The sequence below is a fragment of the Aquarana catesbeiana genome, linkage group LG05 (assembly GCF_042186555.1).
Source record: "Aquarana catesbeiana isolate 2022-GZ linkage group LG05, ASM4218655v1, whole genome shotgun sequence".
NCBI lineage: Eukaryota > Metazoa > Chordata > Amphibia > Anura > Ranidae > Aquarana > Aquarana catesbeiana.
The window spans coordinates 19,422,152-19,566,330 of NC_133328.1; the positions used below are offsets into that span (position 1 = coordinate 19,422,152).

At 44.7% G+C, this 144,179-nt stretch overlaps 1 protein-coding gene across 1 annotated transcript; it reads right to left on the minus strand.

Moving 5' to 3' along the window:
* Positions 1 to 40,214: 40,214 nt before the first annotated feature.
* AQP1 (aquaporin 1 (Colton blood group)) lies at positions 40,215 to 95,045 on the minus strand. The gene is made up of 4 exons (XM_073629498.1): positions 94,518 to 95,045; positions 50,178 to 50,342; positions 48,100 to 48,180; positions 40,215 to 43,837 (listed from the first exon to the last, which is right to left on the minus strand). Exons 1-4 carry the CDS (start codon positions 94,911 to 94,913, stop codon positions 43,661 to 43,663), a joined length of 819 nt encoding a protein of 272 aa, XP_073485599.1. The 5' UTR covers positions 94,914 to 95,045; the 3' UTR covers positions 40,215 to 43,660.
* Between the last annotated feature and the right edge of the window lie 49,134 nt (positions 95,046 to 144,179).

The following is a 144,179-nucleotide window of genomic DNA, read 5'->3' on the forward strand; positions in this document are numbered from 1 at the left end:
TCCTTGGGTGCTCAGCTATAATACCTGGTTCCTGGTTCAAGACTGGAGGAAACTGTATACTGACGGAAGCACCCAAGAGGGGTGCCAGGCATTCCATCACAAGTTTTATATCGATTAATGTTCTTTAACAAAAGAACATGCATTCCACAATAATTGTGCTACCAAAATGAGTGTGCGCTGCAAATTGCCTCCAGCATTGTTCTTGTTTCTTCTTGCTGAAGGCCGCCATTTTGTTGAAGCCTGGAGCAGTCACTCTCTTATTAGAGACTCTCCTCCTCTTCTTGGTCTCAAAAACCTTATGTCACTTTCTTTGATAACATTTCCAGCCTTGATCGTATGTTTTGGCTCAGCTAGAGAGGAAGGCTGACTGAAGCTTTACAGTGCTGAAGTTCACAGGCTGCTGAGGGAGATTTTAATAAACTTTGTTGCATATTGCTAACTTTTGTTATTGTGAAGAAATAGCTGTTTGTTTCGCTGTGTCCATATGCTGTATGAACCTGTATGGGAGTGGGTTTAGAATTATCAATCAGCTGTTGCACCTGCAGGGCTCTAATGAGGAAAGTGACAGGGTTTGCATCCCTTTAGATGTTATTTCTCTTTGAGAGTATCACAAAAAAAAATTTAACTTTTGTTGAAGGGGATGCTCAAAATTGTACTTGTATCTTAGTGCAGACCTCTCTAGAAGCAACTCATGTTATCCTATGTGTCCATGCGCACTTTGTAGTCTAGAGGCGCATTTTAACCTCTTCAGCCCCAAAGATTTTACCCCCTTCCTGACCAGAGCACTTTTTGCGATTCGGCACTGCGTCGATTTAACTGACAATTGCGCGGTCGTGCGACGTTACACCCAAACAAAATTGACGTCCTTTTTTTCCTCACAAATAGAGCTTTCTTTTGGTGGTATTTCATCACCTCTGCGGTTTTTATTTTTTGCGCTATAAACAAAAAAGGAACGACAATTTTGAAAAAAAACGCATTCTTTTTACATTTTTGCTATAATAAATATCCCCCAAAAATCTAAAAAAAAATGTTTTCCTCAGTTTAGGCCGATATGTATTCTTCTACATATTTTTTGTAAAAAAATGACTGCGACAATATGGCGGACACATTGGATATTTTTGACACTATTTTTGGACCATTGCTATAAAAATGCACTGATTACTGTGTAAATGATACTGGCAGTGAAGGGGTTAACCACTAGGGGCGATGAAGGGGTTAAGTGTTTCCTAGGGAGTGATTCTAATTGAGGGATGGGCTTCAAGTCACATGACAGCGATCATTGCTCTCAATGACACAAGCCAGAACAGGGAAATGCCTTGTTTACATAGGCACTTTCCCGCTCTGAGGCTCCGTGACATGATCGCCAGTAAACTGGCGGACTCTACGGGCACGGTCATGCTGTACGCGGCGGCACGTGCCTGCTATCCCTGGCTCTTAAAGGGGTCATACAGGTACGCCCATTTGCCCTCCGCTGCAATTGTGCCGACGTATATCGGTGTGCGGCAGTCGGCAACTGGTTAAGCTTAGCATTTAGGAGCGGAAAAAAAACCCTTCTGGTTTGCGTTTTTTGAGAGCGAAAAAAAAAATGATGACCAACATGGTGGTCAAGGAGTGGGTGGCTGCTGGCATCGCCGACTCTTTAACATACCAACATTCACTGCTAATCACCAGCACAAAAACTGGTAAACGCCGGCGCGAAAACACTAAACATGATATTTTTCATTCAGCATTTTTCTGTCTTTTTTAAGCTCCTGGTGTGCATGGAACCGAAAACTGGGTGAGGAACAGCCAAACTCTGCTACCAAGGTGAGGTTGTGGAAGACAGTTTCATGTCACAGGTCATACACCATGGCAAGACTGAGCACAGCAACAAGACACAAGGTAGGTATACTGCATCAGCAAGATCTCTCCCAGGCAAAGATTTCAAAGCAGTCTGGAATTTCACGATGTGCTGTTCAAGCACTTTTGAAGAAGCACAAAGAAACTGGCAAACAGTGAGGACCGCAGACGCAGTGGTCGGCCAAGGAAACTTAATGCCGCAGATGAAAGACTCATCATGCTTACTTCCCTTCCACATCGGAAGATGTCCAGCAGTTCCATCGGCACAGAACTGGTGGAAACCAGTGGGACCCAGGTACACCCATCTACTGTGCAGACACGTCTGGCCAGAAGTGGTCTTCATGGAAGAATTGTAGCCAAAAAGCCCAAACCTCCCACCTGGGAGCAGAAAAATGGCAGAAGGTGCTCCGGACTGAAAATGTTAAACATTTGGCTGTAGCAGGAGGCAGTTTGTTGGTAAAGGGCTGGAGAGCGGTACAATAATGAGTGTCTGCAGCCAACTGTGAAGCATGGTGGAGGTTCCTTGCAAGTTTTTTTTTTTTTTGCACATGGAGTTGGAGACTTGATCAGGATCAATGGTGTCCTCAATGCTGAGAAATACAGGCAGATATTTATCCATCATGCCATACTATCAGGGAGGCGTGTGTTTGGCCCCTAATTTATTCTGCAGCAGGACAACGACCGCAAACATACAGCCAATGTCATTAAGAACTATCTTCAGTGTAATGAAGAACAAGGAGTCCTGAAAGTGAATGTTTGGCCCCCACAGAGCCCTGATCTCACCATCATGGAGTCTGTCTGGGATGACATGAAGAGACAGAAGGATTTGAGGTGGCCGACATCCACAGAAGATCTGTGCTTAGTTCTCCAAGATGTTTGGAACAACCTACCTGCCGAGTTCCTTCAAAAACTGTATGTAAGTGTACCTAGGAGAAATGAATGCTGGTTTGAGGGGAAAGGGCGGTCACACCAAATATTGATATTATTTGGATTTCTCTTCTCTTTATTTTTATCAATTAACAAAATGGAAAGTAAATGAACGATTAACACTTCTATTTCTGAAAGCATTCTTTATTTGCAGCTTTTTTTGACAGCTGTCTAAAACTTTTCCACAGTAGTGAATAATGTGGTACTTTCCTGATTCATGGTTCTTATGAATGAACAACATCCGACCTAGAAAGAACATGGCCTAGTAACATTTGATTTTGCCAGCAAAAACTTTCATGTAAATTTTTATAAATGCTTTCCTATATGTATAGAGACCTCCCTGTAATGTTCTCTGATACAGTGCCTTAAAAAAGTATTCATACCTCTTGAAATTTTCCACATGTTGTCATGTTACAACCAAAAACGTAAATGTATTTTATTGGGATTTTATGTGATAGACCAACATAAAGTGGCACATAATTGTGAAGTGGAAGGAAAATGATAAATGGTTTTTAACATTTTTTACAAATAAATATGTGAAAAGTGTGGCGTGCATTTGTATGGCGCCCCCCGGAGTCAATACTTTGTAGAACCGCCTTTCTCTGCAATTACAGTTGCAAGTCTTTTTGGGGATGTCTCTACCAGCTTTGCACATCTTTGCAAAATATCTCAAGCTGTCAGATGGAGAGCTTCTGTGAACAGTAATTTTCAAGTCTTGCCACAGATTCTCAATTGGATTTAGGTCTGGACTTTGACTGGGCCATTCTAACACATGGATATGCTTTGATCTAAACCATTCCATTGTAGCTCTGCCTGTATGTTTAGGGTCGTTGTCCTTCTGGAAGGTGAACCTCTGTCCCAGTCTCAAGTCTTTTGCAGACTCTTACAGGTTTTCTTCTATAATTGCCCTGTATTTGGCTCCATCCATCTTCCCATCAACTCTGACCAGCTTCCCTGTCCCTGCTGAAGAAAAGCATCCCCACAACATGATGCTGCCACCACCATGTTTCACAGTGGGGATGGTGTGATCAGGGTGATGTGCAGTGTTTTCCACCACACAGTGTTTTACTTTTAGGTCAAAAAGTTCCATTGTTGGCCTCATCTGACCAAAGCACCTTCTTCCACATGTTTGCTGTGTCCCCCACATGGCTTCTCGCAAACTGCAAATGGGACTTCCTAAGGCTTTCTTTCTTCTTGCCGCTCTTCCATAAAGGCCAGATTTGTGGAGAGCACAACTAATAGTTGTCCTGTGGACAGATTCTCCCACCTGAGCTGTGGATCTCTGCAGCTCCTCCAGAGTTACCATGGGCCTCTTGGCTCTTCTCTGATGAATGTTCTCCTTGCCCGGCCTGTCAGTTTAGGTGGACGGCCATGTCTTGGTAGGTTTGCAGTTGTGCCATACTCTTTCCATTTTCGGATGATGGATTGAACAGAGCTCCGTGAGATGTTCAAAGCTTGGGATATTTTTTTATAACCTAACTCTGCTTTATACTTCTCCACAACTTTATCTTCGACCTGTCTGGTGTGTTCCTTGGCCTCCATGATGCTGTTTGTTCACCAAGGTTCTCTAACAAACCTCTGAGGGCTTCACAGAACAGCTGTATTTATACTGAGATTAAATTACACACAGGTGGACTATATTTACTAATTAGGTGACTTATGTGAAGGCAATTGGTTGCACTAGATTTTAGTTATCAAAGTAAAGGGGGCTGAATACAAATGCACACCACACTTTTCACATATTTATTTGTAAAAAAATGTAAAAAACATTTATCATTTTCCATCTAATTCACAATTATGAGCCACTTTGTGTTGGTCTATCACATAAAATCCCCAAAAAAATACATTTACGTTTTTAGTTGTAACATGACAAAATGTGGAAAATTTCAAGAGGTATGAATACTTTTTCAAGGCACTGTATCTTCTATCAGATTGTAGTGTGTGATCATCACTATGTAACAGATTATTCATTTACATATCTACTCCTTCCTGGTGGAGGAAAAAACATGAACATTGGTGGATGTAGACGATGTTGAGCATCCTTGTCCCAGATCATAAAAATGCTTTAAGATGTATTTCATTTCCAACCGCCAGTCTTGTGCTATTGCCAAGCCAAGCTGTTTAATTAGACACTGATGTTAATGAGAGCATTTAATTGGTGGACAGAAGATCTGTGACACCAGATGATTTTTGTTCTTTGAATTGGTTTATAGAAAATGTAAGGAGCAGAAAATGAGAGACGTCATCTAACACCCTCCAGTCTCTAATTCAGAGGGGCGATGTGTCTTAACAGCACTAATATAGTATGTGTAAAGCCAAGCCAAGTGGTTGCACATTGTATAAAGTAACATAAAATGTATATTAAAGTGGGGTTCCACCCAAAAAAAAAAAAAAAACTACATGAAAAATCCTAAAAAAAAAATACAAAAAAAATTTGGATATTTTTTTTTTTTTTTTTACTTACCTCTAAATGCCTGTTGCTAGGGGGTCCCTCGTAGTCTGCCTCTTTCAGTGCCTGGGCTGGTGACATCACTTCCCCCTCGGCACAGGAAGGGCTTGGCTCTGCTCCCTCCCTCCTGTCAATCATCTGGGACCCATTACAGGTCCCAGGTGACTGAACGGCCAATCACGGCGCGCGGCGCCGCTCGCGCATGCACAGTGGGTGCCAGGCTGTGAAGCCACAGCCCGGCGCCCACAGTTGCAATGCCGGCGCCGCCGAACGGAGGGGGAGACGAGCGGGGCTTCGATCCCCCCGCATCGCTGGACCCTGGGACAGGTAAGTGTCCAATTAAAAGTCAGCAGCTGCAGTATTTGTAGCTGCTGACTTTTATTTATTTATTTATTTTTTTGACTGGCCCTCCTCTTTAACCACTTGCCAACCAGGCTTTATCTGGCACTTTTTAATGAGTGTAAATCAGTATTTTTTGCTAGAAAATGACTTATAATCCCCAAACATTATACAATGTATATAATCTCATATGATTCATTTTCTGTCATTGTTTCTCAGAATTAAAATTTATTAATTATTTCAAAAATGATCTCTTTAGGGCTCCATTGTGGATCTGGCTGGGCTCATCCTCTTTCTTTGGGAGCCTTTACGAATTTGCCTCGGCCCAATGGAAGCCGCCACATTTGCCATTTGCTAATTAGCGGTTATATATTTATATCTATTTTTTCATCTCTCTCTATCGAGAGTTTTCCTTTTTTTTTTTTTTTTTGCATACATCTTTTAAAATATTGGACATTGGTATGTATACTGGACACATACAGTTCTCATAGCGTGAATGGATTCCTGTTTCGAATAAATTTTTATGTCTAAATTGATCTAACCTGTTTTTCAGAATACACCTGTAAAAAACTTTCTGTCCTCAATATGCCTCTGAAGAAGGGACACCTGTCCTGAAACATGTCAGGCTCATGGAGAAACATGTATTCAAAAGTGTAAAGAAATACATTATGAAAAATAATTTGTTATATTTTGCACAGATCTATGCTTATATTTCCATGTTTTTATGCTTTTTTAGCATTTTTCAATAAATAAATAGGTTTTTACTCATATATTTAATTGCTTTGTTCACCTGTAAAGTCCCACAGTACCGGGGGGGTACAAAGGTTTCCCTGTTTAGGGTCCTTACTCTACCTTACAAGTGGGGGGGCTGTGAGTACAAGTTGAAGGTAGGAGGCTGTTTGTGTACAGGGGGGGGCAGCTGAGTGTGTAAAAGTAGGTGTGTGTGTGGGTAGGTGGGGCAGCTGAGTTTGTACAGGTGTGTGTGTGTGGGGGGGGGGGGGGGAGCTGAATGTGTACAGGTGTGTGTCTGTGGTTGGTGGGGGCAGCTGAGCGTGTACAGGTGTGTGCGTGTGGGGGGGGGCAGCTGAGCGTGTACAGGTGTGTGTGTGGGGGGGGCTGAGAGTGTACAGGTGTGTGCGTGTGGGGGGGGCAGCTGAGCGTGTACAGGTGTGTGCGTGTGGGGGGGTCAGCTGAGCGTGTACAGGTGTGTGTGGGGGGGGGGCCGAGTGTGTACAGGTGTGTGTGTCTGTGGGTGGGGCAGTTGAGTGTCTACGGGTGTGAGGGGGGCTGAGTGCGTAGAGGTGTGAGGGGGACTGAGTGTATAGAGGTGTGATGAAGGGGCTGAGTGCGTACAGGTGTGAGGTTGGCTTAGTGCGTGCAGGCATGATCAGTGAAGAGGGGGTGCCAGATATAGGATCCGCCCCGGGTGCTAAATTCAACGCCACCAAGTTCCAAATCTTAGGTGTAAACATCCCAACTTCTATGCAAGCTCTCTTAACAAAACAGTTTCCCTTTGTTTGGTCCCTTCACTCCTTGACATTTCTAGGAATTCAACTGACTCCACATCGGAGGAGTAACTAGAACCTTCATGGCCCCGGTGCAAGAAACCATGAAGGGCCCCTGACCTGTAGTATGATGAGGGGTATTGTGACAGGAGGGGGGCAGTGTGACAAGAGGGCAGTGTGATGCAGTAAGATGGACCATACCTCCACTCTCTCTTGGCCATATGAATATCTGGCGAGGAGGTGAGCCTAGTCTCTTGCAAAAATAAAATTTCAGCATCTAATTGGCTGAACAAAAAGAAGGCCAAAGAACGAGCTCTTACTGACTTAATGCTGGCTACATTTATTGTCACCAATTTTAAAGGAGGGGGGACAGCCATTTGGGTTATTTGGTGGATTGCTTCTTAGCTCCCCTCTGCTGCTCATCACCAGAAGCCTTTCTCTTTCTTGAGGCCGCCTCCAACTCCATTTCTGAATCTGAACTTTGCACTGAAGAAGGCCCAGATGAGGAAATATCTAACTTACAGGCCCTATGACAGTTGGAGACAGGCACTGGAGCTTCCCATCCCCATTCCATCCGCACCGCCTGCCTCTCCTGCCGCCCAACCTTCCTTCTCTCCTCCAGGTACTGCAGGTCAGCTTCAGAGATGCTCTCATCTCTTGCTTTTTTACAGAGGAAGAAGAGGCACCCTTTTTAGTACTCGCTACCACTCCTGGTGGGGGCTTCCTTTAAGCCAGACTTAAGAGGGGAAAGACTCATGGGTGCTGACTGACTCGGGGGGCACAGACTTGGAAGGTCTCAACACAAGAGGAGCAGGTACAGTAGGCTGGGGGCAGGGGCGGACTGACCATTCGGTCATTCGGACGCCGACCGAGGGCCCCTGGCCAGTAGGGGGCCCGTGAGTCTCTCATCGGGTGCTGCGGCTGTGTGTAAATAGAAGAGAGAGAATCGCTCTCTATTCTCTCATTGGCTCCAGAGAAGCTGAATTTGTGGCGCCAAATCTGAGTCCTGAGCAGGAGAGGAGCTAGCTGGAGGAAGGATGGGAAATGTCAGCGCTGACAATTAGCGCACATTGGACACTGACTGAACTGAACTGAACTGAGCTGAGTAAGTGAGTGAGCGAGGGGGAGAATGTCGACCCAGGAGCCTGGACATTGTCACTGCTTATATAAGACACTCCTCGGGTCTATGGACAAGTGAGGAGCGGGTAACGAGCATGCAGAGGAATGTCCAGAAAGGAGAAACTCGATCTCTTCCATGCTTGTGTGTGTCAGGCAGTTCCCGAGCCTCCCTCTCCCCTCCCCTCCTGGGGGAGAACAGGGCAAGCAGGACAACACAGTAGCGATCCTTGCTACCCATAAAGTAGTCACCGGAGCTCCTCCAAGGCAAGATAACAGGACAAATGACAGACTGCATTCTTCTCCTGTGAGTCACGATTGTTCTGCCTTCCACACTGTATAATTCTGTGCTTTAAACTTGTCCTGTACCTCAGCAGGACAGGTCTGGTGAAAGTAAAATGCTTCAATATGTTAAGAATATACTGGGACTTTTCAGGTACTACATACATAGATGCATTTTCACAAAATAATTCTTTTTAATATATGTGTATGTATAATATCTCTGTAGCATCTGAAAAGTCCCAATATATTCCTAACATATTAATGAATTTTAGCACTAACAGCAAAGGCATAGTTGCCAACAGTCCCGATTTTCCCGGGACAATCCCGATTTTGGGACCCTCGTCCCGATTGGAGAGTGTCCCGAATCGGGATTTTCCATAAGGAAAATCGGGAATGTTGGTTTTTTTTTTTTTTTTTTTTTTTTTTTTTTTTTTGGAGCAGCGGGCTCCAGCAAAATGGCGGCCGGCGCTGCCGCTCTAGCTGCCTCTAGTGGAGAGGGGAAGGGGGCTCGATCCGTGCAGCCAATGAAGCGGCTTCTTTGGCTGCACGGCCCCTCCCCTCTCCACTGAAGCGAGCAGAAGACACGGCGCCGGCGCCGTGTCTTCCTGAAAGTTCCCCAGCCCCGTACTGCGCAAGCGCTGCGCCTGCGCAGTACAGGGGGTCCGCCATTGCCGAGGGGAACTTTCTCGGCAGAACACCGGCCGCTCCTCCACTGAGCGGGGGCCGGGCTGCATTGAGGGGGGGAGGCTGCACTAACTGAGGGGGGGCTGCAATAACTGAGGGGGGGCTGCACTAACTGAGGGGGGGGGCTGCAGTGAGGGGGGCTGCACTAACTGAGGGAGGGCTGCAGTGAGTGGGGCTGCACTAACTGAGGGGGGGCTGCAATAACTGAGGGGGGGCTGCACTAACTGAGGGGGGGGCTGCACTGAGGGGAGGCTGCACTGAGGGGGGCTGCACTAACTGAGGGGGGGGGCTGCACTGAGGGGGGAGGCTGTACTAACTGGGGGGGGCTGCACTGAGGGGAGGCTGCACTAACTGGGGGGGCTGCACTAAGGGGGGGAGGCTGCACTAACTGAGTGGGGCTGCACTGAGGGTGGGCTGCACTAACTGAAGGGGGGCTGCACTGAGGGGGGGCTGCATTAACTGAGGGGGGCTGCATTAACTGAGGGGGGGCTTCACTGAGGGGGGGCTGCACTGAGGGGGGGCTGCACTAACTGAGGGGGGGCTGCACTGGCGGGGGCACCTGATGCAAGGACAGACTCTGGCGGGGGCACCTGATGCAAGGACAGACTCTGCTGGTGGCAGGCGACGTGGCTAGTGACACGCTCAGGGATCCCACTGATTCTGCATTATGGTGAGTTGAATGATTTAATTTTATATTACAATGTAATAATAGAAATAATGCGCTTCAATCATCCTGACACCATAACAACCATGGTGCCGGGATGATTGAAGCGTTAACACCAGGTGTTTGGAGTATCTTTATCTGCTGATTGTTAAACTTTCTAGAATACACATATTTCTATTGTTGTGTAGGACCTGGGGCTGCTGTCCCGTCATTCCCCTCTCCCCCTTTCCCTCTCCCCCTTTCCCCCTCCCCCATTCATCTCAGACTCTAACCATACCCTCTTGAGCCACGCCCACTTTCCGCGTAAGCCACGCCCACTTTCAGAGTAAGCCACGCCCACTTTCCGCGTAAGCCACGCCCATTTTTCGCCGCGGCGCGCTTCGCGCGCCGCAACTATTATTTTTTGCTAGGCCACGCCTACAAACGAATGCCCCGCCTCCTAATTATTGATTGGCTCCGCCTACAGCAAAAAAAAGTGTCCCACATATTTTTTTTTCAATGTTGGCAACTATGCAAAGGATGTGGTGCCACAATACAGCCCATCTCCAGGAAATTAATATAAAGTCCATTCTTGCAGTGTGTGTGTGTGGGGGGGGGGGGAGTAAGGGGAAGCCTCTTTCACCTACCTGTTTCAATGCTCCAGCCAGCTGCACTGCTCTCTTCCTCCACCAAAACCCCCACCTCATCACATACCATAAAGTAACATTAACCCTGTATGGTATGATGAGGGGGGCTGGAGTGTCATCTGCACATGCAGCGCCGCCGCTGTGCGGGCAAGCCCATACACGTTCGGTCATTTTCGAACATGCAGGCGCAGCGACATAATGGCACCAGGCGGCACTATTTTTAAATGTAAGGCAGCAGTGGCACTTTGTGAGGTCTCAGCAGTGACGTACACCTCTCATCACAGCCTGGTAAGATCCCTCCGCAACCTCTGACCCCTGTACCATGACCGCAACCTCTGACCCCTGTACCATGACCGCAACCTCTGACCCCTGTACCATGACCGCAGCCTCTGACCCCTGTACCATGTCCACAACCTCTGACCTCTGTACCATGACCGCAGCCTCTGACCTCTGTACCATGTCCACAACCTCTGACCTCTGTACCATGACCGCAGCCTCTGACCCCTGTACCATGTCCACAACCTCTGACCTCTGTACCATGACCGCAGCCTCTGACCCCTGTACCATGACCGCAGCCTCTGACCCCTGTACCATGACCGCAGCCTCTGACCCCTGTACCATGACCGCAGCCTCTGACCCCTGTACCATGACCGCAGCCTCTGACCTCTGTACCATGACCGCAGCCTCTGACCCCTGTACCATGACCGCAGCCTCTGACCCCTGTACCATGACCGCAGCCTCTGACCCCTGTACCATGTCCACAACCTCTGACCCCTGTACCATGACCGCAGCCTCTGACCCCTGTACCATGACCGCAGCCTCTGACCCCTGTACCATGACCGCAGCCTCTGACCCCTGTACCATGACCGCAGCCTCTGACCCCCTGTACCATGACCGCAGCCTCTGACCCCCTGTACCATGACCGCAGCCTCTGACCCCTGTACCATGACCGCAGCCTCTGACCCCTGTACCATGACCGCAGCCTCTGACCCTGTATCATGTCCACAACCTCTGACCCCTGTACCATGTCCACAACCTCTGCAGTGTGTGTGTGAATATGTATATATATGTGTATATGTGTGTATATTGTATACATGCATATGACTTTCTTTACTTTGCTGCTATGGGCTCTAGCCCCAGGATCTCGGTCTTCCCTACTAACAGAATGGCAATTTGACTTGTTTACGTCGGCAGACCACCATTCTGCCTCTGTTGGAAATGATCATCGGGGCCCGGCGGACATCGGGTCCGCCAGACCCGCTGATTAGCTCTCGGTGTGGCAAAGCAGCAGGTCAAACAGCACGCAGACCCACAAGTGCAGAATCAAGTACCTGTACGTGATTCTGCTCACAGGAGACGCAGCCCCGCAGTAAATGTACGTGGTTAATGTGAGTTTATTTTTCTTTATTTTCTTAACTCTTTAAACATTTATTTTGAACATACAGTAGAGAAATTCTGTGACCAATGCATGTAGCAGTGCAATATATACGTGGGGCTTTGTGAGGGTGAGGCTTGTGTGTGGGTGGGGACAAAGGGGGCCCCATGATCCCCTATTGCCCGGGGGCCCCATGAGTTGTCAGTCCGCCCCTGGCTGGGGGGACACAGAGACAGATACAGAAGGAATACTTACAAACATAGGAGGGGGGCCACAGGAATTTGGGAGGGATCCTGAACAGGACCAGGGGAGTCGGTCACCGCAGAGGAGGATGGTACACCAGGGGCCTCACCCTCCAACCTGTCCAGCCTCAACAGGTCATCTATGACCTCCTTCGCCATATTGTGCCAGGCCTCAAGACATCGGCTGTAGGGGTGATCAAGGCGCTGGCATAGGTTACACCTTATCATCTCCTTAGCCACATGACCCTGACCCCGACACACTGAACATATCATAGCTGAACAGGAGGAGCTCAAATGCCCCTTTCCTCCACAGCTTCGGCTGACCAGGGTAGAAAATAGTCATCCTATTCCTCCCTATAAAAGCTGAGGCGGGCAGGTGACGAACAACATTCCCATCCCTGGCCAATCTGACCGTTACCGACAAACCCCCAGTCCAGATGTTACGTTCATCAAGGATTTTATCGGGCTTAATAAAAATCTCACCATAATTCTTTAACCAGATCTCTAAATCTCGAGCAAGGACGCTCTCATTAGTGAGAATAATTATGATCTTTTTCACTGTTGACCTTTGTGAAACTGCAACTGGGGCCAGACCTTCCCATTTGGGTCTTGACCTGCACCGAGCCTCATATCGCTCCCAGAACAGGTCAACACCCTCTGGCCTGGTGAAGCTAATAGTATATTCCCGGCTCCCAGCTACATTTATTAGGGCATACAGATCGTTTGCCCCAAAACCCATCTTCAAAATCATGTCCACCACCACAGGCCGTACTGGAGGGGATTGCACCACCTTCCCATTTAAGAATGACTACATTTCGTCTCGGACCCCCAGCAGAAGCCAGAGACCCAAGACCAGATCCTGGGGTGCGTAAAGTGGTAGCTTGTAGGGGGAAAACCCGTGTGGAAGTGGAGTTACCAGGAGCACAGCGTACCACCTGAGCAAATGTAGGCTTATCAGGGCCAAGGCCCCACACTGATGTCACAGTAGTCTGTATATTATTATTAATTGCTTGGACTGAGCTGGGACGATTGTCCATCACACTTGTGCTGGGACGATTGCTATCAGTCACACACACATTCAATTTCCCAAAAGAAATAGTCACAATTTCTGCTGCAATACCAGCTGTCTCCTGAAGCTGCGCTATTCCTCCCACTGACATCAATGATGGGGCACTATTCCTCCTACCGACACCAATGATGGGGCACTATTCCTCCCACTGATACCAATGATGGGGGCACTATTCCTCCCACTGACACCAATGATGGGGCACAATTCCTCCCACTGATAACAATGATGGGGCACTATTCCTCCCACTGACACCAATGATGGGGCACAATTCCTCCCACTGATAACAATGATGGGGCACTATTCCTCCCACTGACACCAATGATGGGGCACGATTCCTCCCACTGATACCAACGATGGGGCACTATTCCTTCCCCTGACACCAATGATGGGGCACTATTCCTCCCACTGATACCAATGATGGGGCACTATTCCTCCCACTGACATCAATGATGGGGCATTATTCCTCCCACTGACACCAATGATGGGGCACTATTCCTCCCACTGACACCAATGATGGGGCACTATTCCTCCCACTGATACCAATGATGGGGCACTATTCCTCCCACTGATACCAATGATGGGGCACGATTCCTCCCACTGACACCAATGATGGGGCACGATTCCTCCCACTGATACCAATGATGGGGCACGATTCCTCCCACTGACACCAATGATGCGGCACTATTCCTCCCACTGATACCAATGATGGGGCACTATTCCTCCCACTGACACCAATGATGGGGCACTATTCCTCCCACTGACACCAATAATGGGACACTGTTCTTCCCACTGATACCAATGATGGGGGCACTATTGATCTTTTATTAAAAAGAATCAAGCAACCAATTTTATACAAAAGTAAAAAACAAAACCATAGTACAAAACTTCAACAGAAATCCAAGGAATACACATCCATGTTCAGAATATATACAATATATACATAATCCACTACCAAAATTATTTACATAAAGCAGCAGAGAGGGCCTAAGAGGCACAACCCATCACCTATGTACGCAGCCATTTATCAAAAATTAATCCCAAAAAAAATAATAATCTAGGGTGATAAGAGACAGACAGCCACACCCGGGAAAGAGACTCCTGGCAGTCAGGGAGGCTTGAAACCCCTCCACGCCTTCAACCAAGCCCCCTGACTCCGCTTGTCTCTCTCAAGTACCCGAATCTTCTCCACCTCATGCAGAATGTCATACACCACCACCTCAACAGGAAGGATTTTATGCCGAATGCTGACCTGACACCGTGCATTCCAAGTGAAATAACGGACTACTAGGCTAACTAGAAAAAGTGTATCTAAACAAAAACCACCACCAGTATTGAATGCTCCGTACACCCACTCAGCATAACCCAGCCTGGAGAGGAAAGGGACACCGAGGGCCCGCCCCACCTGTTTGTTCACCTCTATGTTAAAGGGGCAATGAAGCAGAAAATGGTCCATAGTCTCCTCCTCACCTGCACACTCCTCCCGAGGACAGCTACGATCCACCCCACTGCGGAATTTCAAATTGCCCCTAACATAGAGCCTCCCATGGAAGCACAACCAGGCCAGATCCCTGAATTTAGGGGGTACTCTGTCCAAATTAATAAGTCTTAACCCTGCCCTCAAAACTGGGCCTGGGCAATCCCTTAAGGCCAATGGGTCATGAAAGACTTCGCTCAAGACTCGGCTCATAAGGACTTTCCTCGGAACCGATCTGAGATCTTCAGCCGACAATCGCCACTGCCGTAGTAACTTCAGGCAGGGAGCGACATAGGCTGGTAGCTGACCACGATGACCCCTGAGATTCTTCACTTGGCCACCTTCTTCCCAAAGTCGTAGAAAAGGCCTAAACCAAGATCTAAATATGCCTGCCCATCCAGGAGGTTCCACTGCAAGCATATTACCAATATTAAACTTGAGAAAAAGCAGTGAAAAGAAAAGAACTGGGTTGACCATACCTAAGCCACCCTCCCTCCTGGATAGATAGGTGACATTCCTCTTGATGGGGTTCAGTCTGTTCCCCCACAACATCTGGAAGAACACACTACTGACCCTAGCATAGAGAGACACTGGCAAGATGCAGACAAAGCTGACATACAAGAAGATCGGAATCAGGTAAGTCTTAATCAGATCAACCCTTTCCCTCATAGATAACTTCCATCTCTTCCAGCTGACCACCTTAGTATTGGCAATTTCCAGTCTGCCTTCCCAGTTTTTGAGGCCATAATCGCCAGGTCCAAATTCAATGCCTAGAATCTTAATTCTTTCCTGGGGCACTGGAAAGGTGTCCGGGAGATCAAAACCCTCACCTTCCTTTCCCATCCAGAAAACTTCAGTCTTTTCCTGATTGATCTTGGAGCCTGATGCTTCAGAATACCGTGATGTCAGAGAGACCACCTCCTCTGCTTCATCTGCCCCAGTGACAATCACGGACACATCGTCCGCATAGGCAACAACCCTCAAAGGCGGCTCACCTGGGAGCCCCACTGGCACCCCACACAACATGCCGCTCTCTAGCCTCCTGATGAAGGGGTCGATTGCAAACACATAGAGCAGGGGACTCAGGGGACAACCCTGGCGCACCCCGGAGCCAACCTCAAAGGACTGCCCAACCCAACCATTAACAAGAGGAAAGCTTTCTGCCCCCTTATACAAGACTTTTAACCAATTGACAAAACCACCCGGCAGACCGTACTTACTAAGGAGCAACCACAGGTACTCATGGTTAACACGATCAAAAGCTTTTGCCTGATCCAATGTCAGCAAATACTTTCCCCAGCCTGCAGCCCTGCATCGCTCCAAGGCCTCCCGGACAGCTAAAACTGCTGTGAAGGTGCACCTACCCTGGACCGAACAGTGCTGATGGCGAGAAAGCAAAGACTCTGCTACTGACGATAGGCGCCAGAAAATTATCTTTGCCAGTATCTTTCTATCGACATTAAGAAGGCTGATGGGGCGCCAATTCTCAATCATCGAAGGATCTTTACCCTTTGAAAGAAGAATCACAGCTGAGTGCCTCATGGAAGGGGGAAGTACCCCCTCTGCAAGGCAACTGTTAAAAACCTCTACCAAATGTGGGGCCAGAATAGGCTTAAAAGCTTTGTAAAACTCAGCCGTCAAGCCATCCAGTCCAGGTGACTTTTTGATGGCAAGCTGTTCAATTGCCCTCATCACCTCTTCAACTGTGATCTCCTCTGTCAAATTCATCAATGGGACATCTTCATCATTTAGACCTGGAGTAGAGTCCAAAAAGCTTTCCATCTTGTCACGGTCAAGCTCTTTCCTCCCAAGAAGGTCAGCATAAAAGGACCTCACGACCTCCAGAATCCCTGACCTGGACTTTGTCAAGGAACCTGTACTGTCCTTAAGGCCAACGACCGTTTTAACAGCTACACCTTGTTTGCAGTTCTGGTAAGGGTCAGGCGAGTGGTACTTCCCATAGTCCCTCTCCAGAACCAAAGAGGCATGCCGGTCATATTGACACTTCCTGAGAAGGAGTTTCACTTCAGAGATTGCCCCAGGATCTCCTCCTCTCGAGACAAGAATATCCAGCTTCCTCCGTAAACGTTGGTAGGTCATGTATTTATTAAACTGCTTTCTATTGGCTAGGCCCCTGAAGAATCCAGCAATCCTCTTTTTGGTCAGCTCCCACCACTCAGCCTTGCTGCTACAAAAGTCCAGGATGGTCACCTGTGCCTGAAAGAATTCCTCAAAGGATTGTCTAACATGTTCTTCCTTGAGTAGAGTCGAATTCAATCTCCAGATGCCCTTACCCCTCTGAGGGGCGTCTGAAGCATTCAGGACCACAGATAGCATACAGTGATCAGAGAACTCTACTGCCTGCACCACTGGGAGTGAGAAAGCAGAGGTCTCCTTAAAAAAAAAACCTATCTATTCTACTCTGACTATTACCTCGATGAAAGGTGAACCCAGTGTCATCCGGGAGGTGCTTAATGTGCACATCCACAAGACCAGCATCCCTAACCATACTATTTAAAAAAACGCTATCATATCCCAGCCTGTCCTTGAAGTCCTTCCTGTCCTTGGGCCTAGTTACTGTATTAAAGTCACCTCCAAAGACCACTTGCCGGGATGTAAAAAGAAATGGCTTGATCCTTGTAAAAAGGCATTTCCTGTCCCACTTTGTGTGCGGCCCATAAACATTAATTAGGCGCAGGTCCTGCCCTCCCACAAGGACGTCTAAGACCATACATCTCCCAATCTCCACCTCAATAACCCGCCGGACAGTTACCATGCTGGTTTTAAACAACACCGCCACACCGCCGTAAGGCTCGGCCGCAAGAGACCAGTAAGATGGACCATACCTCCACTCTCTCTTGGCCATATGAATATCTGCCAAGGAGGTGAGCCTAGTCTCTTGCAAAAATAAAATTTCAGCATCTAATTGGCTGAACAAAAAGAAGGCCATAGAACGAGCTCTTACTGACTTAATGCTGGCGACATTTATTGTCACCACTTTTAATGGAGGGGGAACCGCCATTTGGGTTATTGGGTGGATTGCTTCTTAGCTCCCCTCTGCTGCTCATCACCAGATGCCTCTCTCTTTCTTGAGGCCGCCTCAAACTCCATTTCGGAATCAGAACTTCGCTCCGAAGAAGCTCCAGATGAAGAGATATCCCAATTAGAGGACCTATAACGGTTGGAGGCAGGCACTGGAGCCTGTTCCGCCCTCACCACCTGCTTCTTCCGCTTCCCAACCTTCCTTCTCTCCTCCAGGTACTGCAGGTCAGCTTCAGAGATGCTCTCATCTGTTACTTTTTTCTGTGAAGTCTTTCCACAAGACTTCTTTACAGAGGAAGAAGCAACCTTTTTAGTACATGTTACCACTCCTGGTGGGGGGGGTGCTCCCTTTGAGACAGACTTAGGAGGGGTAGACTCCTGGGGGGGAACTGACTCGGGGGGCACAGACTTGGAAGGTTCTGACACATGAGGAGAGGGTACAGTAGGCTGGGGGGAGACAGATACAGAAGGAATACTTACAGATACAGGAGGGGTGGCCACAGGAACTGGAGAGGGATCCTGAGCAGGACCAGGGGAGTCAGTCACCGCAGAGGAGGATGGTACACCAGGGGCCTCACCCTCCATCCTGTCCAGCCTTGACATGTCATCAATTACCTCCTTCTCCATATTGTGCCAGGCTTCAGGACATCTGCTGTAGGGGTGGCCAAGGCGCAGGCACAGGTTGCACCTGATCATCTCGGTGCAGTCCTTGGCCATATGACCCTGACCCCGACACACTGAACATATCAAGGCTGAACAGGAGGAACTCAAATGCCCCTTTTCTCCACAGCGGTGACACAGCTTCGGCTGACCAGGGTAGAAAATAGTCATCCTATCCCTCCCTATAAAAGCTGAGGAGGGCAGGTGACGGACAACATTCCCATCCCTGGCCAACCTGACTGTAACCGACCAACCCCCAGTCCAGATGTTACGCTCATCAAGGATTTTGCTGGGCTTAGTCAATACCTCACCATAATTCTTTAAGCAGACCTCTAAATCTCGAGCAGGAACACTCTCATTAGTGAGAATAATTGTGATTTTTTTCACCGTAGACCTTTGTGAAACTGCAACTGGGGTCAGACCTTCCCATTCGGGTCTTGACCTGCACCGAGCCTCATATCTCTCCCAGAACAGGTCAAGACCCTCTGGCCTGGTGAAACTAATGGTATAATCCCGTGTCCCAGCAACATGTATTAGGGCATACAGATCGTTTGCCCCAAAACCCATCTCCAAAATCATGTCCACCACCGCACGCCGTGCTGGAGGGATTGCACCACCTTCCCATTTAAGAATCACTACATTTCGTCTCGGACCCCCAGCAGAAGCCAGAGACCCAAGACCAGATCCTGGGGTGCTCAGGGTGGTAGGTCGCAGGGGGAAAACCCTCTTGGGGGCGGAGCTACCAGGAGCAGAGCGTACCACCTGAGCAAATGTAGGCTTATCAGGGCCAAGGCCCCACACTGATGTAACATTAGTCTGTACATTACAATTATTATCTACTAGAATGGAGTTGGTAGGACTGTCCATCACATTTGTGCTGAGAAGATTTTTATCAGTCACACAAACATTCACATTCCCATCAGGAATAGTCACAGTTTCTGATGTAATACCAGCTGTCTCCTGAAGCTGTGCTGTAGAGTCCTCAGCAGCTGTGGGGCAAACAACTTTAGACTCAGCTAAAGGGGGGTTAATTGGGTCTGTTGAATCTTGTAGTTCCTCTGCAGGAATGTCATTTTTTAAATGCATTTTTTGCTGCACTGCAGCATCAGCAGGCACAGCATTGCTACACATGGGATTAGCAGCCCGATTGTCACTGGGCACATTGTCAGTATCAGTCACAGTGTTCACAAAAACAGTTTTATGTACCACATGAGGCTTGACAGGCTTTACCTTGTCAGGCACATTATCTGTAATGTCCTCCTCATGAAATACCAACTGATCACCCCGTATAGGAGACTCCATTGCTTGGATTACCCTGAGCATGCCTCCTGAGTCCTGGGAAGGCATGGGGCTGCTTACCTCTCCCTGAGGGGGCAGGGGGTCTGAACTGGGGGTCTCCTCCTCCACCTCCATCTTTGTCATCCTGGCAAACCTTCGGTCATTGCAAAATTTTTCTTTGAAGGGACCATCTCTGCCTTCCATCATGGCCACAATGGTCTCCTGGTGTTCAACCCGGACCTTGGCCAGTTGGATCTCCGGATCCATGGATCCACGTCTCTGGCTATGCAAGCCCTCACGCCGCCTTCTCAAGCGCTTCTCCTCCGCTCTGAGCTTGTACAGCTTGTCTCTTTCTCTATTCAGGACCTTAATCCCGGCCACCACTCGCTCCCGGATGGCCTCCGAACCTTCATCCTCACCAGGGGCAGAGAGATCAACAGCCATGGCTTGTGCAGGAGCAGGCATGTTACCTGATGGCCCAGGAGATGGCTGGGAGCTTCCAGCAGGAGAGGCCCTGCTGGCCTCCATGGCTTCCCCAGAAAGGAGCCAGGAGAGCTGGGAGAGATTTACTCACCACTCCCCTCTCACACGGATCACCTGGAGGAGCTCCAGACACAGCTTCCTCCTGACACACCTGTGCTCCAATGATGGGTGGGGCACTATTGATCTTTTATTAAAAGAATCAAGCAACCAATTTTATACAAAAGTAAAAAACAAAACCATAGTACAAAACTTCAACAGAAATCCAAGGAATACACATCCATGTTCAGAATATATACAATATATACATAATCCACTACCAAAATTATTTACATAAAGCAGCAGAGAGGGCCTAAGAGGCACAACCCATCACCTATGTACGCAGCCATTTATCAAAAATTAATCCAAAAAAATAATAATCTAGGGTGATAAGAGACAGACAGCCACACCCGGGAAAGAGACTCCTGGCAGTCAGGGAGGCCTGAAACCCCTCCACGCCTTCAACCAAGCCCCCTGACTCCGCTTGTCTCTCTCAAGTACCCGAATCTTCTCCACCTCATGCAGAATGTCATACACCACCACCTGAACAGGAAGGATTTTACGCCGAATGCAGACCTGACACCGTGCGTTCCAAGTGAAATAACGGACTACTAGGCTAACTAGAAAAAGTGTATCTAAACAAAAAACCCCACCAGTATTGAATGCTCCGTACACCCACTCAGCATAACCCAGCCTGGAGAGGAAAGGGACACCGAGGGCCCGTCCCACCTGTTTGTACACCTCTATGTTAAAAGGGCAATGAAGCAGAAAATGGTCCATAGTCTCCTCCTCACCTGCACACTCCTCCCGAGGACAGCTACGATCCACCCCACTGCGGAATTTCAAATTGCCCCTAACATAGAGTCTCCCATGGAAGCACAACCAGGCCAGATCCCTGAATTTAGGGGGTACTCTGTCCAAATTAATAAGTCTCAACCCTGCCCTCAAAACTGGGCCTGGGCAATCCCTTAAGGCCAGTGGGTCATGAAAGACTTCGCTCAAGACTCGACTCATAAGGACTTTCCTCGGAACCGATCTGAGATCTTCAGCCGACAATCGCCACTGCCGTAGTAACTTCAGGCACGGAGCGACATAGGCTGGTAGCTGACCACGATGACCCCTGAGATTCTTCACTTGGCCACCTTCTTCCCAAAGTCGTAGAAAAGGCCTAAACCAAGATCTAAATATGCCTGCCCATCCAGGAGGTTCCACTGCAAGCATATTACCAATATTAAACTTGAGAAAAAGCAGTGAAAAGAAAAGAACTGGGTTGACCATACCTAAGCCACCCTCCCTCCTGGATAGATAGGTGACATTCCTCTTGATGGGGTTCAGTCTGTTCCCCCACAACATCTGGAAGAACACACTACTGACCCTAGCATAGAGAGACACTGGCAAGATGCAGACAAAGCTGACATACAAGAAGATCGGAATCAGGTAAGTCTTAATCAGATCAACCCTTTCCCTCATAGATAACTTCCATCTCTTCCAGCTGACCACCTTAGTATTGGCAATTTCCAGTCTGCCTTCCCAGTTTTTGAGGCCATAATCGCCAGGTCCAAATTCAATGCCTAAAATCTTAATTCTTTCCTGGGGCACTGGAAAGGTGTCCGGGAGATCAAACCCCTCACCTTCCTTTCCCATCCAGAAAACTTCACTCTTTTCCTGATTGATCTTGGAGCCTGATGCTTCAGAATACCGTGATGTCAGAGAGACCACCTCCTCTGCTTCATCCGCCCCAGTGACAATCACCGACACATCGTCCGCATAGGCAACAACCCTCAAAGGCGGCTCACCCGGAAGCCCCACTGGCACCCCACACAACATGCCGCTCTCTAGCCTCCTGATGAAGGGGTCGATTGCAAACACATAGAGCAGGGGACTCAGGGGACAACCCTGGCGCACCCCGGAGCCAACCTCAAAGGACTGCCCAACCCAACCATTAACAAGAGGAAAGCTCTCTGCCCCCTCATACAAGACTTTTAACCAATCGACAAAACCACCCGGCAGACCGTACTTACTAAGGAGCAACCACAGGTACTCATGGTTAACACGATCAAAAGCCTTTGCCTGATCCAATGTCAGCAAATACTTTCCCTAGCCTGCAGCCCTGCACCGCTCCAAGGCCTCCCGGACAGCTAAAACTGCTGTGAAGGTGCACCTACCCTGGACCGAACAGTGCTGATGGCGAGAAAGCAAAGACTCTGCTACTGACGATAGGCGCCAGAAAATGATCTTTGCCAGTATCTTTCTATCGACATTAAGAAGGCTGATGGGGCGCCAATTCTCAATCATCGAAGGATCTTTACCCTTTGAAAGAAGAATCACAGCTGAGTGCCTCATGGAAGGGGGAAGTACCCCCTCAGCAAGGCAACTGTTAAAAACCTCTACCAAATGTGGGGCCAGAATAGACTTAAAAGCTTTGTAAAACTCAGCCGTCAAGCCATCCGGTCCAGGTGACTTTTTGATGGCAAGCTGTTCAATTGCCCTTATCACCTCTTCAACTGTGATCTCCTCTGTCAAATTCATCAATGGGACATCTTCATCATTTAGACCTGGAGTAGAGTCCAAAAAGCTTTCCATCTTGTCACGGTCAAGCTCTTTCCTCCCAAGAAGGTCAGCATAAAAGGACCTCACGACCTCCAGAATCCCTGACCTGGACTTTGTCAAGGAACCTGTACTGTCCTTAAGGCCAACGACCGTTTTAACAGCTATACCTTGTTTGCAGTTCTGGTAAGGGTCAGGCGAGTGGTACTTCCCATAGTCCCTCTCCAGAACCAAAGAGGCATGCCGGTCATATTGACACTTCCTGAGAAGGAGTTTCACTTCGGAGATTGCCCCAGGATCTCCTCCTCTCGAGACAAGAATATCCAGCTTCCTCCGTAAACGTTGGTAGGTCATGTATTTATTAAACTGCTTTCTATTGGCTAGGCCCCTGAAGAATCCAGCAATCCTCTTTTTGGTCAGCTCCCACCACTCAGCCTTGCTGCTACAAAAGTCCAGGATGGTCACCTGTGCCTGAAAGAATTCCTCAAAGGATTGTCTAACATGTTCTTCCTTGAGTAGAGTCGAATTCAATCTCCAGATGCCCTTGCCCCTCTGAGGGGCGTCTGAAGCATTCAGGACCACAGATAGCATACAGTGATCAGAGATCTCTACTGCCTGCACCACTGGGGGTGAGAAAGCAGAGGTCTCCTTAAAAAAAAAACCTATCTATTCTACTCTGACTATTACCTCGATGAAAGGTGAACCCAGTGTCATCCGGGAGGTGCTTAATGTGCACATCCACAAGACCAGCATCCCTAACCATACTATTTAAAAAAACGCTATCATATCCCAGCCTGTCCTTGAAGGCCTTCCTGTCCTTGGGCCTAGTTACTGTATTAAAGTCACCTCCAAAGACCACTTGCCGGGATGTAAAAAGAAATGGCTTGATCCTTGTAAAAAGGCATTTCCTGTCCCACTTTGTGTGCGGTCCATAAACATTAATTAGGCGCAGGTCCTGCCCTCCCACAAGGACGTCTAAGATCATACATCTCCCAATCTCCACCTCAATAACCCGCCGGACAGTTACCATGCCGGTTTTAAACAACACCGCCACACCGCCGTAAGGCTCGGCCGCAAGAGACCAGTAAGATGGACCATACCTCCACTCTCTCTTGGCCATATGAATATCTGCCAAGGAGGTGAGCCTAGTCTCTTGCAAAAATAAAATTTCAGCATCTAATTGGCTGAACAAAAAGAAGGCCATAGAACGAGCTCTTACTGACTTAATGCTAGCGACATTTATTGTCACCACTTTTAACGGAGGGGGAACCGCCATTTGGGTTATTGGGTGGATTGCTTCTTAGCTCCCCTCTGCTGCTCATCACCAGAAGCCTCTCTCTTTCTTGAGGCCGCCTCAAACTCCATTTCGGAATCAGAACTTCGCTCCGAAGAAGCTCCAGATGAAGAGATATCCCAATTAGAGGACCTATACCGGTTGGAGACAGGCACTGGAGCCTGTTCTGTCCTCACCACCTGCTTCTTCCGCTTCCCAACCTTCCTTCTCTCCTCCAGGTACTGCAGGTCAGCTTCAGAGATGCCCTCATCTCTTACTTTTTTCTGTGAAGTCTTTACAGAAGACTTCTTTACAGAGGAAGAAGCAACCTTTTTAGTACATGTTACCACTCCTGGTGGGGGGGGTGCTCCCCTTGAGTCAGACTTAGGAGGGGTAGACTCCTGGGGGGGAACTGACTCGGGGGGCACAGACTTGGAAGGTTCTGACACATGAGGAGAGGGTACAGTAGGCTGGGGGGAGACAGATACAGATACAGAAGGAATACTTACAGACACATGAGGGGTGGCCACAGGAACTGGAGAGGGATCCTGAGCAGGACCAGGGGAGTCGGTCACCGCAGAGGAGGATGGTACACCAGGGGCCTCACCCTCCATCCTGTCCAACCTTGACATGTCATCAATTACCTCCTTCTCCATATTGTGCCAGGCTTCAGGACATCTGCTGTAGGGGTGGCCAAGGCGCAGGCACAGGTTGCACCTGATCATTTCGGTGCAGTCCTTAGCCATATGACCCTGACCCCGACACACTGAACATATCAAGGCTGAACAGGAGGAACTCAAATGCCCCTTTTCTCCACAGCGGTGACACAGCTTCGGCTGACCAGGGTAAAAAACAGTCATCCTATCCCTCCCTATAAAAGCTGAGGAGGGCAGGTGACGGACAACATTCCCATCCCTGGCCAACCTGACTGTAACTGACCAACCCCCAGTCCAGATGTTACGCTCATCAAGGATTTTATTGGGCTTGGTCAAAACCTCCCCATAGTTCCTTAACCAAACCTCTAGATCCCGGGCAGGGACACTCTCATTAGTGAGGATAATTGTGATTTTTTTTACTGTAGACCTCTGAGAAACTGCAACTGGGGCCAGACCTTCCCATTCAGGTCTTGACCTGCACCGAGCCTCATATCTCTCCCAGAACAGGTCAAGACCCTCTGGCCTGGTGAAGCTAACTGTATAATCCCATGTCCCAGCTACATGTATAAAGGCATACAGATCATTTGCCCCAAAACCCATCTCCAAAATCAAATCCACCACTGCACGCCGTGCTGGAGGGATCGCACCACCTTCCCATTTCAGAATAACAACATTACGTCTGGGACCCCCAGCAGAAGCCAGAGACCCAAGACCAGATCCTGGGGTGCTCAAAGTGGTAGCCTGTAGGGGAAAACCCCGCTTGGGAGCAGAGCTACCAGGAGCAGAGCGTACCACCTGAGCAAAGGTAGGTTTATCAGGGCCAAGGCCCCACACTGAAGTCACATTAGTCTGTACATCATTATCAACTCTCTGAACTGAACTGGAAGAATCCATAGCAGGACGATTGTCCATCACACTGATACTGGGGTGATTGTTATCAGTCACAGCAATATTCAATTTCCCATCAGGAAAGGTCACAGTTTCTGCTGCAATACCAGCTGTCTCCTGATGCTGCGCTGTAGAGTCCTCAGCAGCAGTGGGGCAAACAGCTTTGGACTCAGCTAAAGGGGGGTTAATGGGCTCTGCTGACACCTGTGGTTCTTCTACAGAAATGACATTTTTTAAAAGTAACTCTTGCTGCATTGCAGCATCAGCAGGCACAACATTGCTGCACACAGGATCAGCAGCCTGATTGTCATTAGGCACATTGTCGGTGTTAAAAGACACAAAAACAGTCTTATCCACAACATGGGACTTGGCAGTCTTTACCTTATCAGGTACATCATCTGTAATGTCCTCCTCATTAAACATTAACTGATTCCTCCGCATAGGAGACTCCATTACCTGGATGGCCCTGAGCATGCCTCCTGAGTCCTGGGAAGGCATGGGGCTGCTTACCTCTCCCTGAGGGGGCAGGGGGTCAGAACTGGGGGTCTCCTCCTCCACCTCCATCTTTGTCATCCTTCCAAACCTCCTGTCATTTCCAAACTTCTCCTTAAATGGCCCATCTCTGCCTTCCATCATGGCCACAATGGTCTCCTGATGGTCCACACGGACTTTGGCCAACTGGATCTCCGGATCCATGGATCCACGCTTCTGGCTGTGTAAGCCCTCACGCTGCCTTCGCAGACGCTTCAGCTCCGCTCGTAGCTTGTAAAGCTTATCCCTCTCCCTATTTAGGACCTTAATCCCGGCCACCACTCGCTCCCGAATGGCTTCGGAACCTTCATCCCCACCAGGGGTAGAGAGATCAGCTTGTACAGGGGCAGGCATGTCACCCGACGGCCCAGGAGATGGCTGTGAGCTTCCAGCAGGAGAGGCCCTGCTGGCCTCCATGGCTTCCCCAGAAAGGGGCCAGGAGAGCTGGGATAGATTTCCTCACCAGTCCCCTCTCACACGGATCTGCAGCAGCTCCAGAGAGACAGCCTCCTCCTGACACACCTGTGCTCCAATGATGGGTGGGGCACTATTCCTCCCACTGACACCAATAATGGGACACTGTTCTTCCCACTGATACCAATGATGGGGGCACTATTCCTCCCACTGACACCAATGATGGGGCACTATTCCTCCCACTGACACCAATAATGGGGCACTATTCTTCCCACTGATACCAATGATGGGGCACGATTCCTCCCACTGATACCAATAATGGGGCACTATTCCTCCCACTGACATCAACGATAGGGCACTATTCCTCCCACTGACACCAATAATGGGGCACTATTCTTCCCACTGACACCAATAATGGGGCACTATTCTTCCCACTGACACCAATAATGGGGCACTATTCTTCCCACTGATACCAATGATGGGGCACGATTCCTCCCACTGATACCAATAATGGGGCACTATTCCTCCCACTGACATCAACGATAGGGCACTATTCCTCCCACTGACACCAATAATGGGGCACTATTCTTCCCACTGATACCAATGATGGGGCACGATTCCTCCCACTGATACCAATAATGGGGCACTATTCCTTCCCCTGACACCAATGATGGGGCACTATACTCCCACTGACACCAACAATGGGGCACTAATATTTTCCCTAATACTAAACATGGGACATTGTTTGCTCCCACTGATGCCAGGGGATTTTCTACTCCCACTGGCCATGGTCTGCCCCCCCCCCCCCCTAAAGTCTGAAGCACAGTAAACTGGCCCCTTGATTAGAAAGATTGGAGACCCCCCTGCTTTAGAACAAAAACATACACAAAACTGACCTCTTTAGTAATTGGAGAAGTCAATCTATAAATACATTTTGCCATATTTTTTCACTTTCATTTTTTCATGACAGAGAGCATTTGAAAAATTAAGCAGTGCCGTTTAAGAAAGTGGTGAAATGTTCAGAATCATATCTTTTCTTAGAAAAATGTGGATCCATTTATAAAACAATTAAGAGTTTCATCACACAAAATGGTTTTATAAATGTTTTTTATATCATAATTTTTGTTTTGTATTCGTGATAATCTTTTCCAAAATTTTTTTTTTTTTTTTTTATTAGAAATGGCACATTAGAATACCTTGTAAAAATGAAACAGATTAAAAAATAGAAAAAAAAAGAAAAGAAAAATGCATTAAAAACAAAAATAATGAATTATGACAGTTTAGAAATTTCATCCGTCATCAAACTTTTGAGCAAATAAATAAAAAATAAACTGACATATTTTGAGATGTTTGTCCATAAATAGATTTTGTCATTTTTTTTCACTTTTTTTTTCAATTTTTTTTTCTTTCAAACATGTCAGAGAGCATTTGAAAAATTATGAAATTGGTGAAGTGTTCAGAATCATTTATTTTCTTTGAAAAATGTAGAACAATTTTTAAAACAATGGAGAGTTTCATCAATCAAAATGGTTTTATTTTTATTTTTTTTTTGTTATTAAAACTAATAAAACTCCTGACTCCTTCAATGTCCCGTTTCTGTAGCCATACCACATGGTATGAAAGTGTATGTAAATTCCAAACTTTTTTATTCTTTGTGTAAGAGTGGGGAAGGGTTAAACCCCCAATAATTTTTTTTTTTTTTTAGTTGGAGAGGTTTCCCTTCATTTTCTGCCCTGCAGATGCAACACAAAATAGGAGGAAAAATCTTCAAAGTGAAGGGAATTTCCACCCAAAACAATTGTCGCAGGACCGCGTGTTCCCATTCAGTGCAGGATTAAACTCTGTGGAGGTCCCTAGGTTGTCAGAACCTTGCCCCCCCCCCCTCGCAGGTTTCTGGAGGTTTCTCGTGCGCGCCCTCTAGTGGTATAACACTGAACTAAGTAGTGTGCATGTTGGCCTCTAGATGGAGATGTCCATCACTACATGTGCATTACACGGACGTAGGTTGGCCCAATTTTTTTTACAAACTGTCAGCTGAAAGAAGATGAGCTTATAAGAGACAAAGGGGGGTCAATTCACGAACGTTTACTGCATGCGTTAACACAGTCACATGACTCATTTGCATAAATTATTGCATGTGGTAAAGGAAGTCCAATTCACAAAATTAAAAAAATAATAATAATGATTATGCGGTATTTACCAAAAAATTAAAAATGTGTTGGTAAATATCACTTTATCACTCACTGGGCACTTATACCCCCTTCCTGCCCAGGCCAACTTTCAGCTTTCAGCGCTCTCACATTTTGAATGACAATTGCACGGTCATGCAACGCTGTACCCATATGACATTGTTATCATTTTTTTCACACAAATAGAGCTTTCTTTTGGAGGTGTTTAATCACTGCTGCGGTTTTTAATTTTTGCTAAACAAACAAAAAAGGACCGAAAATTTAGAAAAGAAAACAAAACGTTTTTTATATTTTGATATAAAATTTAGCAAATAGGTAATTTTTCTTCCTTACTAAAGGGCATTGATGAGGTAGTACTGATGTGCACTAATAGGCTGCACTGATGGGCACTAATAGGCGGCACTGGTGGGCACTGATGAGGCTGCACTAATGGGTGGTACTGATGGGCACTGATAGGTGGCACGGAGAGGTGGCACTGATTGGTGGCACTGATAGGTGGCACTGATAGGTGGCACTGGTGGGCACTGACCAGGAGGCAATGATGATGCGGCACTGATGGGCACTGATTGGCAGCACTGATGGGCACTGATAGGTGACACTGGTAGGCACTGATTAGCAGTACTGATGGGCACTGATAGATTGCACTGCAGGGCACTGATCAGCAGCACTAGTTGGCATTTAGGGGACCGCTGCCCCTCTAACAGAAGTCAGTTACCGCTGACAGCATGAAGAAAAACAAAAGCCGGTAACCGGCTTCTGTTTACTTCCGTGATCAGCTGTCATTGGCTGACAGCTGATCACGCGGTAAAGGGCCTGCTGTGATTGTCCTGTTACCCTGCTCTGTGATCAGCCGAGTCCGGTGATCACAGATCACAGAGCGTGCGTGTGCGGTGCGAGAATGGGAGGACGCACATAGACACCCTTGTGGCATTTGAGGTCCACGCTGTGGCCGTCTTTCGTCTATAGCGCAGACGTCAAGTGGTTAAAAAGCTCTGAAGTCCAATTCACGAATGGACCAGAGAGTAAAAAAACATGCAATAATTACCACCAGAGTTTTGCTGGCGGTATCACATGCAGTATCTGTCAAAAAGCAGCGTGGGGGTCAAGGGGACCCCCAGGCTGTTTTTTGACAAATAGCTGGTTGGTAAGGAGTGTGACTGCTTCAGTATGTCACAGTACATGTTGGCATTCATGGTTCCCTCAATGAACTGTAGCTCCCCAGTGCCGGCAGTACTCATGCAGCCCCAGACCATGACACTCCCACCAACATGCTTGACTGTAGGCAAGACACACTTGTCTTTGTTCTCCTCACCTGGTTGCCGCCACACACGCCTGACACCATCTGAACCAAATAAGTTTATCTTGGTCTCATCAGACCACAGGACATGGTTCCAGTAATCCATGTCCTTAGTCTGCTTGTCTTCAGCAAACTGTTTGCAGGCTTTCTTGTGCATCATCTTTAGAAGAGGCTTCCTTCTGGGACGACAGTCATGCAGACCAATTTGATGCAGTGTGCGGCGTATGGTATGAGCACTGACAGGCTGACCCCCCACCCCTTCAACCTCTGCAGCAATGCTGGCAGCACTCATACGTCTATTTCCTAAAGACAACCTCTGGATATGACGCTGAGCACGTGCACTCAACTTTTTTGGTGGACCATGGTGAGGCCTGTTCTGTGTGGAACCTGTCCTGTTATACCGCTGTATGGTCTTGGCTATCGTGCTGCAGCTCAGTTTCAGGGTCTTGGTAATCTTCTTATAGCCTAGGCCATCTTTATGTAGAGCAACAATTCTTTTTTTCAGCTCCTCAGAGAGTTCTTTGCCATGAGGTGCCATGTAGAACTTCCAGTGACCAGTATGAGAGAGTGAGAGCGATAACACCAAATTTAACACACCTGTTCCCCATTCACACCTGAGACCTTGTAACACTAACGAGTCACATGACACCGGGGAGGGAAAATGGCTAAATGGGCCCAATTTGGACATTTTCACTTTCATTTTCACCTGTACACACGGTCGGATTTTCCAACAGAAAATGTTCGATGGGAGCTCGTTGTCAGAAATTCTGACCGCATCTAGGCTCCATCGGACATTTTTCATTGGAATTTCTGTCAAGTAAAATTTGAGAGCTGATTCTCAAATTTTCCCACAAGAAAATTGATTATCGTAAATTCCGATCGTGTGTACACAATTCCGACGCACCAAGTTCCACGCATGCTCGGAATCCAGCAGAAGAGTCGCACTGGCTATTGAACTTCATTTTTCTGGGCTCGTCGTATGTGTTGTACGTCACCGCGTTCTTGATGTTTGGAATTTACGTCAAGATTTGTGTGACCGTGTGTATGCAAGACAAGTTTGAGCCAACATCGGTCGGAAAAAATCCATGGATTTTGTTGTCAGAATAATTGGAAAAAGTGCTACTTGTCACAAAAATTGCGCTAAACTGCCCCATATCCCTAAATAACAACAAATTGAAAAAATAAATTTCCTCTAGGTGGGACTTTGGATAAGGCAGATGGCACATGAAGTATGAAGAGAGTATAAAAAGTATATATATTTTAATAGAAAATGTTTAAAATAGTGAGCACATACATGATATACAAAACAATTTCATAGTGATGTTCTGGAAATGAATAAGCATGCAATACAGTAAAATTGTACAGACAATAACCGCAAAGGTCTGTTGAATCAGGGGTATATGCGATTTGTCGTAGAACGTAATAACGTCGTACAAACTATAGGGCTCTTGGGTTTATCTCATATCCAGAATGTCAAAAATATGTTGCAGCTGTTGGCCCAAAAGGCCCTCGACTCGGTAAGATGGATCAATGCATCACCACAAGGTGACAGGTCTCAAGACAGCAGGGGGGAAGGGATCCCACACAAAGGACACCCCAGTATGACCCCCCAAAGTGAACCCCTCTCTTGCCAGAGAGGAACCGAGGAGATGGGCGGAGAGAGAGAGACGACCAAAAATGAGAACCTGCTGGTTTGTGCCCAGACAAACAAATGTGTTAACCAGGGGGCTTGAAGGGACCCAGGAAAGGTCAGCCAGTAAACTAAGAGTCTGGTGTATGTAAGTGCACAGCGTGACAGGTCCTCCCTCGATCCAACCAAACAGCGATGGTTTATATATATATACTGGGGACGGAAAGTATTCAGACCCCCTTAAATTTTTCACTCTTTGTTATATTGCAGCCATTTGCTAAAATCATTTAAGTTCATTTTTTTCCTCATTAATGTACACACAGCACCCCATATTGACAGAAAAACACAGAATTGTTGACATTTTTGCAGATTTATTAAAAAAGAAAAACTGAAATATCACATGGTCCTAAGTATTCAGACCCTTTGCTCAGTATTTAGTAGAAGCCCCTTTTGATCTAATACAGCCATGAGTCTTTTTGGGAAAGATGCAACAAGTTTTTCACACCTGGATTTGGGGATCCTCTGCCATTCCTCCTTGCAGATCCTCTCCAGTTCTGTCAGGTTGGATGGTAAACGTTGGTGGACGGCCATTTTTAGGTCTCTCCAGAGATGCTCAATTGGGTTTAAGTCAGGGCTCTGGCTTAGGGTGCTTAGGGTCATTGTCTTGTTGAAAGGTAAACCTTTGGCCCAGTCTGAGGTCCCGAGCACTCTGGAGAAGGTTTTCATCCAGGATATCCCTGTACTTGGCCGCATTCATCTTTACCTCGATTGCAACCAGTCGTCCTGTCCCTGCAGCTGAAAAACACCCCCACAGCATGATGCTGCCACCACCATGCTTCACTGTTGGGACTGTATTGGACAGGTGATGAGCAGTGCCTGGTTTTCTCCACACATACCGCTTAGAATTAAGGCCAAAAAGTTCTATCTTGGTCTCATCAGACCAGAGAATCTTATTTCTCACCATCTTGGAGTCTTTCAGGTGTTTTTTAGCAAACTCCATGCAGGCTTTCATGTGTCTTGCACTGAGGAGAGGCTTCCATGGGGCCGCTCCGCCATAAAGCCCCGACTGGTGGAGGGCTGCAGTGATGGTTGACTTTCTACAACTTTCTCCCATCTCCCGACTGCATCTCTGGAGCTCAGCCACAGTGATCTTTGGGTTCTTTTTTACCTCTCTCACCAAGGCTCTTCTCCCCCGATAGCTCAGTTTGGCCGGACGGCCAGCTCTAGGAAGGGTTCTGGTCGTCCCAAATGTCTTCTATTTAAAGATTATGGAGGCCACTGTGCTCTTAGGAACCTTAAGTGCAGCAGAATTTTTTTTGTAACCTTGGCCAGATCTGTGCCTTGCCACAATTCTGTCTCTGAGCTCTTCAGGCAGTTCCTTTGACCTCATGATTCTCATTTGCTCTGACATGCACTGTGAGCTGTAAGGTCTTATATAGACAGGTGTGTGGCTTTCCTAATTAAGTCCAATCAGTATAATCAAACACAGCTGGACTCAAATGAAGGTGTAGAACCATCTCAAGGATGATCAGAAGAAATGGACAGCACCTGAGTTAAATATATGAGTGTCACAGCAAAGGGTCTGAATACTTAGGACCATGTGATATTTCAGTTTTTCTTTTTTAATAAATCTGCAAAAATGTCAACAATTCTGTGTTTTTCTCTCAATATGGGGTGCTGTGTGTACATTAATGAGGAAAAAAATGAACTTAAATGATTTTAGCAAATGGCTGCAATATAACAAAGAGTGAAAAATGTAAGGGGGTCTGAATACTTTCCATCCCCACTGTATATATATATATATATATATATATATATATATATATATATATATATATATATATATATATATATATATATATATATATATATAAATAAAATAAAAAATATCATACAATCCCATATACCCAAACCTATACCCACAGTTGTTCCCAGTTCCCTAGGGTCTCTGCTAGAAAAATATATATAATGTTTGGGGGTTCTAAGTAATTTTCTAGCAAAAAATATGGATTTTAACTTGTAAGCAACAAATGTTAGAATTAGGCTTAGAGGTGAAAGAGTTAAACAGTGTGTGTTTAGTATCACTTTAATGGTAGATTCATGAAAGTTCATGGAAAGAAGTAGCTCTGAAAATAGTCACTTTGGCAAATAAATATAAATTATTAAACAATAAGATTATTTAGACAAATTTGTCGCTTCTAGAAGAAAGTGACTGGTTCTCTTTAACAAATATTGGTCATGCTGAGTCACTCATCTCTGCCAACGTTTTACCGCCCTTTAGTGATCAAATCTTGTTTCTAGCTGTTTCCATCGTTACATTCAGGGAAGCGTCGGGTTTACCAGTTGCTGCTCACAACAAGCGGTCTCCATATCATCACTGATATAAATAGGGCTGAGCCCAAGTTTCCTTCACACTCTCCATAGATAGACCGGGGCTTTGTGGGGTGTAAAGAAGCGAGCCGCGGCGCCCGTCGTCATGACAGGACAGAAGTCGCGCTCTCAAGGAAAGTGCCGCCCCGAGGTTCTTTTTATAACATCTGCCGGGACTATTTTTAGCACATTATAATTGCAGATGTGTTCAGTGGAAAGAGAAAATGGAAGGATTCTTATGAAAACGTCAAAAGTTCCACAAGCTGGGAGGACCGGCAACGCCAGCGGTTTTTATGGTCACAAATGTATTTGCCTTTTTAGTTCAGGATAGTGGAAAGCGGCTTTACAAAAATCTCTTTACATGTGTTTGTATGCCTATAACTATGTATTCTTTATGACCCAATATTTTTAATCCAGTCCAATTTGTTTTGCATCTACAGGTTGCTGACTGGGTTACGTGAGCCTAAAGCAGATCGAAATCCTAACTTAACCCCTTCGTGCCTGAGGGCATAGCTCCCAACTGTCCCTGATTTTGGTCTGATCTATATAGTTGTATATAAAATGCACTTTTTAGCTTTCAAAAAGTGTTTCCCAGAGCTAAACTTTTCATCCAAAATCTAAATTGCTACATTTGTCAATTTTAAAAGCCAATATAAAGGAATAGTAGTGGTAAAAAAAAAAAACCTTTGTGGATTTAATTAACCTTTTTTTGTGGTTAATTCTCCTTTAAGAGGGCGTGGCAGGAGACGTGTCCTATGCCTACATACGTTTGCTAGTAGGTGTCCCTCTTTCCCATCTCAAATTTTGGGAGGTATGCCTAAGGGTAAAACCATACATATTATCACAACAACCAGTGGCGGCCCGTGGTAATTTTTTTGGGGGGGGGGGTGTCAAACATTAGCAACCCCACCCCCCGGTTGGTCGGTTGGGTGGGTCTGGTGCACTTACCCCATCTATAGTGGGCAGCGCTTCTCCCGGTTTTCACCGGCGGCTTCCCTTGCTCGGCGGCAGCGACGGGCATCGCGGTGGTTTCCTCCCTCCTTCTCGGTGACCAATTGGGACTCTTCTCTTTTCGGCCAATCAGAAAACAGGTCTCAGACCTGCTTCTGATTGGCCGAAAAGGAGGAGATGAGCTTCTTGTTCTCTTGGATGTCGGATCCTTACTGTTGTGTACCTTACATGCTGGTTCCGGTGATGCCCTAATGTTAGACCCGTGCGAATACCCCCCCCCCCCCCGCACGCGCACGCGGGCCTAACCACCAACATTCCCCAGTGCTTGCCTATGGGCCATCCTACCGAATCCGCACACCAGCCACCTCACCTGTATGCACTCAGTCCCCCCTCAATCCTGTATATATGTCAGCCCCCCCCCACACACACCTGTATATACCCTGTTTCCCCGAAAATAAGACCTAGCGTGATTGTCGGTGATGGCTGCAATATAAGCCCTACCCCCCAAATAAGCCCTAGTTAAAGTTAAAGTCCTTGTAGGTCCTATTTTCAGGGAGGGCTTGTTTTCGGGGAAACAGGGTAGGGCTTATTTGGGGGGTAGGGCTTATATTGCAGCCATCACCGACAATCACGCTAGGTCTTATTTTGGGGGAAACAGGGTATGTCACTCCTCCACACACACACACACACCTGTATATATGTCAGCGCCCCCCCACACACACCTGTATACATGTCAGCCCCCCCACACACACCTGTATATATGTCAGCCCCCCCCCACACACACCTGTATATATATGTCAGCCCCCCACACACACCGGTATATATGTCAGTCCCCCCCCACACACACACACACCTGTATATATGTCAGCTCCCCCCCACACACACCTGTATATATGTCAGCTCCCCCCCCACACACCTGTATATATGTCAGCCCCCCCCACACACACACACACCTGTATATATGTCAGCTCCCCCCCACACACACCTGTATATATGTCAGTCCCCCCCCACACACACACACACCTGTATATATGTCAGCTCCCCCCCACACACACACCTGTATATATGTCAGCTCCCCCCCCACACACCTGTATATATGTCAGCCCCCCCACACACCTTTATATATGTCAGCGCCCCCCCACACACCTGTATATATGTCAGTCCCCCCCACACACACACACCTGTATATATGTCAGTCCCCCCCACACACACCTGTATATATGTCAGTCCCCCCACACACACACCTGTAAATATGTCAGCGCCCCCCCACACACATCTGTATATATGTCAGCCCCCCCACACACACACACCTGTATATATGTCAGCCACCCCCCCACACACACACCTGTATATATGTCAGCCCCCCCCCCACACACACACACACACACCTGTATATATGTCAGCCCCCCCACACACACACACACCTGTATACATTTCAGCCACCCACCCCCCCCACACACACACACCTGTATATATGTCAGCCCCCCACACACACACCTGTATATATGTCAGCCCCCCCACACACACCTCTATATATATGTCAGCCCCCCACACACACACCTGTATATATGTCAGCGCCCCCCCACACACACCTGTATATATGTCAGCGCCCCCCCACACACACCTGTATACATGTCAGCCCCCCCACACACACCTCTATATATATGTCAGCCCCCCACACACACCTGTATATATGTCAGCCCCCCCACACACACACACATACACACCTGTATATATGTCAGCGCCCCCCCACACACACACCTGTATATTTGTCAGCGCCCCCCCACACACACACCTGTATATATGTCAGCGCCCCCCCCACACACACCTGTATATATGTCAGCTCCCCCCACACACACCTGTATATATGTCAGCTCCCCCCCACACACCTGTATATATGTCAGCCCCCCCACACACCTTTATATATGTCAGCGCCCCCCCACACACCTGTATATATGTCAGTCCCCCCCCACACACACCTGTATATATGTCAGCCCCCCCCACACACACCTGTAAATATGTCAGCGCCCCCCCACACACACCTGTATATATGTCAGCGCCCCCCCACACACACCTGTATACATGTCAGCCCCCCCACACACACCTCTATATATATGTCAGCCCCCCACACACACCTGTATATATGTCAGCCCCCCCACACACACACACATACACACCTGTATATATGTCAGCGCCCCCCCACACACACACCTGTATATTTGTCAGCGCCCCCCCACACACACAGCTGTATATATGTCAGCGCCCCCCCCACACACACCTGTATATATGTCAGCTCCCCCCACACACACCTGTATATATGTCAGCTCCCCCCCACACACCTGTATATATGTCAGCCCCCCCACACACCTTTATATATGTCAGCGCCCCCCCACACACCTGTATATATGTCAGTCCCCCCCACACACACACACACACACCTGTATATATGTCAGTCCCCCCCCACACACACCTGTATATATGTCAGCCCCCCCCACACACACCTGTAAATATGTCAGCGCCCCCCCACACACATCTGTATATATGTCAGCGCCCCCCACACACACACACCTGTATATATGTCAGCCACCCCCCCACACACACACCTGTATATATGTCAGCCACCCCCCCACACACACACACACACCTGTATATATGTCAGCCACCCCCCCACACACACACACACCTGTATATATGTCAGCCCCCCCCCCCACACACACACACACACCTGTATACATTTCAGCCACCCCCCCCCCCCACACACACACACACCTGTATATATGTCAGCCCCCCACACACACACCTGTATATATGTCAGCCCCCACACACACACACACATACACACCTGTATATATGTCAGCCCCCCCGCCACACACACACCTGTATACATTTCAGCCACCCCCCCCCCCCACACACACACACACCTGTATATATGTCAGCCCCCCACACACACCTGTATATATGTCAGCCCCCCCACACACACACACCTGTATATATGTCAGCCCCCCCACACACACACACACACCTGTATATATGTCAGCCCCCCACACACACACCTGTATATATGTCAGCCCCCCCACACACACACACCTGTATATATGTCAGCCCCCCCCCCCCACACACACACACCTGTATATATGTCAGCCCCCCCACACACACACACCTGTATATATGTCAGCACACCCCATACACCTGACCCTGATGTAAGGGGGGGTCTCTGATGGGGACCCTGAGGGGGGACTCTGATACTTTGATGTAAGAGGGGACTTTAATGGGGACCCTGATGTAAGGGAGGACTTAGATAGGGACTCTGATGTAAGGGGGGTCTCTAATGGGGACCCTGGTCTAAGGACGGTCTCTAATGGGGACCCTGATGTAAAAGGGGACTTGGATGGGAACTCTGATGGGGACCCTGATGTAGGAGGATGGAGAAGCTGAAGTAAAGCGGGACTTTAATGGGGAGTCTGATGTAAGGGGGGTCTCTGATTGGGATCCTGATGTAAAGGGGGACTTTGATAGGGACTCTGATTTTAGAGGGGACTCAGATGGAGGCCCTGAGGGGGGACTCTGATGGGACCCTGATGTAAAGGGGGACTTTGATGGGGATTATGATTTAAGGGGGACTCTGATGGGGACTCAAATGGTACCCTGATGTAAAGGGGGGCTTTGATTGGGACTATGATGGGGGGACCCTGATGTAAGAGGGGATGTTAATAGGGGCCCCGATGTAAGAGAGGACTCTGATGGGGACTTTGATGTAAGGAGGGACTTTGATGGGGACCCTGATGTAAAGGGGTTTTTTGATTGGGACTATGATGTAAGTTGGGAGCCAGATGGGGACTTTGATGTAAAGGGGGGACTTGGATGGGGATTCTGAAGTACGGGGGGACCCTGATAAAAGAGGAAACTTTAATGGGGATCCTGATGTAAGAGGGGTCTCTGATGGGGATCCTGATGTATAGGGAGATTTTGATTGGGACTCTGATGATAGGGGGAACTTGGATGGGGACTCTGATGAGACCCTGATGTAAAGGGGGACTTTGATTGAGACTATGATGTAAGGGGGGACCCTGATGTAAGAGGGGACCTTAATGGGGACCCCGATGTATGGGGAGCCTGATGTAAAAGGGGGGGTTTGATGGAGACTGTGATGTAAGGGGGGGCTCTAATGGGGACCCTGATGTAAGAGAGGGGACTTTGCTGGGGACACTGATGCAAGAAGGGTCCCTGATGTAAAGGAGGACTTTGATAGGGACCCTGATCTAAGGGGGGGGGGGGGGTCTCTGATGGGGATTTTTTTTTTAGCCTGTGAATATTTGTAAATTATGCAATGTGGCCCTGATTCTGAACAGGTTGGAGGCCCCTGCCTTAGCTCAGTGTTTGAACTTGATTATAATAGGCCTTTAATACATTCCGACCTGTTATATAACTGTCTATACAACATCAAATAATGAGTATAAGCAAAATGCGACAAACTGCGGGGACACCATCGGTATAGAGCTTTGAGAGGTCTGGTGACCCTACATAGGGCAAGTGGGTTTGGCTTTACTAGAAAACCCAAATACGGTGAAGACTGTACAACCTGTTGCAAGGTATTCTTGTATATGGATGAGGTTTAACAACTATTTGGTAAATACAGGATAGGAGTACTATCAGTAAGAGAGAGATACCATGCTACAGTATATAATCCTGATATCTACACTTGATTTTGGCGGTGTAATTTGGGTGCTTGTTCCCTCCTCTTGCTTTGCCTCTCCAAGTGCTGTTATTGTTCGATACTACTTACTGGCACTGGAGATTATCCGTCGGAGGTTATACATGCTTCCTCCTTCAGTCATTTATACACATATATTTATCATGATATCTGAAGTTGGTTTCCCAGCGTAGATGTGTTGTGAGTCGTAGTCTGTGATGTTTGATGTCCCTGTAATTTGATTCAAGGTTTATCAGCACCTACCCAGTATGTCCTGAGGAAGCTACAAAAGTGTGAAACGCGTTGACAAGCGATATGTGTAGGAGTGGTTGGATTATAATTTGTTACAATTATATACACACTGTATTCTTCATTTACTCAGGATCCTAACCTCCACAATTGTTGCTATTGGGTGTCTTTGACCTTGTCTAACAATAGGGTGTCATTTAAGTGTTTTATGTCATTTTAATTGATTGTTAATAAAAGAACCTTTTTTTAACTATTTTGCCTTGTGATATGCCCCAAATTCTGCCTTTTCTTTGGGATATATTCTCAATCCTTTTATATACTTATTGGATGTTGGCATAGTGGGAGGTCCTCCCTTTCTAGGCCTTTAATACAATCCGACCTGTTGTATAACTGTCTATACAACATAAAAATAAGGAGTATAAACAAAACACAGACGGTCTGTTAGTACAAGCTTATTTTATTCAGAATCCATCTTGAAACATATTTACAATATTGTGGTGTTTGATAATACGACAACGCAGCTAAGCAATGATACAGGAAGTACTGTATAGACTTTTAGTCGTGTTACACTTTAGAGACTATGTGGCTTTTACACAACGTCAGCTAGTGTTATTTTCTAAAAAAAGAAAAAAAAAAACATATATTAAGTCTGATAAAATCCTGAGTTTTTTCTTCTTTATGTATATATTTATTTATATGGCAATTTCCCTGCCATGGGCACTGCAAGCCTGGTGCTTAAAGGGTGACGCTGAGTATGGTGACTACAACATCTGCTAAGTGATATATACAAAATGATAGACAATCCAGTGATTAATCTAGGTAAGAAGAGGATGAACGATTAATTTAGTGACACTCTTATGTTATTCAGGTCAACGTTCAGCTGATTTTTACAAGATGAATAATGCCTATCAATTAAAACAACATTTATAGCTTATACTGTATAACCTCTCCTTATATGACCAATCAATTTAATCAAATCTGTATAAATTGGATATAAAAAAAAAAACACTTCTAAAAAATGTCTAATATTTTTTGTGTCTATTCATCCATATATATTTTATTCCAAAAACGTACATTTGTTCCCTTGCGCTTTCCACCTTTCTTGAAGCTTTCTGCTTTTTTTATGTCGTTATTACCTCCTCGGCATGTCGGCAGCTTTCAATCTCCATCTCAAAATGGCACAGATTTTTATTTTTTATTTTTTTTTACAAGTATTGTTAAATTCTTGTGATATAAATGAAATGCAATACACTCCAATATGATGTATATTACATAATGATGGTATAGAAAGTTACATTTGTTTAATTTCACAATTTTATGCATGCAGTAAAGCCTCCACCTATAAATATGAGTATTTATTTTTATTCCTAAGGGTAGTCTGAATGGCCCTAATATATATATATATATATATATATATATATATATATATATATATATATATATATATATATATATATATATATATATATATATATCTAGATCTAGATCTATATAGATAGATAGATATATCTATATCTAGATATATATAGATATATATATATCTATCTATATATATCTAGATATATAAATAGATATATCTATAAATAGATATATCTATCTATCTATAGATATAGATATCTATATATATCTATATTCTATATATAGATATATATATATATATCTATATATATATATATATAGATAGATATATATATATATATATATATATATATCTATCTATATAGATATATATATATATATATATATATATATCTATATATATATACATATAAAGTATCTCACGAAAGTGAGTATACCCCTCACATTTTTGTAAATATTTTATTCTATCTTTTCATGTGACAACATTGAAGAAATGACACTTTGCTACAATGTAAAGTAGTGAGTGTACAGCTTGTATAACAGTGTAAATTTGCTGTCCTCTCAAAATAACTCAACACACAGCCATTAATGTCTAAACCTCTGGCAACAAACGTTAGTACACCCCTAAGTGAAAATGTCAAAAATTGGGCCCAATTAGCCATTTTCCCTCCCCGGTGTCATGTGACTTGTTCGTGTTATATGTTATTCGGTGTTATCGCTCTCACTCTCTCATACTGGTCACTGGAAGTTCAACATGGCACCTCATGGCAAAGAACTCTCTGAGGAGCTGAAAAAAAGAATTGTTGCTCTACATAAAGATGGCCTAGGCTATAAGAAGATTGCCAAGACCCTGAAACTGAGCTGCAGCATGGTGGCCAAGACCATACAGCGGTTTAACAGGACAGGTTCCACTCAGAACAGGCCTCGCCATGGTCGACCAAAGAAGTTGAGGTCACGTGCTCAACGTCATATCCAGAGGTTGTCTTTGGGAAATAGACATATGAGTGCTGCCAGCATTGCTGCAGAGTTTGATGGGGTGGGGGGTCAGCCTGTCAGTGCTCAGACCATAAGCTGCACACTGCATCAAATTGGTCTGCATGGCTGTCGTCCCAGAAGGAAGCCTCTTCTAAACATGATGCACAAGAAAGCCCGCAAACAGTTAGCTGAAGACAAGCAGACTTAGGACATGGATTACTGGAACCTTTCCTGTGGTCTGATGAGACCAAGATAAACTTATTTGGTTCAGACGGTGTCAATCGTGTGTGGCGGCAACCAGGAGAGGAGTACAATGACAAGTGCGTCTTATCTACAGTCAAGCATGGTGGTGGGAGAGTCATGGTCTGGGGCTGCATGAGTGCTGCCGGGACTGGGGATCTACAGTTCATTGAGGGAACCATGAATGCCAACATACTGAACATACTGAAGCAGAGCATGATCCCCTCCCTTCGGAGACTGGGCCGCCGGGCAGTATTCCAACATAGTAACGCCCCAAACACACCTCCAAGAGCTTGCTAAAGAAGCTGAGGGTAAAGGTGATGGACTGGCCAAGCATGTCTTCAGACCTAAACCCTATTGAGCATCTATGGGGCATACTCAAATGGAAGGTGGAGGAGCGCAAGGTCTCTAACATCCACCAGCTCCATGATGTCATCATGGAGGAGTGGAAGAGGACTCCAGTGGACAACCTGTGAAGCTCTGGTGAACTCCATGCCCAAGAGGGTTAAGGCAGTGCTGGAAAATAATGGTGGCCACACAAAATTTTGACACTTTGGACCAAAGTTGGACATTTTCACTTAGGGGTGTACTCACTTTTGTTGCCAGTGGTTTAGACATTAATGGCTGTGTGTTGAGTTATTTTGAGGGGACAGCAAATTTACACAGTATCTCACAAAAGTTCAGCACAGGTTCACTTTAACTGGAGTGTAGGTTTAACAAGTAATCAGCAGGCATTAGCTGGGAATTAGCAAGCTGCGGTAGATAACTTGGCCGACCTTTGCCGATACTAATTATTCAATGAACGCCTGCAGAAGCCTGTACAATCCCTGCTCATTGTGAAGCTCTTCAGACCAGCGGTTTAGGAACTGAGATTAAAAAAACAATGAAAAACCTGCGAGTACTCATGTCCACAATCTCCGAAAAAGGGCAAAGCTAAAGTATTCCCACCACTGAATCTAATGTTGCATTTATGATGTAGAAAAGGTATTAGCTGATTTAAATGCAGAGTATAGCATTCCTCTATTGCGGTAAAAAACAAAAAAATACGTTTTAGAATTGTTTTTGTAAATACTTAGTGGTCAGCTTTTTTTTTCTCTCATGCAACGGTCTAAAAAAGAAAAAAAGATATAATATATTACAGTACATTTTTTGTATTTGAACATGAAGTTAGGAAATACAATGCAAAGGCATGAAAGCAAACTGGAAAAAATGCAAATAACAAAACAAATTTGGAAATTCTTTTTTTTTTTTTTTTTACAAATAAGTCCATAATACTGACATCTCTCGATAAGTTTTTTTTTCTTTCAATCTCTATTTTGGTTTCATTTCGACCCTGGTGTTGTCGTCTCCGTCTAATTCGTACTCCTCCACTTGCCCGTTGGTCCACACCTTCATGCGGTCTGTTAAATCGCTGGTTCTTGGTGCTAAGAGGAAGTCGTATATAATAGCAGCTGCGGCACCACCGATCATTGGACCAACCCAAAAGATCTAACGAGGGGAAAGGAAAATTGTGTTATGATTTTTATTCTAGACAATGTCCAGGTTTAAAGCCCCCCCCCCAAAAAAAGAAAGTTTTCCCTTGCAGTGGGGCTGTGTCCGCACTGCACGGGTCATCTGCTTGTTTTTGTCTAGGGGATTGGAGGATGGAGATATACTGTCAGGTCCATAAATATTGGGACATCAACACAATTCTAATCTTTTTGGCTCTATACACCACCACAATGGATTTGAAATGAAACGAACAAGATGTGCTTTAACTGCAGACTTTCAGCTTTAATTTGAGGGTATTTATATCCAAATCAGGTGAACGGTGTAGGAATTACAACAGTTTGCATATGTGCCTCCCACTTTTTAAGGGACCAAAAGTAATGGGACAATTGGCTGCTCAGCTGTTCCATGGCCAGGTGTGTGTTATTCCCTCATTATACCATTTACAAGGAGCAGATAAAAGGTCCAGAGTTCATTTCAAGTGTGCTATTTGCATTTGGAATCTGTTGCTGTCAACTCTCAATATGAGATCCAAAGAGCTGTCACTATCAGTGAAGCAAGCCATCATTAGGCTGAAAAAACAAAACAAACCCATCAGAGAGATAGCAAAAACATTAGGTGTGGCCAAATCAACTGTTTGGAACATCCTTAAAAAGAAAGAACGCACCGGTGAGCTCAGCAACACCAAAAGACCCGGAAGACCACGGAAAACAACTGTGGTGGATGACCGAAGAATTCTTTCCCTGGTGAAGAAAACACCCTTCACAACAGTTGGCCAGATCAAGAACACTCTCCAGGAGGTAGGTGTATGTGTGTCAAAGTCAACAATCAAGAAAAGACTTCACCAGAGTGAATACAGAGGGTTCACCACAAGATGTAAACCATTGGTGAGCCTCAAAAGGCCAGATTAGCGTTTGCCAAACAACATCTAAAAAAGTCTTCACAGTTCTGGAACAACATCCTATGGACAGATGAGACCAAGATCAACTTGTACCAGAGTGATGGTAAGAGAAGAGTATGGAGAAGGAAAGGAACTGCTCATGATCCAAAGCATACCACCTCATAAGTGAAGCATGGTGGTGGTAGTGTCATGGTGTGGGCATGTATGGCTGCCAATGGAACTGGTTCTCTTGTATTTATTGGTGATGTGACTGCTGACAAAAGCAGCAGGATGAATTCTGAAGTGTTTCGGGAAATATTATCTGCTCATATTCCGCAAAATGCTTCAGAACCCATTGGACGGCGCTTCACAGTGCAGATGGACAATGACCCGAAGCATACTGCGAAAGCAACCAAAGAGTTTTTTAAGGGAAAGAAGTGGAATGTTATGCAATGGCCAAAGTCAATCACCTGACCTGAATTTGATTGAACATGCATTTCACTTGCTGAAGACAAAACTGAAGGGAAAATGCCCCAATATGATTCACCTGATTTGGATGTAAATACCCTCAAATTAAAGCTGAAAGTCTGCAGTTAAAGCACATCTTGTTTTTTTTTTTTTCATTTCAAATCCATTGTGGTGGTGTATAGAGCAAAAAAGATTAGAATTGTGTCAATGTCCCAATATTAATGGACCTGATTGTACTTACCTGATCCTACGATCTTTTCCGCACATGCAACCCTGATTATCATGGGGGAGGAATGCACCACCATGGCTGATTAGCATAGTATCCGGGCTTTTTTTTTAGCGGGAATGCAGTTCCGGCACCTCCAGCATTGAATGTGTAATGGCAAGGGGCGATGCTGGAGGATCTATTAATGATGGCTGCTGGGGGATCTATTGTGGCTGGAGGTTATCTATTTTTGTGGGTGGGGAGTCTATTGTTGCTTGGGGGGTCTTATGCTGCTGGGAGGGTCAATTTTTGCTGGGAGGGATCTACTGTGGTGGGAGAGATATATTGTTGCTGCCTGCTGTGGGGATATTGATGCTGGCTGCTGGTAGATCTGTTGTTGCTGCTGCGGTGAGTCTAATGTTGCTGGGGTGGGGTCTATTGTTAGGTGAGGTCTATTGTTGCTGGGGGATCTATTGTGCGGTGTTCCAGGTCTTCATCCCACCACAGAAGGCAGTTGGATGGACCCTAACCAGAGGCAGCAGAGAGAGCAAGGAGAAACAGTGAATAGATCAGAACGGTGCAGGGACAGACAAGGGGAGAGACTGCCAGCTGTATAAGGTCTCTCTTGAAGACAGCAGTGTGCCAGGCAGTGGCGGCTGGTGCTCAATTTTTTTTGGAAAAAAATCATCAATCGCTGCCACTGTGCCCTCAAACGCTGCCACTGTGCCATCAAACGCTGTCACTGTGCCCATCAAATGCTGCCACTGTGCCATCAAACGCTGCCACTGTGCCATCAAACGCTATCACTGTGCCATCAATTGCAGCCACTGTGCCGTTAAACGCAGCCACTGTGCCCTCAAATGCTGCCACTGTGCCATCAAATGCTGCCACTGTGCCCATCAAATGCTGCCACTGTGCCATCAAACGCTGCCACTGTGCCATCAAACGCTGCCACTGTGCCATCAAACGCTGCCACTGTGCCATCAAACGCTATCACTGTGCCATCAATTGCAGCCACTGTGTCCATTAAACGCAGCCACTGTGCCGTCAAATGCTGCCACTGTGCCATCAATTGCAGCCACTGTGCCCATCAAACGCTGCCACTGTGCCATCAAATGCTGCCACTGTGCCATCAAACGCTGCCACTGTGGCATCAAACGCTGCCACTGTGGCATCAAACGCCATGACTGTGCCCATCAAATGCTGCCACTGTGCCCTCAAATGCTGCTACTGTGCCTTCAATTGCAGCCACTGTACCCATCAAACGCTGCCACTGTGCCATCATATGCTGCCAGTGTGCCATCAAATGTTGCCAGTGTGCCCATCAAATGCTGCCAGTCTGCCCATCATATGCTGACACCCCACTCACCGCCCCCCCCCCCTCCCCCGGGGATGGATCGCCAGACACCCCACTATAAACACCAACAAGATGGATCGCATTCGCTATGGTCACACAATTGGATGGGATCAGTGCGCACTCTCTGCGCCCCAAGCCCACCCTTTTTTGAAGCTTATTAGAGCCTCTGGTTCTAATCAAGTGCTTCAAAAAAATTACACCCCCTCCTACCACCCGCCATAGGAGTCAATGCGTCCAGGGTCCTGAAAGGGGCCAGTCACATGGATAGGGAGGCGGCTGCAGGAAAAGGGGGGCAGCGCCTGTGCGCCCACAATGGACGGGCCGCCATTGGTGCCAGGTCTTCATCCAATATTGCCCTGTGGAATCTCCATGTGTGCATCAGTCAGGAAGACTGGGAAGAGAAATCAGCCAGGTGGGCTGGTGGCAGACAGGTTGGCCAGCATTTCTGCAAGCAGTAGAGCTGGGATCAGTTTCTACGGGGAAGTAAAAGGTGGTGAGAGATGCTGTTCATTCCACATGGGCTACTTTGTCAAGGGACAGCAAGTTCCTAGCCTGTAATGGGCCATTGCTGAGCTAACAAGAGACTGTTAGTTCCTCCAGGAGTGACCCAGCAGAAGCTGTACAAAGGAAACCAAGTTTGTGCAGGAGGAAGGAGGACGAGGAATCTGTAAACAGGGAGGAAGTTATCCCTGGTTTTGTGTGTTGTACATTTTCAAGTTGGGCATTCCATATCCCCTTACCCCATACAAGTTATCATCCCCTAATAAAAACAACAAAATCAAGCCAAAGGACTGGTTTCTGAGTTTGAATGCAAGAAGGAAAGGCATGTGACTGGCAGTGGGGAACCCAGACATCAGCAACCCCTACTGGGGGGTTGTGCTACAGAAAATTTTAGTTTTTTTTTAAATATCCTTCATCCTAAGGTTTATGTCAAAGGAGCTGGCAGAGGCTTCACATGGCCACCTAAACACTGCACTGCTGATGGTCAATATCAGTTTTGTATGTGTTATAAAGGGTTCCAGAATTGCACCCTGCTTGCCAGAGCATTCAAGGCCAGGTCCTTATTGTTGCTTTCCCTGAACAGTTAATAGAGAAAAGTCTCAGTGTGGCTTGTGCTGCAGAGAAGTTTGATTTTTTTTGGTATGATACGAAGTCTACCCAGGGGACTGGGATCATCTGACCAATTAACCAGGACAGTTGGCTTAGGGAAGCAGGGAATACAAGTCTGGCCATGGAATACCCTATAGAGTTACTTGTAGCAGTTCTGGATAATGCAACCACTAAAACATTGTTTCCACCTCCGGAACCTATCAGAATTCTAACATTTTGGTCTGAATTTTCTGTTAACTTACCCAATGATATGTAAAGTTTCTAGTTAGTACTGCGGAGCCAAAAGACCTGGCTGGGTTCATTCCACATCCAGTGTAGTCAATCTGTGCAAAGGAAAATAAGAAACATTAATGCAACACACAGCACTCTATCTGTGCTTATCATCAAATCTGCAAAAGTAGATTTCATGGATACTTTGATTAATTGTGTGGTTTGGGGTATTTCTGTATCTGTTTGAGGTTTTTAAAAAGTATATGTACATCAAGAATGTCCCCCTCATTCTGGAAATCTACTCTTTTCCTGATTTTGCAGAGTTTGGGAGACAGAAACTGTTAGAAAATGTTGATGAGGGTGACCACCTGATGACCCCTAGGACGCACTTGTCTTCATTCTTTTCAACACACCAATCCCAACATCATAAGGACCAACTTACCAAAGGGTTAAAACACCAAGCCCTCTTAGCTCTACTGTCCACCTATTTTGTGTCACAATTTAGAGACACTGCCTAGGAGTGCAATCCTCATAACTCCATCTCCACCATCAGGAGATGTGGAGAGGAACAAGCCTTCTTGGGTATTGACCCTCACAGTAAATCTTTGCCACCCACTTGTAAAAACTGTTAATCACTGTTAGCCCAATCTTTGTACATTGTCATCTTATTTTGGATGGTCCAAATGGCTTTGACCTCTGCTATTCTTCAACTAGCTCCTCTAGCATTCAACCCTCAGCAATGAACTTGATTTTGGTATTTTATGTATTTTCACTTCATACAAAACTAGGAGCATCCAAGCCCCTCACGCCAACCAGCAGTGTTCTGCTGGTCTTGTGGACTCCTCAACAATATGCCAAAGAACGATGACCCTGATTATGGACTTTCCCTCCCCCTTGTCGCCACACCAATAGCAAGTTCAAGAATGCTGACCTATCATAAAGATTGAAACATCAAGTCCTATGGGCTCCAATATGTGCCATTTGACATCTGCTCGCAGGCCAGAGGGTCCCTGCTAAAAGGACTTTCCCTTCCCCATGAATACACATCTGTTTCTGTTAAAGACATGCTTGGCTGACATTACTTCTGGCTCCAGATCCTGCTTGCTGTTCTAATACGCTGTTCTCTGGCTCCCTGGCGTTTTGGCTTGTCTGACTATCCGTTCCGGTTCCTGAACTCTGGCTATGTTTTGACTATGTTTACTCTGTTTACCTTTTTTTATTATTATTAAACAAGTGTGATTTAACTATACTTCTGTCTCAGTCTGATTCATGGTTTCTGACACTCTGGACAGCTGTAGGTGATACATTATATGGCAAACCAAACTCATAAAACTATGTATTTATGGAGCTGGCTTTGTTTAAGTTCATCTCAGTGATGTTCAAGGCTCTGTGTGGGCCACTTGAGCTCCTCAACACCAAACTGATAAAACCACGTCTTAATGGAGCTAGCTTTGTTCCAAATAATCTCAATGGTGTCCAGTAGGGTTGAGTTCAGGGCTCTACACAGGCACTTGAGTCCCCCAACACTAAACTGATGAAATCATGTCTTTATGAAGATGGCTTTGTTCCAGTTCATCACAATGGTGTCCAGTAGGGTTGAGGTCAGGGCTGTATGCAGGACACTTGGGTTCCTCAACACCAAACTGATCAAACTATGTTTTTATGGAGCTGGCTTTGTTCTAATACATCGCAAGGGCGTTCAATAGGGTTGAGGCCAGGACTCTATGCAGGTCACTTGAGTTCCACACCAAACTGATTAAACCATGTAGTTATGAAGCTGGCTTTGTGCCCAGGGGCACAGTCATTCTGGAATAGAAAATGCCCTTCCCTAAACTGTTGTCATAGGGCTGGAAGCACACAATTGACTAAAATGTTTTTGTATACTTTAATATTAACAGTACATCATTGGAAACACCTGAAAAACCTGAAGTAATTTAGAGTGGTTGTCCATTTACATATATGTGTATATACTGCAGGGAGGTAAAGGTCGAGCAAAAAAATTGGCCCTGGCCCAATATACATACAGTATATATGTATGTATGCGCCCATACATATATGCAACTATGCCATAGGACATAACAAATTTAGTAGAAAAATGTTTTTATCTTACCGCAATCAAATGTCCCAAAGCAACAGAGAGTCCGATGGCGAGAGGAACGGATCCAGAGATGTCATGCCGCCTTCGGTCTGTGACTGCCACAACGCAAAGGACCAGCTGGAAAGTAACAAGGATCTCCACCCCCAATCCTTGTCCTGCCGAAACTCCTGTACTGAGCTGTAGGAGACAAGAAGAACACATATGGGATCATGGTAATATTGATAATAAGAGAGAATTCAATTCAGAGAGTAGGAAAACAAGAATGTGCTATTTAAGATGAACTCTATTCATATATAAAAGACATACAACTAATGCAGCTCTGTATTCATCAATAGATACTAAATGCATTTTTAAAATGTAAGCAGTAAAATACCTATCTGACTTAGTATAAAGTCTCTTGCAGTCCCTCCCTGTACAGCAGAGCCCAGAATGTGAGAGCGAGAAGCAGCACAAGAACTAAACAGTTATGCTGCCAAAGATGTAAACACAATAAATAAAATCCTATACATGCTTTAACAGGTTAACATCATTTCAAAAGTTGTTTTCAATATCTATCAATCTACAGCTTTCATTAAAAGATACCCAGTGATCCTGCCACCAAGGTCCTTCATCAAGCACATCCAACAATGGGTGAAAACTGTCTACCAGCTGTGCTCCTATGTGATCGTCCTGTCACAGGAGTCCCTACTGGAGACTACGAGCAGCCGCGCTGGTGCTCATTGTGCAGGCACGATCCCACATTTTTACTATTGGGAGAAACTGCCTTCCATTTGGGGCCCACTGACACTATTTCCATAACAGGAGCCTTGGCACACTGTATTGGCACAATGCTCTCCCTCATCACTTTCGGAGGGCAGTACCATCACCCAACATGACCCATTCCACTGAATGGGGCGGCTACAAGTACACTGCAATCGTGTGTAATGCATACCGTTACAACATGGTGGTGCGCCACTTACAGGGTTAAAACAGGTGGTGAGGAGGCAACATTTCACCTCCTTACCACCTGTCAAACACCTTTCAAAAATTGATCTACATTAAAAAGTTTTATACACAGTACAACAATAGAAAAAAGTAGAAAAAGAAAAGACTGAAATTGTTCTTGGACTACATATGGATCCCCTAGAGCAGTGGTCTACAAACTGTGGCCCGCAGGCCAGATGCAGCCCTTTGCTTGCTTTTTTCCAGCCCTTGGGGCAAGATTTAATCAACTGATACCAACAATGGGGCACAATGCGTCCCACTGACACCAACGATGGGGCACAATTCCTCCCAATGACACCAATGATGGGGCATTATTTTTTTACACTGAAGTTGGGACCTTTTCTACTCCCAATAGCCACAGCCTGGCCCCCCTAAAGTCTGAAGGACAGTCAACTGGCCCTTTGTTTGGAAAGTTTGGAGACCCCTGCCCTAGAGGATAAGGTAGCGTATATAATGCTAATAACACAGGTCTCAATACATCAGCATATACAAATCCTCAAATGTTGGGGTACCACTCGTCCTCATTTCTTTCTTTGAATGTTTCACCCATATGTTTCGCTCAACATGTTTCGCTACCATTAAGTTGCTTCTTCAGGAGCTTTAACAGATTCACACTGTAGATGCTGCAAGCACAGCGCTCACCCCAGTAGCCAGATGGGGATCACCCAGAGCGGCTGCAATTGGCTCATATATCAGGATGTGGGGACACACAGAGTTGATATTTGATATAGGGACTGCTTGTATTGGAATATTTGTTTTCCCTGGAATCAAAAGGACCTTATTGCAGATTTAGTGCACTTATACAGATAGCGAGAAGCTTTGGAAAGGTCCTTTACTATCTGATGTAGCTCTGGTCTGGTCCCAAGCTGAGCTGTCAGCGGAGGCTTCTCTGTAGAGGCGGATGCAGAGGAGGCAACCGTCAATGGAAGCCCCATAAAAAACTCTATGGGTAATTTCACTATGAAAGTGCCAGAATCCTCCTCCTCATCCTCCTCCCCTCTCTCCTCCTGTGTGTTCTGTGACATAGGAATGATGGTGTCTGGATAAAGTGGGCCTTGAGGGGAAAGGAAGTCCTCCTCTTCCTCCTGCTGCTCTGTCTCCAGTGCCCTGCCCATAATGCCATGCAGATTCTGATCCAGCAGGACCACAACAGGGATTGTGTCACTGATGCATGCACTGTCATGGTTCACCATCCTTGTGGCCTCCTAAAATGGTGACAATACTGTGCATGCATCCTTAATGATCAGTCAATAGCGTGGGGAAAAAAAGCAGAGGCGGCCTGAGCCTGTCGTCGTGTCATATTCGCACAGGTACTTGTTGAAGGCCCTCTGCTGCATGTATAGCCGCTGCAGCATTGACAAAGTCGAGTTCCACCTGGTGGGCATGTCACAAATCAGGCGGTTTATGGGCAGGTGGATTTCCCATTGAATTTCAGCCAACCGAGCACTGCCTGTGTATGACTGCCTGAAATGGCTACAGACTCTTCTGGGCAGCTTTAGCACATCTTGCAACCCTGGGTACGTATTTAGGAAACACAGCACCACCAAATTGAGGACATGTGCCAGGCATGGCACATGTGTCAACTTTCCCTGTCTAAAGGTGGACAGGAGGTTTGAGCCATTATCGCACATCACCATTTCTGGCTTCAGCTGGCATGGTGTGAACCACCTCTGGGCCTGTCCCTGCAGAGCTGCAAGAATCTCTGCTCCGGTGTGGTTCCTGTCCCCTAAACACACCAGCTGAAGCACTGCATGGCACCTTTTAGCCTGACTCTGGGAATAGCCCTTTGAATGCTTAGGGGGTACCTGATGTTCATAGGATGATTATGCAGAGGAGGGCATAGAGGTGGCAGAGGAGGAGGAGAGGGTAGAGCTCACAGGTCAGGCATCATCACCACCAGCTGTATGGAAACGTGGGGGCACAACTAGCTGCAGCACCGAGCCCTGTTCTGCATCCTTTCGAGTTGCAAGCCGCGTTACCCAGTGTGCTATGAACGAAATATATCGTCACTGTTCATGCTTGCTGGACCACGTGTCAGCAGTAAGGTGGATTTTACGGTTGACTGCCTTGCCAAACGATGCCAGAACATTCCCTTCCACGTGATGGTAGAGAGATGAAACGGCCTTACGTGAAAAGTAGTTTCGACTGGGAACCTGCCATTGTGGTACAGCACACTGTGCAAATTCACGGAAGGGGGCAGAATCCACCAGGCTGAAAGGCAGAAGTTGGAGAGCCAACAGCTTTGACAAGCTTGCATTTAGATGCTGGGCATGTGGGTGGCAGGGACTGTATTTTTTTTCCCGCTACAGCAGTCTACAGCTGGTGGTGTGCTGCTGGCAGATGTGCTGCTAGGACCTGGGACACCCTGTGCTATACCATCATCCCTGTCAGTGGAGGCTGCTGAGAGGTAATGACTCAGTATAACAGGGGCAGAATGAAGTGGGTAAGGAGGAGGAGAAGGGACAGATTTGTACCCCTTTTGTGTGGCTTTTAGGTGCTCTTGCCAACGGGCTGTGTGGTTGGATGTTAAATGCCTTGTTAAGCATGTGGTACCCAAATGGTTGGTGTTTTTGCCACGTTTAATGTGCCTGAGACACAGTTTGCAGATAGAAACAGTGCAATCTGCTGCAGATGTGCTGAAAAAGTCCCAGACAGCTGAGCTTTGGGGAAGTGGGCCGGGAGATAACAGCTGAAGAATGTGATGGAATAGGGTGGCTGCTCTCTACTCTTCCTTGATGTCGGTCTCCTTGGGGTTGTGCTGCCTCACCTTCAGTTTCCTCCTCTGCTCTATCTGGCACCCAAGTCGCATCAGTGACCTCATCATCATCATCTCCTCCATCTTCATCATTACCATTGGAGACAACTTGGCTTGGGGAAAATAAATGCCAATTTGTCTACCAGTGTTCCTCCCTCTCTCTAGGCTCATGTTCCTGTCATCCTCAACCTCAGAACCAACATCTGAATCCAGTAATGGCTGGGCATCATCAAGGAGCAAGTGGCTGACGCTGTGATCAAATAACTCAGCTGACTCCTTAATGGCTGATGTTGGGGCTATGGCAGGAATAGATGTGGACAAGGAGGCAGGTTTTATCCAGTCTGGCAACTGCAGGGGACTGCACACTTGTCTCTGCTTGCGTGGCAGAGGATGAGGAAGGTTTAGTAAGCTAGTCCACCACCTCCTCTGCATGCTGTGGCTGGATAGCACGGGCAAACTCACTAAACAGAGGAAATGATGCCCTGCCTGAGGACTGACCACCACGCTCACCTTTGCCTGTGGACACATTTGTTGCTGGCCCCCTTACAGTGCCAAGGGAACATCTGCCTCTCCTTGTTGTCCTCCCAGACATTATTGGGAGGGAGGGGGCAGTGCTTATAAGCAAACGTAAAGAAGAAGTTGAAATCTGTACGTAGATGCACTTTAATCAAAGTAAAGAGGTGTTTGGTGCACTTTAATTTGAGTACTCACACTACACGGACACACTCCACGGATACACTATAATATACTGCAATATAATGCATCGAACTAGCGCATTACTGCCAGTTTAATGAGCATTAAAGTGGCAGTAATGCACACAAAATTGTATGGCGTTAAAATGGCAGTAACGCACACAGAACTATATGGCGTTAAACTGGCAGTAACGCACGCAGAAGTAAATGGCGTTAAACTGGCAGTAACACACAAAACTATATGGCATTAAACTGGCAGTAGCGCACGCAGAAGTAAATGGCGTTAAACTGGCACTAACGCAATCAAATAGACTGTGTTCAGCCATCACTACACTGATGCTATCTGAACTGTCCTTACTCTAGCTATACACTAATATAACCATTACTGACACAGGCTCACTACACTACACTGAAACTATCTGAGCTGTCCCTACTCTAGCTGCACACTATGCAAAGATGAATGATGGTCCTCCTCACTACACTCACACTATCCCTAGACTGACACTAAACTAAAGCCTCGTACACACGGTATGATTGTTGGCAGGGGATTGTCTGTTGACAGACTGTTGTCCTAAAATCTTACCGTTAGTAGGCTCCTTTTGACAATTGTTGTCCAACTTTCAGCCCACAAATGTTGGATGACAGGCTAGTACATTTTCGGCAGACAACAGTTTGACGTCAGATTTTTGTATGGTCAGTACACAAATCCGTCACAAAAAAGTCGAAAGTACAAACACTCATGCTCGGAATCAATGCTCACCAAACGCGAAATTAGCAGAAGAGGCCCAAAGGGTGGCGCTCAAGAGCTGAAATTCCTCGTAGTACGTCACTACGTTCGTGTTTGTGGCACGACAATTGTGTAACGTTAGTATGCAAGACAAGATCCTGGCACATGCCCTTTTGACAAAAATCAGATGCTCGGTTGGCCAACAATTGTACCGTGTGTGCGAGGCTTTATATTCTACACAGACAATTGAAGCAAAATCGAACAGTATAGCACACAAACTAACTAATAGCACTGATCAGAGCCCTGTTCTATCTCTCTCCACGCCAAAATCACACTGAAAATGGCTGCCATTGAAAGAATACTTTTATACTGTGGGGCGGTATGGAGCCATGATTGGATAAAGTCATGAACAAAGGCGCAAGTCGATCTAGTTCAACCAATAAAATAAAAAAGGAAAACCTCCGTATGTACAGCCCTATAGCCACAGTTGATCCACTTAGTTTTTTATCTGCTAAATTTGTGCAAAGTGCAAAAGATCTCTTTCCAGGACCCTTTTCTGTCACTAACTATACTTTCACACCCGTGCTAAGAGGACATGCAACCAGCAAGCCTAAGGACAAACGTTAAAGAAAAAAAAAAGAACATTTTTGATGAATTTGGTCAGCAATTTAAGTCTCTGCCAAGATACACAATTTACACTGCCGTCAGTGCCGGAGCCCTCCCTAATCATGTAGACAATTTACTGTTTCGGTTACACTACGCGCATCTATTGGGCGACCTGACACCTCTCCAAGAATTCCGTCACCATGGCTACTATTATGTTATCTGTCTGTATATAAAACGCTCATTAATAATCAAGCCTTTATCCGTTCACCCCCCTTTTGTGCGAGGAGGAATAAAAAAAAAAAAAAAAAGGGCTGCTCCTTTTATTTACAATTCCTTCGCATCTCGCAATAACCGCGAAAGGTTTCAATGTACGCTGGAAAATCTTCCCAAAAGATTAAGAATGCGACCCCCCTCCGCCGTCCTTCCACACCCCTTGTCTGCAAACAGCCGAGCGAGCCGCGGTGACTTCATCAAAATCTTTTTCCCTGGTTTTTTGGGGGTGCTTTTTGTTGTTGTGTCATGAATAGCTTTTTTTTTTTTTACTTTTCTTTACCTAATTCCAAGCAAATTTTTTTACTGCCGATATGGCAACGCAAATCGGTCCCAATGACATTATTGTGTCTAAAAAAACCAAGGTCTCATGATTTCACAGCAGATAGATTTTTTTCTTTTTTTTTTTAAAGCTTGATCCAGTTGTTGATTAGAAGCACGAGAAGAGAATCGAAAAAAAGGGGCTCTTTCAGCCCCAAGGAGGGCGTGTCGCAGCAATCACGCTGAAATAAATGCGCTGGCACAGCGAGCCGCTCCGGAAAATCTTTTGCTGAGGAGCCTATTCATGCCTGAGAAAAGTGAGCGCATTCCTCGGCTAACCTTTAAAAAAAAGCTACGGAGCCTATAGGTGCCATTAAATCGTGCCATTTATCGACAAAATACCAGCGATTAAGCATGTTAAGCGGTGACATTCAGGCGTTAGGAATTTCTGGGAATGTTTCGGAAATCTGCATGCTGACAAGCGCATTGTGGGTAGCTGAATGGTACCGGCTGCTTTATTTTACCTCTTAGCAATGCCATGAAAAAAAAAATATTTTTGTTTCCAGTTTGATACATCTCAACTGTGAACATAATAAAATGTTACAATGTTGTTGTTACAATGCAGCATAAAGGATACATCCGCCCAAAATTTACATTTCGATGGATGCTGGAGAGGTAAAAGGCCACCTTCCGGAAAACTGTAATACATGTACCAACAATGATAAATAAAAATATCTATTTAGCCCTGGTTCACACTGCTGTGACTTCTCTGCGAGTTTCTACAAACTCCCCGTGCCCATTATGAGGGGTCCCACCATTCCTGCGCTGAGTTCCCAGGTCTGCCCACCTGCTGTGCCCATTATGAGGAGTTCCCACCATCCCTGTGCTGAGTTTCCAGGTCCGTACACCTGCTGTGCCCATTATGAGTGGGTCCTACCATCCCAGTGCTGAGTTCCATGATCTACAAATCTTCTGTGGCCTTTATGAGGGTTTCCCACCATCATTATGAGGGGTTTCCATCTTCCCTGTGCTAATTTTCTGGGTCTGCACACCCACTACACCCATTATGAGGGGTCCCCACCATTCCTCTGTTCGGTTCACGGATCTACAAACTCCCTGTGCCCATTATGAGGGGTCCCACCATCCCTGTGCTGAGTTCACAGGTCTGCCAAGCTGCTTTGCCCATTATGAGTGGGTCCTACCATCCCGGTGCTGAGTTCCAGGATCTACAAATCTTCTGTGGCCTTTATGAGGGTTTCCCACCATCATTATGAGGGGCTTCCGCCTTCCCTGTTCTGCTTTTCTGGATCTGCACACCCACTACACCCATTATAAGGGGTCCCCACCATTCCTCTGTTCGGTTCACGGATCTACAAACTCCCTGTGCCCATTATGAGGGGTCCCACCATCCCTGTGCTGAGTTCACAGGTCTGCAAACCTGCTTTGCCCGTTATGAGTGGGTCCTACCATCCCGGTGCTGAGTTACAGATCTACAAATCTTCTGTGGCCTTTATGAGGGTTACCCACCATCATTATGAGGGGTTTCCACCTTCCCTGTGCTGATTTTCTGGGTCTGCACACCCACTACACCCATTATGAGGGGTCCCCACCATCCTTGTGTTCGGTTCCTGGACCTACAAACTCCCTGTGCCCATTGTGAGGGGTCCCACCATTCCTGTGCTGAGTTCACAGGACTGCCAACCTGCTTTGCCCATTATGAATTGGTCCTACCATCCCGGTGCTGAGTTCCAGGATCTACAAATCTTCTGTGGCCTTTATGAGGGTTTCCCACCATCATTATGAGGGGTTTCCACCTTCCCTGTGCTGATTTTCTGGGTCTGCACACCCACTACACCCATTATGAGGGGTCCCCACCATCCCTGTGTGCGGTTCCTGGATCTACCAACTCCCTGTGCCCATTATGAGGGGTTCCACCATTCCTATGCTGAGTTCCCAGGTCTGCACACCTGCTGTGCCCATTATGAGGAGTTCCCACCATTCCTGTGCTGAGTTCCCAGGTCTGCACACCTACTGTGCCCATTATGAGGAGTTCCCACCATCCCTGTGCTGAGCTCCCAGGATCTACAAATCTTCTGGGGCCTTTATGAGGGGTTTCCACCATCCCTAGTGCATTTTATATGATAGATTTTTTTTATATTTCCATATTTTTCCTGGTAATTTTTTTAACAGGAGGAGCTGGGACATGCAAAATTGGGTGGGAACACCCAAAACTCTCAGGTAGACATGAGCAGGGATTATGACAGTTAGATCCTGCTGTTGGAGCATCCAAGCTATATAAGGAGCCAAGGGCTGACTCAACACACCAGGTTCTACTTATAACTAAAGTATAACTCTTGAGTCGTCTGATCCCTCAACATTAAACATATAGGAAGATATTTATAAAGAAATAAATGGTCAGTTCACCCAACAGTAGATATGCGGCATTTATAAAATGTGTTCTCTGGTTGGATTTGCATAAACCTTTGCTTAATTGAGACACATTGCCCAACACCCTCAATGGGGAAAATACATTTCCGCAGCAATTGCTGCATTTATAGTACAGTGAATTCATGTTTTTAGGTCTTTGAAAGAATCATCCAACAAAGCAATGACTTTATCAATGATTTAACACCAGTCCATATGGAAGTAGTCACACATTTACCGCACTCTGTAATGCCTCGTACATACGATCGGACTTTCTGCCAACAAAACCGTGGAATTTTGTCCGAAGGGTGTTAGCTCAAACTTGTCTTGCATACATACGGTCACACAAATGTTGCCCAACAATTACGAACGTAGTGACGTACTACGTGGTTTTTCAGCTCTTTAGTGCCACCCTTTGGGCTCCTTCTGCTAATTTCGTGTTAGTAGAAATCTGGTGAGTGTTGATTCGTGCTTTTCTTTTTTTTTTTATCGGAGGAGATAACGTGTTATTTATTATTGGCCTTGAAGTTATTGCTTTGACATTATTCTTTTGGTTGAATAATAATTTGATTTGGTATATTTTCTACATTTTTGGATGCATAGAATGCACTTTTTGGTTAAGTTCTATTGGCAGATAGCATGTGTAATTTTATTTATTTTTTATTTTTTTAATGCACAATAAAAAAAATTGTGGAGAATAATACTTGGCTTTGTGTTTTACTTCAAATGACAGTTTGGGAGTCGGCAGTTACATTTTAAAAAAATACAATGTAAAATTAACAAGGGACACCAACATAGTTATATCTTTGATCTTAAACACTACGGGATAATGGTGTTATGGTCACTTGCACAAATAAAAACAAAAAAAGCATAATTATATTATTCTTGATATCACTAGAAAAAAAAAGCCTTTGAAAATTTGTTTGCAATAACTCCATCAGTATCACCAGCAAAGCAGCTTCATTATTATCCCATTAAAGAAGAAGAGAATTGTGCGCTGCATTTCCAGATTTCATAATTTGCCACGTCACGAATGTTAATTCTCCATTACGAACGCTAGTTTACAAGACCGACTGCTTCCGGCTCGTCCTTGCTTCCGAGCATGCGTGTTTGTACTTTGGACTTTTGTCTGACGGACTTGTGTACACACGATCTGACAATCCGACAACAGACATTTGTCCGCGGAAAATTTGAAAATACGCCAGCCAACATTTGTTGGCGGAAAGTCCGACAACAATTGTCCGATGGAGCGTACACGCGGTAGGATTGTCCGCCAACAGCCTAATTTGTATGTGCCAACATTTACTCGCTCAATGGGGAACTTGAAAAGTAGAGGATGTTGTTCCTCCATATAAAACAATTGAAGGATAGGGCAACGCGTCTGATTAGCAATATCTCACAGTAGCCCAGGGTTTTTCAAACTAGAGGGCCACGGCACTAGAGGGGGGGGGGGGGACACCTGTAGAGCAGGCCAAGCAGTAGCATGGCCAAGCACATAGGGATCACTATGGGACCCCATTCACCCTCTTATAGTGATCTGCATGATGGTAATATAGTAAGAAGAAGAAGAGGAGCCACAGCCATAGACCAAAAATGTCCACAACTGTGTGGCCATTATGGATAAGCTCACGTTCCATTTGAATATGGTGCTTTTGCAAGTACTTGGCTAGGCTTTTGGACCCTAAGACCCCTCTCACACTGGATCGTTTTGCAGACGCTATTGCGCTAAAAATAGCGCCTGCAAACCGACCTGAAACAGCCGCTGCTGTGTCTCTAGTGTGAAAGCCTCGGGGGCTTTCACACTGGAGCGGTGCGCTAGCAGGACGCTGAAAAAAGTCCTGCTAGCAGCATCTTCGGAGCGGTGAAGGAGAGGTGTATACACCTCTCCTTCACCGCTCCTGCCCATTGAAATCAATGGGGCACCGCGGCTATACCCCCGGCAAAGCGCCTCCTGCACTTTCTCGTCCGGTAGCGGCCAAATGTCGCCGCTGAAATGACGGTAAAGCGGCGCTAAAAATAGCAGTGCTTTACCCCCGACGCACCTCCCGCCCCAGTGTGAAAGGGGCCTAAAAGGTAAGTAAATTACGGGCTGAATTGATAAACTTATAAAATATACACTCACTGGCCACTTTATTAGGTACACCTTGCTAGTACCGGGTTGGACCCCCGCTTGTCTTCAGAACTGTCTTCATTCTTCATGGCATAGATTTCCAACAGGGATTTCCAAGAGGGTGTTGGAAACATTCCTCAGAGATTTCGCTCCATGGTGATAATAATGGTAGCATCACGCAGTTGCTGCAGATTTGTCGGCTCCACATCCATGAGGCGAATCTCCCGTCCCACCACATCCCAAAAGTGCTCTATTAGATTAAGACTTGGTGACCGTGGAGGCCATTGGAGTACAGTGACCTCATTGTCCAGTGGGGAGATGATTGGAGCTTTGTGACATGGTGTATTATCCTGCTGGAAGGAGCCATCAAGGGGCCCAAAGTGTTCCAAGAAATGATCCCCCACACCATTACACCACCAGCCTGACCCGGGAGGATGGATCCATGCTTTCATGTTATTTACACCAAATTCTGACCCAACCATCTGAATGTTGCAGGTGAAATCCAGACTCATCAGACCAGGCAACTTTTTTCCAATCTTCTATTGTCCAATTTTGGTGATCCTGTGTGAATTGTAGCCTCAGTTTCCTGTTCTTAGCTGACAGGAGTGGCACTCGGTGTGGTCTTCTGCTGCTGTAGACCATCTGCTTCAACCTTGGTTGGTTGTAACGAGTGGTTATTTGAGTTACTGTTGTCTTTCTATCATCTCAAACTAGTCTGCCCATTCTCCTCTGACCTCTGACATCAACAGGGCATTTTCCTCCACACAACTTCCACTCACTGGATATTTTCTCTTTTTCTGACCATTCTCTGTTGACCCGAGAGATGGTTGTGCGTGAAAATCCCAGTAGTTTTTGAAATACTCAGACCAGCCCATCTGGCACCAACAACCATGCCACAATTAAAGTCACTTAAATCCCCTTTCTTCCCCATACTGATGCTCTGTTTGAACTTCAGCAAGTCATCTTCTTCATGTCTAGATGCCTAAATGCATTGAGTTGCTGCCATGTGATTTGCTGATTAGCAATTTGTGTTACCAAGCAATTGAATAGGTGTAGCTAATAAAGTGGCCGGTGAGTGTATATACATAAGTAGTCAACAGCTGGACATTCAAACCTCCCCTTTGCCCCACCACTCTGTTCAGCTACTGGACACAAGTAAAGTACCTTGTACTTCCATGTGTAGCGCCCTCTACCTTTAGGTAGGTGCTTTATGGTATTTTTTTCATAGTGTAGGATATAGAGACAGGTAAATTTGTCCAGGCCTGTGTTCTTTGCTAGGCCTGGATGGTAATTCGGGGTTGGAAGTGTCAGAATAGAAGTGGGTGTGGCCGCCTACATTTGGGCTCAGGAAAACCTTCTCTGCTTGACGGTGGATTTTGCTGGAGAGAGAGAATGGGCTGAGACCTGAGTGGCAGGAAACCCATGTGAGAGGATTGACCAATGGTTCATTTCTTCAGTCAAGGGGAGGTCTCACATAAAAGGGGGGGGGTCACATGCTCTGGGAGGGGTTCTCAGATTCAGTTCGCGATTCAGAGTTCACAAGTTAGGCCCAGCGGCCCGGGAGTTCAGAGATCCCGGAGCCGTGGTGCCGGAAGAGGATCCAGGTGGGGGGGGTCCGAGAGCCTAGGCCCTGGATAAGGAGTCAGCATGTAGTCGACAAAGAACCACCGGATGCTCCCATGCGGGGAGGTGCCGGTCAAGAAAAGGAGGAAGTAGGAGCAAAGCGGCAGGCGAAAACCTGGGTGATCGACTTTCTGTGAGTAGAACATGGACTGTTGATTGGTAGAGAGCAAAGGGAGTGCAAATCCAGAGGAGCCGAGAGAAGGAACTTATATTGTAAATTCAAGGACCACAGTTTTTAATACGTTCAAGTACTGAAAGGATGTTGGTATGTGGGTCATAAGGAAGGTGGTGTAGGTGTTGACCTTAACTACTTCCATACAGGGCATTTTCACCCCCTTCCTGCCCAAGCCAATTTTCAGCTTTCAGCACTGTCGCACTTCGAATAACAATTGCGCGGTCATACTACACTGTAACCAAATGAAATTTTTATCATTTTTTTCCCCACTAATAGAGCTTTCTTTTGGTGGTATTTGATCACCCCTGCGTTTTTTATTTCTTGTGCTTTAAACAAAACAAAAGTGACAAGTTTGAAAAAACACAATATTTTTTATTTTTTGCTATAATAAGTATCCAAAGATATTTTTTTTTTTAAACAAATTTTTTCCTCATTTTAGGCCGATACGTATTCTTCTACATATTTTTGGTAAAAAATATCGCAATAAGTGTATATTTATTGGTTTGCGCAAAAGTTATAGCGTCTACAAAATAAGGGGATAGATTTATAGCATTTTTATTATTTTTTTTTTTTTACTAGTAATGGCGGCGATCTGCGATTTTTATTGTGACTGCGATATTGCGGCGGACACATCGGACAATTTTGACACATTTTTGGGACCATTCACATTTATACAGCGATCCGTGCTATAAAAATGCACTGATTACTGTATAAATGTGACCGGCAATGAAGGGGTTAACCAGGAGGGGGCGCTGTAGGGGTTAATGTGTTGCTAGGGAGTGATTCTAACTGTGTGGGGAGGGGATTCACAAGGGTAGGAGACCGATCGGTGTTCCTCTGTACAAGGAACACACCATCGGTCTCCTCCCATCTGACAGGACGTGGATCTGTGTGTTTACACACACAGATCCACGGTTCTGCTCGGTTACCGGGCAATCGCGGGTGCACGGCGGACATCGCGGCCGCCGGGCACGCACACCGGGACCTAAGCGATGCGGCGGGCGCGCGCGCCCCCTGGGCTGCCTAGAAGGCTGCGCCGTCCTATGATGGCGGCCCAGGATAACAGCTGCACCGTCCCGCCGTCATATGACGGCGGGCGGGCAGCAAGTGGTTAAAGAACCAATACCCCAAAGGAAGCATATGGAGTTGAGCGGAGGAGCTATTCAGAGTAGTAAATCCTCAGCCAGATATCTTAAAGAAGAAGCAATAAGCTGCAGTGGGAAATCATTACAGGAGACATTATTCAGAGTAATTTTCACCTGTGGGATTCAGGGAGTTCTGCATTACACAAAAGGAAAGGAACCAGGAAAGGATTAAAACAACCGCCCGGCAACAATACGGGGCCTCATGGGGCATCTCATATACTTCACTGGAGAGCCTCACAGATTTAATCCCAAATAAAGAAACTTACAGTGTAACTTTGACTGTTTGGCGTTATCTGGGTGCATGGGAGATCGGAAGCAGAGGGATTGGCAAAGGTAAGGAACTAAAACTCAGCAGCTCCCAAGGGAGTAGTGCGCCACGCATGTATGGAGGAAGATGTGACTTCCTTTCCTCTTATGTGACGCTGGTGGTGGCGCTTGGTGGTTGGCCACTTAAGGACCCAGCAAAGTCACATAAAGCTGTTTGGTCCTTCAAGAATGATTTCTTTTCAATTCCATTGATGTGGTTTACTGTGGTTTGTTATCGCTTAAACAAAGTCACAAGCCGGGACCGGGAGTAAAAAAAATACAAAGAGTTCCTTTAGTTTTTGAGCAACTTTTTGTTTTTGAAGCTTCTTAATTCTTATCTCTTAGTGTCATACCCTTACTGATATGAAATAGCTATTCTCCTTCAGGACCCCACCCTCAGTCTCCTTCACAATGGGTGATAGGTGACCTTGCTGCCGTGTTTAGCATGACTTAGCAGAAGCAAGTGATGGGGCACCAAAAGCAGCAGAGATGTTGGGTTATGATGACATAACGGCCTGTACAATTAAATACACAGTTAACGGTTGCCCATTCATGGTGCCCAGCAATTCTCGGGAAAATGGGGATTGTACTGCTTCCTGTACTGCGGCAATAAGTGTAGCAAAAAGTTTCCAAAATGTTTTTAAATGTTTTCAAATTAGATAAATAAAGACATAATAAAAAAAGTGCATTAAAATAAAAAAATAAAAATAAAAAAAGTTTCTAAACTAAAATAATTAAAATTATAATAAAATAAATTAAATAATACTTAAAATAAAAAAAAAAAATTTAAAGTTTCCAAACATTGTAAAAATAAAGGTATTTTCCCTTCTTGTAGAATGAGCAGAAACACGATGGTGTTGATTTACTACAGGAGTAATGAGTGCTCACAATAAATAATGAAATAATAAATAAAATAAATTTAAATAATTAAAAACAAAAACAGTTTCTAAATTAAAATAAATAACATTATAATAAACTAAATAAAATAATATTTAATATAAATCAATAAAAACAAATAACACAAACATTGTATTAAATAAAGGTATTTTTCCTTTTTGTAGAATGAGGAGAAAATGATTCTAGATTCTAGATTCTAGAAAATGAGGAGATTGAAATAAATGTAAAAAAAAAAAAATCAGTTTCTAAACTAAAATAAATAAAATTTTACAAAAATAAATAAAATAATACTTAAAATGAATCAATCAAACACAGAAAAAAAAAAAAGTTTCCAAACATTGTATAAAATAAAGGTATTTTTCTTTCTTGTAGAATGAGCAGAAACACGATGGTGTTGATTTACTACAGGAATAACGAGTGCTCACAATAAATAATGAAATAATAAATAAAAATAAATGAAAATAGATTAACAAAACAGTTTCTAAACTAAAATAAATACAATTTTAATAAAATGAATAAAATAATAAATAAAATAAATCAATAAAAACAAAAGCATAAAAAAAACTTTTTCTTACCATTGTATAAAATAAAGGTATTTTTCCTTTGAGCAGACCCGCAATGGCGTTGATTTAATACAGAAGTAATGAGTGCTCACTTTGCAAACTGAATTTTCACTTACATTAGTACATAAGGTGAAGCTGTATTCACTTCAATCATCTGATCATGTGCAAGTAAAAAAAAAAAAAAAAAAAAAATGTTTTTTTATTTCCTTTGCACATTATTGGATATTTAAAATGAACGCAGCCTAACCTTATTTATGAGGCTGTGTGCATTCACTTTGCTACGTGAACAGTCTATAGCTCTTTAGTATATAATTCTCAATTACCTCAATTCATCAAGCTACAGTCTAAGGCTTGGTTCACATGTATGCGAATTGGATGCATTTTTTAACCACATCCGATTTGCATAATATGTGAACCAGACCGCCACTTTCAATACAGTCGGGTCACACATATCTGCCGCGGTCCCTTTTTGAAAAGGGTCCTGTGCAAATGGAAGCCTTCAAAATCTGGTGCAGCTCTGCATAGAAACCAATCAGCTTCCAGGTTTTATTGTCAAAGCTTAATTGAACAAGCTGAAGTTGGAAGCTGATTGGATATCATCGGGGTCAGCACTGCCATGGGTCCCAGTGGGTCCATTGGACCCAGGCAGCACTTTGAGAGGGGCAGCAAATTGAACCATGGCCGCCTCTCCTCTTCTATTTACCAAGCAAATTGATGTCCAAGATTTTTTTTCCAGCAATTTTGTGTGTCATGAGGACGACTGCCACCTGGGCCGCTCCGCCTGCCCCTATACTTCCTTAGCTCGCCCCTATACTGCCCTAGCCTGTCTATATACTACCCTAGCCTGTCTATATACAACCCTAGCCTGCCTATACGCTACCCTAGCCTGTCCATACACTACCTGAGCCTGTCCATATACTACCCTAACCTGTCTATATACTACCTCAGCCTGTCCCTATACTAACCTAGCCTGTCCATATACCACCTCAGTCTGTCTATATACTACCCCAGCCTGCCCCTATACTACCCTAGCCTGTTTATATGCTACCCTAGCCTGTCCATATACTACCCTAGCCTGTCTATATACTACCCTAGCCTGTCCATATACTATCCTAGCTTGTCTATATACTACCCTAGCCTGTCTATATACTACCCTAGCCTGTCCATATACTACCCTAGCCTCTCCATATACTATTCTAGCCTGTCTATATACTACCATAGCCTGTCTATATACTACCCTAGGCTGTCCATATACTACCCTAGCCTGTCCATATACTATCCTAGCTGTCTATATACTACCCTAGCCTGTCCATAATCTACCCTAGCCTGTCCATATACTATCCTAGCTGTCTATATACTACCCTAGCCTGTCCATAATCTACCCTAGCCTGTCCATATACTATCCTAGCCTGTCTAAATACTACCCTAGCCTGTCTATATACTACCCTAGCCTGTCTATATACTACCCTAGCCTGTCCATATACTATCCTAGCGTGTCTAAATACTACGCCAGCCTGTTTATATACTACCCTAGCCTGTCTATATACTATACTAGCTTGTCTATATACTACCCTAGCCTGTTCATATACTAACCTAGCCTGTCCATATACTATCTTAGCCTGTCTATATACTACCGTAGCCTGTCTATATACTATGCTAGCCTGTCTATATACTACCCTAGCCTGTTCATATACTACCCTAGCCTGTCCATATACTATCCTAGCCTGTCTATGTACTACCCTAGCGTGCCCATTTACTGTCTTAGCCTGTCCATATACTACCCTAGCCTGTCTATATACTACCCTAGCCTGTCAATATACTATCCTAGCCTGTCTATATACTACCCTAGCATGTCTATATACTACCCTAGCCTGTCCATATACTATCCTAGCCTGTCTATATACTACCCTAGCCTGTCCATATACAACCCTAGCCTGTCTATATGCTACCCTAGCCTATATATATATATATATATATATATATATATATATATATATATATATATATATATATATATATATACTACCCTAGCATGCCCATTTACTGCCTTAGCCTGTCCCTATACTGCCCTAGCCTGCCCCTTTGGATTGAACATAACTGTATGTCATATAATTTTGCATATAAACAAGGTGCTGTTGCATGTAAATCTGACTTCCTGATAAATTTAATTTTCGTTTTATTTATCATTATATGAAATAATGGATGTAGGGGCCTTTTGGTGGCCGTGATTTTTTTTTTTTCATTCTTGGACCCAGGCAGCACAATGTCTTGGGCCAGCCCTGGATACCATGCACAGCTGCAGCAGATTCTGAGTGCTCCAGTTTTAGTAAATCTCTCCCACGCAGTGTGCCAACTAGCACTTAAGGTAAGCTAAAATCATGACATACCATAATATTGGTAGAAAGATCACGTTTTCATGCTTTATAAGCACTTTAAGGTGTCATAATTGCTATTGCAGCTTGATGAATTAGGGCCAACTGTGTTTATAATTGGAAGGAATTGGAAGTGTTATAGCACACCAGTCAATATTTCTATCCATATTTTGCCTCAGGGTCCTAAGAAATTCCACTGACTCTTAATAGTTTTTTTTTTTTTTTTTAACTTCAGGAAATTTCTTTTTTTTTTGCAAAATCTACATAAGTAAAAAGTGTTCAAATAATTATAATTATATGAAAAAAATAATGTTAAGCATAATTTAACACATTGTTGTTGATTTACTAAAAGTGGAGAGTGCAAATACTGGTGCAGCTGTGCATGGTAGCCAATCAGCTTCTAACTTCAGCTTGTTCAATTAAAGTGATTGTAAACGATCACCTTGTAATACTACCCATTCAGTTTATAATAGAAATGAAAGACCAACATTTTTTTATAGATATAAAAATACATTATAAAAATGTTTTAAGTGATCAAATTCCCTCTGTTCTCAGCTCCATAAGAGCTGGGGGGAGGAGAAGCAGCAGCACACTGAGATTCCCAGTGAATGGCTATGCAGCGGGGGGGGAGGGGGTCAGGACAAGTCTGATCATCAGAGGAGAGCACACTATGTTCCCAGCACACCTAGAGAACTACCTATGCTGTGCTCTCCTGCTTAGTGTGGTCAGTTTTTAATAGGAAAGCAGAGGGATTGACAGGAACACCAGGGATTTCACACGAAGGGAGCAATACAAAGAGAACAGGATACTTTCTCATACAAGTACATGGTACAGCAGCCACATATCAGGAATATGAAGTTTTGGGGTAACAAACACTTTAACCACTTGCTTACAGCGCACTTAAACCCCCCTCCTATCCAGACCAATTTTTAGCTTTCAGCGCTAACGCATTTTGAATGACAATTGCGCGGTCATACAACGCTGTACCCAAATGAAATTTTTATCATTTTTTTCCCACAAATAGAGCTTTCTTTTGGTGGTATTTGATCACCTCTGCGGTTTTTACTTTTTGTTAAAAAAATGTAAAAACCTGAATTTTTAAAAAAAAAAAAAAAAATTTTTTTTATATTTTGTTATAAAAAATTTTTAACGGGTACTTTTTCTTCTTCATTGATGTACGTTGATGAGGCGGCAGTGATGGGCACTGATAGGTGGCAGTGATGGGCACTGATGGGTGGCAGTGATGGGCACTGATGGGTGGCAGTGATGGGCAGCACTGACAGGTGGCACTGATTGGCACTACAGGTGGGCATTGGTAGGTGGCACTTGTGGGCATTGATAGGTGGCACTTGTTGGCATTGATAGGTGGCACTGTGGGCACTGTTAGGTGGCACTGTGGGCACTGTTAGGTGGCACTTTTGGGTGGCACTGATGAGGAATGTGTTGTTCTTCCACTTCGGGACCGATGTCCCTGACATCTGAGCCGGTGATCGGCTTTTTTCTCTACTCGCGCTGTCAGCGCGAGTAAAAAAAAAAACGATCACCGATCTTCCTGTTTACATCATGTGATCAGCTGTCATTGGCTGACAGCTGATCACATGGTAAGGGGCCGGGACCGGCTCCTTACTCAGATCGGTGATCAGCCGAGTCTCAGTGACTCGGTGATCACAGCGCGCCCGGCGCGCGCCCTGCAGGGCGTGCACAGGGGAGGACGTCATATGACGTCCTCCCGGGAATGCAGGTCCGCGCTGTGGCCGTCATTCGGCCATAGCGCGGATGTCTAGTGGTTAAGCTTTGACTAAAAAACCTGGAAGCTGATTGGTTTCTATGCAGAGCTGCACCAGATTTTGCATTCTCAAGTTTTAGTAAATTTACCCCTTAGTATTTGCCTCTCTTTGTACCTTATTTTTGTCTGCATGTTTCCAAGGAGGAATCACAAGGTCACATGCTTGCAGAAATAGGAAGACTATCTCTTTAACTGTACTTTTGCATACTAGCCATTGCACACAATGCACGTTGATCCAACTGGGATCCCTGACCACTCTTTAAATGCTTTTACTTGCAAATTAGCTACAAATACAAGGAATGGATTAGCAAACTTTGATATCTGCATGTGCAGCTCACAATGTAAAAGCGGCACAACCTGATGTCTGGCTCCAACTCACTGCTGAGGGGCGGCATGGTGGATTAGACGGCATCTTTTTTTATGACGAAGCACGTAGGGTGGAGCCTGGCTTCGCAACATTAGGAATGGAGAGAAGCGGGGCTATGTTTTGTGGAGAATACGAATGCGATTTTATATCCATGAACATGTGAGTGGCTTTTTTATACACAATTACATTTTTAAGAAGCATGTTGTGCAATGAAGGGGGTTGAAGGAATAGATTTAGGGGTAGATTTAAGAGTTAAGTCGAGGATGTGATGTCAGAGTTGGATTATGAGTAAAATCAAAAATGATGGATACACTGCAATCTGACCTAAAGACTTAACGGCAACTACTGTGAAAGGATGCATTTAATCTGGCTCTCCACCAATACCAAATCCATTAATGTAATCTATTATGGTGTCCTTGACGCCAATCAGAATTCTTCTTGGATTGGATGACCATCTATCAAGTATATCTGACACTGGATGTAGGAAAATGTTCACCCATAATTTATCCTCCAATGCTTAAAAAAAAAAAGAACTCCATTCTGCTCTAAAACTTTTCCTCTAGTTACGATGTCAGAGCTCTGAGGACCTCTTGTGAAAATGTATTAACATCTTTGTCTCTAGTTCTTAAGCTGGGAAGTCTGCCAATTAGCTGATCTCGTAAATCTGAGAAACAAAGTCAATCTATTTCAGTCCAATGGAAAGTGAGCCTAAACAGCTACTGGGGGCGCTGTCAACTTATTGCTTGGCCTGGCATGGCCAATGCAAAGGTTCCTTTGAGGCAAACTAAGATGCCAACATGCCACCCGGCATTTCCTGTCTTGCAAGCCAAGGTACCCTCCAAAACCAGGGTGCTCTGTTATGCCTTCAGCACCCACCTTCCATGGTCATTGGCTCTAGTCTTCCTCCTCCTGTCTTCTGTGCCTTCTTATTGGTTAGTGAGGCTGACCTTCACAGCGATGGGCCAGTGTCATCAGTGCCCATCATCCATGGCCATTGACCCTAGTCTTCCCCCTCCTGTCTTCTGTGCCTTTTTTTATTGGTTAGTGAGGCTGACCTTCACAGCGATGGGCCAGTGTCATCAGTACCTACCATTCATGGCCATTGGCTTTAGTCTCCCCCTCCTATATTCTGTGCCTTCTTATTGGTTAGTGAGGCTGACCTTCACAGCGATGGGCCAGTGTCATCAGTGCCCATTATCCATGGCCATTGACCCTAGTCTTCCCCCTCCTGTCTTTTGTGCCTTTTTTATTGGTTTGTGAGGCTGACTTTCACAGCGATGGGCCATTGTCATCAGTACCCACCATCCATGGCCATTGGCTCTAGTGTTCCCCCCTCCTGTCTTTTCTGTTTCAATCTTTATTATTGAGCTTTCAAGTAAGAATGAAAACAAACTAAAATAGCAATTTACAGCAATGGGCCAATGCCATCAATACGCACCTTCCATGCCCATTGGCTCCAGCCAACCCCTCTTATTTTCGGTGCCTCCTTATTAGTTAGTGAGGCAGATCTTCACAATGATGGGCCAATACCATCAGTACCCACTTTGATTCTATCCTTCCCCCTACTGTCTTCTGTGCCTCCCTGTGGGTTAGTGAGGCAGACCCTTATAGCAATGGGTCAATGCCATCATAAACACTTTCCATGGCCTTTGGATCTAGCCCCAACCCCCCCCCCCCCCCCCCCCCCAGCTTTCAAGCCTCTGTATTGGTTAGTGAGACAGACCTTTACAACAATGGGCCAATAGCAATTTGCAGGAGGTAGTCAGAGACCATGGAAGTGTTTCAGGGCGTAAGGACATTATACAGACCTGGTAAGAGCAGAGAGCTGTCATTAAGGTCTAGGAGGTCCTTCTATTTTACGGAGAACCCCAGTGGTGACATCCAAAATCCAACTAAAAACTGGATACTGCCACTTGCAAGGTGTAATAGTCTGGTAAAAAAAAAAAAAGGATTTTCGCTTGCACATGATTAATTGATTAAATTGAACACGGCATTCACTAACCTAAATGAACAGTCTCTATTCCTTTACTAAACCAATCCTACACAGGGGTACGTGTTTTGGCATATTAAGGGGGATATGTACTAAAACTGGAGCACTTAGAATCTGGTGCAGCTGTGCATGGTAGCCAATCATCTTGTAACTTCAGCTTGTTCAGTTAAGCTTTTTCTTTTTTTTTATTATATATTTTAATGAGTATCTCAAGAAAGAAAGAGGACACAAAATATAACACGAAATTACATAAAATAAATGGCGTAAAAGACCCAAAGCCGTGAGATATAATCCCGCTGTATGACTGTTGACAATAAAACCTTGCAGCTGATTGGTTTCTATGCAGCACCAGATTTTGCACACTCCAGTTTTAGTAAATCTCTCCCTAAGTGTACTAAAGAAATACCTACACTCTGTACATTTCCTAAACATTTCCTGTCTTTATTCAAATTCTTTATTTAAAAAAAAAAAAAAAAAAGGAGTGATATTGCCTGAGTGATACCTGAAATAAAAATAAATAAAATAAAATATGAATTGCCGGTCACAATGGTGTCACCTATAGGACCTCAGAAACCCCTGCTGAATAAAACGATTTATCAATTCGAAACTGAACTGTTGACCATATTCTGCAACCTTCACCTGCCAGAGGATTAAGATAAGGAGTGAAAACACCTGCAAGGTATGCTGCGCTGAATTCTGCAAATTCTGTGATATTTAAACGCAGGTTCCCAAAAAAAAAGATAAACTTTGTAAATAGAATTTATTACTTTTTATTTTGTAGGTTGTTGAGTTATTATGAATATTATGATGATTTTTATTAGTATTATTATGTTATTATTATTATTATTATTATTATTGTTGTTGTTTTTATGATTATTATTATTAACAATAATAATAATTAAAAGTATATCTATAGCTAAGTCTTCTCTCTTTATTTTTAGTTGATTATTATTATTTTTATTATTTATTATTATTAATAATAATTATAATAATAATAATTTTTAAAAAAGTATATCTATAGCCAAGTCTTCTCTTTTAGTTTTAGTTTATTATTATTATTATTATTATTATTAATAATACTAATTATAACAATGATAATAATATTAAAAAGTATATGTATAGCTAAGTCTTCTCTTTTTATTTTTAGTTTATTATTATTAATTTTATTATTAATAATAATAATAATAATTATAATAAAAAAGTATATCTATAGACAAGTCTCCTCTTTTAGTTTACTATTATTATTATTATTATTGTTATTATTATTATTAATAATAATAATAATAATAATAATAATAATAATAGTAATAATAATAATAATAATAATAATAATAATAATAATAATATTAAAACGTATATCTGTAGCTAAGTCTTCTCTTTTTATTTTTAGTTTATTGTTATTATTTTTATTATTATTATTATTATTAATATTAATAATAATAATAATAATAATTATAATAAAAAAGTATATCTATAGCCAAGTCTTCTCTTCTAGTTTTAGTTTATTATTATTATTATTATTATTGTTATTATTAATAATAATAATAATATTAAAAGGTACATCTATAGCCAAGTCTTCTCGTTTAGTTTTAGTTTTTTTATTATTATTATTATTATTATTATTATTATTATTAATAATAATAATAATAATAATAATAATATTAAAAAGTATATCTATAGCTAAGTTTTCTCTTTTAGTTTTGGGCAGAGTAGGGAAGGGTTAAGATCCCAGTCAGTTTATTTTTTGCTATCTGTGTCCCATTGGGAAAATGTCTCCGTACTTTCAGTCCTGGACAGACAAATGGAGAGGGGTGAAAGAAAACCTGTCTAAAGTGAGGGAAAGTTCTCTCTTGGACAGTTGTCCCAAATTCCCCATCGGAAGATTTCCCCTCTATTCCTGTTACAGTGAAAACTAACTTCCCCTCACTTTCCGTCTAATAGTCATTAAACACTTGCCCTCCTGCTATTTAGCACTAAGCTAAAACTTACCTGGCAATTGCGCGGTCATGCAACGTTGTACCCAAACAACATTTTTGTCTTTTTTTTTTGCACACAAACAGAGCTTTCTTTTGGTTGTGTTTGATCACCACTGAGTTTTTATTTTTTATTATATAAATGAAAAAAAAGACTGAAAATTGTGTAAAAAAAAATAAAAAATGACTTTTTGCTATAAAACATATCCAATAAAAAAAATTAAGAAAACCAAATTTCTTCATGAATTTAGGCAAATATGTATTCTGCTACATGTCTTTAATTTAAAAAAAAAAAATCCCAATGAGTGTATATTATTTGGTTTACGAAAGTTGTAGCGTCTTCAAACTATGATATGTATACTGGAGTTTTTATTTATTTATTTTTATACTAGTAATGGCAACCTATAGTGGGACCGCGATAGTGTGGCGGGCAATCTGACAATAGCTGACGCTGGTGGAGGGGGTACACTAAGGGCTGGTTCACACTGCTGCGAATTCTATTGCGAATTTGAGCCGCTGCGATTGCTCAAATTCGCAAGTCATTTAAATAACATAGTTTTCCATTAGTGCCGTTCACATCAACGCGTTGCGAAATCTAACCTGCGTACAAAAAAGGGTCCTGTGCGAGTTTGATCCATGTGCGATGCGAATTCAATGCAATATTTGCCGTAGAATCGCAGTAGATTCGCCAGAGCACATAAAGAATTCGCAACGAAAATTTGCAACGCAATCGGATCAAATTCGCGCAAAATTCGCACCGCAGCAGTGTGAACCGCCCCTAAAGGCTCATAAACACTATAAGAAAATCGGGCGAACATTTTCGTCCAAAGAATATTTGTACAATTTTCGTATAGTGTGTACACAACTTTCAACAGTCGATTCCGAATTAACATATGAAAATTCCCAAAGGGACAAACTCCCAAATTTTTCTCATATGGGAACAGAACGAACCATTTTCGTTTTCCTAGGATTTTCATACAAGAAAAATCAGAAAAGAAAGACTGCGCATGATCAGAAACAATAAACAACAAAAAAAAGCCTTTGTCGTACAAGAATATTCTTTTCGTACAAATTTTTCATCGATTCCGATTTGCTTATTTGTCAATTTTCTTATATTGTGTACCCCACTTAAAGGGGTTGAAAAGGTTCATGTTTTTTCACCTTAATGCATCCTATGCATTAAGGTAAAAAAACACCTGGCAGTCACCGCCCCTCCTTCTCCACAGGCTCCTGGCTCTTGATTGGATAGATTGATAGCAGCGCAGCCATTGGCTCCCGCAGCTGTCAATCAAATCCAATGACGCGGGCGTCGGGGGGGGCGGGGCCGAGTCCTGCGTTCTGTGTCTATAGACGCAAATGCTGGACTCGGGAGCGCGCCCGCAAGGTAACCCCCTCGGGGAAGCGCCACTTCGAGGGGATTATCAGATGTGGGGAGGAGCCGCCAGAGCAGCCGGGGGACCCCAGAAGACGAAGTTCGGGGCCACTCTGTGCAAAACGAGCTGCACGGTGGAGGTAAGTATGATATGTTTGGTATTTAAAAAAATAAAATAAAATTACCCTTACAATCACTTTAACTGACTAGCTGACACTGACATCAATAGTGACACTACTACAGTGATCAGTGATAATACTATACACTGTCACTGTACTAATGGCACTGGCTTGGAAGGGGTTAACAATTAGGGGCGATCAAGGGGTTAACTGCCGAACAATGTGTAATGTGTGTGTTATGTGCTGCTTTTTACTAAGCGATCTCGTTGTTTTTTTCCCCCTTGCTTTGCAGGGAATAAAAAACAGCAAGATCAACTGTCAGTGTACAGAGCTCTGTGTTGTTTACCAACACAGAGCTCCCTTCCGTGAATCACAGAGCCGATCAGCAGGTCCGGGTGATCAATCAATTGGCTGGGACCCGCTGACTGGCTTGTGCTGGAACAAATCACAACACAGCCGGGGGGGGGGGGGGGGGGGCACGCCTTACCTGGAAGCGCTGATCACGTACCAGATAGATGATCCAGCGCACAGCGGCTGCCCTGCCGCAGTAAATCTATGTGGTGCGGTCGCTAATTTCCGGTAATTTCCCTTCCGGATTTTCACATTTACGAATTTTCGAATTTTGAGACTTTTCGAATATTCTAATTTACGAATTTTCGAATATTCTAATTTACAAATTTTCGAATATTCCAATTTTCGGAAAAATGTGTGGTTTTCAGCTTTCCAAAATTCCAAATTCCGATTTAGCGAATTTCCAAATTTTCGGATTTCCGTTCCGGATTTTCTAATTTCCGTTCAGCATTTTCAAATTTCGAATTTTCAAATTTTTACGAATTTTAAAATATTCGAACAGAAATTCAGAAAAATGTGTTAAATGGTTTTCGTTCATTCGGATATTTCCGAATTAACGAATTTGTCTAAATTTGTTAAAAAAAACGAATTGGGAACGAAACGAATTGCACATGTCTAGACATCGCTGGATTCCAGGACAGGTAAGTGTCCTAATATTAAAAGTCAGCAGCTATGGTATGTGTAATTTTTGTAGTTTTTTGCTGGGGGGGGGGGGGGACTGTTCCTTAACAATGCAACACACCATAATGCATTGTAGTGTTGGGCTCTACTGTACAGTACAATGAATAGCATAGCCAAACACCAAACATACAGCAGGTGGAATGCTATGCCTTGTGGTAATGCATGACAAGTGTAAATGGACCCATTGAAGGGTATGATGGCAAAAATTTAGGAATGTCATGAATAACCTGTATAAAGCTAATCCAACAAAATATAACAACTTGCACAGTTGGTGATGCCTTATTTTATACTTTTTTTTTTTTTTTCAGAAAGGCAGAGAAATGCAGGAAGACATTTTAACGACTCTGGTTGGGTGTTTCGCCCTAATATTCCTCGTGTGAGTTCTTCTGCATGAGGCTGTGCGGAAATTCTTTGTTTCTCTGTCACCCGCCAGCGGCAATATTCTAAAAATAATAGGAAATAGTTGTGGCGGAGATGGTTCCCGAGGGTAGCGAGAAAGAGCAGGACGCTGCGTTGAATTAATGGCGTTAAGAGCGGGGGGTCAAACTTCATAGAGAATATACAAACGGGAAAGGGAGAAAAGGTGTATACAACCCCAGTTATTGCACGGGCGTTCCAAGATCACTATGGGAAATTATACTCGATCACCCAAAAGGATACCCCGGACAAGATAAAAAAAAGAGGTTAGACAACACAAAGGGGTTTTTTTTTAAATGAATTAGGACTAAAAAAGATCTCACTAGATAAACTTAGTATCCTGGAGGACCTAATAACAGAAGCTGAGATTATAAAAACCTTAAAAGAGTCACCAGCCGGGAAAAGTCGGACGGGTTGACGAGAGTATATTACAAGAAGTTCAGAGACATCTTGGTCCCCAAGATGTGTTCATATGTGAATGGGATTGGAGCTAAATGGGATATACGTAGGGAAGCATTAGAGGCCTCAATTACCACCATACATCCCAAAAGAAGGAAAGGATGCCTCACGCCGCATACACACGACTGGACTTTACGGCATACTTGGTCCTGCGGACCGGAGTCCGTCGGACAATTAGATCGTGTGTGGGCTCCAGCTGACTTTTTTTCCCCAAAAGTTCGACGGACCTAGAAATGAAACATGTTTCAAATCTTTTCGACTGACTCGAGTCCGGTCAAAAAGTCCGCTCGTCTGTATGCTAGTCCGATGGACAAAAACCGACGCTAGGGCAGCTATTGGCTACTGGCTATGAACTTCCTTGTTTTAGTCCGGTCGTACGTCATCACGTACGAATCCATCGGACTTTGGTTGATCGTGTGTAGGCAAGTCCGTTCATTCGGAAAGCTCGTCGTAAAGTCCGCCGAAATGTCTGCAGGATGAAGTCTGCCGTAAAGTCCAGTCATGTGTGTCGGCATCAATGTCTTCAAGTTATAGACCCATCTCACTATTGAATGCCGATGTGAAGTTGCTTGCAAAGATATTAGCAGGTAGATTGAAGACAGTAATAGACGACTTGGTGCACACAGACCAAGTAGGTTTTATTCCAGGAAGGGAAAGTAGGGACAACGGAATTAGAAGGCTTCTACTGGTGCGAAAGATAAAAGAGAGTAAATCCCCAGGACTGCTTCTGTCCATAGACAAACCGAAAACGTGTTCGATAGAGTAGACTGGGGATTTATGCAGAACACGCTGGAGGCATTCGGTGTGCGCCCTAAGATGAACCTCTGGATAAATGCCCTTTATAAACATCCTACAGTGAGGGTAAAAAGAAATGGGACAGTCTCAGGGCCCCTTCGAGATGTTTAACGGTACCCGACAGGGGCGCCCCCTGTCCCCATTATTGTTTGTACTTTCATTAGAACCGCTGCTGGCAAAGGAATAGACAAAATCCGGATATTAAGGGGATAAAACTTGAAGATGAGGAACATAAAATAGCGGCATTCGCCAATGATATCCTGTTTTATATCACCTGCCCTAGGATAACCCTTCCCAACTTATTGAAATCTTTCAAAATATACGGAGACTTAGCAAACTTTAAAATTAACCCTTCAAAATCGGAGATACTTAATATAAGCATCAAGGCCCAGGTGGAACGGTTATACCAACAGGAATTCCCATTTGCATGGCGAGATCCAGACTTAAAATAATTAGGAGTTAAAATAACACCTTCCTGCGAGACCATTTACCAACAAAACTTCATTCCGTTATTAAGTGAAATCAAAACAGAATAAAAAAAATCACATCTAGTAAAGGTCATGGATAGGCAGGATAAATAGTTTTAAAATGAAGCTTCTCCCTTATGCCGCGTACACACAAGCGGACTTTTCGACCGGACTGGTCCGACGGACCGAGTCCGGCGGACAATTCGACCGTGTGTGGGCTTCATCGAACCTGCAGCTGACTTTTTCGGTCGAAAATCTGACGGACTTTAGATTTGGAACATGTTTCAAATCTTTCCGACGGACTCGAGTCCGGTCGAAAAGTCCGCTCGTCTGTATGCTAGTCTGACGGACGAAAACCAACGCTAGGGCAGCTATTGGCTACTGGCTATCAACTTCCTTATTTTAGTCCGGTCGTACGTCATCACGACTTTGGTGTGATCGTGTGTAGGCAAGTCTGTATGTTCGGAAAGTCCAGAAGTCCGTCGGACAGACCGTCGGACCAGTCCGGTCGAAAAGTCTGCTCGTACGCGGCATAAGATATTGTACAAAATACAAATGTTACCGATATTTTTACCAAAAGAATACTTTAATACATTAAATACCTTACTTCGTAGATATATCTGGCAGAACAAAAAGCCCTGTATAAGTATGGCGGTACTAATGAGAGATAAGGGTCAAGGTGGTCTGGGGGTACCAAACATTAAGATCTACTATAATGCAATTCTAATGTCACGGGTGGTGGAATGGGTAAAAAATAATAAAGAAAAAAGGTGGGTCAAAATGGAAAGTGCTATTGGTAAGGTTGCACTGGGGGAAATAATTTGGATTCCGCCACACGTAAGAGAGCAAAAAGGGAAGGGTACTAAGAAAGTAACCTCAGGTCGGACTTTGGAGGCATGGAAACAATGGAGAAGTAACATGTTCATTGAAAAAAGTACACGATATAGTCACAGTGTTCAAAAAATTTAAAATCATATGAAAATTATACAATTAGTACAGTGAGCCCTTGTGCGTCTACACGTTTCGCCATTAGGCTTCTTCAGGACACGATCAAGGTTCAAAGAAATGACAGAAAAAAGGAAGAACCAGTCTAGCTATCTTAGGATAAACTGGAGTTTCATGTACAAATATCCAATGGCCGGAAGATTCCCAAAAGTGTGGGGTGTGTCCAGCCAGCTATGAAGAGGTAGAGCAGCGTACAACTAGTTTATTAAATAAGATTAGGGTATCACTGAAGCAGGGGCAGATGTGCTTCTCTTGTCAACAATCGTCAAAGAGATGATCAGACTGAGAAATCCAGGAACCAATAAAGAGGACACAAGTGGAACTCGCGCTAACAGGGAGCAATACAGCCCGCCTAGCATAAACTGCCCATAGAGGGAAGATATGAATAATGAGACGAACAGACAAGCCCCTGGGAGACAGCCTGGTGCACACGTTAGAGAGTTACAAGAGTATATGCACACCATTACATGGACAGCAATGGCCATTTGGGACACGGTACACAAAAAAGAAAAATGGGCATTTAACTCCCCCATGACACCATTAAGAATCACAAATTATTTTGCACCTGGGAAGGAAGGTACGCACAATTAAAGAACATTATGTTAAAAGTTAAGATGTGCACTTTTCAGAATTTAGTTAACAAAAAAGATGTAATGGATTTAGATAGGTGGAGGTACGCACAGTTAAAGCATTTTGCGGAGTCCTTACCCCAACCGATTAGGTCCAAAGATAACTTGCTCCCATTTAAAAGGTTGTGTTCAGTGACGGGAGGGAAGAGGGTTATCTCCAGGATTTACACAATATTGAACAGGTTAAAAGCAACAGGGCCTCCCCCTTATATAGTAAAGTAGATAGTAGATGTAGGGAAAACACTACGGCTGACACACGTCACGTCAACCGATTGTAGCATGTTAGAAATGAATTATAAGCGTTTAGCACGATGGTACATAACCCCAGATATAGTACACCATTACCAAAAAGAGACCACAAAATTCTGTTGGCGGGGCTGCTCAGAAATAGGAACCATGTCCCATCTATGGTGGATATGCCCCAAAATAAAAACATTCTGGAAAGAGGTAATAGTAACAATACAGGAAATCATGGACATTAAAATTTTAGAGGGGCCATGCGTATGCCTACTTCATGGGGTAAGAACTCCTATTAAACAGTATATGAGAACATCGGTGCCTCAACTACTAAACGCAGCAAAAAGCTTAATACCCAGTCTATGGCAGGACCCAGAGAGTCCGACCCTGAGGAGTTGGTTCTGTAAAATAAACAAAGTATACAATTTGGTGTTCTTTCTGAATTAATTTTTTATGTAGCCTTGTACTACATATACTGCATGGTCCCACCATTAACCTCCTTTAGGGCTCCTGTCTGCCCTTGTCTATGGTTTATGCTTTTGGTGAGTTACTTGGATCACACCAATTTTCCCCATAGGGTGAGACAGCGGCAGAGTGGCTTATGGTATATTTGTTTATGTTATTTCTTTACCTTTTTGTGAAATTATAATAAGTGCGGTCTTTGGCGTGTTTTTTTTAGTCCTTTTTTTAGTGGCTGTATTGAAATGCATTATATGGTGTTTGAGGCCTGATTCACACCTATGCATTTTTAGTGCTTTTTGCATTTTGCAGATTTGCACTACAAAATGTGTTCCATAGGAAGCCATGTTAAATGGACTGTAGTGCAAATCTACAAAATGCAAAAAGCACTAAAAATGCATACATGTGAATCAGGCCTAAATGGAGCTTCAACAATAAAATAGATTTCATCATGGACAAAAGAGCTCTCTTATTTTCCGCGCCATACAAAAATATCCAACATTATTGGTCGCCTCTTATCCTACCTGGGTGCATAAATCTTGTGTTGACAACCACCCCTGACATAGCCCATCCAAAGGTCTGGTTATCTCTATGCATACAGTGTGACCATCCACGGAAAGAAAGACCTACGTGGAGATATTATCCACATTCTTTATGACAGGTTGCCTACCATTTTGATGGATTGCTGCAAGCTACCCAGTTGTAAGTAACATCATTCCACTATCCCATCCTATTTGTGGCTATGGAAAGCCAAAGAAACTACGCAGGGTTTCTCAACCAGGGCTCCATGGAACCCCAGAGTTCCTCCAGCGTTTGCTAGGGGTTCCCTGAGCAAAGAGCAATTTCTGCCTCCCAGATAAGTTCCCACTGACATCATTGATCTTTTTAGCTATCTGTAAGGTAGTAATTCTTCCCAATGACCACAAGTATGAGGAGCATTCTTCCCACTGACCATCACACTAATGCATCAAGAATTAGGGATATATACATTTTTAGCAGGTGTTCCCTGAGCCTGAAAAGCTATTTCAAGGGATCTTCTGTACTTAAAAAGGTTGAGAAAGGCTGATTTATGTATTTACCGGCTCTCTCCTTGCCTCCCTTGTTTTTTCCACTCTCCAATTTTTCCAAAAGTGACAAAGATACAACAAATGGTAGTTAACATGTAGCAGCTCTCTAATGCCCAATGGAACTCCAACAGGGAAAATTGAACTTCAGATTTCGGCACAGTGGTGTAGTGGGTAGCACTCTCGCCTAGCAGTAAAAAGGGTCGCTGGTTCGTATCCCAAACACGACACTACCTGCCTGGAGTTTGCATGTTCTCCCTGTGCCTGCGTGGGTTTCCTCCGGGTACTCTGGTTTCCGCCCACACTCCAAAGACATGCTGGTAGGTTAATTGGCTTCTGTCCAAAATTGGCCCTAGTATATGAATGTGAGTTGGGGACCTTGGATTGTGGGCTCTTTGAGGGTAGGTACCGATGTGAGTGTACAATGTATGTGTGGAGCACTGCGTAAATTGTCAGCACTATATGGGTACCTTAAATAAATAATAATATAATAGATGAGCATCTTAATGAGACACAATGTACAGGGATAGGGACAATTGTAGACCCACACTTACTCAGGTTGAACTGGATGGACTGATGTCTTTATTCAACTTTTCTAACTATGTAACTAGAATATGTAGAGTGAAAGGATGAGAGTGCCAAGCCATAGGGGTCGGTCCACATATAATATTTGTCACAATAAAAGAATCTATCAAGAGTTAACAGCCAACACATTTCAGAGGTTACACACAAGTCCCCCGTCATCGGGGCTTAGGGTAATTGTGCAAGAAGGATCTGGTAAATGAAGAGGTATTTTCTCAGAAAGTTGTATTTGGAAGCATTTTCAGTTACGGGATGGCGTTTAGGCATGAAAATGCATTGGATATTAATTCCTGATGAACTCTTTTATTGTTACAAATACAAATTTATGTCTGGACCAGTATTTATGGCTTGGCTATCTCATTCTTATAATCTACAAGCAAAAAAAATGGTATTGCATATATTCCCATGTAATGTATCGAGAAAGATGTCCATTGTCCAAGAACAGGATGGGAGGTGTTAACGTTTGTGAAAGCACCCTGTTCTTTTTCACATGATCCATTCACCTTCCAGTCACCACCAAATCTCCTTTAGATCTGGCAACAGTGTGTAGACCTATCTAAGCAATCTATTTCCTTCAAATCTAATCAGGCAGGCTCTTGCACTACGTTGCTGATGGTAAAGAAATGTTGCAATCAGGTATAAAGTGAGCGGCCAGAAGATCACTAAGACCTGAAAATATCTTGAATGTTTTTAAAAAAACACTACTGTAATTTTAAAAATTGGGTGGTTTACCAAAGTGAAATGAAGGAATCGAACGTAAGTCTCCTTAAGTATGTTTCGTTTCAATGTGCGCTGTGTTAAAGCAACCAGTTCAACATGAATGGGATGCCACCACGCCGAAATGCATCAAAAATGGTGCATGCGCTATTTCTGGAAACGCACCACAACACACATTAGTCCATCGGCAAAGTGCATTGGAGTGCCATTCAGAATGAATGCCACTGTATTGCACCAACACAACCCAAGTGTTATTGCAAGATGAAAGTGTGAATGGGACCTTAAACAATCAATCATGTGCAGGAGAATTTAAAGTGGAACTTTTGCTGCAAAACAGTTGGACTTTTCTACGTGAACTAAATACATTGCAAACTGATATCGGGATAGATGAGTCTACCTTTATCATCTACACCTGAACAATCTCAGTGTCGTAAGGAGACCCTTTCAGGAAAAAGTAGTTCACAAATTGAACGAAGGAAACAGGAGTTTTATTCATGACGTCACACACATGTGTTTTGAGCTACATCACTTACTCATATGGCACCTTGTGAGTAAGCACTGCAACCCGAAAGGCGTCAAGGAGTTCTCACCACAACATGGGGTTGATTTACTAAAACTGGAGAGTGCTAAATCTGGTGCAGCTCTGCATGGTAGCCAATCAGCTTCTAATTTCAGTTTGTTCAGTAAAGCTTTGACAATAAATCCTGGAAGCTGATTGGTTTCTATGCAGAGCTGCACCAGAATTTGCACTCTCCAGTTTTAGTAAATCAACCCCACATGTCTTCTTTAAAAAAAAAAAAACTCCTGTTTCTTTTTTTGCACTGGTGGCCTCAGTTTTCCTCTATGGTGTTTACTCAGCTGAGCATAGCTGTGGATTTGGAGCAGTCTGAAAGCGTGCAGCGGTCTTTCTTTCTGTACATCTAAGGACTCGTGCTCACGAGGGGCGTAAAATCAGGTACACCCCAACCACCCGCCTATACAAGAGCTTGCAGCCACTCGGGGGGTGTATACATGCCAAAAATTTAACAGCGTGTCACTTTTGGCCGGCAGTACCACTAATGAAAGCGACCCATTCAAGTAAATGGGGCTGCATCACAACTGTGTGCAATGCAGGCAGTTGCGGGGTGGTGGTGTGGCTATTTGAGGGTTAAAACAGGCATTGAGGAGGCAACATATCACCTCCCCACCACCTTTCTCTGAGAAGCAATCCACCATGGGTCGCTTTTCAGCTATGTTAGGCACATGTGTGAAAGAGCCCTTTGACAGACATGGTCAGTTTCTCAAAATAAAAGTTGTACCCGAAGATTTCTGCAAGAGAATAGTCATTATGCTCAACTTTATGGCAGCCCTTATCTTCTTCCTTCCCTCCATTCCAGCATTGCAGCTTCCATTGGTCTCTAGCATTTGACAGGAGTTTTGGACTCTGCTGCATGCTGTGGTTCATTCTTTCATCTGACCCATTTATCTTGGTGGTCGAATGGTGGTGGTCAGATGAAGAAGCCAAGGAGTGCGGTGGGGGACAATTGCTGTCAACACTGAACAATGTCAAAAGCTAAAGAGACTAATGAAGGTTGCAGCAATGAAATGGAGGGAAGGTTGGAAACACAAGCTATATGAGTATGTTGGTTCTTCTCTTGCACGGAACATCAGGTTTTTTTTGAGAGAGACCTGAAAATCATTTCAAGAATTCCTCTGGAATGAACAGGTTGAGAGGGCTGATACAGACACTTCAGCTTCCCTCATAAGACTTCCTATCTCATAAGACACCCTATTAACCCATCTCAATCTTTTTATCTCAGAGGAACCCTTGAATTTTCAAGTCTCTGGGAACCCCTGTTCTTTGGTAATCAGCCTAAAGAAGAATGTCCTTTACATTGGTGGCTAGTTTGAAAAATGTCCATTGGCGATCAATGGAAGGAAAAATGCCCCTTACATTGGTCGCCAGTTGCAAGAATACCCATTGTAGATCAGTGGAAGGAAAAATGCCCCTTACATTGGTGGCCAGTTGGAAGAAAGCCCATGGGTGCTTTATGGAAGGAAGAATGTCCCTTATATTGGTAGCCAGTTGGAAGAATGCCCATTGGTGATGAGTAGTGGAAGGAAGAATTCCCCTTACATTGGTGGCCGGTTGGAAGAAAGCCCATTGGTGATCAAGGGAAGGAAGAATGCCCCTTACATTGGTGGCTAGTTGGAAGAGTGCCCATTGGTGATCAATGGAAGGAAGAATGCCCCTTACATTGGTGGCTAGTTGGAAGAGTGCCCTTTGGTGATCAGGGGAAGGAAGAATGCCCCTTACATTAGTAGCCAGTTGGATGAATGCCCCCCCTTACATTGGCAGTCCGATTGCCACTCTTACAAACAACTGAAGAGGTCTCTGGTATTATGCCTCTGATGCTGCCAAGTGGTGTTGGCTCCAGAAATATGCAGGCACCATCAAATTGAAGGTCAATTAGACACAACTCAAGAAACCCCTAGCAAACACTGGAGGAACCCTAGGGTTCTGCAGAACCCTGGTCAAAAAAGTCTGGTCTATTTCCATTAAAAAGGAAGTAACCTCCTATGCATAGTTTGTACCTATAGGTTAGCCTATGATAAGGCTTACCTATAGGTACTGTAAATATCTCCTAAATGTATACTGTTTAGGAGATCTTTACATTGCATGCAGCCGATTACATAATTGTGCCGTTCCTTCAGATACGTGTGCCGTGAATGACGGCTCCCCTGTGCATGCGCGGGAGTGATGGCCAGTCACAGAGCCTGAGCCGGGGATCGGGAAGGAAGACCTGGAGAAGATGGACGCTGCCTCCAGCGATTACATTGCATCGCTGGAGGACTTCTTTTTCAGGTAAGTTTCAAATTGCATCGCATACTAGCACATTATGCCTTTACCTTGCAGGTCCTAAAAGAAAAACAACCAGCGGTTTACAACCGCTTTAAGGCACAGCTGAACCTTAGAAAGTATATCACCAACAATGAAACTCTTGCTGCAGGAGATGTCTGTAATTTGATTCATAGCTCAGCTTAAACGTCAAAAAGCAGTGAGACATTCACACAAGGTATTCTCTTCACCATATTTCAATACATTTGAATTTTTTTTTTTTACAGATTTAGAAAATTATACTGATTGCAGATTGAAATGTAAAGTAATTTTTATAACATTAAAGTGATTCCAAAAGCATAAAGTATTTTTTTTACCTTAATGCATTCTATCGTTAAAGTAAAAAACTTTGTGCATGCAGGCATGCAGCTCCCCACCTCAGCATCCCCCCCTCCCCACCCATCTGGCTATCGATGCACCCCAGCTCAAGCCTTATCTCAGGGAACAGTAGCCCTTATCTGGGAGATGCTGAAATCCAGATTGCTGAAATTACAGTTTGCTGTATGGATCAGTAAATAGAAAGGTTATTATGGAATAAAGTAGATGCAAACTGAATGGCACTGAGGTTGCTAATGTACCGTGTGTCATAAACAAGTGGCCTTTTTCTTATAATTAGTTTTTACCTTCATTTCCATCCTTTGTTACATCTCAGTGCTGCTGGTCTCTTTCAACCACTTCCTATCCACACGCACTGCATGGATGGCTGCATGGCATTTCTCAGGGAGGGTTTCCTGGTAGTGAAAACAGCCTTCAACATATAAGTCCTTCAAAGAAGGGAAAGACAGCCGCTCGCCATAAAAGCCAACGTTATGTTGCAAAAGCTACTCTAACATGTTTCACCCCACCAAAGGAGCTTAATAATAGAGTGAAAACTCCATGATGGTCTAGCACATTTCATTCCACCAAAGTAGCCTAATCATTGAGTGAAAACTCTATGATGGTCTACCATGTTTCATTCCACCAAAGTAGCTTAACCATAGAGTGAAAACTCTGATGGTCCAATACGTTTCATTCCACCAAAGGAGCTTAGCCATAGAGTGAAAACTTTATGATGGTCCAATACATTTCCTTCCACCAAAGGAGTTTAACCATTAAGTGAACACTCTATGATGGTCTAATATGTTTAGTTCCACTAAAGGAGCTTAATCTTCTAGATTGTAAGCTCTAACGAGCAGGGCCCTCTGATGCCTCCTGTATTGAATTGTATTGTAATTGTACTGTCTGCCCTCATGTTGTAAAGTGCTGTGCAAACTGTTGGCACTATATAAATCCTGAATAATAATAATAATAATAATCATAGAGTGAAAACTCTATGATAGTCTAGCACGTTTCATTCCACCAAAGTAGCTTAACTATAGAGTGAAAACTCTGATGGTCTAATACGTTTCATTCCACCAAAGGAGCTAAATCATCTAGATCAGTGTTTCTCAACTCCAGTCCAACAGGTCATGTTTTCAGGCTTACCATTATTTTGCACAGGTGTTTGATCAGTTTCACTGCCTTAGTAATTACCACAGCTGTTTCATCTGAGGGAAATTCTGAAAACACGACCTGTTGGTGCGCCTTGAGGACTGGAGTTGAGAAACACTGATCTAGATTGTAAGCTCTAATGAGCAGGGACCTCTGATCCCTTCTGTATTGAATTGTATTGTAACTGTACTGTCTGCCCCCATGTTGTAAAGCGCTGCGCAAACTGTTGAAGCTATATAAATCCTGAATAATAATCATAGAGTGAAAACTCTATGATAGTCTAGCACGTTTCATTCCATCAAAGTAGTCTAATCATAGAGTGAAAACTCTATGATGGTCTAATATGTTTCAATCCACCAAAGGAGCTTAACCATAGAGTGAAAACTCTTTGATGGTCTAATATGTTTCATTCCACTAAAGTAGCCTAATGATAGAGTGAAAACTCTATGATGGTCTAGCACGATTCATTCCACCAAAGAAGCTTAACCATAGAGTGAAAACTCTGATGGTTTAATACGTTTCACTACACCAAAGGTGGTTAACCGTAGAGTGAAAACTCTATGATGTTCTAATACGATTCATTCCACCAAAGGAGCTTAATCTTCTAGATTGTAAGCTCTTACGAGCAGGGCACTCTGATCCCTCCCGTATTGAATCGTATTGTAACTGTACCGTCTGTCCCCATGTTGTAAAGCGCTGCGCAAACTGTTTTGCGCAATATATACATCCTGAATAATAATAATAATCATAGAATGAAAACTCTATGATGGTCTAGCACGTTTCATTCAACCAAAGTAGCTTAACCATAGAGTGAAAACTCTATGATGGTCTAATATGTTTCATTTCACCAAAGGAGCTTAACCATAGAGTGAAAACTCTATGATGGTCTAGCACATTTCATTCAACCAAAGTAGCTTAACCATAGAGTGAAAACTCTATGATGGTATAATACGTTTCTTTTCAATTTTCTTTATTAAAGGTTTTGCAAATTATACAAAATGGCATGAACAATCAGTCAGCAAACATATTTTCTGTTAAATGACACAAAAGTGTTGTACAGAACACAAAGGAAAAAAAAAAAGAAAGAGAAAAAAAAAAAAAAGGGGGGGGGGGAGGATAAAGAAGACAAATTTGCCCCGTAAGCGGAGTTTTTCCATAAGTAGAATTTCTTCCTCCTTTTTCTTTTTTTTTTCTTCTCTCTCCTCCCTCCCCAATCATAAAAAGAGAAGAGAGGGAGGGGAGAAGAGAAGTGATATAAAGTAAGGTTAAGATGAAGGAGGAGAATGGAAAGGAGAGAAAGAGAAAAAAAGATAAAGGTCCAGAATCCAAAGAAGAAGCCTTTTCCCTCGGCCTGGGTCCCCCACCATACAGTTCTAGAGACTATGGGGCTTGGAGGTATCTGATCCAGGGGGACCACACCCTGTCAAATCTGGCCTGTCTGTCTTTAAGGATACTGGCCACTTTTTCGTTGACCATGATCCAAGATATTTTATTCTTTACCAGTGCAAGGTTGAGGTATAATACGTTTCATTCTACCAAAGGAGCTTAATCTTCTAGATTGTAAGCTCTAAGGAGCTGAGCCCTCTGATCCCTCCTGTATTGAATTGTATTGTAACTGTACTGTCTGCCCCCATGTTGTAAAGCACTGCGCAAACTGTTGGCGCTATATACCGTAAATCCTGAATAATAATAATAATTATAGAGTGGAAACTCTATGATGGTCTAGCACATTTCATTCCACTAAAGGAGCTTAACCAAAGAGTGAAAACTCTATGATGGTCTAAAATGTTTCATTCCACCAAAGTAGCCTAATCATAGAGTGAAAACTCTGAATGTCCAATACGTTTCTTTCCACCAAAGGAGCTTAACCATAGCGTGAAAACTCTATGATGGTCTAATACGTTTGATTCCACCAAAGAAACTTAATCTTCTAGATTGTAAGCTTTAACAAGCAGGGCCCTCTGATCCCTCCTGTATTGAATTGTGTTGTAACTGTACTGTCTGCCCTAATGTTGTAAAGCCCTGCGCAAACTGTTGGCGCTATATAAATCCTGAATAATAATAATAATAATCTTAGAGTGGAAACTCTATGATGGTCTAGCATGATTTATTCCACCAAAGTAGCTTAATCATAGTGTGAAAACTCTATAACGGTCTAATACATTTCATTCCACCAAAGGAGCCTAATCTTCTAGATTGTAAGCTTTAACAAGCAGGGCCCTCTGATCCCTCCTGTATTGAATTGTATTGTAACTGTACTGTCTGCCCCCATGTTGTAAAGCCCTGCGCAAACTCTTGGCACTATATAAATCCTGAGTAATAATAATAATCATAGAGCGAAAACTCTATGATGGGCTAGCACGTTTTATTCCACCAAAGAAACTTAATCATTGAGTGAAAACTCTCTGATGGTCTAATACAGTATCTTTCATTCCACCAAAGGAGCTTAATCATAGAGTGCAAGCCCTATGATTAAGCGCCTTTGGTGAAGTGAAACGCGTCAGTTAGCTATTGCACCAGGTGAACTTTTTGACGGCATCCTTCTGCTTTCAACAAGCGTACATCAACTTTTATGGGGAGTGGCTATCTTTTCCTTTCTTTGGACGACCTATATGTTGGATATTTGGCAGCTCATGATCACAAAGAGTCTGCTCCTGCAGCCGGGAGAGAGAAGAGAAACCTATAGCCTGCAGCAGAGTGCAATCTCTGTAAACACAGTTGACCATGCCTGTCTAAAGTGACTTGTAGGGGGTGATTTACTAAAACTGGAGAGTGCAAAATCTGGTGCAGCTCTGCCTTGAAACCAGTCGGCTTCTAACTTCAGCTTATTCAATTAAATTTTGACTAAAAGAACTGAAAGCTGTTTTTTTTTTTGCAGAGCTGCACCGGATTTTGCACTCTCCAGTTTTAGTAAAACAACCCCATAGTGTCCATGGAGAGCCCATGAGACAAGGTGACAACACATGAGAACATTTAATAGGCAGGCAAAGAGCATTGTCACCCTATAACAGGAAGTGCCTTAACAATTACCTCCATGGCAGGATTAACCGGTATAATGTTAGTAAAAGCTGTCTAATGAGACTTGTAATCTCCATTGGGAGCCTATGAAACAGGAAGGAGATTTACTAAAACTGGAGCACACAGAATCTGGTGCAGGTGTGCATGGCAGCCAATCCAATCAGCTTCTAACTTCAGCTTGTTCCATTTAGCTTTGAGAATAAAACCTAGAAGCTGATTGGTTTCTAAGCAGAGCTGCACCAGATTCTGTGTGCTCCAGGTTTAGTAAATCTCCCCCATATTGACAACACAAGAGGACATTTGGTTGTCACCCTATAACAGGAAGTGCCTGAACAAGGTCATTCATGGCAGGATCACCAAATGTAATTTTATTGAAAGCTTTAAATTTAAAAAATATTACCAATTACTCTTGGAATTACTTTAACATTATAAAGCTTTTATACGATTTTAGCGGGTATGTAACTTCACCTCCTCAAGCGTCAGCTAATATCCACTCAGCATCCCTTTAATGACTATTAACAGTATTTCCTTTGTCTAATCCATAGTAAAATGTTCCAAATTGTGGAATGTTTCTAAAGGAATTTCATTATGTTGTCCAGAAAAATAGATTTTTCTTTTTTTTACCAGCAAGGCTGATCAATTTTCTTCCCTTCTGCTTTGGAGAACTACAGTCCCCAGCAAATCCTACTAGCTGCTAACAGACAGGGCATACTGGGACTTCTAGTTAAGAAAGAAAGAAAGAAAGAAAGAGAGAGAGAGAGAGAGAGAGAGAGAGAGAGAGAGAGAGAGAGAGAGAGAGAGAGAGAGAGAGAGAGAGAGAGAGAGAGAGAGAGAGAGAGAGAGAGAGAGAAAGAAAGAAAGAAAGAAAGAAAGAAAGAAAGAAAGAAAGAAAGAAAGCTTTCTTACCCAGTATTTATAAACAGAGATACAAAGTAACAGTGTTTATAAACAAAGAGACATGTTGTGACGGTGTTTATAAACACTGTTCAGAGACAAACTAGAGAGATACAAACTAACATTGTTACTTTTATATCTACTATATCTATTTAATCCACAGATCAAAGGGGTTGAATTACTTTAACAAAATTAAGCTTTTATGGGATTTTAGCGGGTATGTAACTTCACCTCCTAAAGCGTCAACTAATATCCACTCAGCATCCCTTTAATAAGTATTAAAGTATTTCCTTTGCCTATTCCATGGTCAAATTTTCCAAATTGTGGAATTCCTCTAAAGGAATTTCATTACGTCCTGAAAAATAGATTTTTCTCTTTGCTTTTTTAACAGCAAGGCTGAACAATTTACATCCCTTCTGCTTTGGAGAACTACAGTCCCCAGCAAATCCTACTAGCTGCTAGCAGACACGGCATGCTGGGACTTCTAGTTCTTCAGCATCTGAAACTGCATAGGTTTTTCTGTGCCTGCTTTGAGGTTAGATATACATTATTTTTTTTTTTAATGAACGTTGTTTTGTGCCTTTTTTGACTTAAGGTGTGCGGTGTCACCGAGAAATACTTGTAAAAGTCCAGTTTACAGTCACACCGGGCGTTGGGATGAATTATTACTGTGGGAAGTTTTATGGGAAAGCTGAAAGTTTTGTTTTCCTCCGAAGGAAAACAGTAGTGACTTTCTTCCCTAGAGAACATCAAAGTCCCTCAACAGCTGACATGAATACTAATGTACAGGTTGTATGTACCCAAGCCCTGCATAGCCTTGACCAGCGGGGTCTGTTATCTAGACCACATTTGGGAGGGGGTCACCCGATGAAAAAAAAGAAAACTCTCCAATGAACTTGAAATTCTGTTACTGACTCAAATATAGAGATTGTATGACACTGCTCATTTCTTGTAATAGAGGAGGACAGATGTGTAGGTTCCATACAATGCTATTTGTCTGAATATTGGAATGTTAGATCACATGAAAAGAGATGAACAAAAGTCATTCTTCATAACTCCATACATATCAGATTTACCAATAATCTATACTAGGGGGGCAGCCCAAGGAAGATGTAGGGGGTGTGCATAGGAAAGGGCACATTCTAACTGTAAGCTGCTTGGTCAAAAGAGAATAAATAGTTAAAGCGAAGAAAGAAAGAAAGAAAGAAAGAAAGAAAGAAAGAAAGAAAGAAAGAAAGAAAGAAAGAAAGAAAGAAAGAAAGAAAGAAAGAAAGAAAGAAAGAAAGACTAATATATAGAGATTGATGGAGCTGGATAGATTGGAAAAGAAAGAAAGAAAGAAAGAAAGAAAGAAAGAAAGAAAGAAAGAAAGAAAGAAAGAAAGAAAGAAAGAAAGAAAGACTAATATATAGAGATTGATGGAGCTGGATAGATTGGAAAAGAAAGAAAGAAAGAAAGAAAGAAAGAAAGAAACTTTCTTACACAGTGTTTATAAACAGAGATACAAATTTTAAAAAAAGATACAATGTAATGGTGTTTATAAACAAAGAGATACAACATAACAGTGTTTATAAACAAAGAAATACAACATAACAGTGTTTATAAACACTGTTCAGAAACAAAATAGAGAGAAACAGAGTAATATTGTTACTTTTTTTATCTACTCCATTTAATCTACATACCAAATGCGCTTCTAAATACGTATGATGTCAGCTGAGGCTCAATTCACACTTGTGCGGCATGTCATGCGACTTTGAACATAACAATTTCCCAATTTGCCTTTGGGATTAATAGAGTATTCTGTATTCCGAATTCTGTAAAGTCGCATGACCAGACACAGCCCATTCTTTTCAATAACATTTGTTCAAACCTGTGTGAAAAGTCACAGCAACTTTGAAAAGGTGCCTGCGCTATTTCGGTGTGACATTTGATGCAACTTTTGTCCAGAGATGTCAGATCAACGTCGCACCAAAAGTCACATCAAAGTCGCGCTAATGTGAATGGAACCTAAAGCAAGAACGTTAATAGATATATTAATTAAGCAATAGATATACCAATAGATAGAATGATTGATTTATCTAACTCCTACCACCAGTTCATACCAATGCAATTTTATTTAAACAGCCAAACACCCCTAAAATGATATTTTAGTGTTTGGTAAATTATTGCACTCTGCCCATGAGTCTACACACCTGCTGTGCCCATTATGAGGGGTTCCCACCATCCCTGTGGGGAGTTCCCAGGTCTTCTTAACTGCTGTGCCCATTATGAGGGGCTCCCACCATGCCTGTGCTGAGTTCCTGGGTCTGTACACCCACTGTGCCCATTATGAGGGACTCCCACCATCCCTGTGCTGAGTTCCCAGGTCTGTACACCTGCTGTGCCCATTATGAGGGGTTCCCACCATCCCTGTGCTGAGTGCCCAGGTCTGTACACCTGCTGTGCCCATTATGAGGGGTTCCCACCATCCCTGTGCTGAGTTCCCAGGTCTGTACTCCTGATGTGCCCATTATGAGAGGTTCCCACCATCCCTGTGCTGAGTTCCCAGGTCTGTACACCTGATGTGCCCATTATGAGGGGTTCCCACCATCCCTGTGCTGAGTTCCCAGGTCTGTACACCTGATGTGCCCATTATGAGAGGTTCCCACCATCCCTGTGCTGAGTTCTGCAAATAGTTTCAATTTTGATACAAAAAAAAATAAATGGTCTTACCCCATTGAGCCCCAGGGTGTTGTTTTCAAGGCCAGAGGTGACACCGTAGAGTATGGCGGTGGCGACCACGGCACCGAGGCACTGGGCGATGATGTACATGACGGCTTTCAAGATGCTGATTTGGCAGCTAAGAAGACACCCCAAAGTGACCGCCGGGTTCAGGTGAGCCCCGCTGATGTGGCCTACGCTCTGAGCCATGGTGGCGATCGATATCCCAAAAGCCAAAGACACCTTCACGATGTCTTGCGTCCGGCCTACGGTCTGGTTAGTCTTTTCTGCGATGGGGAAATTGACCCCCAAAGCGGCACCGATACTAATAAAAACGAAGAGGATCATGGCTAAAAACTCCGCTATGACCGCCCTCCAGAAAGCTTTCTTCTTTAATTCGCTCGCCATTTTTTTTTTTTTTTAAGTGACGCAAAAAAAAAAAAAAAAACTTTTTCTAACTTTGAGAAATTAAAATAAAAAGTTCTTCCCGGCAAAAAGACTGAGCAGAGCTCTGAGGGAAAAAATTGAAGTGATGGCTTATTTATAGGGGTTGGGTGGTCTGACAGAGGAAAGGGGTGTTCTACAAGAGGAGGAAGGAAAATTTACATAGATGCAGTTGAAAGCTTTAACCTAAGCTGCCAATTCCTCCCCACGTCTACTTTCCACTAGTTCTCTCCCTCTGCTCTTCTCTCCGATAAGCTACTACAGTACACACATTGCATTCAGCTCCTGCTGGAAACACCCAACAAACTCCTAAAAACTTTTCTAAACTCCTTCTTTCATCTTTTCTTTTTTAATTTCTATAACAAGCAATTCATATTATTTTTATTAGTTTTATGCTTTCTTTTCTTTTTTTTTAATCATGCAGTGTTTTATAATATTTTTATTCTTTAGTTATTTTTTTTATTTTTTTGAGTTCTTCTAAACTCTTTCTTTCCAAATTTCTTTATTAAGCAATTCAGCTTCTTTTTTTTCCCCTTTTTTTATAAGTGATTTTGTATTATAATGCTTTTTTAATTTCATTTTTTCTCCCTAAAAATACATGTATTTATTTATCATTTGGGTTTTTTTTTTAATACTTTAACAAACATGTCAGTTTTTTTGTTTTCTTTTAATTTTATTTCTGTGGGGTTTTTTTTCCTTTTAATTTTTTGCTTTTTTTTGTTCTCTTTTAAGTTTATTTCGGGGTGTGTGTGTGTGTGTGTGTGTGTATGGGGGGGGGGGGGTATTTCCTTTTCATTTTTTGCTTTGTTGTTTTATATATCTTTTTCTTTCTTACAGTATAAATGTATTTTTGTTTTTTTTGTGTTTCTTTAAAAAAATTTCCACTTTTAAAAATATATATATTTTTTTAATACAAGATGATTTATAATGCTTTGTTTTTTCATGTTTGCTTTTTACACACTGTAACAGGGGTCTACAAACTTTCTAAACAAAGGGCCAGATTACTGGCCTTCATACTTTAGGGGGGCTGGACTGTGGCCAGTGGGAGTAGAAAATGTCCTGTCATCAGTGAGAGTAAACAATGCCCCCGTCATTTGGTATTAGGAGAAGTGATAGCGCCCCCTTGTTGGTATTAGGGATGAGCCCATGGTTCGAGTCGAGCGTAAGTTCGATTAGAACATCGGGTGTTCGTTTGTTTTAAAATGAACCGATCATATGGGGCGCCGCAGAACGCCCCATAATGCACCGCGAGATCGCAGTGCTTTGACGTCAGATGATTGGCCAAAGCATGCACCTGATCTACATGCTTTGGCCAATCACAGCGCGCTCTGCTGCGAGAGCCATAATTGGCCAAAGGCGGGGTGCCTTTGGCCAATCATGGCTCAGGGGGACTAAGTCCACGCCCCACACTATATAGGGCTGCTTACATAGTGGCCGTGTATAGTGTGTGGACAAAGATAGATTGAGCTAGATTAGGCAGGAAGGTTAGTTAGTGGTGTGCAGGCAGTGTATTTAATATATATATATACTCTGCATTTAGTGTAGACTATATATTCAGTGTAGACTCTATATTCAGTCAGTGCAGGCAGTGTAGTATATATAACACAGTGTATTGAAGTGGATAAGGGGAACCCAGCGCCAAAATGTTAAAAAAAATGGCGTTCGGGTTCCACCCCCAAATCCATACCAGACCCTTATCTGAGCATGCAACCTGGCAGGTCAGGATGGGGGGGGATGAGTGCCCGCCCCCCCCCTCCTGAACCGTACCAGGCCACATGCCCTCAACATGGGGAGGGTGCTTTGGGGTACCCCCCAAAGCACCTTGTCCCTGTGTTGATGGGGACAAGGGCCTCATCCACACAACCCTTGCCCGGTGGTTGTGGGGGTCTGTGGCCGGGGGGGCTTATCGGAATCTTTAATAAAGGGGCCCCCAGATCCCACCCCCCATATGTGAATGGGTAGGGGTACATTGTACCCCTACCCATTCACCAAAAAAGTGTCAAAAACGACAGAAGACAGTTTTTGACATGCTTTTTTAAAAAATCAAAAAAGTGTCCCGCGATGTCCATCCATCTTCAATCACGGCGCCGAAGGTTGTTGCTTGCAGAGTCATTTATGGGGATACATATGTTTAGCACCTGTTCACACCGAATGCAGCCTTTAATTCGTGCTACTTCAGTGCTATTTCAAAGCCACCGGTCAGTGTGATTTCATGTGCGGCTTACTGACATCTGTGTAATTTCATGCACAATTGCCAATGCAATTCGCACATGAAATCGACAAAAATAGTGCAGGATCAGTGCCGCCAATCAGTGCCCATCAGTGCCACCTATCGTGCCCACCAGTGCCACCTATCGGTGTCCACCAGTGCCACCTATCAGTGCAGCCAATCAGTGCCGCCTATTAGTGCCCATCAGTGCAGCCTATCATTGCCCATCAGTGCCACCTATCAGTGCCCATCAATGCCACCCATCCATGCTGCCAATCTGTGTCCATCAGTGCTGCCTATCAGTGTCGATTAGTGCCACTCACCAGTGCCACCCATCAATGCTGGCAATCAGTGCTGCCAATCATTACTGCCTATCAGTGCCCTTCAGCGCTGCCTATTAGTGCCCATCAGTGTCACCTATCAGTTACTGCTGGGATGGGGGAGCAGGGGAAGCTGTGTTGCTAAGTCAAACCTAGGAGGGGGGTGAGGGCAGGGGAAGCTTTGATTCTGCATTGCTGCTAGGAGGGGGGAGCACGGGAAGCTGAGCTGCCAAGTTAGCACTTATAGGGTGATCAGGAGTAGCTGGAATTCAACACAGGGATGGTGGAAACCTCTCATAATGGGCACAGCAGGTGTCCAGACCCGGGAACTCAGCACAGGGATGGTGGGTACTCTTCATAATGGGCACAGCTGTTGTCCAGACCAGGGATGGTGGAAACCCCTCATAATGGCCACGGCAGATCTACAGACCTACAGATCTGGGAACCCAGCACAGGGATGGTGGGAACTCCTCATAATGGGCACAGCGGGTGTACAGACCCGGGAACTCAGCACAGGGATGGTGAAACCTCCTCATAATGGGCACAGCAGATTTACAGACCTGGGAACTCAGCACAGGGATGGTGGGAACCCCTCATAATGGCCACGGCAGATCTACAGACCTGGGAACTCAGCACAGGGATGGTGGGAACCCCTCATAATGGGCACAGCAGGTGTACAGACCTGGGAATTCAGCACAGGGATGGTGGGAACCCCTGATAATGGGCACAGCAGGTGTACAGACCTGGGAACTCAGCACAGGGATGGTGGGAACCCCTCATAATGGCCACGGCAGATCTACAGACCTGGGAACTCAGCACAGGGATGGTGGGCAAGCTGGAAAGGTTGGCAGCTTTCCTTGAGGGAAAAGGTTGATCTGATCAAGACATACCTGATTCCGATTTTTCTGTATGTCAGTTTTGTTTGCATTTTGCCAGTTTCTCTCTATACCAGGATCTATAGTTTTTTCTCCACCTGTTATGGCGGAACAGAATAAACCTTGTCAAAAGGAATGTGACTTACCTTCCTAGGCGGGAGGGTGGTCTAGGGATGGTCAACCCTGTAGTCTTTTTCTCTCTGATGTTTGTGAAGTACAATCTTGGTAACATGTTGGCAGAGAGACCGCCTGGGTGGGTTGGTACTTTCCAGTCCTGGTTTAGGCCCTTTCTGCGAGACTGGGAGGATGGTGGGCCAGTAAAAAGCCTGAGGGTCAGGCATGAACAGCTCCCAGCTTATGTTGCCCCGTGTTTGAAAATGCTTCGGCAGTGGCAAGTAACAGCAGGAGAAGTCAGATCTCTTCCAAGGAAACTTCTTGAGAAGCGGATCATGAGCTCTGCTTTTTGTGAGCCACTGGCCTTGAGGGATTGCCCAAGCCTGGTTTTGGGGGTGGGTTTGCGATTGCTTAATTTGGAGAGAATCCCAATGAAGTTTAGGGATCAGGCTTGGCTTGCCTTTCATGGAAAACTATATGTGAAGGGCAACTTGAAGTTTCTTTCCATGAGTGATCGGGGCTGCCCGAAAGTGGAGTGTGGAGGAGTGGTGGAGTCCATGGATCACTTTCTACTTCAATGCCCTTTTAATATAGAGGTGTACAAGAGGGTTGGGAGGGCTCTGAGTATACCCTTCCTCCCCCATATGAGTTATGCAGAGTGGGTGTATGGGGCATTCCAGACTCGTCGGGATTATGATTTGGAAACACTTTTTTTCGTTCGTCTAGTAGTCCGTTATTTCACGTGTAGTGCACAGTGTCAGGTATCCTTACGGAGTAAAATCCTCCCTGTCGAAGTGATGGTGCAGGACATTCTGGGTGAGGTTGGGAAGATTCAGGGTCTTGAGAAAGGCAGGTGGCAGCAGGAGGCCTGGATAAGGGCGTGGAGGAATATCAGGACTCTGTAGCTGCTGCCTGTTGATCTCGGGGTGTGCGGCTTTTCTTTGTATTCTTGATTCACTCCCCTAGATTTTCAAGATCAAATATATTTTTGATAAAAGGCTACATGCATGGTGACGGTGATGTTCCTCAGTCTGGCTCTCCCGTAGAGCTTGTGTTGTGCGCAATTTGGTTTGCACCATTTATTATGTTCTTGTTTTGTATAATCATATTCAATTATTTTGTAAATATGTTTTGTTTATTTATTATGGTTTTATTGTATATAAGTTGTTGTTTGTAAGATTTTTCAATAAACAAAATTAACCCCTCATAATGGGCACAGCAGGTGTACAGACCCAGGAACTCAGCACAGGGATGGTGGGAACCCCTCACAATGGGCACAACAGGTGTGTAAATCCAGGGACTCCGCACAGGGATCTCACTAACTGAATCTCCAAGACAAGAAGGAAATGTCGGGAGGTACTCTTTGTTTCGCTAATTAATCTTTCAATGGGGACACTAATTCTGGTGACAACAGACCATAGGAGGATTTCCCCTTTCATTGGGGAGACTTCCTGTTGTGTCTATGGGACAGGAAATGAAGGAAAATCTTCCCCACAGGACACAGACAGGAAAAAAACGGACATGTTTTAACCCTTCCCTTCTCTGAACACAGTTAAAAAGTTTGGGCTTTAGATATACTTTACAGACCCGATGTCTAGTACACACCATGAGAAAATCCGATGATAGATTGTTTTTTGAATGCTAGTCTCGTGTCGAATCCACGGGGGGACTGCTAATGGTACAAAAATTATCATACGGCAGAATACAACTTCCCGAGTAGGTAGCAACGTTCCACCGTATAATAGGAAGTGATGTCATTACATTCGACCCCTCTTCTATCCACACCTAGAGATATAAACATCCCGCTCGTACGCGATCTTGTACTCTCAAATTCTTTTATACGAACACCATATTAATCACACGATAATCATTCGATCTGTTATCTAACAAGAAAATGTTTTCGCTCAGAATCTTTTGTATTGACGGTCGGAAGCTGTGTACTGATGGTTAGATTACCAAACGATCGCTCTGTTATTTTCCTCCGATTTTCTCATCCTGGGTACAAGCATTTAGGACGTACCTGTACATCCTCAGGTGGAAGCGGTTATAAGGATCATGGCTGATCCCGTTATCAAAATTTGCAGCCGGCGATGGGCTTTCATGTAAAAATGACCTGAACGGTTCTATAGCCTCCCATTCGGTTTTACAGGGCTCTGAAGTGTGCTGCTTCTTCCTCTCACACTCCATCCCTGCTGTGATAAGTGCTCATCAGTGCCATCTACCAATGCCCATCAGTATCACCTATCAGTACTGCCAATCAGTGCCCATCCGTGCTGCCTATCAGTGTCTATTAGTGCCACCTATCAGTGCCCATCACTGCCGCGTATCAGTGCTGCCAATCAGTGCTCATCAGTACTGCCAATCAGTGCCCATCAGTGCTTCAAATCTGTGCTGCCAATCAGTGCCCATCAGTGCTGCCTATCAGTACCCATCAATGCTGCCAATCAGTGCCTATTAGTGCTGCCTATCAGTGCCCATTGCTGCCACCTATTAGTACCACCTATCAGTGGCCATCAGTGCCACCTATCAGTGCTGCCAATAGGTGCCCATCGGTGCTTCCAATCAGAACTGGCAATCAGTGCCACCTATCAGTGCTGCCAATCAGTGCCGCTTATCCTTGCCCATCAGTGCTGCCTATCAGTACCCATCTGTGCTATTAGTGCCCATCAGTCCCATCAGTGCTTGCTATCAGTGCCCATCAGTGGCTCCTGGTGCTGCTTCTCACCCCCCCCCCAGTCTAAGCTCTGCTGTACAGAGGACTACAATAGTAAATTGATTTATTATTGAATACAGAGCTTGCTTGAGGTTAATCTTCAACCAGTTCCTGTCTGCCCTAAATTACAATGATGACAGTGTGGGACCACCCTTGTTCTGGGTGGACGTCATACGAAGTCCCAAAACGCACCTAATGCAAGCTGCTCGGGCCACACTATGGCACGATCTGTCACCTGCTGTGTCCACCGAAATTATCAACACAACGTGAAGCGCACGTGCTCGGACGTACAGTCAGGTCCATAAATATTGGGACATCTACACAATTCTAATCTTTTTGGCTCTTTACACCACCACAATGGATTTGAAACGAACAAGATGTGCTTTAACTGCAGACTTTCAGCTTTAATTTGAGGATATTTACATCCAAATCAGGTGAACGGTGTAGGAATTACAACAGTTTGTATATGTGCCTCCCACTTTTTAAGGGACCAAAAGTAATGGGACAGATTAACAATCATCCATCAAACTTTCACTTTTTAATACTTGGTTGCAAATCCTTGGCAGTCAATTACATCCTGAAGTCTGGAAAGCATAGACATCACCAGACGCTGGGTTTCATCCCTGGTGATGCTCTGCCAGGCCTCTACTGCAACTGTCTTCAGTTCCTGCTTGTTCTTGGGGCATTTTCCCTTCAGTTTTGTCTTCAGCAAGTGAAATGCATGCTCAATCGGATTCAGGTCAGGTGATTGACTTGGCCATTCCATAACATTCCACTTCTTTCCCTTAAAAAACTCTTTGGTTGCTTTCGCAGTATGCTTCGGGTCATTGTCCATCTACACTGTGAAGCGCCGTCCAATGAGTTCTGAAGCATTTTGCTGAATATGAGCAGATAATATTTCCCGAAACACTTCAGAATTCATCCTGCTGCTTTTGTCAGCAGTCACATCATCAATAAATACAAGAGAACCAGTTCCATTGGCAGCCATACATGCCCACGCCATGACACTACCACCACCATGCTTCACTGATGAGGTGGTATGCTTTGGATCATGAGCAGTTCCTTTCCTTCTCCATACTCTTCTCTTGCCATCACTCTGGTACAAGTTGATCTTGGTCTCATCTGTCCATAGGATGTTGTTCCAGAACTGTGAAGGCTTTTTTAGATGTTGTCTGGCAAACTCTAATCTGGCCTTCCTGTTTTTGAGGCTCACCAATGGTTTGCATCTTGTGGTGAACCCTCTGTATTCACTCTGGTGAAGTCTTCTCTTGATTGTTGACTTTGACACACATACACCTACCTCCTGGAGAGTGTTCTTGATCTGTCCAACTGTTGTGAAGGGTGTTTTCTTCACCAGGGAAAGAATTCTTCGGTCCTCCACCACAGTTGTTTTCCGTGGTCTTCCGGGTCTTTTGGTGTTGCTGAGCTCACCGGTGCGTTCTTTCTTTTTAAGGATATTCCAAACAGTTGATTTGGCCACACCTAATGTTTTTGCTATCTCTCTGATGGGTTTGTTTTGTTTTTTCAGCCTAATGATGGCTTGCTTCACTGATAGTGACAGCTCTTTGGATCTCATATTGAGAGTTGACAGCAACAGATTCCAAATGCAAATAGCACACTTGAAATGAACTGTGGACCTTTTATCTGCTCCTTGTAAATGGGATAATGAGGGGATAACACACACCTGGCCATGGAACAGCTGAGCAGCCAATTGTCCCATTACTTTTGGTCCCTTAAAAAGTGGGAGGCACATATACAAACTGATGTAATTCCTACACCGTTCACCTTATTTGGATGTAAATACCCTCAAATTAAAGCTGAAAGTCTGCAGTTAAAGCACATCTTGTGCGTTTCATTTCATTTCAAATCCATTGTGGTGGTGTATAGAGCCAAAAAGATTAGAATTGTGTCGATGTCCCAATATTTATGGACCTGACTGTACCTCATGGTGTGGATGGCAGCCCTTTAGTACGCAAATAAAAATTAGAACATCATTTCAATTTTAAAATAAAAAAATATATATGAATAGAAAAATGCTTTTTTCTTCTTTTTTTTTTTTTTTTGGCAGAAGGTGACGCTGCGGAGAGTCTTTTTTTCCATGGTCTTGCCTTCTCTGGGGCTGTGATGTGATGGTTCTATTTCGGGGATGCTGACAATGATGGAATCGTCCTTTCTGATGAACTCACCGCAGTCTGTTCCATCCAGCGGCAGCCATTCCAGGTGTCTGCGTCCTTCCCACAGACTCGTGTCCCTCGATGGAGACCTGGCAAGACCCGTATTTACTCTGCAGGAGAGAATGCCAACCAGTTGACCCCCCCCCCCCAAGCTCACCGCAGCCCAAGACCTCCCTTCTATCTGCTCTGCCTTATTCTTCATTATTTACCAATTCTTGTATCTAAAAAATATATATATTCAGTCTCTCTTTTTATTTTCTTTATCCTTTTTTTTTTATTATTCTTTTTTTTTTTGTAGTAATTGAGTTACACCCACTGACACTTTTTTTTTTTTTTACAATGTGGAGGAGGAATTGAGTCATGAGACGTAAAAATAGAGGCTTTATAAAACATCTGACAGTAGGAAACCCTACAGCAGAGTCTGGCCTTATTGTCCTTTATATAAATAGTGTAGTGCTGGATAATATATCTGACCTGCGGCCTTCCCTTCAGTCTTGTACGGTTGTACCGGCTCCTCTCCTGGACTGAAATGGCTTCCTCTGATTTCACCGCACACTGCGAGCTTCTCACAATGTGCATTAGTAGCTGCAGCGGGTCAGACAGAGCCTTGCCTGGACATCCAGCATCATCTAGCGCTTTCTTCCCCCATCCTGCCTGTCTCTAGCCTGCTCCTTTCATTCGTTGGATTTCAGTTCTTTCGATCGCGGAGGCTCAGCATTACATGTGGGCGTTATTTAAAGTAGTCTACATGCAAATAAGGTCTGCCTAGCAATGCCAACTTCTTCAGACTGACATCTACCCAGTGCCGGGACAAGGCCATCCAGAGCCCAGGGCGAACATCCCAAACTGCACCCCCCCCCCAAGATGTACAAGCCCCAGTACAAATCCACCCTCCTGCTGAAACCCCCCCCTCCCAGCACTAATCTTTGCCCCCCCCCCCATCCACCAAACACAAGTGGCCCTCCAAAAAAGAGTCACCCCTCCTAGCGCAAATCTTCTACCCCTTAAATCTGCTCTCCAAGTACACATCCTCTCCCCTCCAATCCAATTCCCCCCTCCTATCACAAGTCCACCCCCCCAAATCCCCCCTCCCAGCATAAGCCCCCCCTTCACCATATCACCTCTTCTAGAACAAATCCCCCAAATCCCCCCTTCTAGCACAAATCCTTCCCCCTAAATATCCCCTACTAGCACAAGCCCCCCCCCCCCACCTTCACCATATCACCTCTTCTAGCACCCCCCCCCAATCCCTCCTCCTAGCACAAATCCACCCCCCCAAATATATCCTACTAGCACAAGCCCCCCCCCCACCTTCACCATATCACCTCTTCTAGCACCCCCCCCAATCCATCCTCCTAGCACAAATCCACCCCCCCCAAATATCCCCTCCTAGCACAAGCGCCCCCCCCCCACCTTCACCATATCACCTCTTCTAGCACCCCCCCAATCCCTCCTCCTAGCACAAATCCACCCCCCCCAAATATCCCCTCCTAGCACAAGCGCCCCCCCACCTTCACCATATCACCTCTTCTAGCACCCCCCCCATCCCTCCTCCTAGCACAAATCCACCCCCCCAAATATCCCCTCCTAGCACAAGCGCCCCCCCACCTTCACCATATCACCTCTTCTATCACAACCCCCCCACCCCCAAATCCCTCCTCCTGGCACAAATCCACCCCCCCCAATATCCCCTTTTAGCACAAGCCCCCCCCTTCACCATATCACCTCTTCTAGCACCCCCCCAATCCCTCCTCCTAGCACAAATCCACCCCCCCACATATCCCCTCCTAGCACAAGCGCCCCCCCACCTTCACCATATCACCTCTTCTAGCACAACCCCCCCACCCCCAAATCCCTCCTCCTGGCACAAATCCACCCCCCCCCAAATATCCCCTTTTAGCACAAGCCCCCCCCTTCACCATATCACCTCTTCTAGCACAAACCCCCCAAATCCCCCCTACTAGCACAAATCCTCTTCCCCCCATCCCCCCTCCCAACACAAATCCCCCTAAATCACCACACCTAGCAATTCTTACCCCCTGCTGCCCCTCCCCAAATTGCCCCCTCCCAGTACAAATACCCTCCCCCCTCAATCCCCCTGCAGTGCCCCTCCATCTCACAAGAAACCACAGTGCCCAGGGCAGCCGTCCCTCCTGCCCACTCCTTGCCCCGGCCCTGCATCTACCCATCATTGGGATATTTGCATAACTCCTCCTTGCATCAGGTCTGAGGGCTCCTGAGAGGAGTACTGAGGCAGCGTGCTGTGGTGTTTTCAGGAAGTTATGCATTGCACCCCGACGGCTCCTCCCACCAGCCATGATCTGCCTGCATTGCATAGAGAAGTGCAGAAACCCAGTGATGACATCTATATGTCTAAAAAAACATATAATGAAAATGTTGATGGGGGGGGGGATAACCAGGGAATGCAAAATTCAGTTAGGTTTGGTTCACATATATTCAGTTTTGCATGCTGTGGGCGCACAGGCACAGTAGCCCATTTTCTGCAGTTGTAAGGTCCCTGCAATTTTTAAAAAATGCGAGCGCACAGAAATCGCACAGCGTTTTATCAGTTAATGGCACCCTCCGCGTGTTTCCCGTGCAGCACCCCGTTTGGTGTGCTGCTGCATGTGGGTGCGGGAATGCGTACGAATTACATGCACACCCGCATATAAGTGAGCCTAGGGATAGCTAGAGTGGTTTGAGTTTAAAGTCACAATTTTATTTTTTTATTTTTTTTGCTGTTTCTGTGGAAAAATTATCATCTCTGTCATAGCTGTCCTGCATGGGTGTGCGCAGCCTATTGCATTAGGGTGTGCACCTCAAAGCTCCAACCTATATGCATTTGACATATTTACCGGCCTCTTCCCCGCTCTCCATCCTTAAACAATGGGAGGAAGGAGGAGCCAGGGAGCACAAAGCGATGAGAACTTCAAATATTTAAGCTTCCACCACAACTGGATAAAAAGCAAAAGCATCCAAAGGGGACACTTTGTTCCCGGGGACAACTGTTTAAGTTGGGATTTCCCTTCCCGTTTTGTCTTCAAGACAGGAAATGAAAGGAAATCACCTGAAATGGAACATAGATGGCAAACAAAAATAAAAACCTAAAATAAGTGTTAAACATTTCTTCTAATATATATATATATATATATATATATATATATATATATATATATATATATATATATATATATATATATACTGTATACTGTATATATATATATATATATATATATATTTATTTTTTAGATAGTAAGCTCTTAAGAGCATGGCCCTGTTAATCCTCTTGTATTTAATGTATTTCAGCTGTATTGTCTCCCTTTAGATCAGGGATCTTCAAACTACGGCCCGCCAGCTGTTGCAGAACTACAAGTCCCATGAGACATTGTAAAACTCTGACATTCACAGACATGACTAGGCATGATGGAAATTGTAGTTCTGCATAATCCTGTATAATAATAATAATATTATATTTATATATAAATAAATATATATATACACACAGTATCTCACAAAAGTGAGTACACCCCTCACATTTTTGTAAATATTTTATTCTATCTTCTCCTGTGACAACACTGAAGAAATGACACTTTGCTACAATGTAAAGTAGTGAGTGTACAGCTTGTATAACAGTGTAAATTTGCTGTCCCCTCAAAATAACTCAACACACAGCCATTAATGTCTAAACCGCTGGCAACAAAAGTCAGTACACCCCTAAGTGAAAATGTCCAAATTGGGCCCAAAGTGTCAATATTTTGCGTGGCCACCATTATTTTCCAGCACTGCCTTAACCCTCTTGGGCATGGAGTTCACCGGAGCTTCACAGGTTGTCACTGGAGTCCTCTTCCACTCCTCCATGATGACATCACAGAGCTGGTGGATGTTAGAGACCTTGCGCTCCTCCACCTTCCATTTGAGGATGTCCCACAGATGATCAATAGGGTTTAGGTCTGGAGACATGCTTGGCCAGTCCATCACCTTTACCCTCAGCTTCTTTAGCAAGGTAGTGGTCGTCTTGGAGATGTGTTTGGGGTGGTTATCATTTGGAATACTGCCCTGCGGCCCAGTCTCTGAAGGGAGGGGATCATGCTCTGCTTCAGTATGTCACAGTACATGTTGGCATTCATGGTTCCCTCAATGATCTGTAGCTCCCCAGTGCCGGCAGCACTCATGCAGCCCCAGACCCTGACACTCCCACCACCATGCTTGACTGTAGACAAGACACACTTGTCTTTGTACTCCTCACCTGGTTGCCGCCACACACGCTTGACACCATCTGAACCATATATGTTTATTTTGGTCTCATCAGATTACAGGACATGGTTCCAGTAATCCATGTCCTTAGTCTGCTTGTCTTTAGCTAACTGTTTGCGGCTTTCTTGTGCATCATCTTTAGAAGAGGCTTCCTTCTGGGGCGACAGCCATGCAGACCAATTTGATGCAGTGTGCGGCGTATGGTCTGAGCACTGACAGGCTGACCCCCCCACCCCTTCAACCTCTGCAGCAATGCTGGCAGCACTCATACGTCTATTTCCCAAAGACAACCTCTGGATATGACGCTGAGCACGTGACCTCAACTTCTTTGGTCGACCATGGCGAGGTCTTTTCCGAGTGGAACCTGTGCTGTTAAACCTCTGTATGGTCTTGGGCACCGTGCTGAAGCTCAGTTTCAGGGTCTTGGCAATCTTCTTATAGCCTAGGCCATCTTTATGTAGAGCACCAATTCTTTTTTTCAGATCCTCAGATAGTTCTTTGCCATGAGGTGTCATGTTGAACTTCCATCGACCAGTATGAGAGAGTGAGAGTGATAACACCAAATTTAACACACCTGCTCCCCATTCACACCTGAGACCTTGTAACACTAATGAGTCACGTGATACCGGGGAGGGAAAATGGCTAATTGGGCCCAATTTGGACATTTTCACTTAGGGGTGTACTCACTTTTGTTGCCAGCAGTTTAGACATTAATGGCTGTGTGTTGAGTTATTTAGAGGGGGCAGCAAATTTACACTGTTATACAAGCTGTACACTCACTACTTTACATTGTAGCAAAGTGTCATTTCTTCAGTGTTGTCACATGAAAAGATAGAGTAAAATATTTACAAAAAATGTGAGGGGTGTACTGACTTTTGTGAGATACTGTATATACATAAATATATTTTGTTTTAGGTAATAATCGTCAAAAGCTTATATGAAAATACCACGTGATATCTAAAGTGACTACGTACCTGTCCCTTTTGTTTGAGATTATTGATCTTACATTCCATGAAGTATGAATAGCATCATTCAGAGGGATTGTGTGAAGGTTGTGCCCCCCAACATATCGACTTTTATGCCATTCAGGAGAGCAGCAATTATTAACTAACCTTTCAAGGTGTGATAGTGTGTCTGGGTGAGGGTCATTTTTTTGGGAAAAGCGATATATGTATTGGGCATCTACCAATGAAGGTTTCTCATTTCACACCTATTTTTTAACTCAAATTTAAATGATGCCATAGAGTATATGTACCCCCTGCATCCCACTGTCTTTCTCTTTGTGCAGTGTAAAATACAGTATACAATACAGCAGGGCTCAAAATTTCAAGTCCTGAGCTACTAGCCAGGCCTCAAGGGTTACTCACCACCAGTTGCCCGGCCCAACCCCTACCTTGCCCCACCCCTAATTCTGCCCCTAATCACGCCCTCATAAATTATCTCATGAAATGACACTTAAATGTTTTTTGCAGAATTAAGTGACAAAAATAAATATTAATAACAACTTTATCAGTTCCCCTCAGCACAGCCTCACCAGTGCCCATCAATGCAGGCTCATCTGTGCCCATCAATACATCGTGACCTGTGCCCATCATTGCAGCATCACCGTGCCCATCATTGCAGCATCACCGTGCCCATCATTGCAGCCTCATTGTGCCCACCATTGCAGCCTCACCATGCCCCCATTACAACCTCAACGTGCCCAACATTGCAACCTCACCGTGCCCCATTGCAGCCTCACCGTGCCCAACATTGCAGCCTCACTGTGCCCCCATTGCAGCCTCACTGTGCCCAACATTGCAGCCTCACCGTGCCCAACATTGCAGCCTCACCGTGCCCAACATTGCAGCCTCACCGTGCCCCCATTGCAGCCTCACCGTGCCCCCATTGCAGCCTCACTGTGCCAACATTGCAGCCTCACCGTGCCCACCATTGCAGCCTCACCACGACCCCATTGCAGACTCACCGTGCCCAACATTGCAACCTCACCATGCCCCCATTGGAGCCTCACCATGCCCAACATTGCAGCCTCACTGTGCCCCCACTGCAGCCTCACTGTGCCCAACAATGCAGCCTCACCGTACACAACATTGCAGCCTCACCGTGCCCAACATTGCAGCTTCACCGTGCCCCCATTGCAGCCTCCCTGTGCCCAACATTGCAGCCTCACTATGCCCAACATTGCAGCCTCACTGTGCCCAACATTGAAGCCTCACTGTGCCCAACATTGCAGCCTCACTGTGCCCAACATTGCAACCTAACTGTGCCCAAAATTGCAGTCTCACTGTTCCCAACATTGCAGTCTCACTGTGCCCAACATTGCAGCCTCACCATGCCCAAATTGCAGCCTCATCATGCCCCTATTGCAGCCTCACTGTGCCAACATTGCAGCCTCACTGTGCCCCCATTGCAACCTCACTGTGCCCAACATTGCAGCCTCACTGTGCTCAACATTGCAGCCTCACTGTGCCCAACATTGCAGCCTCACAGTGCCCCCATTGCAGCCTCACTGTGCCCCCACTGCAGACTCACTGTGCCCAACATTGCAGCCTCACTGTGCTCAACATTGCAGTCTCACTGTGCCCAACATTGCAGCCTCACCGTGCCCCCATTGCAACCTCACTGTGCCCAACATTGCAGCCTCACTGTGCTTAACATTGCAGCCTCACTGTGCCCAACATTGCAGCCTCACTGTGCCCCCATTGCAGCCTCACTGTGCCCCCACTGCAGACTCACTGTACCCAACATTGCAGCCTGCCAGGGCGGAGGAACAGAGAGGGTGGCCGGATCGTGACTGGAGGAAGAGGAGAGCCATGGGATTACAGAGCACAAATAGCAAGCTGTTACACCTTACATTGAAATTGCCTCCGCTCTGCTCGCCGTCACACACAGCCCCACCTCCTCCTAACTCGGTGCCTGTGATAGACGGATCGCATCCCAGCATTGGACCCGCATTCTGTCTATCACAGGCGCGGGGTTAGGAGGAGGTGGGGCTGTGTGTGACGGCAAACAGAGGGAAATTCAATGTAAGCTGTAACAGCGTGCTATACCGCTCAGTGACCCGTAGCTCTCCTCTTCCTCCATGCTCTCTCCCACTGGGGCGATCACTGGGAGAACGACTCCCGATCAACCCTGCCCGACGGCGGTGCTCGCCCCCCACTCCCAGGCATCCCGAGCTTGCAAGCCCTCATTTTCCACCCACAAAATGTGAATAGGCGAGTGGAAAATTTGAGGGCTGCAATACAGTATACACTTCCCCTGCACCCCACCATCTCTTCTTCTTTGAAGAAGGGCCTTAGTCAGGGAGGTGACCGAGAACCCAATGGTCACTCTAAAAGAGCTCCAGCGTTTCTCTGTGGAGAGAGGAGAACCTTCCAGAAGAGCAACCATCTCTGCAGCACTCCACCAGTCAGGCCTGTATGGTAGCCACTCCTCAGTGAAAGCCACATGACAGCCCACCTGGAGTTTGCCAAAGGGCATCTGAAGGACTCTCAGACCATGAGAGATAATATTCTCTGATCTGATGAAACAAAGATAGAACTCTTTGGCCTGAATGACAAGTGTCATGTCTGGAGGAAACCAGGCACCGCTCATCACCTGGCCAATACCCTCCCTACAGTGAAGCATGGTGGTGACAGCATCATGCTGTAGGGATGTTTTTCAGCGGCAGGAACTGGGAGACTAGTCAGGATCGAGGAAAAGAGGAATATAGCAATGTACAGAGACATCCTTGATGAAAACATGCACAAACCGCTCTGGACCTCAGACTGGGGAGATGGTTCATCTTCCAACAGGGCAACGACCCTAAGCACACAGGCAAGATAACAAAAGAGTGGCTACGGGACAACTCTGTGAATGTCCTTGAGTGGCCCAGCCAGAGCCTAGACTTGAACCCGAATGAACATCTCTGGAGAGATCTGAAAATGGCTGTGCACCGACGCTCCCCATCCAACCTGATGGAGCCTGAGAGGTCCTGCAAAGAAGAATGGGAGAAACTGCCCAAAAATAGGTGTGCCAAGCTTGTAGCATCATACTCAAAAAGACTTGAGGCTGTAATTGGTGCCAAAGGTGCTTCCCCAAAGTATTGAGCAAAGGCTGTGATACTTATGTACAGTATCTCACAAAAGTGAGTACACCCCTCACCTTTTTGTAAATATTTTATTCAACCTTTTCATGTGACAACTCTGAAGAAATTACACTTTGCTACAATGTAAATGTAGCGCTGACAGATTTTTTGATCAAGCGCTTATATGTAAATTTAGTGGGTTATCTGTTCTGTACATAGTTCAGAATTAATCTATGGTTAAATTAGCCTCTGTTCCAGCATTGGCTGTGTTGCGTGCAGTTTCACACTGTCGCCTGTAGGTGTCGTTGTCACCATAGGTCAGTGTTGAAAGGCAACAAGCTGAAGCAGGGGAGGGATGGCAGCCTTAGGCCTTAGGGGGCAAGTCCAGTCAAGTGGCCCATGGAACCGGTGGTGGCAAAGTGATGGATCGGAAAAACGGTCTCTAAGGTTTTTCATGATCACAAAGGTGTGTGTGTGTGTGTGTGTGGGGGGGGGGGGGGGGGGGGGCAGGGAGGACAATGTGGCCCTCCAGGGCCTGTGGGGGACTTGTACTACCATGGCCTCCAGGAACTAAACTGCAAGCAAGTCCCTGTATGAATCCCTCAGAGCTGAGGACCTGACCCTCCCCCTCTGCAACTAGTGACGAACTACAAGTCCCAGCATTAACCCCTGAGATCTAAGGATGTGTCCCCTTAGATCCCATGGGTTCATGCTGTGCCCTGTAGTCCTCCACTAATTGGGGGGGGTGACACATCCTCAGCTCTGAGGGGTTTAACCTGGGACAGTGGGACCTGTAGTCCTTCACTAGTGGGGGGGGGGGCAGGGGTGTGTGACACATCCTGAGCTCTGAGGGGTTTATGCTGGGACCTTTAGTCCTTCACTTTTGGGGTGTCACATCCCCAAAAGTAAAGGACTACAAGTCCCAGCATGAACCCTGGCTGAGATTTAAGGATGTGATCTCCTCCTCTGCTGCCGGCTCAAGCTCCCATGACACACATATGTTCTAATTCATTCACTGCTCCCAACGTCACCTTAGGCAGCTTGACCAGAGGCTCTAATAGGCTTCAAAATAGGGTGGACTCGGAGCGCAGAGCATTGCACTCAGAGCCCACCCGGGTGTGTTAGAAAAGCAAATGAATATTTGCTTTTCTAACACTGAACCGCCTCTTCGCCAATCAGGAAGAGCGGGTCTGATACCCGTCACCTGATTGGCTGAAAGGACAGGCGCTCCTATTGGATGTCTAGCAGGAGGAAAAGCATGGAGGAAGCATAGAGAACAGAGGAGCTGCTGCCTGTCCCACAGCTCCCCGCCGTCACTCGCTGCCTCACCCGCCACCAAGATGGGGTAAGTGCCAGTCAGACAGCGGGCGAGGTGGGGTGCTGGTTAAATGCTGATAGGGGGGTAACATTGGATGCATTTGATGGGCACAGTGGCTGCATTTAATGGCAGAGTGAGGCTGCAATTGATAGGGGTTTTTTAGTTTGCACCCCTCCAAAAAAACATTTTGAGCACCAGCCACCACTGACAGAGAGAGACATCGCTCCAAATTGTCCACACACAGAGAACACTACTCAGGAAAATTGCTTGATTTCCTTTATCAACATAGTAAAGCTTTGTACACACCACTAGTTTTTTTTTTTTTTTTTTTGCTCAATCCAGCGAGTTGAACAAAAAAAAAAAAAAACTGACAGGTTTGGTTGGAGCCGCTGAGCATCAGCAAAAGTGACCTGAGCATTGATCACTTTTCAGCGGAGAGGCAGTGGCTGCTGCAAGTGTGTACAAGCCTTTGGGCGCACACTGGTGTGCTGCGGTTTGGCCGCAGTGCTTATGTACAGTTTTCCTTAGCCACAGTCCCATAGGCTTCTTTTAGGTTGTGCGTTTTATGCTGCAGTTTTTTTTTTTATAGCGCACCAAAGATGCAGCCGTTTTTGTGCACTTTCAGAAAATGCAGCAAAAATGTGCAAACTAATAGAAGTCTATGGGACATGCAGGAAGACCGTGAGATCACCATCCCTGCAGCAGACCAGTGTGGACTCACATCATAGTACATAGGAGCCGGTACTGCACTGGCTGCTGAAAGAAACGTCCTTATCTGCAGAGGGAGGGGGGAGAAGAATTTGGGAGAGGGGGAAAGAGGCCGGTCACAGATCACTCACTTGGAAGGAAGGACCCAGCAGGCAGAAGGCTCAGGCTCAGTTATCAGCGTCCAGAGCGTCCCATACAGAACTCCGACGGATCACAGTTTGAACGTTCCCGCCCACACGTTCTATTCACAGAAGCAGCACACAGGCTGCCCGGAGTGTGGGCGGGCACAGTGAGAGAGGGGGGCTGGAGGAGGCAGAGCGGATCCACCCTCTTCCATTCGGCTGTGCTCTGAAGGGACACAGAACTGTCAGCTCAGAAGCAGGGAACAGCACTGTGACAGGACAGATGTCCGCTCACAGCACAAACGTTCCTGCAGCTTCTGGGCTGTTATCCAGCCCTGCCAGCCTCCCTCTGGAGTCACCCGAGGAGTAACACTCGGCCAACTGCACAGGCTCAGTTCCCAGCTGGCAGCACATCGGCCTTTTTACTGGGAATCAGAGCGGCCTGGGGGGAAATTGCATCCCTGCCCCCCGGCCCAGCCCGCCCCTGAGCTGAAGTGTATTGAGTGCTCTTCTTTCCCAGAGGTAACTTGGCAGAGGTGGTCCACTGCTATGCATTCTGGGAGAGAGTATTTAGGGGACAGATGCCATGTGCTAGAAGTTATTTCTACCTCGTGGCCCTCCTGGCCGGAGGGCTGCGTTGCTGCAGCTGTGCAAGTAGGCCCAGAAGCCTGTCTGGGGCCTACTACTACAGAGATGGTCCTGTGCTGTCTGTCCCGCGGGAAGAAGCCAAGCAATTGAGAAGACCCAGGGGAGGACCCATCTTGGAGAGGAACCATGCGGAAGGCTGGTGTCTCAAGAGGGGCCTGGTGACTCAATTGGAGGATGCATCCTAATCTAATCTAACGCACAGTACTGCCGTGTTGGCTTAGAGGTTCTGGTACTGTGTTGATATTCATCTAAAACTACTACGTCCTGTGGCAGAGGATCGTACAGTTATATTGTTCTTCTCAAGTCTGTGGCAGAGACTTATTGTTCGTGCTACACCCCGGCTGCTAGGTCAGTGAGAGAGGCCTATCCGGGTGGGCAAAGATTTAATCTTGGACTGAAGGTATATTCGTCCCTGAGATTTCAATTCCTCAGTGATCTAAAGAAAAGGTATTTGAACTTTCCTGCAACTCCTCTTCTACCTCAATCCTGCTACTTATTCAAGTTATTTCTCATTAAAGCATTGGAAAAGTACTAAAGTGACTGGTGCCTATATTGTCAGATACAAAGCTCAACATGGACTCTAAGTTCTGGTATTGGTGAAACTACAGGTAAAGGGGTGACGGTAACAACCCGATATAAATCAGCAGCTCCTTCGGGGGTTAGTGCTACATAAAGTAGTGAGTGTACAGCTTGTATAACAATGTAAATTTGCTGTCCTCTCAATATAACTCAACACACAGCCATTAATGTCTAAAACGCTGGCAACAAAAGTGAGTACACCCCTGAGTGAAAATGTCCGAATTGGGCCCAATGAACCATTTTCCCTCCCTGGTGTCATGTGACTTGTTATTGTTACAAGGACTCAGGTGTGAATGGGGAGCAGGTGTGTTAAAGTTGGTGTTATCTCTCTCACTCTCTCATACTGGTCACTGGAAGTTCAACATGGCACCTCATGGCAAAGAACTCTCTAAGGATCTAAAAAAAAGAATTGTTGCTCTACATAAAGATGGCCTAGGCTATAAGAAGATTGCCAAAACTCTGAAACTGAGCTGCAGCACGGTGGCCAAGACCATACAACGGTTTAACAGGACAGGTTCCACTCAGAACAGGCCTCGTCATGGTCGACTAAAGAAGTTAAGTGCACGTGCTCAGCGTCATATCCAGAGGTTATCTTTGGGAAATAGAAATGGTGTCAAGCGTGTGTGGTGGTAACCAGGTGAGGAGTACAAAGACAAGTGTGTCTTGCCTACAGTCAAGCATGGTGGTGGGACTGTCATGGTCTGGGGCTGTATGAGTGCTGCCGGCACTGGGGAGCTACAGTTCATTGCGGGAACCATGAATGCCAACATGTACTGTGACATACTGAAGCAGAGAATGATCCCCTCCCTTCAGAGACTGGGCCACAGGGCAGTATTCCAACATGATAACGACCTCAAACATACCTCCAAAATGACCACTGCCTTGCTAAAGAAGCTGAGGGTAAAGTTGATGGACTGGTCAAGCATGTCTCCAGACCTAAACCCTATTGATCATCTGTGGGGCATCCTCAAACAGAAGGTGGAGCAGCACAAGGTCTCCAATATCCACCAGCTCTGTGATGAATAAATGAATGAATAACTTGTATAGCGATACATATGCAAACTAAATTGCCTCAAGGCGCTTTTGTCACCGCTGTCCATCTGGGTCTTCAGAAGAGATGTCATCATGGAGGAGAGGAAGAGGACTCCAGTGGCAACCTGTGAAGCTCTGGTGAACTCCATGTCCAAGGGGGTTAAGGCAGTGCTGGAAAATAATGGTGCTGACACAAAATATTGACACTTTGGGCCCAATTTGGACATTTTCACTTAGAGGTGTACTCACTTTTGTAGCCAGTGGTTTAGACATTAATGGCTGTGTGTTGAGTTATTTTGAGGGGACAGCAAATTTACACTGTTATACAAGCTGTACACTCACTACTTTACATTGTAGCAAAGTGTCATTTCTTCAGTGTTGTCACATGAAAAGATAGAACAAAATATTTACAAAAATGTGAGGGGTGTACTCATTTTTGTGAGAGACTGTACATGGAATTTTATTCCTTTTTTATTTTTAATACATTTGCAAAGATTTCAAACAAACTTCTTTCATGTGTTGTCATTATGGGGTATTGTTTGTAGAATTTTGAGGAAAATAATGAATTGAATCCATTTTGAACTAAGGCTGTAACATAGCAAAATGTGGAAAAAGTGAAGCGTTGTGAATACTTTCCGGATTCACTGTAGTATACCGTAGAGTGCGCACATCCCCTGCACCCCACGGCCTCCCTGTTTGTACAGTACAGCATAAAGTGCTGTATACAATAGAGTACATGCAACCCCTGCATCTCACCACCTCCCTATTTGTACAGTACAACATACAGTATACTATAGAGTACATGCACCCCCTGCATCCCATTATTTCCCACTTTGTACAATCCAGTATACAATATAGTATATGGTTCCCCTGCACCCTAACATCTGTTTTTAGTCTAAACAGTCTAAAATACTGTATACAATAGGGTACATGCATCCCACCATCATCTCTGTACAGTTCAACATACAAAAAAAAAAAGATAAAAAAATTGCGAAAATTGGGAAGTGGTTAAAGAAGACCATTATGGATGGAAAAATTTCACTTAATTGTACAAAACATAGCTTTATTAATGTCATAAAAGAATACTGTGTATGCACTGAATAAAAGTTTTACTTTCCATAATATAAGTTTCTTTTTCTGGAATGATAAGACTTACGGTTGACAAATAAATTGGCTGCTTGTGATTCCCGTATCTGGGCCGTCATGTGAGGCGGCTGTTGTAATCCTGATGTAAGCAGCGGGTGGGCCCTTCGAGGACGGGGTCGTTCGGTGCCTTGTATATCTCATTAAGGAATGATATGTATTTAGCTGCTGCGTCCGTGACCATCGCTAAACTCATTTCAGGTTGCAGATGACTGTACATCCCTGCCTTCCCATAACAAGATATAGACATTTTTTTGAGGTCAGCACAGTATTTTTAAATGTGAACTTACATTTTTTTTTTTTTAAAAAACACACAAGGACTGCTGGATTTTAGATCAGCTCTCTGGCCTTGGCCCAGCTCATAGGAAGAAACATTATAGAGCTATTATACAAAGCTGGGGAACACTGGCCACTAAGGCCGTAATCCCTGGGTATATCATTGTGAGCTCTTTAATCATTCCTCCAAACTCTTGAACTTCAGATTGAGGGACACTTGATGGAGGAAGTGATTGGCAGAATGTGGGTGTGGCCAAACTACTAACAGTGGGAGGGGCTTAAGGAATGTGGTTAAACAAAACCCGGGCTTCCTTGAACCTATACAGGGCTCAGCAGGGCAGGGCCCAGGGGTCAGTATGGCAGAGAAGAAGGATCATAAGGGCAGAGGACAGGGATCAGCAGGTCAGAGGACAGGAGTTAGTAGGGAAGGGTACAGGGGTCAGCAGGACAGAGGACAGGAATCAGTAGGGCAGGGTACAGAGGTCAGCAGGACAGAGGACAGGAATCAGTAGGGAAGGGGACAGAGGACAGGAGTCAGTAGGGCAGGGTACAGGGGTCAGCAGGACAGAGGACAGGAGTCAGTAGGGCAGGGTACAGGGGTCAGCAGGACAGAGGACAGGAGTCAGTAGGGCAGGGTACAGGGGTCAGCAGGACAGAGGACAGGAATCAGTAGGGAAGGGTACAGGGGTCAGCAGGACAGAGAACAGGACTCAGTAGGGCAGGGTACAGGGGTCAGCAGGAAAGAGGACAGGAGTCAGTAGGGCAGGGTACAGGGGTCAGTAGGACGGAGGACAGGAGTCAGTAGGGCAGTGTACAGGGGTCAGCAGGTCGGAGGACAGGAGTTAGTAGGGAAGGGTACAGGGGTCAGCAGGACAGACGACAGGAGTCAGTAGGGCAGGGTACAGGGGTCAGTATGGCAGAGAAGAAGGATCATAAGGGCAGAGGACAGGGGTCAGCAGGATAGAGGACAGGAATTAGTAGGGCAGGGTACAGGGGTCAGCAGGATGGAGGACAGGAGTCAGTAGGGAAGGGTACAGGGGTCAGCAGGACAGAGGGCAGGAGTCAGTAGGGCAGGGTACAGGGGTCAGTATGGCAGAGAAGAAGGATCATAAGGGCAGAGGACAGGGGTCAGCAGGATAGAGGACAGGAATTAGTAGGGCAGGGTACAGGGGTCAGCAGGGATGGAGGACAGGAGTCAGTAGGGAAGGGTACAGGGGTCAGCAGGACAGAGGGCAGGAGTCAGTAGGGCAGGGTACAGGGGTCAGCAGGATGGAGGGCAGGAGTCAGTAGGGAAGGGTACAGGGGTCAATGTGACAAATAATTCTGCGCTGCCTAAAAGAAATAGCAGCTAACACAGCAAATTGGATAAATGCAATACAAATGGATACAAAAAGTGTAGCACTTATATGTGAAGCAAAATATAACAATAAAAATGAAACAAATAGGTAATGAACCCCAATAATCACTAATGAAAAAACAAAAATGAAAATACAAATGCGAATAAACCCAGTGACTGGTGATGAGTGTCCAAAGAAAAGTCCAAGTGAAAAAAAATTAAAAAATTGAAAAATGAAAATAAAAAAATATTAATGGTCAAAATGTAATTCTGAATCCCATATAAATAAAAACAAAAGCTTCATGTGAAAATCATAACGGTGAACAAGATGTGAACTTGAATTAAAAATGCCACTACCAAACTTAGGGAGGCTTACCAGAATGTTTGAACCAAGAAGAACATGTTCTGTGGGTCAAACAGGCTTGTGTTGTATGAGCAACCAATGGAACTGGACACTGGGATCCTCAGAAGACTCCAACTCCAAATACTTAAGGCTCTGTGTCCTATGATGTACTCCAAGAAAAGGATTTTGCAGTACTCCTTGACCATCGAAACTGACAGGATTGTTCCACTATACAACCCCAAGGCACAAGGTCCCGGAGGCTCCAAACAGTTTCCACCACCACCTGCTGCTTGCTTATTGATCCTTTGGATGGAGCCACCCTGGTCTGCCTGGTTATCCTGGTCATCCTCCCCCTACATTGTGAATCTGACTGTGCACCTGGTTTATTTACAAGCTGATTCACAGCTTGCCATTGGTAAGCATTTATTTCACCTGGTGGTGGATTCTTTCACATGGTGTCATCTGAAGGATTTATTAGCTTCATTGCACCTTATTGGACATCATTGGAATTTATATTTGGACTTTATTTCTCTGGTGTGATTTTTCTATATCGTTTTATTTTTTTCTATATCACATGTGTTGTGTTTAGTGTTTTTTTCTGACATTTATGTGGATCCCTCAGGGATCTGTTTACAGTCAGGTCCATAAATATTGGGACATCGACACAATTCTAATCTTTTTGGCTCTATACACCACCACAATGGATTTGAAATGAAACGAACAAGATGTGCTTTAACTGCAGACTTTCAGCTTTAATTTGAGGGTATTTACATCCAAATCAGGTGAACGGTGTAGGAATTACAACAGTTTGTATATGTGCCTCCCACTTTTTAAGGGACCAAAAGTAATGGAACAGATTAACAATCATCCATCAAACTTTCACTTTTTAATACTTGGTTGCAAATCCTTTGCAGTCAATTACAGCCTGAAGTCTGGAACGCATAGACATCACCAGACGCTGGGTTTCATCCCTGGTGATGCTCTGCCAGGCCTCTACTGCAACTGTCTTCAGTTCCTGCTTGTTCTTGGGGAATTTTCCCTTTAGTTTTGTCTTCGGCAAGTGAAATGCACGCTCAATCGGATTCAGGTCAGGTGATTGACTTGGCCATTGCATAACATTCCACTTCTTTCCCTTAAAAAACTCTTTGGTTGCTTTCGCAGTATACTTCGGGTCATTGTCCATCTGCACTGTAAAGCGTCGTCCAATGAGTTCTGAAGTATTTTGCTGAATATGAGCAGATAATATTGCCCAAAACACTTCAGAATTTATCCTGCTGCTTTTGTCAGCAGTCACATCATCAATAAATACAAGAGAACCAGTTCCATTGGCAGCCATACATGCCCACGCCATGACACTACCACCACCATGCTTCACTGATGAGGTGGTATGCTTTGGATCATGAGCAGTTCCTTTCCTTCTCCATGCTCTTCTCTTCCCATCACTCTGGTACAAGTTGATCTTGGTCTCATCTATCCATAGGATGTTGTTCCAGAACTGTGAAGGCTTTTTTAGATGTTGTTTGGCAAACTCTAATCTGGCCTTCCTGTTTTTGAGGCTCACCAATGGTTTGCATCTTGTGGTGAACCCTCTGTATTCACTCTGGTGAAGTCTTCTCTTGATTGTTGACTTTGACACACATACACCTACCTCCTGGAGAGTGTTCTTGATCTGGCCAACTGTTGTGAAGGGTGTTTTCTTCACCAGGGAAAGAATTCTTCGGTCATCCACCACAGTTGTTTTCCGTGGTCTTCCGGGTCTTTTGATATTGCTGAGCTCACCGGTGCATTCTTTCTTTTTAAGGATATTCCAAACAGTTGATTTCGCCTCACCTAATGTTTTTGCTATCTCTCTGATGGGTTTGTTTTGTTTTTTCAGCCTAATGATGGCTTGCTTCACTGATAGTGACAGCTCTTTGGATCTCATATTGAGAGTTGACAGCAACAGATTCCAAATGCAAATAGCACACTTGAAATGAACTCTGGACCTTTTATCTGCTCCTTGTAAATAAGATAATGAGGGAATAACACACACCTGGCCATGGAACAGCTGAGCAGCCAATTGTCCCATTACTTTTGGTCCCTTAAAAAGTGGGAGGCACATATACAAACTGTTGTATTTCCTACACCGTTCACCTGATTTAGATGTAAATACCCGCAAATTAAAGCTGAAAGTCTGCAGTTATAGCACATCTTGTTCGTTTCATTTCAAATCCATTGAGGTGGTGTATAGAGCCAAAAAGATTAGAATTGTGTCGATGTCCCAATATTTATGGACCTGACTGTATATTATAATACACTTGTTTGCAGCGCGGTTCATATTTAACCATTCATTACCTATTTGTTTCATTTTAATTGTTATATTTTGCTTCACATATAAGCGCTACACTTTTTGTATCCAAGGGTACAGGGGTCAGCAGGACAGAGAATAGGAGTCAGTAGGGAAGGGTACAAGGGTCAGCAAGACGGAGGGCAGGAGTCAGTAGGGAAGGGTACAGGGGTCAGCAGGACAGAGGACAGGAGTCAGTAGGGAATGGTACAGAGGTCAGCAGGACAGAGGACAGGAATCAGTAGGGCAGGGTACAGGGGTCAGCAGGACAGAGAACAGGAGTCAGTAGGGCAGGGTACAGGGGTCAGCAGGACGGAGGGCAGGAGTCAGTAGGGTAGGGTACAGGGGTCAGCAGGACGGAGGACAGGAGTCAGTAGGGCAGGGTACAGGGGTCAGCAGGACGGAGAACAGGAGTCAGTAGGGTAGGGTACAGGGGTCAGCAGGACGGAGAACAGGAGTCAGTAGGGAAGGGTACAGGGGTCAGCAGGACAGAGGATAGGAGTCAGTAGGGAAGGGTACAGGGGTCAGCAGGACGGAGGGCAGGAGTCAGTAGGGTAGGGTACAGGGGTCAGCAGGACGGAGGGCAGGAGTCAGTAGGGTAGGGTACAGGGGTCAGCAGGACGGAGAACAGGAGTCAGTAGGGAAGGGTACAGGGGTCAGCAGGACAGAGGATAGGAGTCAGTAGGGAAGGGTACAGGGGTCAGCAGGACGGAGGGCAGGAGTCAGTAGGGTAGGGTACAGGGGTCAGCAGGACGGAGGACAGGAGTCAGTAGGGAAGGGTACAGGGGTCAGCAGGACGGAGGGCAGGAGTCAGTAGGGTAGGGTACAGGGGTCAGCAGGACGGAGGACAGGAGTCAGTAGGGAAGGGTACAGGGGTCAGCAGGACAGAGGACAGGAATCGGTAGGGCAGGGTACAGGGGTCAGCAGGACGGAGGGCAGGAGTCAGTAGGGCAGGGTACAGGGGTCAGCAGGACGGAGGGCAGGAGTCAGTAGGGAAGGGTATAGGGGTCAGCAGGACAGAGGGCAGGAGTCAGTAGGGAAGGATACAGGGGTCAGCAGGACAGAGGATAGGAGTCAGTAGGGAAGGGTACAGGGGTCAGCAGGACGGAGGACAGGAGTCAGTAGGGAAGGGTACAGGGGTCAGCAGGACATAGGGCAGGAGTCAGTAGGGCAGGGTACAGGGGTCACTAGGACAGAGGACAGGAGTCAGTAGGGAAGGGTACAGGGGTCAGCAGGACAGACGACAGGAGTCAGTAGGGCAGGGTACAGGGGTCAGTATGGCAGAGAAGAAGGATCATAAGGGAAAGCACTCCCCCATTCCTCCTCCTAGCAAAAATCCCCCCCCCCCCAAATTAATCTTCCCTGCGTAAATAGCCCCCCCCTTCCACAAACCCCTCTCCCTCCTGTCATACCAGCGCTCCTCCATACAGCACATGACACTGGCTGGATGCATAAATTAGATTGTACACTGGATGATTACTGCCCCCCATCCACATTTCCTGCTGCCTAAAGATGAGCAGCTCTTGGAGGACATAGGGAAATCTCCGCAATGAGACACAGATGGCGAAAAAATCTTCTAACAGGGGTTATAATCCTCCCATGCTCTATCCAAAATGAAAAAAAAAAAAGTTTTCCCTATAGTTCTACTTTAAAGCAGAGCTCCACCCAAAAGGGAAGTTCGGCTTGTTTGCTTCCTCCCCTCCTCCCTCTGCTGCCATATTTGGCACCTTTCGGGGGGAGCGGGTATCTGTTTTTGACAGGTACCCACCCCGACTTCCGGGAGACCTTGCCACGGCGAGGTCCCCTGGAAGTTCGCCCCGCCCTCCGCAAGGCTTCACTGCCAGTTTCCCTTACAAGGAATGGCAGTGGCAGCACCCGAGGGCCGGTGGAAAAATCAGCTGGGGTGCCGACATCGCGGGGCACTCTGGACAGGTAAGTGTCCTAATATTAAAAGTCAGCAGCTACAGTATTTGTAGCTGCTGACTTTTAATTTTTTGGAGGGGGGAGGGGGGGGGGGGCTCCACTTTAAGCTTCCAAGAAGGAAAAAGATCAGACTTTTTAAGCTAATTAAAAGCCTTATAGGTCCTTAACAAACGTATAAAACTGATATAGGTAATACAGTTATTGCCAAGTGATACATTTGGCCCGGTCATCTAGGCATCACCTCTGGTCATGAAAGGGTGAAACAAAGCTAAGAGTTTCACTTTTAAGAGGACCAAAACTCAAAAATGTAAAAAAAAAAAAATTAGTCTAACTACGTTATGTAAGAAAATGTGAACTGGACAACTAGGAAACAAGGTAAAAGAACAGGAAACAGACCTTTATTTTGTGGCCAGTCACATTGCCATTACCAATGCCGAGGCATTGGTCATGTGATCTACATAGTTACATAGTAGACACAAAAAAGACACAAGTGCATCAAGTCCAACCTCTTGGGGGGACCGATGGTAAGACATACCAGGCCAATCAAAGACGATCTCAATGGTGACACCCTAGAAATGAGTTTCCAGAGGTAGTGCAATTTCCACATTTTCTTAGTAAAATGTATAATTTTCAGACTTTTCCATTATCTTTTGTTTGTATGACGCAGTTAGATTATTCAGATAACTTACACTTCATTATTTCAGTGAAGGTATGCTTATTTATTACTTATGTCGTGCTTATAAAGGAATAGCAACAGCTTTTTTATTTCTAGGAAAAGTGTACATGAAAGATTAACAGAAATCTGTGGAAGGTGTCGGTAATCCCTCAGTATTTTTCCTGGACTTTTTTTAGTTTGTAAAGTAAGCAGAATAAATTTTGAAGATTGCAGAATATAATGTACCTGGTAGAGCCATTTCATAAACAACCATCACAGAAATGGGGATTGATGACTCCCTGCTCAAATATTTTAATACACTAGATACATTGCAGTTTGGATTGTTTAATCACTTCAGCCCCACAAGGATTTGCCCCCTTAATGACCAGGCCATTATTTGCGATACGGCACTGCGTCGCTTTAACTGACAATTGCGCGGTCCTGTGACGCTGCACCTAAACAAAATGTATGTAAATTTTTCCCCCCGAAAATAGAGCTTTCTTTTAGTAGTATTTGATCACCTCTGCAGATTTTATTTTTTGTGCTTTAAACAAAAAAAGAGCAAAACGTTTGAAAAATAAAAACAATATTTTGTACTTTTTGCTATAATTAATATACAAAAAAAAAGAAAAAAACATTTCATCATCAGTTTAGGCCGATACTGTATGTATTCTTCTACATATTTTTGGTAAAAAATAGCAATAAGCGTATATTGATTGGCTTGCGCAAAAGTTAGAGCATCTACAAAATAGGGGATAGTATTAGATAAGATTATGAGAAACCATGGTGGTGTGCAATAATACTGCCAACATCCTGCAAAATATTGAGAGAAAATTGTGTGCAACAGAGTGCATGTAGGGGACGCCCCTTAGGATTTTATAGGCAGAAAAAGTGGAGAAAGTATTAACCATAAAAGGCAACAACAGTGCCAACTTTATTGATATACAAAAGTGAAATAAAAATATCTAAAAGACAAGACCAACGTGTACAGTCAATATGAAGTGGGTTTGAAAAATAATATTAACAAAGACATATAGAGCATACACTCTGGATGTCCTATGCCAGCACAGTGGCAGACACCGGATTGTCAACAGCAGACACCTTTGATCCAATACCTTTGTCAGCAGCTGCTGCTTTTGGCTCAGCTTCTCTACCTGAGGGATATCACACTGTCAGCAGTAATGGTCCTCGACCACCATCCTAATTCAGTGAGGATCAGGCGTACCTTGTGAAGGTGCCCTTGCGGCTCTGTGTGTTATCTCTTGGCGTCCCTTCTGTCACCCGTGGACCTCTACAACCAGCATGCTGACACTTTTCTGCTTGTTCTTTCCCTATGACATGAGCTTTATTTTAGACAAGAAATATTTATTCTCCACCCATTTGTATGTAAAACAATTCCCCTGAAGAAGGAATATACCATTGTGTCTACGGTCCTTTCCGAAACATGTTGGGAAATATGCATCAGCCACCCACCCCCACCAGTTCTACTCCATTTAGGTGACGGTTCGGGGTTGTTGGCATTGGGTGATAATATTCATGTATGCTCTATATGTCTTAGTTAATATTATTTTTCAAACCCACTTCATATTGACTGTACACGTTGGTCTTGTCTTTTAGATATTTTTATTTCACTTTTGTATATCAATAAAGTTGGCACTGTTGTTGCCTTTTATGGTTAATACTTTCTCCACTTTTTCTGCCTATAAAATCCTAAGGGGTGTCCCCTACATGCACTCTGTTGCAGACAATTTTCTCTCAAAATAGGGGATAGATTTATGGCATTTCTATTTTTTATTTATTTTTTACTAGCAATGGCGGCAACCAGCGATTTTTAGTGGGACTGCGACATTGCGGCGGACAGATCGGACACTTTTGACACTTTTTTTGGGACCATTGACATTCATACAGCGATCAGAGATAAAAATAGCCACTGATTACTGTATAAATGTCACTGGCAGGGAAGGAACACTAGGGGGCGATTAAGGGGTTAAATGTGTTCCCTAGATGTGTTCTAACTATGGGGGGGGGACTGACTGGAGGAGGAGAGAGATCGCTGTTCCTGATCACTAGGAACAGACGATCTCTCTCTCCCCCCCCGCCAGAACGGGGATCTGTTTGTTTACATACACAGATCCCCATTCTGGCTCTCTGAGGAGCGATCGCGGGTGGCTGGTGGACATGGCAGCCGCCAGCCACACACATCGGCTCTGGCGTTGCACCACAGGCATGGGCGTGCCCCCTATCGCTCTTAAAGAAGCCAACGTACACCTATGGCGATTTGCGCAGCCAACCTGCAGTAAAATGACGGCGACTGCTCGGCAAGCGGTTAAACTATAACAAAAAGAACCCTTTATGATTCATCTGGGCCCCATTCACTCCTATGTGTGTAACAAGTGTCAATGCATGTTAAATGGAGATGACCAAAACTGAGAGTTTTCATTTTTCCAAAATTTCTGTGAAAATCGGGAGATTTGGGGAAAATTTTGCCATTTTGGGAAGTGTTTGGAGTCAACAGGGAAGGTTAAAGAGGACCTTGAGTGTCCTTAGTCCATTGTTTCCTGTGGTCTGCCTGTGGTTAATCTTTTCACCGTTACTTACAAAACAAAATAATCTGGAGTGGGTGACTGGGGACAAAGAGAAGGCACATTTATTAAATACCTTTTTCAGCTCTGTGTATACAAAGGAGCATGGTGGAGCTCATGTCCATAACGGGGGTTGGTAGTGACACAGCCCCAAATTATCCACAATGGCTCAAAATAGATCTGGTCCAGAAATATTCAGACAGAATAAAGGTGGATAAAGTACCTGGACCAGGTGGCATCCACCCACGGATCCTAAAAGAATTGAGCTCTGTCATTTCAAAGCCATTGTATCTAATTTTTAGGGACTCGTTAATGACTGGAATATTACCGCTGGATTTGCGAAAGGCCAACTTGGTGCCTATATTAAAAAAGGGATCAAAGTCTTTACCAAGTAACTATAGACCGACCTGTTAGTTTAACTTCTATAGTCAGGAAGATACTGGAGAGTTTAATAAAAGACCACATAGATGAGTTCTTGCAGTAAAAAAAGTAGACAGCATGGATTCACGAAAGACAGAAGTTGTCAAACAAACCTGATTTCTTTTTACGAGAAGGTAAATAAACCCTTGGACGGAGGGGTGGCTGTGGACGTGGTATACTTGAATTTTGCCAAAGCGTTTGACACAGTTCCCCACACGCGGCTCATGTGTAAGGTAAAGTCTACAGGCTTGGAAAGATCAGTCTGTAAATGGATAGAAAGACCACATTCAGAGAGTAGTGGTTATTGATTCTTACTCTGAATGGTCTAAGGTTATCAGTGGTATACCTCAAGGCTCAGTGTTGGAACCCTTACTTTTTTATATCTTTATAAATGATATTGGGTCTGGGATTAAAAGTAACATTTCTGTCTTTGCGGATGACACCAAGCTATGCAGTGGAATAATGTCCTTACAGGATGTCTCCAATTTACAAGCCGACCTCAATGCACTGTTTCATTGGGCAAATATGTGGCAAATGAGGTTTAATGATTTAAATGTAAAGTTATGCACTTGGGGAGCTAAGACTATGCATGCATCATACATACTATGGGGAGTACAACTGGGGGAATCCGTGGTGGAGATGGATCTGGGTGTTCTGGTAGATCATAAACTTAATAATAGCATGGAATGCCAAGCTGCGGTTTCCAAAGCGAGCAAAATCCTTTCTTGTATTAAGAGAGGTATGGATTTCAGAGAGAGAGATACCATTTTCCACCTGTACAAATCATTAGTAAGACCTCATCTGGAATATGCAGCTCAGTTTTGGGCTCCAGTTCTCAAAAAGGATATCGGGGAACTGGAGAAAGTGCAGAGAAGGGCAACCAAACTGATAAGAGGCATGGAGGAGCTCAGCTATGAGGAAAGTTCAGAGGAACTGAATTTATTCTATCTTGAGAAGAGGCGATTAAGGGGGGGATATGATCAACATGTACAAATATATAAGGGGTCCATATAGTGAACTTGGTGTTAACTTATTCACTGTAAGATCATCACAGGGGACAAGGGGGCACACTTTACGTCTGGAATAAAAGAGATTTAATCTCCAAATACAGAAAGGATTTTTTCACAGTGTGAGCTGTAAGAAGGTGGAATAGACACCCTCAAGAGGTGGTTCTGGCCAGCTCAGTAGATTGTTTTATAGGTAAAGTTGATCAAGAGAAAATCCAATTGCCTCTCGGGGGATCAGGAAGGAATTTTTTCCCCTGCTGGAGCAAATTGGATCATACTTTGCTGGGGTCTTTTGCCTTCCTCTGGATCAACTGTTGGTATAGGATTGTGTATATAGGATTGTGTGGGGTTTTTTTTTGTTTTTTGTTTTTTTCACTTAGTTGAACTAGATGGACTTGTGTCTTTTTTTCAACCTGACTAACTATGTAACTATGTACTTGCCTACTATGCCTTGTCCGACATGGTGTCTATATGTGGGGTGGCTTTCTTGAATTTGGAGCTGATCAGATAACTGAAAGATGAGTATTTTTTGTTAGGACAGCTATCTTTCACAGTTGATGCCCATTGGATCCCCCCTGAAGATGTCTGTAGAGACCCCAAGAAGCTTCCTGGTATGGGGGCTCTCTGTGCACTTTGCAGTAGTCTTGGTGAAATAAAAAGTTGAGAATTTTACAAGTAATCGAATTGGAACAAACATCAGGCAAGTACTTGGTAGAACTATATAAACAAAAAAAAACAACCATCACAAAAGTGAGAACTCCACACATTTCAACACACAAGTTACATTGTAGTTAGGACACTGCAATCTATAACAAGAAAAAATCCTCAGGATACATTTGGGCCCCATTGACACCTATGCTTGTGTTGTAAGTGTCAACATATGCTAAATAGGAATGGCTGAAACTGAAAGTTTTCATTTCCCCTAAATGTAAATTTTGCCATTTTGGGAAATGCTTCAGAGTCAATTAAAGTCATTTAAAGAGGACCTACTGTATACTGTGGAAATTGAGCCTGTGGTCTAACTGCGGCTGATCTTTTCACTGCTACTTACTTACCATGCCTTGTTCTGCAGTGTGTCCCTATGTGGGGTGGCTTTCTTGGTCTTGGCACTGCCCCCTGTCATTTTGGGAGATCCACTGCAGCAAAGGCAAAATTAAAAAGGACTTATGCCCCGTACACAGGATAGGATTTTCCAACAACAAATGTTGGATGTGAGCTTGTTGGCGGAAAGTCTGACTGCGTGTATGCTCCATTGAACATTTGTTGTCGGACTTTCAACCAGCAAATGTTGGCTAGCAGGTTCTCAAATTTTCCGCCAACAAATTTTTGTTGTCGGACTTTCCGATCGTGTGTACACAAGTCCGTCGCACAAAAGTCCACGCATGCTCGGGATTAAGTACGAGCTGGAAGTGCTCGGTTTTGTAAAACTAGCATTTGTAATGGAGATATCACGTACGTCTTGTATATCACTACGTTCGTAATTGTTGGCCAACACTTGTGTTACCGTGTGTATGCAAGACAAGTTGGAGCCAACAACCTTCGAACAAAAATCCACGGTTTTGCTGACGGAAAGTCCGATCGTGTGTACGGGGCATTGGACCAGCCTCTCTCAACCTTTTCAACACAGAGGAACCCTAGAAATAACTTTCTGGTCTCAGGGAACCCCTTCTAAAAAGTACTTTATCTACAAGTCATGAGACATTGGTGTGATGGTCAGTGGGAAGAATACTCCTTACACTTGTGGCCATTGGGAAGAATTCTCTCCTTACAGATAGCTAAAAAGATTAATGGTGTGAGTGGGAACTTATCTGAGCAGCAGGAATTGTTCATTGCTCAAGGAACCCCTAGCAACCTCTGGAGAAACCCTGGTTGAGAAGCCCTCACCTAGACTGTTGCAGTTTTGCCTCAAAAAAAGTTAGGCAGAGGGAAAAGGACTAGTCACTGCCTGTGGTTTTTCGTAGACTTATCTTTTCCCCATTATTGACTTACCATGCCTTATTCTGCATTGTGTCTCTATGTGGCATGGCTTTCTTGGCCTTGGAGCTGCCCCCCTGATCGGATGACTGGGGAATGAATGAGTATTTTCTTATCAGGGCAGTGATGTTGCACATTTATGTAGATCCCTGGGGCAGGACGAGCCTGTGCTACTGTTTAAAATGGTGGTTTACACCAGATTTTGTAAGATGCAAGTGCACTAATGGCACAGGTGTGTCCTGGCTTCATATGAGATCCATAATTAGAGCTCAGGGCCCCACCCTCCTGAGGGGGTCAGCGTGTAAAGGGAGCCGTGACAGGTGCTGGTATACACCATGCTGTCCAGGACAGGACAGACCAAGGCCTGAGCCTGTGAGAGAGTCCATGAAGGTTAGAGCAGCTAGGGAGCTGCAAGGAAAGATGCAGAGCTGAGGTACAGTGTCTGTGCACAAACACTGGGACGTGTTTGATGGCCGGGAGGACCAAAAGGTACGAACGGTCACGAGGACCAAGTGGTACTACTCGGAGCAGTAAAGCTACCAGAAGAGAGCCAGGAGGCTGAATGTTTGGTGCTTTGATGGTGAGAACCTGCTGCATGGGAAGACATACCTGTGTTAACTTTTGATGTTCTTTTAACCACTTGCCGCCGGCCACTGCCAAAGGATGGGGGGGGGGGTCGGTGCGGCTCTCGTTCTGGGATGCCATCATATGACGGCATCCCAGAATGGCCGCTCTAGTGCGCCCTCGGGGGCGCACAACGCGACGATCACGGTGCGACCCTGATCTCTGTAAAGAACAGCAGCTGGTCACATGTAAACATGGAGATGCCGGTAATCGTCGCTCCTCGCCTCACGCTGAGTGTGTGGCGAGGAGAGCCGATCAGCGGCATCTCCTCGCAGAGGACATCTACACATGTAGTCAGGGCACTGATCTTCAGTGCCCTGATTACAATAAAGCCCCCACAGTGGATGAAATGTGTGCCCACCAGTGCCAGCAAAGAGTGCCAACCAGTGCCAGCAATGAGTGCCCACCAGTACCAACAATGAATGCCCACCAGTGTCAGCAATCAGTACCCACAAGTGCCACCAATCAGTGCCCATTAGTGATGCCAGTCAGTGCTAGCTATAAGTGCTGCCCATCAATGCTCATCACTGCTGCCCATCAATGCCCATCGGTGCCACCCATCAATGCCTATCAGTGCCGCCCATCAGTGCCACCCATCAGTGCCACATATCAGTGGCACCTATCAGTGCCCATAAGTGCGGCATATTTGTGCCTCCTCATCAGTGCCGTCTCATCAGTGCCCATCGGTGAAGGAGAAAAATTACTTATTTACAAAACTTACTGACAGAAACTAAGAAAAACTTTTTTTCTTCAAAATTTTCTTAGGAAAAAATAGAAAACCCAGAAGTGATTAAATACCACCAAAAGAAAGCTCTATTTGTGTGAAGAAAATAATAAAAATTTCACATGGTTACAGTGTTGTATGACCGCGCAATTGTCATTCAAAGTGTGACAACGCTGAAAGCTGAAAATTGGCCTGGGCAGGAAGGGGGTGTAAGTGCCCGGTATTGAGGTGGTTAAATAAAAGTGGTCAAGAAAGCCCTAAAAACTATTTCTGGCATGGAGTAAACTCACTGTTTTGGCGCTACCACTGAACTACAAAACCCCAACATGTCACAATCCCCCCAGAAAGAAGGAGATTCCTAGTAGGGGGCCCTGTATGCATTTTGCAGTAGCCTTGGTGGTATAGAAAGTTGGATCTCCCCCCCATGATCTGATGACTAAGGGATGACGTTTTCCTATTAGGGTAGCTATGTTTCACAGTTGAGGTCCATTGAATCCCCTGGTAAATGATTGTAGATCTCCCCAGGAGCACCATCTGTCCTCTGGGCATTATGCTAGATGATATAGTCAGTGGAGCACTTTACCAGGAATTTGGGAATGGCATTCATGAGACACCACAGGTCGGTGTTTACTAATAAATGCCTAATTGGCCTATTTTTTCTCTAGGCCAGCTACATTGTGTGCAGCTCTAATGCCCCGTACACATGATCGGACTTTCCGACAACAAAAACGTGGATTTTTGTTCGAAGGTTGTTGGCTCCAACCAGGGCCATCTTAAGAACATTATAGGCCCCCGGGCAATACAGTGCATGGGGGCCCTGTCTAGAGAATCATGCACGAGAATAAAAATGCAAATGAATAAGGCTATATTTATTGGTACCTGATTCCTATACTGACCCCTACACTGACCTACATGATTCCTACACTGTCCACTACACTGACCCTTATACTGACCTACATGATTCCTACACTGACCCTTACACTGACCTACATGATTCCTACACTGTCCACTACACTGACCCTTACACTGACCTACATGATTCCTACACTGTCCACTACACTGACCCTTATACTGACCTACATGATTCCTACACTGTCCACTACAGTGACCCTTATACTGACCTACATGATTCCTACACTGACCCTTACACTGACCTACATGATTCCTACACTGTCCACTACACTGACCTACATGATTCCTAGACTGATCACTACTCTTACCTACCTGTCCACTACACTGATTAACCTGATTCCTATACTGACCAGTACATTGACCTTCCTGTCCACTACATTGACCATTACACTACATTGTCCACTACAATACCCACTACACTACACTGACCACTACAACACACACTACACTGACCACTGCAACACACACACATTACACTGACCACTGCAATACACACATTATACTGACTGACCACTGCAATACACTACACTGACAACTGGAAGCCTACAGGCATGGAGAGGTAACCGACAACCAGAAGGTTTTCTGGTGGATCATGGAAGGGCACCAGCGACCATGCTGGGGAGGATGGAATCCCTGTCTGGAAGTGTAGCGGGCTATGGGCATAAACGCGGCGGTACCTGCAGTGCGGGAGGACGTGGGGCCGGCCTAGGCCAAGGCTGGGGTCCGAGGGGTCTACCAAACGGAGCCATGTCTCTTGAAAGACCAGGGAAGCGGAGCTGAGCCGAAGGTGTCCGGGGCGCGACAATGACGTCAGTGCCGAGTGGTAGGTGGAAGAGGAAAGCCACACATGACCCCATTCGCCCAATCACAGGGGCAGCCGGAAACTAAAGATGGCGGCTGGAGCGCTGGCCGCGGGGACATAGGAAATAGAAAGTTTGGGGGACAGAGCCAGGATTTCGATGCCACTGGTCGCTGGGCAGGTGGGGTCCCCCCAGGCAAGTGGGGCCCCCGGGCAACTGCCCAGCATGCCCAGTTGAAAAAACGGCCCTGGCTCCAACTTGTCTTGCATACACACGGTCACACAAATGTTGGCCAACAATTACGAAAGTGGTGACATACAAGACGTACGGCGAGCCAATAAAAGGGAAGTTCAATAGTCCATTACGAACGCTAGTTTTACAAGACCGAGTGATTCAGGTTCGTACTTGATTCTGAGCATGCGTGAACTTTTGTGCGACGGAACCTGCTAGCCAACATTTGTTGGTGGAAAGCCCGACAACAAATATTCAATGGAGCATACACGCGGTCGGACTTTCAGCCAACAAGCTTGCATCCAACATTTTCCGTCGGAAAGTCCGATCGCGTGTACGCGGCATAAGGCTAGGGGACATGACAGTAGTCTGCCGGTACTCAAGGGAGTTGGGGGACACTGCAGGTGGCTGGGGGACACCGAAAGGGATGTCACTCTTCAGTAGGCGCCCATTCTGATCGGAAGTCTTTATCATGCTTTGCATCAGGGGAGGCAATGAAGATTCGCAGTCCAAGGACCACGGTTATGGAACGCTCTACCCGCCAACATCCGCATGGAAGAAGATCATCGGGCCTTCAGAAAAAAACTCAAGACCCATCTCTTCTAAAAAACAGGACTAACAGGACGAATCAAGCGCCTTGAGGTGATTCAGTTCGCATTTGCAGCGCTATACAAATCCTTCATTCATTCACTAATTTTCGATGTCTAACCATGATGCTGGCTCAGGCAGGGCCTGGTGCTAGATAACAAAAGTGTTCAACCACAGGGCACCTGCTGACTTACTAATTATGGCGATAGCACCCTTGGCTGTGGCCAAGTGGCAAAGCTAGTCTTGTTACCAACCCCTCTCAATAACACCAGAATGGTCAAACACGCAGCCTGGGTTGGTCCGGGGGGCTCCTATTGTCTCATTCTCGGACTAAGAGAAAGATGTCATGTGAACCAGTCTCCAAAATTTTTCCAAAGGTCCTGGTTCCCTTACCACTGAAAACCATTGAAGCCGACTGCACAGACAGCGCCATGGGGATTTCCGGAATGTGCGTTATCACACAACCTTCCATCTCGCCGCATATGTCAGGAACTAAATCATATTTATTATTATTTTTTTTTTTTTTTCAACTAAATAACAATGGGGGTCTGCTTTATCAGAAGAAAGAAGTGGAAAGTTTTTGAATCTGCAGATTAGTTGGCACGCCAGTGGTGCTTTGGCACATACGTTGTTGTCATGAAAGGGGAATATATCAAAAATAAACCAGTGCATTGTATTCTGAACAGGGGACAGAAATCAAAGCTCTGTCCTCCTCCGCTCTTCCTGGGCTTCAGCAAAGTTTAAAAGTAAATGACAATAGGATGAAGAAAGCCAAGTGAAGCAAATGCAGCCAGAGACACGAATATTGTAGATTTATTTTTCTACCAGTAGGGGGCTCTTCTGAGGATTGAAAAGAAATGTAATACAAACTGTATCAGCTTTTTACTAAATAAAATGGAAAAAAAAGAAGAAGAAACTGTTGGTGTTAAATAGAATTAAAAGGTTAACAATCATACTGGCATACAGTGATTTTATTTCTGTATCCCCTGGCAACTAGAATATTGGCGAATAAAACACGACTGCTAATATACAGTGCCTTAAAAAGTATTCATACCCCTTGACAATTTCCACATTTTATCATGTTACAACCAAAAACGTCATTTTTTTTATGTGATAGACCAACACAAAGTGGCACATAATTGTGAAGTGGAAGGAAAATGATAAATGGTTTTCCAAACGTTTTACAAATAAATATGTGAAAAGTGTGGGGTACATTTGTATGGCGCCCCCCGGAGTCAATACTTTGTAGAACCCCCTTTCACTGCAATTACAGCTGCAAGTCTTTTTGGGGATGTCTCTACCAGCTTTGCACATCTAGAGAGGGACATTTTTGCCCATTCTTCTTTACAAAATAGCTCAAGCTCTGTCAGATTGGATGGAGAGCGTCTGTGAACAGCAATTTTCAAGTCTTGCCACAGATTCTCAATTAGATTTAGGTCTGGACATTGATTGGGCCATTCTAACACATGAATATGCTTTGATGTAAACCATTCCATTGTAGCTCTGGCTGTATGTTTAGGGTCGTTGTCCTGCTGGAAGGTGAACCTCCCCCCCAGTCTCAAGTCTTTTGCAGACTCCTATGCCGCGTACACACGAGCGGAATGTCCGACAGAAAAAGTCTGACGGGAGCTTTTCATCGTATATTCCGATCGTCTATATGCCCCATTGGACTTTTCACTTCGAAAATTCTGACGGACTTAGAAATGAAACATGTTCTAAATATTTCCGACGGAACCAATTCCTATTGGGAAAACCTCTAGTCTGTATGCTGTTCCGACGGACCAAAAACGGCGCATGCTCTGAAGCAAGTACGAGACGGAAGCTATTGGCTACTGGCTATTGAACTTCCTTTTTCTAGTTCCGTCGTAAGTGTTGTACGTCACCGCGTTCTTAATGGTTGGACTTTGGGTTGACCGTGTGTAGGCAAGACCGCTTGAATGCTATTCCTTCGGAGTTCTGTCGGAAAAACCTTCAGAGGTTATTCCGACGGCAAAACCGGTCGTGTGTATGCGGCATAAGATTGTCCTGTATTTGGCTCCATCCACCTTCCCATCAACTCTGACCAGTTTCCCCCTGCTGAAGAAAAGCATCCCCACAACATGATGCTGCCACCACCATGTTTCACGGTGGGGATGGTGTGTTCAGGGTGATGTGCAGTGTTAGTTTTCCGCCACACGTAGCATTTTACTTTTAGTTCAAAAAGTTCCATTTTGGTCTCATCTGACCAGAGCACCTTCTTCCACATGTTTGCTGTGTCCCCCACATGGCTTCTCGCAAGCTGCAAACAGGACTTTTTATGGCTTTCTTTCAACAAAGGCTTTCTTCTTGCCACTCTTCCATAAAGGCCAGATTTGTGGAGAACACGACTAATAGTTGTCCTGTGGACAGATTCTCCCACCTGAGCTGTGGATCTCTGCAGCTCCTCGAGAGTTACCATGGACCTCTTGGCTCTTCTCTGATGAATGCTCTCCTTGCCCGGCCGGTCAGTTTAGGTGGACGGCCATGTCTTGGTAGGTTTGCAGTTGTGCCATATTCTTTACATTATCGGATGATGGATTGAACAGAGCTCTGTGAGATGTTCAAAGCTTGGGATATTTTTTTATAACCTAACCCTGCTTTAAACTTCTCCACAACTTTATCCCTGACCTGTCTGGTGTGTTCCTTGACCTCCATGATGCTGTTTGTTCTCTAAGGTTCTCTACCAAACAAACCTCTAACAAAAAGTGTCTGGTTAAAGCTTGTGGGAGGAGTTTTCATTCTGCTCTGACTGTCCCATGAGGCTGCAGGACCCCTGACCCTCTGACAGTGCTGATTGTCCCTGTGCTGATCACCAGCATGCTCTAGTAATACACACCCCACTGAGCATGTGCAGAGTGCCCCCAAGGCTCTGTACTATGAGGAGATAGATTGGGGACAGTGGAAGAAGGGGAGGATCAGAGAAGACTGGATCAAACAGCCTTTTTACACAATGCAAAGGATTAACATAGTTACATAGTAGGTGAGGTTGAAAAAAGACACAAGTCCATCAAGTCCAACCTATGTGTGTGATTATATGTCAGTATTACATTGTATATCCCTTTATGTTGCGGTCGTTCAGGTGCTTATCTAATAGTTTTTTTAAACTATCGATTCCCCCCGCTGAGACCACCGCCTGTGGAAGGAAATTCCACATCCTTGCCGCTCTTACAGTAAAGAACCCTCTACATAGTTTAAGATTAAACCTCTTTTCTTCTAATTTTAGTGAGTGGCCACGTGTCTTGTTAAACTCCCTTCCACTAAAATGTTTTATCCCTATTGTGGGGTCACCAGTACGGTATTTATTGTAATCATATCCTCTCCCAAGCGTCTCTTCGCCAGAGAGAATAAGTTCAGTGCTCACAACTTTCCTCATAACTAAGATCCTCCAGACCCTTTATTAGCTTTGTTGCCCTTCTTTGTACTCGCTCCATTTCCAGTACATCCTTCCTGAGGACTGGTGCCCAGAACTGGACAGCGTCCGCAAATACAGAGATTAAACCACATCCTCCAGGTCGTTTATGAACAAATTAAATAGGATTGGTCCCAGCACAGAACCCTGGGGGACCCCACTACCCATCTCTGATCGTTCCGAGTATTCCCCATTTATCACCACCCTCTGAACTCGCCCTTGTAGCCAGTTTTCAATCCATTTACTCACCCTATGGTCCATGCCAACGGACCTTACTTTGTACAGTAAACGTTTATGGGGAACTGTGTCAAATGCTTTTGCAAAATCCAGATACACCACGTCTACGGGTCTTCCTTTATCTAGATGGCAACTCACCTCTTCATCAAAGGTTAGTAGATTGGTGTGGCAAGAACGATTCCTCATGAATCCATGCTGATTACTGCTAATGATACCGTTTTCATTACTAAAATCTTGTATATAATCCCTTATCATCCAAGAGCTTACATACTATTGATGTTAGGCTAATTGGTCTGTAATTCCCAGGGATGTATTTTCACCCTTTTTTAAATATAGGTGCTACATTGGCTTTTTTCCAATCACCTGGTACCATTCCCCTTATTAGACTGTCATTAAAAATTAGGAACAATGGTCTGGCAATTACTTGACTGAGTTCCCTAAGTACCCTCGGATGCAAGCCATCTGGTCCCCGGTGATTTATTAATGTTAAGTTTCTCAAATCTATTCCTAATTCTATCCTCTGTTAACCATGGAGGTGCTTCCTGTGATGTGTCATGAGGATAAACACTGCAGTTTTGGTTACTGAAGCCCCCCGATTCCCTCATGAAGACTGAGGAGAAGAATAAATTCAACACCTTCGCCATCTCCCCATCCTTTGTAACCAGATGTCCTTCCTCATTCTTTATGGGGCCAATATGGTCTGTCCTCCCTTTATTACTGTTTATATACTTAAAGAATTTAACAAACATGCTTTACTGCATATACAGACTGATTTTACTGTTGTGGGTTTAGTAACACTTTAAATACTTGAGTAGCAGCCTGTATTGCCCCCTTTATTACCAGGCTACTTATTAGGTTTTCAGTGCTATGATAGTTTGACTGACAAATACTCAGACGTATAACACTGAACCAAAATTGTTTTGATATATTTTACTCTGTAAGGCCTGGTTCACACCTATGTGTTTCTTATGCCACGTACACACGAGCGGACTTTACGGCATACTTGGTCCGGCATACTGGATTTCGTCGGACAATTCGATCGTGTGTGGGCTCCAGCGGACTTTTTTTTTCTCAAAAGTTTGACGGACTTAGATTTGAAACATGTTTCAAATCTATCCGACGGACTCGAGTCCGGTCGAAAAGTCCGCTCGTCTGTATGCTAGTCCGACGGAAAAAAAACGACGCTAGGGCAGCTATTGGCTACTGGCTATGAACTTCCTTATTTTAGTCCGGTCGTACGTCACCACGTACGAATCCGTCGGACTTTGGTTAATCGTGTGTAGGCAAGTCCGTTCATTCGGAAAGTTCGACGTAAAGTCCGTTGAAAAGTCCGCCGGGCAAAGTATGCCGTAAAGTCCGGTCGTGTGTACGCGGCATTAGTGTGTTTTGCAGAAATGCACTACAGTCCATTTAAAGTGTTACTACACCCAGGAGCCTGCACTCACTATATCTGGTCTCCCACAGTACACAGAACATGGAAAAGCAATTATTTTAGTAAATATAAACTGCTAAATACCTTTTCTCATCAGCGATATATAGCAGTCTTGTGACTGCTATCAGTGTCTGGTTAAAGCTTGTAGGGGGAGTTTTCATTCTCCTCTGAATGTCCTATGAGGCTGCAGGACCCCTGACCCTCTGTCTGGACAGTGCTGGATGGTCCTGTGCTGATCATATGCACTCTCCCAAGAAAAAAAAAAACTTTCTAGCAATACACACAAAACTGAGTATGTGCAGAGTGCCCCCCCAAGGATCTGTACTATAAGGAGATGAATTGGGGACAGTGGAAGAAGGGGAGGATCAGAGAAGACAGGATCAAACAGCCTTTTTTATACAATGCAGAGGATTAACCCCTTAGGTTCCACAGTGAGAGTAACAAGCATGCTTTATCGCATATACAGTCTGATCTTACTGTTGTGGGTTTAGTAACACTTTAACCACTTCAGCCCCAGAAGGTTTTACCCCCTTAAAGACCAGGCCATTTTTTGCGATACAGCACTGCGTTACTTTAAGTGACAATTGCTCAGTCGTGCAACGTTGTATCCAAATAAAATTTTTGTCCTTTTTTTTCCCAAAAAAACTTTCTTTTGGTGGTATTTGATCACCTTTTTGGGTTTATTTTTTTTTTTTTGCGCTAAAAACAAAAAAAGACCGAACATTTTCTGCTATAATACATATCCAATAAAACATTTTCAAAAATCTAATTTCTTCATCAATTTACCATCAATTTATTCTTGGTAAAAAAAAAAAAATCCCAATAAGTGTATATTGATTGGTTTGCGCAAAAGTTATTGATTCTGCAAGCTATGGGATAGATTTATGGAACTTTTATTTGTTTAATTTTTTTACTAGTAATCAGCGATCTTCAGTGGAGCTGTCAAATTGTGACAAATCGGACACCTAACTGACATTTTTGACACTTTTTTCAGGACCAGTGACACTAATACAGTGATCAGTGTAAAAGCACTGTACTAGTGACACTGGCAGGGAAGGGGTTAACATCAGGGGCGATCAAAGAGTTAAATGTATTCTTAGGAGGTGCTTGCTAACTGTAGGGGGGTGGGGGTGCTCTGACTGTGGAAATACAGAGATCTGTGTTCCTGCTTAGCAAGAATACAAGATCTCCATCTTCTCCCCTGCCAGAATGATGATCTGCCTTGTTTACATAGGCAGATCGCTTAAATGTATTCCTAGGGGGTGCTTGCTAACTGTAGGGGGGTGGGGGTTCTCTGACTGTGGAAATGCAGAGATCTGTGTTCCTGCTTAGCAAGACCACAAGATCTCCATCTTCTCCCCTGCCAGAACGATGATCGCCGTTCTGCTTCTTCTGGGAACGATTGTGGGTGGCCAGTGGTCTGCTGGACCCGCTGGTTGGCATCGCCTGTGTCCAGTCAGCACGCGATCGCGCCTCTGGCGGCGCACGCATGCCCCCCAGTGGCTATTGCATGAAAGGACGTACAGGCGCATATAGTGCATCTGCAGGAGGCGGTCGGCAAGTAGTTAAAGTGGTTGTAAACCTCAGACATGAAATATGAACAAAGCTCATCCCTCTATTGAGTATTTGCCTTACTCAAAAGCTCAAAGTGTAACTTTTGTTTGATGCTCCATTCCTCTGCTTACTTCTGACAAGTTTTCCTGCCACCAAAAGAAAAGTGGTGACAGGGGAGGGACCGCCAGCAGATTGACAGCCTTGACTCTGTTTCTATGTGCTGTATGAAAGGGGGTGTGCCCCTCCCCTCCAATCAGCTCTCAGAGCTCTCCTCACCGATGTAACTTCAGCTCTCCACCCCCTTTTTTTTCTGAACTCTCAGACAAGCTGTATAAATTCTGGACTTGGAAACAGTGTAGAGAAGAGAGGACTGCAGATAAACAGGAACAACTTATGTTGGAAGATTTGTTTCATCTCTGTGTATCACCTGAGGCCAGTCACATCACCTCCCCCCACCCTCAGCCAAACCTACAAAAAAAAAAAAGTTTGCACTTATATTATTACATGGCAAGTCTTTATTTTAAACAATGTAATCATCAGTAATATCAAACTATAAATAAATAAATTGGGAGCAATAATATATAATTACCGCTCCTGAATTCTATCTGGTAATTTGTCTTGTCTTCAGCCAGCGAGCCATCCCCTTATTTAGTCAGGTATTTGCTCGAATCCCAGGTGCCGTACTGTGACAACGCTCTGCCTCTAGAGGTATGAGCCGCTGTTGCTGTTTATTTGATTATGCAAGATGCAATTATCTTTGTCTGGGATAACACTGCTGGAATTTTCCTATAACAGAGGAATGTGTCCCCTGAGGTGGTTTTCTTCCTCCTGACGATCGTTTTAAAGCCCCTACTGTATGTTTTCCTGTACAGTGTCTCACCTTGCTTGCCATTATTGTGTTTTCCATTTAATGCCTCTTTGGGGGATTTTCGCATTGTGTTTGTGTTTTTATTGTGTTGTTGTAGTGTAAGAGAGTATCTATTTCTAGTAGTATGTGTTTAGGGTCAATGGGCATCCACTCCCTAGTCCCTACTGATGTCGTAATTACGATGTGTCTGCTGGATGCCGCCCTGTTTGTAATTTTTCCTTACTTGCATTTACTGGATGACCTTTCTACTATGGAAAGGGGGTTAAAGGGCCAGTATGATGAAAATGTGATATTTAAGATGTAGTTGGAGACTGGTGGTTATCTTGAGATCATGGCTATGTAACAGTAACAGACATTGGACATATGAGGTACGCCCTAAGAAACATCTAAATGTCTTGGGCCTTCCAGATAACCTTTTATTATAGAGGGGTAGTTAAAGGATGAAAAAGGATGAAAAAGTGATATTTCAGGTACGCCCTAAGAAACATCTAAATGTCTTGAGCACACCTCGTAGACCCTCCAGGGCCTTCCCGATAACCTTTTATTATAGAGGAGCAGTTAAAGGGTCAGTAGGATGAAAAAGTGATATTTCAGATTTAGTCGGTGGCTGGTAGGAGTTTTGCGATAGAGGTCATGGCCATGACACCCTAAGAAATATCTAAATGACTTGAGCACACCTCATAGCCCTTCCAGGGCCTTCCAGAAAACAGTTTTATTATGGAGGGGTAGTTAAAGGCTCAATGAAAAAGTGATATTTTAGATGTAGTCAGAGGCTGATGGGAGTCTTGAAATAGAGGTCATGGCCAATTCCTTGTCATTCAGCCAGTAACGGACCCTGGGTGTATGAGGTATGCCCTAAGAAAGATCTGAATGTCTTGAGCACACCTCGTAGACCTTCCAGGGCCTCCCTGGTAACCTTTTATTATAGAGGGACAGTTAAAGGGTCAGTAGGATGAAAAAGTGATATTTCAGATTTAGTCAGAGGCTGGTAGGAGTTTTGAGATAGAGGTCATGGCCATGACCTAGTCATTCAGCCAGTAATGGACCTTGGGTGTATGAGGTATGCCCTAAGTAATATCTAAATGTCTTGAGCACACCTCGTAGCCCTTCCAGGGCCTTCCAGAAAACAGTTTTATTATGGAGGAGCAGTTAAAGGCTCAATAGAATGAAAAAGTGATATTTTAGATGTAGTCAGAGCCTGATGGGAGTCTTGAAATAGAGGCCATTGCCATTTCCTAGTCATTCAGCCAGTAACGGACCCTGGGTGTACGAGGTATGCCCTAAGAAAGATCTGAATGTCTTGAGCACACCTCGTAGCCCTTCCAGGCCTTTCCAGAAAACAGTTTATTATGGAGGGTCAGTTAAAGGATCAGTAGAATAAAAAGTCATATGCCTGGTCATATGTTAAAAAGATGTTACCTGGTATGGTTCAGGAGGAAGAAGGGGTGCACGCTTCCCCCTACCCCCTTTGGATTAAGGGTCTGCTATAGATTTCTTGAGGGAACAACCACATTTTTTTTTTTTGCGTGAGGTACCCCTGTAAAATTCACACCAGATGTAAATGGTCAGAGCTAAGCAGATTTTTGTTTGCAGTCTTGCTGTATGATGTGCTAGACAGTTAAAAAGAAAAAAAAAAAAAAACAGCAAACCGACACATCCAAAGGTCCCCCATAATACATAGCAGACCCTTGGAGGAATCTGTGTGGGAAAGAAAGAAAGATGAGAGAGAGAGAAAGAGAGAGACAAAGAGAAAGAGAGAGAAGGAGAGAGAGAGAGAGAGAAAATGGAAAGAGAGAAAAAAAGAAAGAGAGAGAGAAAGAGGGATGGGAAAGAAAGAAAGAAAGAAAGAAAGAAAGAAAGAAAGAAAGAAAGAAAGAAAGAAAGAAAGAAAGAAAGAAAGAAAGAAAGAAAGAAAGAAAGAAAGGGATAGAGAGAGAGATTAATAGATAGAATGAATGTGAATGATTAACGATAGGTAGGTAGAATAAAGAGAGAGAGAGAAGGGAAGAGATTAGAGAAAGATAGATTGATCATTTTCCACCAATTTTAAACACTTTTTTCCTTTTATTTCTTTATTTATTTTGCATTGTTACATGTTCCCCTGGGCAGTGCCCATCCCCAGGCTATTATTTTGACACCCCCTTGCCAGAAAATGGGCATTTTTGATTTGACAGATTCGACTCCCATTGGTATCAATGCGGAAGGAGAGTGAGAACAGTTAACAAAACATGCTTGAATCGATTTTTTATGTCACTTTGAGTGTGAGGTTTTCATGGAGTGCGCCTTTAAATTCATTTACTGCCAAGCCAGAGACCTGCGGTATGATTGTGGCACTCCGGGGCTCATCCAAATAAGGCCGGAGAGTTGTAACACTTATTACAGAATAAAAAATTGGCATTTCTCAACGATGGCGGCTCGTGTCAGAATTGTCCTGGAGCACTTTGTGGAGGTGTGAACAATTCTATTACTGCGGCGAAGACAAGTCGCGGGTTCCTGGAAGCTTCTGGAAATAAGAGGGCGCGTAATGATCTCCTATTCTTTGCACGCCGCATTGTGGGAGCTGGCAGGATGGAACTGGACTGTCAAGTATATCAGCGAGCCGCACAGAGCCCAAACAAAAGAGCGTCCTCCGTAAATGCCGTCCCCGGAGTGGCAAAAATGGCACAAGGTCACCGCCTAAGAATATTGGGGAGGAAATCTCCAATATAACAGAGGA

Coding starts and splice junctions, on each gene's coding strand:
- AQP1 (XM_073629498.1), bottom strand. CDS start 94,913: ATGGCGAGCGAATTAAAGAAGAAAGCTTTCTGGAGGGCGGTCATAGCG. Junction 48,181..50,177: donor CTTTGGGACATTTGATTGCG/GTAAGATAAAAA, acceptor TCCTTTGCACAG/ATTGACTACACTGGATGTGG. Junction 43,838..48,099: donor GAAACTTTACATATCATTGG/GTAAGTTAACAG, acceptor TCCCCTCGTTAG/ATCTTTTGGGTTGGTCCAAT.